The sequence below is a fragment of the Daucus carota genome, chromosome 7, assembly GCF_001625215.2.
Source record: "Daucus carota subsp. sativus chromosome 7, DH1 v3.0, whole genome shotgun sequence".
Taxonomy (NCBI): domain Eukaryota; kingdom Viridiplantae; phylum Streptophyta; class Magnoliopsida; order Apiales; family Apiaceae; genus Daucus; species Daucus carota.
The window spans coordinates 20,272,971-20,385,567 of record NC_030387.2 but is presented as its reverse complement, the minus strand read 5'-3'; the positions used below and the strand labels follow the sequence as shown (position 1 = coordinate 20,385,567).

The following is a 112,597-nucleotide window of genomic DNA, read 5'->3' as shown; positions in this document are numbered from 1 at the left end:
TTGAAAGACAAGACAATTGAAAGAAGGAAAGACAAAGTAGCAAGGGCAAGACAATCTCAGATTGCCTTGCAAGCACAAGACACAGCAGAAAGACAATTTTAAGGCTCGCAAGACAATTTTAAGTTCGGTCAGACAATTATATTGTCTTGGCAGAGTTGTTCTCTCGGCCAGACAATCCAATTGTCTTGGCAGTGCACCTTCGGTCAGACAATTAAAGATTGTCTTGAAAGACTCAGGAATTGTCTTGCAGGCATTCCCTCGGTCAGACAATCAAAGATTGTCTTCCAGGCAATCACAAAACTTCGGTAGGACAATCGACTTTGTCTTGGCAGAGAACACACGGTCAGGCAATTTGTCTGGCAGACTTCTAGAATTCTTCGGTAAGACAAAGACAGATTGTCTTGGCTGTTGCTCCATTCATCCTAGAAACAGATTCGGTAAGACAATCTTGGATTGTCTTACTGAGTTTGTTTTGATGATTTAAGGATGTAAATTAAGATATATATTAAATAGAAAATTATCCACTTAATTAAATTAATCATATAACTTCATAAATTAAATTAATTCATGAGTGAATTAATTTAATAAATAAATTACATAATTAATATAATTATTTGGGAAGTGAAATAATAATCTATTAAATATTTAATCACCTATTCTTCAGTAGAGCAGCTTCCCGTCTTCTTTAAACATTAATAACTTCGTCTTGATCAGTCGAGCGAACGAACCACCAACTCTGCTTGACTTCAAATATTCAATTTGAATAACTGATACACAGATGCACTGTCTGGTTCATCTGTATCTAGTTAAATCAAATATTCTTTGTCAAATAAACATTAAGAATTTGATTTGTTCGTCGAGTCTTCATCTTGTAAGTACTTCTTCATTAACTGGAATCTTCTGATAAAATAAAGTATAGAAACTTTATGTCTTCTGAAATCCTGGACGTGCCACAAAAGATTATTTGTGCACTGAGGCTTGAACATATTAATGAACTTCTTTCAGTGGTGTGCAGCAGCATCCTGGAATTTATCTGACATATAATTCCCATAAATCATTTGACGTTCTTCGTACGGATTCCGTTGACTTGCTATTTACTGAGCTTTCTTATCTGAATTGAGTTGTACCTCTTTAAATACAAATAGGCTGAACATATGCCTTTCAATCTCCCCCTATTTGTTTGTTAACATAACATGCAAATTTCCTAGAGGATAACTCAACTAACAGATAAGACAAAGATTTAAACAATGGAATGTAAATAGCAAAAGTTTATGGCTTGCATTGAACATTAAACCATATTCATAATAGATTACAAAAGGATGTTCCTTGAACATATCTAACAAAATATCCTAATCAATCTATTCACTCAGAACGAGTGACTTCTCCTTCCTCTGCATCTGAACAGTGAATGATTGGAGTAGAAGGCTCATTCTGAGTTGGCTCTTCAGCTGCAGTGGATTCTCCACGCTTCTTTCTTTCACGAGCCAATGAGAGATAATATTGAACCTCAATATCCACAGGGTCTTCGATGAAATCTGCTGGCTGAGATTGGTTGATATACTTCATCTTCCTGAAGTATTGCTGAATATTTCTCCTTGTGCAGTAGTTCACAATCTCAGTATCAGCATCAGCTTTGGCCTTAGTAGCGAAGCCCTTGGTACGTAGAATAGTAGATACAAGAACCAACTGACTAACATCATACTTAAGAAGATGTTGGTGGTCCAGGTAGAAGGTTCCAAATTTTCTCTCGTGAATGAACTTGACACAGTAAGGCTTTCTGACAACTTGTGGACTGTTATGAATAGCACAATCCATAAGTCTGTCCCGTAGGAGTTCATTCAGATTCGAGCTGCGTCTGATCTTGTTACGAATCACCCAGATTTCAGTTAGAGATAGAAACTTGAATAAATCAATTGAAACCCTGAATGTTCCGTTTCTCTGAGTAGAAATAATGATCTCCCATTCATTGAGAAGATTCTTGACACCAAGAGTTATATATTCTAACTCGAGAGCAAGAGCACGCATAAACATATCTTCATTAGGGTTAGCCTCTCTCAGGTCATAAATGAAGGATTTGAATTTACCATCATTGAAAGGTTCCCTTTGAGGTCCAGAGAGGATTTGCCTTGCAATATCCCAGCTTTCACCAACTTTTCTGGAGATATCCTCTCTCTTTTCCTTGCACTTAGCATCCCACAGTTTCTGTTTCTCCAGCTTGACCAACTCATCAGTTGTCCTCTTTTCATCTACCAGTTTCTGCAGTTCCTGAAGCTTTGCTTTGCTAGCTTCATGTTGAGCTTTGAACATCTTGACCTTTTCCATGTGCTCAGGATCTACAGACTGATCTTCATTGAAAAGAAAGCCTTCCTCGAAACGACCTTCTTCCTCAGCTTCAAAATAAGCAGAGTCAAATGCATCATCATCATCAACATCTTCAGGAATGTTGTCATAATCCTGATTAGTGAAGATGTTCTCAGTTTCAGGCATTTTGCCTTTAGACTTGCTAGCTTCAGAAGAGTCCTTTTCACTTGCTCCTTCTCCACCCTTATCACTCCTATCAGTATCTCCACCCTTGTCACCACCATTGCCACCACCACCAGTATTGCTGTCATCCTTATCTTTGTCATCCTTATCCTTCTCCCCCTTAGTTGAGGGATCCTCTGGAGTAGACTGAGATGTTGACGGATTGATCTTTAAGTGTTGAACAACTTGAGCCAAAGTTTGCTCCAAGTTGTCAAGCTTCGTCAGACAGAGCTCCTGAGTTGTATCAAATTTGTCCATCCTAGAGTGAATACCCTTGACATGAGCATCTAGTTCCTGTTTGAGAGAAGTAAAGGAGGGATCAACAACTTTCTCTTGTAGAGTCACCAGCTCTCCACTTCTGAATCTGGCATTCTCAGCATTCAACCTTTCTATCTCAGCCCTCAGAGCAGCCATTTGTTCCTGTAACAGATCTGTGTTGGTGTGTGCACTCACCTCACGAACACTCAAAGATTTTTCACTATCCTCTCGTGCATGTGTTTCGCTCGGTGTTTTCCTGATTTCACTCGTAGTTTTCACACCGTCACCAGTACCTGTATATACAACCATAGTTCCCTGAGATGGAACTGTAGGAGGTGAAGAAACAAATTGTCCTCCGAATGCCTGTGAAGGCGGATGTACTTGCAGGTTGCCAAGTAGATCATGATCCAAAAAGAAAGAGTGATCAGAAAGATTTTCATATAACATGTTTTGAAATTCTGTGCTCTCTCTAAGTGAAGAATCAAAAGACACAGGTTCAGTGTTTACTAGCGTGAGTGCTAGTTGTGTGCTTGACTCTTTACAGGATACCGCGGTCGGACGGCCAATTTCAATAAATGCATTCTGTGGAGAGAATGAATCTAGAGACTGTATATTTACCATGTCAGTGTCCAAATCCTTTTGGGAGGAAATGGATGTGGCTGCAGTTGTCTCCGGTTCTGCCACCCTTTGCTTCTTATGAGACAGAGCTGCGGGTTCTCTCAGAATTGCACTCCCACTCCGTTTCCGGGCTACCTTTCGAACAACTGGTGTAGAAGTAGTGTTGTTTGAAGTGTTTGACGAAGAATCAGTAGTTGAAGTGGAAACATCAGCTTGGATATGAACCTGGGTGTTGACAGGTTCAATGCTGGGAGTCTGGAAATCAAATCCAATATCACAATCAAAATCTGCAATATCAATATTAAAGGTATCAGTGAGATTAGAAAGTACCTGAGCTACCTGTAAATCAGCCCTGAAGTCCTGTAGGGCAGGATTGATAGCAGAATCAGCAGGCAGTGGCTGAGAGGTTGATTGAGGTTGAGGTATGGTATGTGTATGTGTAGGTGAAGGTGTTGGTTCAGATTGAGAGGGAAGAATGGAGGCTTGTTGGTCTGGGAAGAAGTTGTATTGTGGAGGGGATTGGTGTTGAGATTGGTGAGGAGAATTGTAATCAGATTGATGAGGTGATTGTTGTGGTGAATTGTAAGGAGGGTTGTAGGGAGAGTAATGTGAGGATTGGCTGGATGATTGGTAGTCTTGGAGGAGTTGAAGTGGTTGATTGATACGTGGAGGTGATTGTTGTTGTGGTTGTTCTTGTTGTTGAGCTTGTTGTTGAGCTTGTTGTTGTTGTGGTTGATACTGTTGCTGTTGTAGTGGTTCTGGAACTTGTACAGGCTGAAAAGGAACGCTGAATTGCTCGAGCATGAATGGAGTCACCACCAGTGGTACATTGTCATGCTTTTTCTTGTTGACCAGCCTAGTTTGGATCTTGGCACATGTCCTCTGAATAGGAACAACAGGAGAGTCGACGTACATGTGCCTATCATCAGCATTCATCTTATCATGCATAAACAACATCAGGAATCTGGGGTAGAAGCATTCAACTTTGTCATTCTTCTGAATTGATCTCTGTGAAACAGACCCCATCTTCCTGATAATCTCCCTCAGCAATATCTTCCCAAAATTGATTCGTCGGTTGTAAGCTATGCTGAATCCAAAGATCTGCAGCATTGAAGATATATTTCCAAAATTCTTCCTATTTGTGGGAGCAAACACCTTGGCAAGGGTGTCAAAGAACACATCCCATTCAGCTTTCAGATTTCCCTTTGACATCTTCGGGAGAAAGATCTGACCTTGATAATGAATATCCTGAAAGAACTGTCTCAATTCATCCTCTGAGGGATCTGACTCAAAATTGTCCCTAGGAAGTCCTAAGATCCGGTTCACATCATCGACAGTGATTACAATCCTCTTCCGGTTAGGTAAATCCCCTATTATCTTGTAGTTTTCCAGGGTTGTAGAATTGACAGCATTTGAGTAGAAGTCAAAAAGAGGTTGCAGCTTAATCGGAATATCTGCTGTCATTGCTGTACTGACTAAACTCTGTCTCGAAAGAAATCTGACCCAAGTCCGGAATCTATCAGAGCAGTCATCAGGATTAAGGCTGGCACAGTAGTTAGTCTCAGCAACCACGAATTCTCCGGCCATTTTTAATAATTAAAAAGTGAATTAAGCGAGAATATATCAAATTAAAAGTGAATTCTCAAATGTCTCGCAAAATTCAACTATTAATTAAAGCTTAATTAATTAATTAATAATTCGAAATATTAAAATAATATCGAATTAAAAGTTAATTAATTTGAATGGCACTAATCAATTAAACTCTACAAACTAGAATTCCAAACACGGCCTTAAGTTGAAAATCCCCAATTAATCAAACAATTCAAGCCAAACGCGCCCTTATCTTTAAAAATCCCAATACTCCAATCAAGAACCCTAATATCCACTTAATCCAATCGAAGGTCTTAATCTCAGAAAACAACGCAATGGATGAGCTCGAAATCACCACAACCGAACAAACACAGCCACGAATAGATCACTAAACAACGGTTCGATTACACAGAACTTGGGCAGAGTTTCGACTATAAATCGAGCAAAAACACAATCCCAGCAAGCAACTATGGCTTGAAATCAAGTAATCACAGCAGGTTTTACACAAAACCTGAAAAAGAAACGCAGCCGTGTGTGTATGTATCGTGTATAACGAGTGAAGAAGATGAAGCTTTGGGCAAGACAATATGAATTGTCTTGCTCAAATGTCTTACGGGGTTTTATACAAGTACTGCAAGACAAAAGCAAGGGAAGTCTCGGTAAGACAATATAAATTGTCTGTCCGAGATTAAACACACAGCAGACAAACGAGATGTCAGAAAGGCAAATGTTGAGTCTCGGTAAGACAATTTTGAATTGTCTTGCCGAGACGAATCAATGCAATTGAGTGAAGTCAGTAAGACAATATATTGTCTTACCGAATAGGGCGAAAATAAACTGAGAAAGACAAATCAATTGTCTTGCTGTGTCAGCCATACGCGTAAGACAATTAAATTGTCTTACCGAACAGCCAACCCAAATCAGTAAGACAAACGAAATGTCTTGCTGAAATTAGAAATAATATAATATGATTAATTTAAAAGATAAAACATTTTGCAATTAAAATCAAAAATCTATAATAAAAACAATACTATATATTACACATATATTTTGTAAATTTCAACTTTAATTAAATATAAATACTTATGACTTTAACTTTAATTCAATAAAATGAATTAACTTAAAATCAAATATTTATGCTTAATTAATTTTGAAAAATACAAAATAATTACAAATAATTATCTAAATGCTTGGGGAATATTACAGGGGAGTGTATGAGCACTTAGAAAATTACAGACTAATATACAAACATGCATAATTACTAAGAATATTATCAGATAACATACAGAAAATCATATAAAATCTAATAAAATAGATATAATTATACAGAAAATTCACAAAAATATATAAAAACATATAATGCATATGAAAAATATATACAAGAGAACTATGTCATATTTAACATCCCTAACTCACAAACCAGCTTAGAGAAAGTGGATTCATCCAGTGGTTTAGTGAAGATGTCAGCAATTTGCTCAGTCGTGGGTACAAAATGTAACACCACTGTACCATTCATGACATGTTCTCGTATGAAATGATACCTGATATCAATGTGCTTGGTTCTTGAATGTTGAACCGGATTGTTGGAAATGGCTATGGCACTTGTATTATCACAAAATATGGGAATTTTGTTTACTACAACACCATAATCATTCAGTTGGTTCTTGATCCACAAGATCTGAGCACAGCAGCTACCAGCAGCTATATACTCAGCTTCAGCAGTAGAGGTAGACACTGAGTGCTGCTTCTTGCTATACCAGGAAACCAACCGACGTCCTAGAAATTGACAGCTTCCAGACGTACTTTTCCTATCAATCCTGCATCCTGCATAATCAGAATCTGTATAGCCGGTTAAGTCAAAACCAGTATTCTTAGGGTACCAAATACCTAAGCCAGGTGTACCCTTAAGATATCTAAAGATTCTTTTGACGGCTATAAGATGTGATTCCTTAGGATCAGCTTGGAACCTAGCACACAAACATGTTGCAAACATGATATCTGGTCTACTTGCAGTAAGATAAAGTAGAGAGCCAATCATACCTCGATAGCTTGTGATATCAACTTTCTTACCAGATTTATCCTGGTCAAGCTTTGTGGCAGTGGCCATGGGTGTCTTTGCCGGTGAAGAGTCTTCTAGATTGAACTTTCGAAGAAGATCTCTGACATACTTGGATTGGCAAATGAATATTCCATCTTCCTTTTGGCTTACTTGAAGACCAAGGAAGTAGGACAGTTCACCCATCATACTCATCTCATAATTACTCTGCATTAACTTAGCAAATCTCTTGCACAAGTTATCGTTAGTAGAACCAAATATAATATCATCAACATATATTTGTACAAATATCATATCCTTATCATGCAATTTGTAAAAGAGAGTTTTGTCTATGACACCTCTAGTAAAATTGTTTTCAATTAAAAACTCAGAGAGAGTGTCATACCATGTCCTTGGTGACTGCTTGAGTCCATAGACAGCTTTGAATAGGAAGTATACAAAATCAGCAAACTCTGGATTTTCAAAGCCAGGGGGCTGTTCCAGATATACTTCTTCTTCTAGCTTTCCATTCAGAAATGCACTTTTCACATCCATTTGATATACCTTGAAGTTGGAGTGTGCAGCAAATGCAAGAAATATTCTGATAGCTTCAAGACGAGCAACTGGAGCATAGGTTTCATCATAATCAATTCCTTCTTCTTGTGAATAACCTTTTGCCACCAGTCTGGCTTTGTTTCTTACAACAATGCCATCACCATCTAACTTGTTACGGAAGACCCATCTAGCTCCAATGGTAGATTTTCCTTTTGGTCTTGGAACCAGGGCCCAGACTTCTTGTCTCTCAAATTGATTGAGTTCTTCTTGCATGGCAAGAACCCAATCCGGATCAGCAAGTTCTTCATCTATTTTCTTTGGTTCTAATTGTGAAAGAAAACCAGAGAATAGACATTCATTTGTCGTAGCACTTCTAGTCCTTACACCAACATCAGGATCACCAATAATCAGATCAAAGGGATGATCTCTGCTCCAAATCCTTTCCCTTGGAAGTTGTGTCCTTGATGATTCAGCAGTATCATCATCAGGCTGATGTGTATGACTAGTTGATCCACCAGCTCCCCCTGAGTTGTTGCCAGGTTGACTTGATGATCCACCACTGGCATCAGTGGAATCTCCAGCATTATTGCCATTTCCTCCACCATTGCCTGGATCATTAACATTGTTGTCATCTCCTGTTGCAACCTCAGGTGACACATCATCATCTGAATCAGAATCTGGATAGTTATCAAACTTCAGAGATTCAGATGGATCAGCAGATTGTATACTTGGGAGTTTAGTGTCATCAAATGTAACATTGACACTAACTTTCACTGACAGAGTATCAATTATAAAAACTCTATAAGCATTATTTGTATAACCAACAAAAATTGCTTCAGAAGCCTTTGGCTCAAACTTGTTCAAGTTCTCTTCACCATCCTTGAGAACATAACACTTGGCTCCAAAGACATGAAGATGTTTGACATAAGGTTTCTTGTTGTTATACAGATGAAATGGAGTTTTCATATGATCCTTATTGATCAAAGTTCTGTTCTGGGTATAGCAGGCAGTAGACACAGCTTCAGCCCAAAAGTACAGAGGAAGCTTTGCTTCAGCAATCATAGTCCTTGCAGCTTCGATCAGTGTACGATTCTTTCTTTCGACGACTCCATTCTGTTGAGGAGTTCTTGGTGCTGAATATTGCCTTCTAACTCCCTTTTCAGAGTAAAAGTTGATTAGAGTTTGATTTTTAAACTCAGTTCCATTGTCTGATCTTACAGCTTTTACAGGAACACCTTTTTCCAACTCAACCATCTTGATATGATCAATTACTGTCAGGGGAGTTTCATCCTTAGAAGCCAGGAAGTAAACCCAAGTAAATTTTGAGAAGTCATCCACAATAACCAAGGCATATCTTCCTCCATCAATGGATGCAACATTCACAGGGCCAAACAAATCCATATGCAACAAATGAAGTGGATCTGTAATGGTATTGATGGTTTTGCCTTTGTGAGATGCTCTCTTCGCTTTTCCTTTCTGACAAGCTTCACAAAGATCATCAGTTGAGAATTCCAGGGAAGGCAACCCTCTCACTAGATCTCTCTTGACTAGAGAGTTCATAGTTTTGAAGTTGAGGTGTGAGAGCTTCTTATGCCATAACCAACTATCTTCAGCTGACGCTTTGGCGTAGAAACAGTGAACTTCGTTTCCAGGTCCTGAAGACAAATCAGCTACGAATATATTGCCTTTCCTTATGCCACATAGTGAAGGACGCTTATCCTTGATATGTTTAATGATACATATCTCTTTTTCAAAATGAACATAATAACCTTTGTCACAGAATTGACTGACACTCAGGAGATTATGTTGAAGTCCTTCAACTATTGCAATATCTTCTATGATGATCCTTCCAATTTTGTACTTGCCATATCCCACAGTACGACCTTTGCTATTATCAGCAAAACTGACTGTAGGGCCAGCTCCTTCTCTTATGTCCTCCAGCAGGGATTTATTGCCAGTCATGTGCATTGACGCTCCACTGTCAAGCACCCAGGTAACACGAACAACTCCACTGGCACCCTGCAAAAGACAACTTGATTAGACAGTCTTTGGGACCCACACTTGATTGGGTCCGGCAGTCTTAAAGAACTGATTTCTATTAGGTAATACAACAGAGCCTCTTGGACTGATACTTGGTTCAGACTTGACTGAACTTACTTCCTTAACAACAGCCTTATAAACCTTAGTTTTAGGCTTTGGAACATAAGTCTCCTTCCTAACATGAGTAGGACTAGCAGTCTTTGATCTAGCATGCTTGTTGTTTGTGTGTTGTCTAGGTGATGTGTTTTCATTTTTAGCATGCAAATTTTTAAAATAAGCAGACATCAAATTGAAAGCACAAGTCATACAATTATCAACACTACAAGATTTATGACATGCATCAAAAGTAGAAACAACAGAAGTATCAGTCATAGTAGTAGGAACATCAATAGATTCTACCTTGTTATCAGATTTAAAGTTCTCAGTAGAATGACACCTATTGTTCTTGTTCTTACTATTAACAAAATTATTGGGCTTGTTGAATCTAGTTCTCTCAGAGTTGACACCTAAACCAGCTTTAGGCAACCTAACATTGCCTTTTACTTTAATTGGTTTCAGGTTTGTCAGAATCTCATCTCTCATCTCATTACTCTCTTTCATTTTAAGGTCTTCCTGTTTTAGTTCATATCTAATGACAACAGGAGTTTCTAAAAGAGGTTCAGCTTCTGAGGTTTTAAACAAAGGTTTAAGGGAATCTTTCAAAACAAAAGGAATCCCTCTCTCTTCAGCACTCTTCTTAAAAGGAGTAATGTTACTAGCCTTACCTACAGATTTGTTATAGTCAAAGCCTATTCCAACAGTTCTCTTGATCTCTTGTTTATCATTAAGTTCTTTGACTATCAAGGAGGCATCCTTAAAGGCTTTACATTTCACTTTCTCTTCGTCTAGCTGAAGTCTTAAAGCAATCTCACCTTTCTCTAGAACTTTGACTTTAGCACATTGTAATCCTAAGTCCATAGTCAATTGTTCTATTTTAGGTTTTAATACTTTCATCTCATTCATTTTATAAGCATGAATTTCTAAGACTAAAGTATCAATTTTAAGATTAGCAGCTTTCATCCTTTTAATAGCATCATCTCTTTCAAGTCCTAATTGCATAAACAGTTTAGGGCATGTAGGATCTACCTGAAAGCTTCCAGCAGGAGGAGGTGAAGATGATCCAGTATTAGCCATGAAAGCAACATTCCCTAGCTGCTCCTCTTCATCACTATCTGTATCATCCCAGCTTTTGCCTTCTGCCAGATAAGATTTGCTTTTGAAACTTTGACTTCCAGAAGTACCATGATGCTTTCTAACCAGTGCATCATACTTCTGCTTCAGCTCATCATACGAATCTTTTCTTTTTCCTTGAACCTTGGGCTGTTTGCATTCAGTTGCAAAGTGTCCAGGTTCACCACAATTGAAGCATTTGAACTTGCTTCTGTCCACCATCCCAGTCTTGTATCCTCCTTTGCTTGTAGAAGATGAATAGCCTCCCTTCTGAAACTTACTAACAGTAGGTTTGTATTTATAGGAAGGGTTCTTCCGGAATCTCATGTTTCCAAACTTCTTGGCAAACAGTGATAGAGATTGATCTTCTAACTGTTCAAGCTCTTCCATTGTATAGAACTCTTCGTCACCACTGGTAGAAGCAGTCTGACCCATCTCAGGTACAACAAATTCCTGAGTAGTCTCAGAAGGAACAACAACATCCTTCTTCTTCTCCTCCAGTACAGGTGACTCAACAACTAGAGCTCTCGAATGGTTCTGTGTTTTACCCCAGCCATATCTCTGTTTACTCTGAACTTGCTCCAGTTCATAAGTTTTCAAAACTCCGTAGAGTCTTTCCAGAGAAATCTCATTTAGATCTCTGCTTTCCCTGATGGCAGTGATTCTGTGTTCCAGATGTTCAGGAAGGGTTAAGAGAAACTTCATGTTGACCTCTTTCTTGTCGTAGAATTTCCCATTCAGATTTAAATTATTTATCAAATTATTAAGTCTGATAAATACTTCTGAAATCCCTTCACCGGGATGGGAACCAAACTGTTCATACTGAGCCATCAGTATCTCTTTCTTGTTTTCCCTAACTTCCTCTGAGCCTTCATTGATAATCTCTAATGTATCCCAGATTTGCTTGGCGTTCGTACAATTTACAACAGCATTGTACATCACTGGATTTAGAGATTCAACCAAGATTAGTTGAAGAGCATCATCTAAGTTCATCTGATCACTCTCTTCATCTGTGTACTCAGAAAGTTCTTTCGGAATAACCTGATGAGGTATCAACACACCATCCTCTTCGTGTGCTAATATGACCTTCATCGGAGTAGTAACACCTTTGTCCAAAATCCCGATGTATTTTCTGTTCGCAGTGCGGAGGAATAGGAACATGTGCCTCTTCCATAGGCCAAAGTGTTCCTGGCTGAACGGTGGGATTTTGATGCTACTGATCTTTTGTGTACTCATGTTTAAGGATTTGAAATGAATAGTGTTTGGAGAGATTTAGATTTTTGAAAGAAAAATATTTTTAATCAAAATTAATTTTTGGAATAAAATTAATTCGAATAAAAAATATTTGGACGTTACAGAGTGTGTATAGGATCTGATACGAAAAAATGGTATCAACCTCGCTCTGATACCAATTGTTAGGTCCAGATATGATTGTAGAAGGGGGGGTTGAATACAATCAGTACCAAATCGTCGCGGAAGTGAATCTGATTGAATATGATTTGTTAATCAGATTTTAATCAATTAATATAACAAAGTTTGAAGTCGTTATATAATTAAAATGGTTCAGTTTTAATGTCCACTAAAGTTCGTAGAATAAATTCGACAGGGTATATTCTAGATTTAGTGATTAAAACAACCGGGTTATCAAAGCACAGAAAACTGTGGATATAACGATCAAGCAAGTTACGAACAACTTGAAAGCTTTACAAATGCTTTGATTACAAAGTGAATGAACACTAAAAAATGAAGGATGCAATGCCATATTTATAGGCAAAGCATTTGTACTTGTAAGACAATTGAAAGACAAGACAATTGAAAGAAGGAAAGACAAAGTAGCAAGGGCAAGACAATCTCAGATTGCCTTGCAAGCACAAGACACAGCAGAAAGACAATTTTAAGGCTCGCAAGACAATTTTAAGTTCGGTCAGACAATTATATTGTCTTGGCAGAGTTGTTCTCTCGGCCAGACAATCCAATTGTCTTGGCAGTGCACCTTCGGTCAGACAATTAAAGATTGTCTTGAAAGACTCAGGAATTGTCTTGCAGGCATTCCCTCGGTCAGACAATCAAAGATTGTCTTCCAGGCAATCACAAAACTTCGGTAGGACAATCGACTTTGTCTTGGCAGAGAACACACGGTCAGGCAATTTGTCTGGCAGACTTCTAGAATTCTTCGGTAAGACAAAGACAGATTGTCTTGGCTGTTGCTCCATTCATCCTAGAAACAGATTCGGTAAGACAATCTTGGATTGTCTTACTGAGTTTGTTTTGATGATTTAAGGATGTAAATTAAGATATATATTAAATAGAAAATTATCCACTTAATTAAATTAATCATATAACTTCATAAATTAAATTAATTCATGAGTGAATTAATTTAATAAATAAATTACATAATTAATATAATTATTTGGGAAGTGAAATAATAATCTATTAAATATTTAATCACCTATTCTTCAGTAGAGCAGCTTCCCGTCTTCTTTAAACATTAATAACTTCGTCTTGATCAGTCGAGCGAACGAACCACCAACTCTGCTTGACTTCAAATATTCAATTTGAATAACTGATACACAGATGCACTGTCTGGTTCATCTGTATCTAGTTAAATCAAATATTCTTTGTCAAATAAACATTAAGAATTTGATTTGTTCGTCGAGTCTTCATCTTGTAAGTACTTCTTCATTAACTGGAATCTTCTGATAAAATAAAGTATAGAAACTTTATGTCTTCTGAAATCCTGGACGTGCCACAAAAGATTATTTGTGCACTGAGGCTTGAACATATTAATGAACTTCTTTCAGTGGTGTGCAGCAGCATCCTGGAATTTATCTGACATATAATTCCCATAAATCATTTGACGTTCTTCGTACGGATTCCGTTGACTTGCTATTTACTGAGCTTTCTTATCTGAATTGAGTTGTACCTCTTTAAATACAAATAGGCTGAACATATGCCTTTCATAGATATATAGCATCTAGCATTGGACTTGCTCTAACAAATAAGTATATAATAAAGTTTAAATCTCACTTGAAAATAATTGTCTATTAATAGGAGTGAAATCATAATAATACATATAAGAAAATATTGTTTGAAATTAAAAACAAAGCGAAAATTGAAAGTCAAAATCTTGTGAAAAATAAATGTCGTAATTTTAGCAAATATCCTTTATGAGCACAATATAAATTTGGTATACACCAACTAACCATAAATGGTGCAATTAATTCACTTTCAATAATTGAGACTTAGCTATCGCGCACGTCGATTATGACGTCAACGACGGAGGTGTCGACTTCCTCAGCTTCGAAAACTTTGGAGACAGAGCTGTCGACACTGGAGCAGTATTAGTCATGTTGACAGAATTTTCATTTATACACAGAGTAGTTGATCTAAGATTTCCTAGAACGATTCTAGAGAACATAACATCACCAATATCGCAAACAATTCTCCTCTTTCTTCGAAAAAAAGTCATATATTTCACTATTCAAAACTAAATGAAATAAAAATGTAAGAGGACAGTGACGTTTCAAATGTTTATATAAGACATTTATTAGCCATTAGATGAATAATCTAACGGCTTGGAAGGGTGCTCACAGATTCAGCCACTCAAATTGTTTTGGGTCAATTATTTGGCTCTCGTGTAATATTCATAGTTTTTGTTAATTATTATGTATATATATTTTGTATAAATTTTTGAAAAAACATTTTATTGTTCAAGATTTATTAGTATTTTATCATGCAAGTATTTCATTTTGCAAGATTTTATTAATATTTTATTATGAAAGATTTTATTAGTATTGTATTGTGCAAGAATTAAAAATATTTTATTATGGGGATAAATATCAAGTAGGTCGCTCATTTCGTCCATTAGTATCAATTGAGTCACTGATTTCCAAATTGACTCAAACGAGACACTCATTAGAAAAATTTGTATTAAAAATATTACTATATCGTTAGTCGAAATTTTGAAAGTATTATATATTGAGTTTCACACATTTTTTATGAATGATATTACATCCAAATGAAAGATTCCGAGTTCTATTATTTTCGCTAATATTTTCAGATTTTTAAATTTTTATCAACTATTTATTTTTAATTTTTTGATTGTTTTATTTGATTTAAATAAAAATAAATTGGAGATAAATTTTTAAAAATATAAAAATATTAGCGAAAATAGTAGAACTCGGAATCTTTCATCTGGATGTAATACCATTCATAAAAAATGTGCGAAATTCAATATATAATACTTTAAAAATTTTGACTAACGATAGAGTGATATTTTTGATACAAATATTTCCAATGAGTGTCTAATTTGAGTCAATTTGGGAATCAGTGACTTAATTGATACATTTGGACGAAACGAGTGACCTACTTGATATTTATCACTTTTATTATGTAAGATTTATTAGTATTTTATTGTACAAGATTTTATCAATATTTTCTATAATATCAAATTAATTCTGGTGTTAAATGGGTAAGCGTCCGTGTATAATTTTTAATATCCAAGTTCTTTCTTTATTATTATGAGTTAAGATATTGTTTACATAACAAAGTTAGGTTGCCTAAAAACTTATCTATACCAGAATTTTGTAAATCTTTGAAATATACAAAGATAAGTTTTTATTCTCTCATGTTATTCGACACTGTTATTTTTATTATTCATATTTTTTTACATTCCTGATGTATACGTTGAAACTGTTATGTAAATATAAGTATTGTATGCTTTGAAAATTTCCTTTATTCTTCCTTTCTTTATATTCTTGATATGTATTGTTGAAATTGTTATGTTAACGAAGGTTATGAATACTTTCAAAATCATGTTGTTATATTGGTTTTACGTCTGGAACAAAACGTTTTTATCAAAATCTGCATTTTCTTAAATTTATTTTATTTTATTTTTCAATGACCTTAAGAATTATCAATGTGGATATTTTATGCATCGGTAATATGTATGTATTAAAAAATGTGTTATGAGTGGTAATTGAACTTGGAAAAGGTTTATAATATATATTTATCAACTTTATCTTGAAGCTTTTTACTCAAAAAAAAATTTATCTTGAAGCTAACGCAACTCCAATTCACGGGACTGAACCTGTAGGTTCGGGGTTCGGCTTATTAAAACTTTGGCAGTCGTTAAGGCATGGAGTCATCACCATGTGTTTAGACAGAAGAACAAAATCGAAGAAGGGTTAATGATATTCTGTAAACTGGATGAACAATTTATAGAGATATCACAGCACAACACCGATATGTAATCCGAATAGGTTTTGGTTAGTGAGCTGCAGTGTGAGCAATGTACTTGGCTATTGCTCCATCTAAAAGAATAATGACATGGACACAATATTTTTATTCGGAACTGTGTAAAATATTTACATTTTTTTCATTCTATCTTATATTTCGTCATATTTCTTTTCAAATTCAGATTTTTAAAGAAATAATTTGAGGTGTCATTTTAACTTGTGAGCTTTATATCAGTATTTCGATGTCCTGGATTTCAAATAAAATTCAAATCAAATTTTTGTGTATACAAAGATTTCATTTGATCAAATCCGGTATTTCATATAAAATCAAACTTTCCAAACATACCATTAAATTATTAGGTTAAATATTAAAGTGGTGACTGAAGTGGATGTTATATATCATTTCGTTCACCTATCTTATCGGGGTCTCATTTTAATCATTAAAATCACAATAAATATCAAACAAGTAGCTCTATATATAAGTTCAAACAGTAAAAAAAATTATGTATAGAGTTTCACACATTATTCTTGAATGTTAAAATGTTATGATTTCCAGTATTTATGATAATTTGTTTAGATTTTATTAAATTTATTTACTATTATTTTTAACTAAAATAAAGAAAATAACTATATATTATATTTGTCATCACCACGCAATTCAAGGGTAATTTCCGCTAACGATTCTCCCATCTGATTTATGCATTCTAGATGACTAGGAATTAAGGTGTCGTTTGGCTGGACTTAAAAGAAGGATCTTATTGTTAAGTAAAAAAGTGAATTATAAGTGAAAATATTTGCATAGCCGTGACTTATTCTGTTACAATAAGCTCCAAAGCCAAAAAAGCTAGGCTTCTTAGTTTTTTTGGGTTTCTAAAACCTCATTTTAAGTACTTTTTAACTTGCCAAATAATATGAAATCCACTTCTCTCCCAAATAAACCACAAGCTCACCTTGTCAAATACCCACTAAGTCTTTCGAGAATTATATTAGTGGTAAAAGAAAGTGGAATCAGTAATTACCGCATGCAATTCTTTCGGGAAGATGAAACATTTAAGAAATTGCCCACAGCTTATGTGACAATGAACATAGAGAGACATTTTCACTCAACTTTCTTCCATTCTTTAACCACTTCAACTCTTGGTAGTTTATTTAAATATCTGAGTAGATGTACTTGAACATACTAGATTGAATTAATCCCATCAAATCTAAAAGATTAATTCTTAACTAAAATGATGATGATCCCTTTACAAAAAAATAAAATAAAATGATGATGATCCAAATCTTATAATTTGTTGCACTGAAAAGAATAGTCTGATTCCCTATGCATTATAATATCTTAATTACTCTGAGTAGCTCGTACCTGAGAATTGTTAACAGGGCCGGCTCAACCAATTTTGGGGCCCTAAGCAAAACCTAAAAATAGGCCCTTCCATACACATATATATATATTTTAATATAATATAAATTTATTCATAAAAAGATCCTTAAAAAATACAAAGTAAAAATTAACTTGGACAAAGAGGAGTGAAAAAGACAAGAAAAACATTATCGATACTTAATTTTTTTTTTGCCAAGGGAATATTTATTTCAATGAATTTGATATTACAATTACCTAGACAAGTTATTATGACACATACTTGTCTTTCAACTTCTTTTAGGTTTGTTACTATACTTTTTTATATTTGATTCCATACATTTTATACCTGATATATATTAATAAATGTAATAATAATTTTCATCGCAATTATTCGTGATATATATTTTAATTTTTGAACAAATAAATATATATATAACAAATATTATTTATAGTAAAATAATAAAATAATTTCTATTTCAAAAATCTTTCAAAAAGATGATCAATAAATTAATTATTCTCATTTTAAATTAATACCTCAATTTTTTTATATTAACTAAATATATTAAGAAAAATAAAATTGTTTAGTAAAATTTTGTTTTCAATAAGTTTTTTTTTAAAACAAATACTAATACTTGTGTACATATATATGTAAAAGGGTTTTAAAAATTTTGAGGCTCTTTTTTGGTTGGGGGCCCTAAGCAACCGCTTAGTTTGCTTTATGGAAGAGCCGGCCCTGATTGTTAATAGGACTATAGGAGTGATTTCAGATGTTATATCACTGTGTGTAAGTGTATAAGTTTTCCGAAGGTTCCCAGGATGTTTCTTTTCACCAACTCTTAAAAACACAACCTTCTGCTTAGAAGCTTCAAGTATAGGAAACATCTAATCAGAAATCATACAAGGCAACACAAAAATAAAAAATAGCTCTAAGGAAGTAGAGATTTCGAATCTATTTACTTAATTGTATTTTTCATTGTTTATGGAAAAGAAATGATCCATTTTTTTCTTTTTCTTTTTTGTCAGGGTCTACAAACTCGTAGATGAGTTGTATCTCGAGATAAAATAGCCGGTACAAGGGATTTCATTCATCCAAAAAAGATTATCATCTAACCGAAAGACATGCAAGATATCTCCGGACGTTTGAATAATAATACTTTAATGTCTGAGAGTAAAAAATCCATAAAAATATCTATCAAGGATCCTACGAAAAAAAAACGAAACAAGAAGTACATAAGTTCATTATAAAACTATATACATTATACAAATCATAAGAGATAATATATCCAAAAAAAATTATTTCTAAAAGTGTGTGTATATATTTCCTAAAGCGGAAAAAGAAAAAAAGAAAAAAGTCTCAACCAAAGGACAATCTTTGGTTAGACACTAAAGTATTGCTTCTTACAAGCCCAAATATACGTCATCTTTTATGGTCACCCATAAATGATACAAATACTCCTCAATCATGGTGCAATTAAAATTTAAACCGTTTAAAATCATCAATAATGATCACCATAAATGTAATTAAATGTTCATAAAGAATATTTATTATGCAACCCTATAACATAACCATGAGAAAAAACAATTTTATCTCATTTACTATATGAATTAATAAAGGTCAAACAAATTAATAAATTTAAATGTAGACAATTAACAATTGAATAATTAAGATGCCCATAAAATTAGCACATGAGATATAAAACATCAGTAAATTTTAAACCAAATTAGATCAAGATATATTCCTTTCCAAAGTTAACTGAAAATTTTGAATACTTCCAATTTAAAATATATTGCACATAAATATACATACAAATATAATATATAAAAACAATGACATAATTAAAAATAAATTAATATTTAAATCAAGCAAATTACTGAACAATAAAACATGCGCCTAAAAACATGTTAAAAAATTAAAAATTTTAATTTAGAAGATCAAATAACACAATTAACAAACCCACACAAACATGAACACATATCAAATCTATAATAACAAACTTTCAAATCAATATTTAAGCTGACCATAACAATTCGGCTAGGACAAAACATGTCAGAAAAATACCGGAAAAAGGTTGATACATAACCTGACTTGATCTGCAAAACTAATCCAAACAAAAATTTTCAAATGATCATGTACAAATCCATGATTTCAATCATCCAAAAAATCTATACAACCTTAACATTAAAAGAGGAAAAGTATAAGATGATTTCTATGACATGATATACAAAAAAAAAAAAAAAAAAAAAACAAGCAACAAAACACACAACAAACATTTATCTTGGATCACAACAAGATAATCGAAAGAAAAAGAAAAATATTATGAGAGTAAACTTACTGAATCCAAAAATAAAATCCATAAAATTATAATCAACAAATTCACCTACTGATCCATCAAATCTTTTAAATATTATATCACCTTGAGTGAGTCCCGACCATCTTTCTCCTTCGAGATTACGAAGGTGCTGGAGCTATCTTTTAAATATTACACCGAATAGTTTTGTTATCATTAACACAACACAGGGAGAGAGATAGTGACAGAGAGATGGGGGAGAGGGGGGGGGGGAGCGTTTTCACTCTTAAACAAACAAACAAACATTACTGAAATTTGAATGTGCAAACGCAAGTAGTTTATACAAACAAAAACTAAAAAGAAAGAAGAGGGAAATTCAGGATTTATCTTCAGCCATCTCCAAGACATACCTGCAACCTATCTACATATCAGGAAATAAACAATCGGTTTTTCTAGTGTGTGTCTATGAACACATGATAAGCAGAAATGATCCACTTTGGTATTTCTTTTGCTGTTTGAAAATCTGTTTATTCAATGTACTTATGTTTCTTGCCTCCACTTTAACCTTACACTGTTGTAGAAATTTGGATCGCAAATTCTTTCAAAACTTAAAACTAACAAAACCTCACAAGACAACTAAAACCAGAGCCATATAGGTAAAGAACAAAGAGTAGAGTCAGAAGTGCAAACAATTTAAGATAGTTTCAGTGAAACAAACATGATAGACATTACAAGAAGCTACAGAGCAGCCAATGTCACTATCCTCTTCTATTGCAACTAGGTACTACTATATATGAGATCAACTATATTGTCCAGAAACAACAATAGTCCGATACAGACTACAGTCATAACTAATCGGCGTGTTTATGTAACCTTATTGTCCTGTTTAGGCTTCAAGTTCCTCACAAAATCATGCAAATCCCACATGGACTCGCTGTCAAGAGCAGAAACATCGAGCTCAATTTCCCCGTCTCCATCAGGTGTCGTCAGTTTAGGATTCCTCTTGGCCACAATCTGCAAAATCTCATACAAATGTTCCTCAGCCAAGTCTTGCAACACGTGCCCTAAGTGATTAAATATATGTAGACGGAAGTTAATTACGTGACGGTAATTATCTGACCTTGCATCGCCTAACACCTATATCTATGTTGTCAAAAGACACATGTTAAAATACTTGCCTCTCAAAACACTTGTATATATACATATATATTTACACGTATTATCGATTTTATTTTCACTATAACTCAAGTATTATTTATTTTAAACTCGGTTTTAATTAAATTTTGTTTGAGTAATTATGGTTATCTTAACAGATGTTAGCTACATTGATATAATTCCTACCACGTAAATAATTTTCGTCTACAGATTTTTAGACAATTAACCGAATGTACACCTGATTTAAAAAATAAATTCAATGACCAATTTGATATTTTAATCTGACTTGAATGATTAACTTGAAATTTTAAATTGACTTGAGCAACCAACTAGATAATTTAGCATGTACTAATAGTTTCAAGTGACATTATAAGTTTCTTATAACTTTATTTGGCGTTCCAACTTCCATATGGGCTCAGAGGAACAGGTGTCCCTAATTTGTTCACAGATTACAAAACAGGGCCAAGTTATGTATACAAGGAAGAGCTTGTCAGGAACAGGTGCCTGGCCACTAAGGAAAGAGAGAATGAAATTTACAAACGAACCAACTCTGGAGAGCATCGAGCGACTAGTAAAGGATTCTAAGATGGTATTGTTATTAATGAGACAGGGAAGATGGAGATAGAGGGACTAAGAGGTGAATGCAGTTGATCACTAAAAATGATGACATTGACAATGATGATGAGTGACACTCTAAAAAAAGGACAAGCTCATTAAACGCATATTCTTCCTTGATTTGTTCTTCAATCAAATAAAGACCAAACAGAACTAAAACAATGTCAATCAACTTGCAATGAAAGACATAGTTTAACAAAGTAAGCTTTACAAGCTTGCTCAGTGTACCAAAACCATTTAGTTCCAGAAAAATTTGCAAGCTTGGTTTCGAAACATATCCTGATTCCAGGATCCAAAACAACCAGTCTGAAAGCGACAATTGTGTATTTTACAAGCATGATTCTAGGAGAGAATTCTCCAGTAAATAGGTACTGGTTAACTTTGGCTGGCACCGACTAGCCGTGAGGAGCGCCGGGTTGTCCTCGTTTCAGATTTGACTGTGCAAGTCTGAGAGGGACCAGATCCACTAGTGTCGTCCTCAGTTCTGCCGCGTCTCTGCTTCTTCCTCCTGGGGGGTTCAGGAGGTGGTTCATTCTGAGAGTTCCCATTTTGCAGCTCCTCCTCATGTACAACAAATTCACTTTTGGGCACTGTATAATCCCATTGTGTGCCACAACCGGGACAGATCCTCTCCGCCTGCAGATTATATGGGTTGTAGATGATTTGACAAAGACCCTGTAGTTCAAATTATTGGGAAATGTAACAGCGGGAAAATTAGACATATTACCTTTCTTTGGGAAAATTTCCTGGTCAGACAGTAGTTATGGATGCGAACAGAACAACTTCCATTTGAACATGGATCTGCCTGAAAACAACCATCGACAGCAAATATTTATCAGAGTCATCTAAGGGCTGAAAATGTTATCTAAACCTTTAATATCAAGTAACACTCCATATACAAAACTACCAAGTGAGAAATAAGTGAGTGACATGTAAGAAACAAAGGGATTTCTAAGCAACTAATGAACAGGTTAAGGGATATGTTGAGCACTAAAATGTAAATTTGGTCAATATATCATGTGCTTAGAAACTCTTGCTCTTCATTACTGGAAATATTTCTGTACAGGAATTTCAGAAATCCATTAGATGTGATATTGCTAATAAAAAGAACAAAAGGTAATGCATTTTTAATATAAAAAGAAAAACATGGATTTTCAAAACTCTAGAGAGCTCATATAAAGTAAAAATACTCATCCAGTCCTCAAATATATGGTGAAAAGAGGGACCTTCACTCCAGCTTCATTACAGACATCACAAGCAGGAACATCATTACTACGAAACCAGCTCCTTAGGTCCAAAAAGGATCTAACACCAAGCCCAATCCTACCATCTGAGGTTGCACATAGCCATTTATCACGTACTAGCTCATCAAGAGTTCGTTCCTTCTGGGACAAAGAAAAATTTCTGAAAGCAGCAGGAACCTGAGATGAAACACCCTGCGACTCTGGTCCACCTCCATTAGGAACCTAGATACACCAAAACATTCTAAGAGAAACTGCAACAATCAATATTCAAGGTCTATTCTCAAGTTGTGTTGCGAAGTTTTATTTGATAATAATTATAACTTTGCAGCTAAATTAAGCCCTAGCTTTTCAGCATGACTACTGACTGGATTAGCTGGAACAGCATGATCAAAGAAAGAATAGGGGCAAGATATATACCAGATAAGTAAACTAAAATATAAAGAGAGAGTTCTGGGTTTTTTGGTCAAGAACTTAATAAACACACATTATGTCTACTTCAGAGAGGATTTTTAACATCCCACACACATATATAGCCTTCGGCAATAGAACTACCAAAGAATTGTGCAAATTCATTATTGTTGCAAGATTCTTTATTGTATTAGATATTAATCAAACAAGGTAAATGAGAAATCACAAATTACAGGGTGGATATTTGTAAGTGAAACATAAAAATGTACACATTTATGGATTCATGCTCATGGAAATATTTTAGATAAGTAAGGCATAAGTACCTGATTTTCCAACCTTGTATTAAGAGCATCAATATTGGTAATGCTGCCTTTTGCAGTATCATCTTGTATAATTGCTTCGATCTGATATTTAGTGCTTGCATGTCAGAAATAAAAACAGGCTACTAATAAAATGGTTCTCCGGATAAAGTGAAAAACTAAAAGTGTTCGACACATATATAATTGGATATAATAGGTTCCTATGTCTGACACATGAGAATACCTAAGCAACTATATTAGAGAGCAGACACAACCCATGACCTTATACATCCAATAGTATGCACTTTGACCTCTAATAAGTACTAATATTGCTGCATCAGCAGCGTGAGGCAAACTAGTACCACTCATACAAAAAAATTGCTTACCCAGAGATGCTTATGTATTTGCATCTAATAGTAAGACAGTATGAGCTGAAATAGGTAGAATTCCAAAGTCTAAATAGGTAACCATCTCATAGATAGTATAAATCTTAAATGCATTAACTATTGATATATTACAACTTTAGAAATACATTTAAACACTGGATAATTTATCCTTGTGAAATATCTTGTTGACTATGAAATAAGGCATGATCGGGAATCTTTTAAAACAACTTAGTTTCTCAAACCATGTACTTTCTTTATACAATTTCTCCAGCTAATAGATTCTTACCAGATAAAAGTACAAAGTTAAGCAGTAACTATAAGTGTGGCGTATTAAACAAATCGTACAAACATTCAAACTACCAAAAATGCAAATAATGCAGAGGTAGACCAACACTTACAATTCCTTTATAAAAAGCAATTTGAGGAACCGTGTACTTAGTGCCAAGCTTGGACTGTTCATCTGCAACATTGTTAACCACTCCATAATACACCGTGCCATCATACTGGTTTCTGAACGCACGTAACTCAAATTGAACATAAGCAAGACATGAATTTATCTTCTTGAGGTAATCATGGAACAATCTATCATTATCTGGTAACAAAAAAATAGAAAACAATCAATTAACAAAGTTTGTTACAATCAAGAATTACTAATACATGTAGTTCCCCCAGTCACCAAGTATAACCACACAGGACAATCTTCATTAATAGTTTAACAAAAACAAGTCCCCGTGATTATGATAAACAAAAATGCGAAAACAGGTGACATGGACTTAAGCTAGAGACTTTTCCATGTCATCAAATTCAAATACGTATAGAAGGTTGTGTCTGAAATAATTGATACACATTTTCATCTACTTCATTTGATCCACTGAAAACTCCAAACAAAAGGTAATGAATAATATGGAAATTCTAAAACTTAAAATAACAGATAAAAATCATAGGGAAAAATCCAATCAATGTCTCGACTCTTCTTTCATGATTAGTTTCACAAACAAAGAGTTACAAACATGGCATTTACTTGAGCAAGATACTTATCCATGTCACCAAATTCAATCACTTTTATAAAGTTGTGGTCTCTGATTATCGTAATCTCTTAATATACATTTTCATCTAATCCTCAAAATAATCCATTGCAAAACTCCATACAAAAGGCAATAAGTAATTAAAAAAGAACATCATATCAAAGATACCCAGCAAATAAGTCCACATAACAATGATAATAAAAGAGTTGCGGGTGTAAAAAAAAGATATGGACCTGATCTATTGGCAGTGATTTTAGTAAAAATGGAACGAAACTCAGATTCCTTGAGAGGGCCTCGGGATAAGAGCGACTGAATGAGCGTGTGGTGTCTCCAGCTTAACGACGACATCTGTACACAACGCAAACCAAACCTTCTTTTCTTCCTTTCTCTCTTCCTAAGAGTAAAACCCTAGATTTCTCCGATTTGGGGAAAACCAGCTGATGGCGGGAAACGATAACATCCAATCTTTTAATATGTAGGTAGTTCACGTCAAAATATTAAAAATAAAAAAATAATATAGGTGGTAAATAAAAATAATATTTTGTTATCACTTTTGATTTAATATTATTTGCTTTCTTGTTAAAACAACTCAATTAAATCATTGTCATAATATATTTTTGAACTTCTTCAAACAGAAATTAAATTTATACTCTAGTAATTTTTTTTAAAAATAATAAATAATCACATAACTATAAAAGTTTGTCATAACATTGTTTTAAGAAAATTGAACATTAAATTAATAACTGAATTATTATATAATATAATTTTTAATGTGATTTTCTAATATATACTAATACGCGGTGAAGCGCAAAATTCAAAATTGAAATCATGAAATAAATTTAGTAAATTTTTCTTAACAATTTAAAATAAATTAAATATTACTGCTTACAAATTAATTTAGCACTCAGAAATTTTTAATTTATTTTTATTGTTAACTTATGTTTAACATATATTATTTTGTTAAAAATATAGAACAAGTTCGGCCGACAATTCGTTTCCAATATCATCGAATATGATCGGAAGTCTACCGACGGAGAGTGCAATAGTATCGGTATGATTGATAGAGATAACGTTATTATAAGTCATTTGTATGTGATTAGAGTGGCCGTCAGCAATTAATTCACTTTCAATAACAATTAATTCACTTTCAACAGAGGCTTGGTTATTGCGCACGTCAACGTCAACGACGGAAGTATCGGCTTCTCCAGTTTCAACGGAGCATCGACACCGGAGCCATTTCTGACGACGCCAATTGCATTATTAGTTTCGTTGACAGAAATTTCATTTGTACATTAAGTAGTTGATCTAAGATTTGCTAGGACGATTCTAAAGAGCATAACATCAACAATATCGCATTGCTGTTATTCTCCCTTTCTTTATATTCTAAATATGTATTGTTCAAAATTATTATGTAAATGAAGGTTATGTATGCTTTCAAAATCATGTTGTTATATTGATTTTACGTCTGCAATAAAACGTTTTTATCAAAATATGTATTTTTTTTAAATTTATTTTATTTTATTTTTCATTGATCTTAATAATTATCTATGTGGATATTTCATGCATCGGTAATATGTAGGTATGTATTAAAAATGTGTTACGAGTGGTAATTGAATTTGGCAAATGTTTATAATATTTAATTATCATAATAATGGTATCATTTAACTTTGAACTAGAAAATCTTTTCTTTAATATATAATTATTTATGGGAAAATAGACTTTTTTTGCCACCCAACTTATTATTTGTTTAGAAACCTACCACTGAACTATAATTTTTTTCTTTTTTGTCACTAATGTTAGGTTCAGACTTTTTTTTGTCACTAACGTTAGGTTCGGATTTGATTATTAACACTATGTTATTTTTTTAGTATTATTAAAATATAGTGTTAGTCTGCAATATAATGGCGATATGATATGTGTCTATATCTTTATGTAGTGTCCTAGGTAGTTTACCTTGGAGAACGAGATGGACACGCATTTTGAGACTCCAAAAAATTTCAAAAATTATTTTATTTTATTTTTTCTGAATAAAATTTAATGTTGGTTTTTTTTTCCTTGAAAAAACGTTGGATTTTTTTTTTGTCACTAACGTTATGTTTTGATTTGATTATTAATGATATGTTATTTTTTTAGCATTATAAAAACATAGTGGTAGTCTGCAATATTGTGGTGATATGATATGTGTCTATAACATTATATACAGTCATCTATATGTCTCTTAGCTAGTTTACTTTGAAGTATGAGAGTTTAACAGGCATTTTAGGAACCTAAAAAATTTAGTTTTATGAATTATTTTAAGACTCCACGAATATATAGTATCACTTGACTTTATAGTTCTTTACCACTACTTGTCACGTATTTTAAGCTTCCCACTTTTTATAAATATAGTTCCATAAGTTAATTTTGAGATTTTCTTTCTGAGTAAAAAAATCCATACTCTCAAACTTCCTCTCAAAACCCTAAAAAAAAAAAACCTAAAAAAAAAACCTCTCAAACTTCTTCCTTTTCCCTAACATAGTGTTAATAATCAAATCCGAACCTAACGTTAATGACAAAAAAAAATCCGAACCTAACATTTGTGGCAAAAAAGAAAAAAATTATAGTTAAGTGGTAGGTTTCTAAACAAATAATAAGTTGGGTGACAAAAAAATCTATTTTCCCATTATTTATATAAGGGATTGTTAGATTTGTCATCTGATTGGAATTGCAAGAGTTTAACATTAGAAAAACAATGAACCAAAGGTATTTCTGTGAAGATGTTATAGTTGATATTTTTAGTTTATTAAAAATTAACATAATAATTAAAATTGTATTTTCAGACATACAAAAAGAAGAGTGACAATAATGTATAAAGTGTTTGTAAAGACATTTCATACTCGTTGAAACTAGAGCATGTAATATTAACGGGTCTAATAAGTTGTTTTGAAACTTTTGAGAGTATCAAGTAGTGTAAGTTTGAGATTTGAAGACTCGAAGACGCATTTTGATAACCATTTTGTTGGATTGAGAACAACTTAGGCTAGCTCTAACTAAGAAATACTCCTAGTTAAAAAATTAATTAACATATCAAAAATAAAAAAAATATAGATAATTACATGAAAATATTACTCCAAATCTCCAATCATATCCTTTCCTTACTTATAATTTTAGCCGATATTTGTCGAACCACTATAGATCGGTAGCAATTATCATGTCATCAATTAGTCTCAACGTCCCCTTTTAAATGTTCAGTTTGACTTTTGATCAGTCAAATTGATTATATTTTGACTGAAATTTATATGTATCGTATAATTGTAAAAATTAATAAAAATCATATCATTCGAAAGTATATTTAGCCTATTTTAATATGTAACTTTCAGATTTTAAAAATAATAAAATAAATAATTTGTAATATTTAGTCAAAAATTAATCTGAAAACCAAAATGAACATGTAAAAGGGCACAGATGGAGTATCATATTAAAATAATACATTTTATTTATAACAATTTGAAATAATAATAATATACTATATTTAAATTATAACCGATCAATATAGGTAGTACCATTGAAATAAAATGTATTACAAATTTTATATGAAAAATATTACATAATGTATTATAGATCTAATTTAGTCAATTACTCTATTGAACTCTCAATCGGAGATGTTCTGAAAACTTTTGAAGAACCAAATTCTTTTTTTTGGTATAGTGTATGATACCAGTGGCCGAAGGAGCCGTGTGGTCGAGTCTTTTGACTCCACTTAGCTCATATGTAAAAAAAAAATTACAGCTTTAATTTTGTTTTTTTTTTTTTGATAAGCAGAAGATATATTAGAAACTCAGAAACTCGGACGTTCTTACACGGTGCAGGGTATAACCATACCACCCCAAAAAGCATGAAGCTTACTTGCCAAAATGCCAAACCAAAATAGCAAACTAAGGAGCAAGAAGGACCGAGTAAAGCAAAGGAAAATAGCAAACTACATGAAAATAATGACGCATATCAGCCAGCTAAATGCTAGAGGCACGACGGATTTTCTTCGAGCTCGAAGCAGAAGGAGATGGAAGACTTTCAGGCTGCTTGAAACCCATTTCAGCAAATAGAAGAATGAGATAATGGGCTTGTGATGATACAAAAGCAAAGATTAGTCCCTCGAGGCCCAGAAGAATTTGGTGGTAAGCCTGTTAATACCACCCTTAGCCAGATGGTCTGCCTCATCATTTAATTCCGAGGGAATGAAGTTGAGACAAACAGAATTATCGAGCAGCTTCTGTACGTCGAAATCCGGAATTAGCAGGGGAAAATCCACCTGAAGACCTTGAGAGAAGGCATTTATGGCAACTGTGGAGTCAGTGCAAATAACAACCTTGTCATTGGGCGAGCAAATTGATCGTAATTTATCCAAAATGTGAATTAATGCAAGTACTTCCGCCTCATGCACATTAAAAGAGTTAGATGGACCAGAGAAGCAATAAAGCAATTTCCCAGTGTTGAGCTTTATTATGCCACCCACTCCTCCACAGTTATTGACCCATGCAGCATCAGACATGCAAATAATATCATAAACCTCGCATCGAGAAGCCCAGTAAGCATGTCTAAGTTGATGATGATGCAAGCTAATCGCACCGATAGGATTGATCCTCCACGTTGGGTCATAGGCGAATGATAGGACCCCAGAAGCCATTCCCCATTTTGCTATTCGCACAAAGATTAGTTCCTGAAAAGTGTCTGCTTTTAATCTTGTATTGGAAAACACAAACTCATTTCTTGCGAGCCATATCGACCAAAGGGTGGCTGCCACTGTCAGGTGCCAGACTGGTTTAATGAATTTCGATTTTTTGAGGCCAAGAATGAGTGCGAGGTTGAAGGATGCATTTCTCTGAATGAGAGAATTTATGCTCCACCATTTTCCAATAAAAGACCATGCCCATGCTGCAAGGTCACAGGTCCAGAACAGGTGAGAAATAGATTCCTCTGCCATATTACACCACGGGCATGTTGCTGAGATGTATCGAATACAGCTTTAATTTTGTTGATTAATCTTGGCCACCTTGCTTAAAATATAAAAGCAAAGCTTATGTACACATAAATTTGCCAAGTCCATAGGTTGAAACATGTTCAGGCTCACTCGCAAATTCACTTAAAACAAAAGAAATGAAATACACGTGGTAAAACATACTAATATTATGTTTTCATGTGATAATAGTTATCTTTTTATGTAATAATTGTTACAATAATTATCTTTTTAAATTTAAAGACCATTATAATATTATGTTATTTATATCGCTCTCAAACGTAAATTTTTAGTTCCGCCGCTGCTTAAACTGAGGAGTTTAAAATGTTTGTTTGGGTAACTTTAATTTATTAATAATTCAGTTAATAAAAATAAAAATGATTCATGAGTAATTTATAGATAATTTTTATCCAAAAAAAAAGGTTTGAATTAATTAATTTATTGAAAAAAGTACGTCAAACTACTTTTTTAAGTCAATTTTTGACTTATTTCTAATTTTAAACCGACTTTCGGCTTATTAACATTTTCCAATTTAAAATCGAAAATAACTTAAAACCCAGACTTTAAATCCAGACAAACACGCTCAAAGTCTCGTATCTAACATTGAGATTATTAAATCTGGTATACATCAACTTCATTTCTTCTGTCCGCCAGATACAATTCCTAGTGCCCATGAACACAGATTTTACGCTCAAGTGAATTGAAGTGCTCACCAGTTCCATTATTAATGTCAAGAAATTTGAATGTCGTTTACCTGAGTCGAAAATTCCCAGCAAACTTTTCACCTGTGCGTTATATCTAGCAAGGTCGTGGACCTGGCACCCTAAAATTTGTCATTCTATTGCAGAGTTTCAAGCTGAAGCAAATTGCAGTTTATCAGCTCATTCAGATGAACTTCAGCCATATCCTCCATGACTACTACTTGCCATCTGACTGTTCCTGATATAAATTCCTCCGCAATCCACAGAAGCTTCAACTCAGGCATGTGAATATTATATTCTTTCGAGACCTTGAAATGTAGAGAAATCAATCTCTCATCTGAGGAGACGAGTAATCATAACTCACGCTTGGCATTTCTTCAATCTGGTAAAAGCCAGTCCTTCAAGTGCTTTTGGTCTGGAAATAGTACAATTTCAATCTGTTCCCAAGCTTCTATATCCCATATATCCATCAATCCCAGCGAAATTGCAATTCTTTTGTTTTCTTTTAGTCATTTTCTATAGCATGCGATGATATGGATTACGTAAAGTGAAGAAACTATATACTTGATTAGTTTCTCTTCTTGGCTCTTGCGATTATTCTGTATACCTTACACAAGACTGCAGGTGGTCCAGTTCATCTTTCAGCCACCTTGCACCAGATTCAACATCATGTCATCTTGGCAATGACATATTACTGTTCTTTCCGACATGTAATACTCGAACAAGTTGAAAAAGTGAGAATGTAAGAGAGTTCATATTATAAATCAGCCAGATTTTTTATTTACCAACTTGTTAATACAATTGGATAATGAAAGCCACAATGTTTGTGGAATTTTGTCTCCAGAGCGTGATAACATAGTAGATACAATATCAAACAAAAATCTATGAAGCTCAGGTTTAAGACTCAACCGGATCATCATTGCTGCCCATACATCTGGGGCCAGCAGGATCGCTTGATATAGATATCTGAATCCATTCACCAATCTTTTCAGCATTTCCTGCCCCTGTGGAGAAACAAATACATATAAGAGAGTACAAACGACAGATAATAATTGTAAAACTTTGACTTCGTAATAATGTCAAACTTGCAGAAATACTTAAATCTGAGTCTATACATCGCCTTGTATATTGACATCACACATTGTAACACGCACACAGACAACAGTATTAAACCTCATTAGCCAAGAGCTATGAGAATCTCATCTTGTCCAGGGGACTTCAGGAAAGTAGCAAGTATTTCACATAATATATGATATATGAAACATATACAAATTGTCCATTAGTTGATTAGTCAAAGGTTTCGTTATCTCTAACATTCTGTGGACTATTCTACCCTTTAAGAACAATTCTACCCCTTAACATGCACGCAATCAGCCAGCTGCCATATCTAAACAACTAATTCACTAACTTGATGAGAACCAAATTAGTGATAAAAAAATATGCATGGCTAATGTCCTCTTAATATAATAACAACCTACTTAAAGAAGTTCTATAAAACTGGAATGTTTGGCAATAAAGCGCTGCATCTGGTGCCCCCATCTTATTATAAATTTGCAATCTCACAAATAATGCAGTTTTAAGTACAACAAATAAACCTTTAGAGGAATTATTTCTGTCTGTACAGCTGTATATTGGAAGACAATGTGTGTGTGTGTGTGTGTACAAAATAAACTAAAACCAACCTCTGATTCAGATGCTTCTCTAGCTTCGTAATTTGTATCGAACATCGAGGCCAGTACCTGATCTTCAAGAAAAGTATCAGCCGCATTAATCATGTCTTTTAAAAGAAAAACCCGTACTCTTGCACCCTTGTCACTCAATATGAATTGAAAAAGATCTTCGGTGGCAGATACTACTGCCCGCATGTCAAATGACTTCCATCCCAAAGGGTTTGAATATGTTTCCTCCACAGGCCCTGCTTGTTTAGCTATTGCTTCTACCTGAAAGAATTGAATAAGAATTTCAAGATAAGACATTACCAAGTACGCTCAGACTAGCTCAAAAGGGCAAATATAAACAAAGTAAGAAAGTTAGAAACCGTTGATAGTAACTTTTTGGTCGTATAACCAGTATTTAATTGAATATGTATCAGAAAAGCAGTTTTTTAGGAAATGAAAAATGTCACAAATTATGTAGCTAAAGAAAAAATTGTGACATTATGTAGCTAAGAAACAAAATTGTAACATATTCACTGCTCTCTACAGAGGTACATGAAAGTCCCAATCATGCTATTTAAAGTGAAGATAAATACTCTCTTTAGGGTGAGAATTAAACTCAGATATATCGAGAAATATAATTTCACTTCATATAGAACATAACTGAGTTTAAATACAAATGAGACTAGCAACTGGTCCTCATTCTCAGGATCATGTCACTGCCAAATATGACTCTAAATACCAACAGCTGATAGTGCAAATAGCTGCCCCTAATGCGAGAGAGAGAGGGAGGGAGGGAGGGGGAGGGGGGGGGAGAGAGGGGGAGAGAGGGAGAGAGAGAGAGAGATATGAAAAGTCTACAACAAAAACTATGTTCATTGTGATATATGTAAGACCAGTGTAGGCACAAAAGGGAGGTTTGTGCCTCATTCAAACTAGGCGTAAATGTTGCTGATAATATATGATTAAAATATATATGAGGGCGACAAGATATGTTATTAGTTTATACGGCATATAGGCATGCTCCTAGGTGCACCTTTGACAATAGTGCATAAGATTCATTATAAAGAGTCACGAGTGGGGTATGGCCCCGCAATGTACAAAAAAGATCGAGTAACTCTGGCAGGAGGAGAAAGTTGAAATGCTCATGCTTGCCAACAAAAGATTCGTTCACCTGACTATCTACTAGATAGCTTCAATCTGCATACTAATTGAAGTATAAGCTGATGATAAAGAAGCCGAAGCAATTGCTGATACAGCATTAATTAACTAAAGAGGTAAATCTACTTGCGACCCTGGTCATGTATCCAAATTCCTGTGAGGTGATGACCTATGTCCTCGAGTGATGGTGAGAAAAAAACATTAAAATCCATTATATATCATGATTCATGACATAGCAATGATGCTGTGCAGGTTGAGAAGCCCTTATTATTGACTCGCCAATATAGCTTCATGTCGATCAATACAAGAAGCTATTCATAAAGTTTCTGATACTTGGCTATGATATGCTTTAATTGCCCATCGTGGAGTATAGGCTAATTAGAAGTCATCTTACTTCCTTGAGATACTCCTTATTGAAAGCTAGCGACTAGTGGATACTAGACCACAACTCTCAGTAGAATATATAGCAAGCAGACCTATCTGAAACAAGGGTTCATGCAGAAGCAGAACCACTAGCAGTCTCATCACAAGACATCCTCCATATGTAAATATGGGTTCAATAATTGCCTGTTCACACTCACTAATAAGTTAACACATTAACCTCACCATCTAAATGTTAACTATAAAAGACTGCTCCTTCGTCTGCCCAATACTAAATATACCTGAATGGTCCTGTTTTCCTGACAGAGAATATTGCGAAATTTAGACTTGCCAGATCCAATTACTATTTTAAAAGGTTCATGTGAAATGGTTTCTCAATCCTGCTAGGTTTCTTGATCTAGGGTAACACTGTAACACTCAGCTTTACACTTTACTCAATTTAAGAAAACCATTATGCCAAAGATGCCAAAGCTAAATTAAAACAAATGGCAAAAAAAAAAAAAGACGTTCCATACCATCCAGCAATCTAACTTATAGACAGGATCAGCAAAAAGATCACCGGAGTATCCAAATTGCACAAGTATGCAGTGTAAGAAATGACTTATCTAATGGCAGTACAGCACATACAAAACGGCTATGTTTTGGACATCATTAATCGATATCTCGCCAACTATTGCAACAGATCGTACCTGAAATAGACTATGGTGCTCATTTTAGGCATTTAAAGACAGAACCTAAGTTTTCATGGAGACAAGGACAACTGGAAAAGTAGGTCCTGGTTCTACTAGACCAACTATGGCATGAGTGTTTTTGTTGAGGCTGGCTGCAAGTTTATAGCTTTTGAGTAATGTAGTATTTGGCAGGTGGTCATAATCGCAATTGTAGTGAGGCTTTGCGCAGTCCAATCATGCGAAGTATGTTCTCCCTAATATTGTAAGAGCAGTTTGCGAAAAAACAAAATGCACACTCTACTATTAGGTATAAGCTGCACAACTAACACCACTTTCCACTGTTTATATACTCTCTCAATTCTTCATAGGATATCATCAATGAGAGTTTATAATTAAATGGATTCGCAAATTTGAAAGTCCATTAGTGAATTTCCTACATACAAGAGTCCTCAGCATTAAGTCAAAGTCTGTAATTACTATGAACGTGAATTCTACCTAATAAAATCTGTTTATGCAATTTGTATGCTAATATCCTATAATGGAAAAAAAAAATCAACATTAAAAGTCGCTGGAAGTTAAAAATGCAGACCTAGAAGAGATGTTTTATATAAGCACTGCAGATGTTATTCTGAACAACCAATTCATTAAGCATATATATTGAAGAAGCATGCTCAGTTTAATAGATAATAAACAGAAAAACATACTGTTACTGAAGTAAAAACAATGTACCAATCGTTCTAGCCGATTCCACCTGATTGAACCATTATTACGTATAATAAGCTCTCTTAGTATTTTCCTCATATCTGGATGTGGATCAGCCAAAAGCCTCCCAATGACAAAAGGGTATGCACTCTCAACAACTTTAAAATCAGGATCCAACGTTTTTGCAGTCCCTTCAAGTGAACCCAATGCTCTTATGACCAGCGCGTAGTCTGGAGGAAGCGAGAAGTCAAAGTCGTACATAACATCATATAACTGATTCATTATGCTCTGCAACCATATGCAACAAAAATGTCAATTTTTTTACATTCGCCCAAAAGCTTTCATTGATATCAGGGGTATGATTCTCTATTGCGCAAAAGCAAGATGTATGTTATAGATGATAAATCTTCTAAACATGTGAAATAAGACGGCTCAATAAGAAAGATTAAAAAATTAAAAAAGAAACACCAAACAACACTAAGACTGATATATAGTTTTCCTGAATTTTGGATCTGAGACCACTACCAATTAAATAATACAATTTGAGATGACTTGGATTGTTACATGTTCAATATTAGTATTTCTACGTGTTAACTATTCCATTTAAACTTATAATTTTAAGAACCCATTGACTTAAAAAATTTGTGAAACTTAAGCAGTGGTATATAAGTTGTAATACTTTTAACAAATTAGGATGGTCCGTGTTTTCTGTATTTCGTAAACTATACATATGCATCAGTGATCTTAATTGATCTTATACACTGTTATCAGAACGAATTTTAAGCTGTATAACAGGTCTAAATCTCATCTATAATAACAAAATAACACATGTTTCCACATTGAGAAAAATTAACCATCTACAGTCTACACAGTACACATTGTGATCATCAAAAACTACAAATCTAAAAGCTCAACTTGAACAGATCACAGATGACAAATTTCAGATAAGCAGTGCTTCTTAGTCTTACTCACAGATTCTGCATGCCATATTACAAATATATATATATATATATATATATATATATATATATATATATATATATATATATATTAACACATGTTTATTCTTAAAGATCCCTGCAGTAATTTTACTCAAGGAATACTATCTATTTTCTTGCAAGAAATTGACAAGCATAGAGATGTTAATGTAAGTAGCATTACACCTTTATCTATCAAACATTTACGCATCAATTGAAACTTAATAGAGGCAAGATGTCAACTGAAGTCCTGGGTTCAGATAATTACTTACACATTTATAGAAAGAATGTTAAATCTTGAGGGCTAAGTGTTGACAAGCACAACACTACCAACATATGCATTCGAATTTGACAGAGGCTTGAAACATTCAAGGTCGAACAGATAGTAATTATATGTTGCTTAGAATTCTATATAATTGTTTAAGTGCGTACTGCACCCAATTGCACACATAGCAGCATTTTGCTTCTAGTTCTATATATACGTTGTAATCCATTTCGCACCATCACTTATATGGTCACATGTTCAAGATAAAGATTCAAACAATAGACTGAACCTACTCAGCATCTCACCTGTCTATTCAGTGTTCAGGAGCCATGTGCATGAGCATGTAATGTCATGACCAACTGACACACAAGCTAACTTCCGTAGGGACTAAGCATGCTAAATAAAATTTTGAGTTCTGACGAAACTGGAATCTTTTCCATACCTTGTGGATATATATTATCGTCTCTAACTTATTTAGCAATAACAAAGACCTAAACCATCCACTCCACTTTGCCAGTATCAAACATAATCATGTCATAACGTAAAATGCTTATGGTTAGCAAATGCTACAAGAGGGCAATTTTGCAAAGGGTAGCGTAACCCTGTGCATTGAACCATTTTCTTACTACTACACTACAGTCAGAAGGCACCCAATATTATTTTAGAAATTAGATCCATTTCCCAATTCAAACCAAATGACGTGTTCCACTCAGAAGTAGGGCCTAGGGAGGGTCAGAAGTACACAGACCCAACCTGTAGAAGTAGATAGGCTGTTTCAGTGAAGACTAAGTCAACTAAATATATAATGTCTCCATTTTTATTTCTAGATAGCACGCAGTCTCAGATCTATTCTGCCAGTACGAAAACAAAATTAAGAAATATAGTTCTAAAGCAGTGAATTGATACTGAGTCTAAATATTATCAATTCTTGAAACATAAGGCAAACCTGAAAGTCTTGAGATTGTCTTGATCCATCGCCAAAGGATGCTCGCAAGGCATCTGAAACTAACTGAATGTCCGCCCCTTCCGGAAGAAACCCTAGAGAGAGAAAGTCATTTGCTAAACCCAGAGAGTCACGGTTAACAAAGTGTACAAGCTGAAAGAAACAGAAACCCGTCAGAATATAGAAATCTATACAAGTGGAAGAGAGAAGCCTGATATCATCTTACAGGAGAATAACAGTGAACATTATGTAACAAAGCATTTATATTAAAGCATCGGACAGGTATGTGCTGGATATGTGTATTAAAAATATATATATTTAAACACGAGTATCAGTGCACTGCCCAACAAACCTAAAGGGTAAAATAAAAAGGTGCATCACTGGAGGGGGAACTAAAGAAACTGTGGTGAAGGTTGCCAACAGTGACAAATGCTAACGGACACGACAGAGTTCTGCCAAAGGTGACGAGTGCTAAGTGACAGCAGAGCATTGAGCACTAAAAAAGATGGTTTACATCTAAAATGCAAATCGAGAGTCCAGTAGACAAGAAACTTGCATGCTAACATTTGAGAGTAACATATTGGGTTAATATGTTTAGGCGGCGTCAACAATTTTTGTTTAACATATTTGCATTAGACCAACAATAACATGGACATGGAGGGAGCAGAAAACCATGAACATCCCACAATAAATAAAAATCTTTCAAAGTCAAAACAGTTCTAACTTTCACACTTGTTATAAATTAAAAGAAAGATAGTTTTATAGAGGAAAAAAACTGCAAGACGGAAAGTAGTAGTATAAACTCATATAAAAGTAAATACTGAAAACTAGACGGTGCAGCATTTGGAGTAAGATGATGTTTTAGCAAGTTTCATGTATAAGCATGCTGTTGACAGTACTCACTACTCACTTTCTGAAGACGTGATTTTACAGAACTTATACCTATCGAAGAAAGTTGCAACGAGGACAAGACAGTAGTGAATCCCTGACAGTCAACCATAAGAAGGTTGCACTAGGCAACACAGACTTTATCCAACCAGTAGATAGTCAACAACTGTGGGAAGAGACCAATTACTGTTTTTAACTTTTTATGATCTACCTTACTGATAAACTAATGCTACCTCCACCATTAAACTGTCATTCAGAACGTTTTTATTTAATGGATGGATACCATTTTTTATATGTTGGTATAACATGACACGATTTCATCAAGTTCGAGCCAAACATTACATTACCATTTTAATAATCCGTATTTAAAATCCTTAGATTTAAGTGTCAAAACTGCAAGAAGATATATAGTATGAAAATTGTTCGGCAAAAGGACTTTAATAAATCAACGAGTTTAAAGAAAAGTGATTCAAATGCTTTTGCCCCTAAAATATTCACCACTCGAAACCACATTTCTAGATGTAGTCCCTCAAAGAATAATTTCTGAACATTACTTACTACTTGGATTAGTCCAACACGGTAGTGGCGAGGAATATCTCCCATCATTCCGAAGTCAAAATAAGCAATGGATCCATCCTTTATAGCAACAAGATTTCCTGGATGAGGGTCAGCATGAAAGTACCCTACCTCAAGTAATTGCCTTAGAGATGCATACAAACCCTGATAAGCCATATTAATGGAACTTGGATTCAATATGCTAAACAGTAAAAATAAGATTGCTTAAATTAGAGCAGAACATATATTATAGAGGAGACAAGACAGATAATGTCATCATTTGCATGCCCAATACCTGATCAATCAGCTCTTTTCGATTCAAAAAGGCTTTCTTAAGTGCAGCCTCATCGGTAAGCTTTATTCCATCAATCCATTCCATTGTTAGCACAGCCTTACGGGTCAACTTCCAATAAATCTTTGGTACTTTCACATATTTTTCTTTTTCATACTTCACACTATCACTGATTTTTCTTTTTGAACTCCTTTGTTCATTACCTGTCAACATAATATAGTGCCTCTGAAAAACCTCATATTGAACTGGAAAATATAACAGATAATAGAACGATTAATAAACATGTGGGAGTGCAAGCAGAAATACAAAAATTAACAAGCATACAAATGCACACAAATTACTGAGACCACAATTAAGCTTGTACATACCAACCTTCCAACCACAAATTGTTATGTACTTCTATTTATCAAGTACAAGCATATATTGGTAATCTGTAGATAGTTCGTTATCACGTCACTGAACTAACATTGCCTGTCTCTAAAAGGATATGTCTTTATTGCGCTTGCTACTTGATAATCTTCTAGGTCTTCCTCCCTTTTAGATCAAGAACAAGTGTCTCACGGCCGTTAAGCATGATACTGTTATTAGAAATTATATCTAAATTCCAACCCTTTATCCGTTTTTCACTATCCTATATTCTCTTCATTTCTCCTACATTTTTATTCACTGCTTAACCAGAGTAAACGTTTTTTTAAGTCAGTTGAACTTTAGTGCCTCACCATATAATCTTTACAGTTGAAAGATGATGTTCTTTACTACAACTTGCTTCTTATTTAGATCTTTTTATGCTGTAAAAAGGATAGAAAACTTCAATAAAATCTACAAAAAACATTAGTCAAAATGTTATAATCCTTAAAAATCTGAACTCGCGAGCTCTGCTTCTTGTTTGCTTATTTGAGATTTCTGCCTTAAAAACATTTTTAGATGTGGTAGCATTTAATAACTCTGCTGGCCTGTGTTCTACTTAATGCTGAAATCATTTACAATATATTACTGATGAATCTTATCATTCAGAAATGTTCTACATTTCTCTAAACTTCTGTAATTTGTTGATTGTCCAGCAACATTAATCTAGATAATCAAAATTACAGTTTTACGGTCCTGGTCAATAGACTCAATACCGAGGATAAATTTGCCTCACATTGTAACTAGAACACTGTATATTAGTTATACAGCTGGGTAATGATTGATTGATTGTACATACGTTACGATTATTTGTTGAGTTAGTCTTAGGGTAAGTGATTTTTCTCAGAAACTTGCATTTTTGCAAAGTTCTGCATCTTCAAATTCTCGTTCGTTTTACGTATTAAATATATGTTTCTTCAAGAAAAATTAAGCAATTTTACCTCTATTCGACATACAATATAGGCCTATTTCTAAGAAATTCCTAGTCTTAAACCAACTTACTATTGTACAATTAAACTAATTTAAGCATGTTCCTAATAACATGTTGATACCTAAGTAAACCTTTGTCTCTTAGTGAGGTAATTAGCCACCACACAATGTTAGTTCCGATTTAATTTGTGGTAGCGAGCAGAGACTATCATGTTATAGAGATACATGTCATGATGTGCGAGGAAGACAGTATGAAAAACTATAGTATATCAGATACGAGGATAATGTTGCACCAAGCCACCATTAAACCATCAAAAATATGTATGGCCTCGCCTCCTTTTGCCAACAAACTACAGATACCACCCGCGAACTTAAAGACTTTCAGAGTAGGATACACGTTTTAACATGAGAAAGATATAATTACCTGCTAAAAGTCTACATTAATAGGGTCTGTGGGTATAATAATTTAGATATTAACATTTTAAATTTTTAAAAATAGATAAGATCATAATTCATTTCCATAGTGAACCATGACATGTTAGACAAAAAAGAACAACTTACGTGGCTTATAACTATAGAGAGAAGCAAAACGCTCCGCATTTTGTCCCTCTAGAATGTAGTCAATCTCTTCAAACATGTGCCTCACCTATTCATTAATAAAAAGCTATTATAAAGCTAAATAAATTACCTTAATAGAAAAAAAATCAAGTGTAATAAACAACTTAAGGTAGATAAATGCAGCAGCAGTGTCATATACTCATATTCACTGTATTTACGTATAGATATTGAAACAATCAACGAACAAACCAACTAAAGGTCCAAAGATTAAAAGTGACCAACCACAGTACGACACTGACAATTATAATTTACGTTAACGAATTTAAAAAAAAAAAAAAGGTCCTGGGTTATAGAAAAATCGATGATACATATTATGCTACCACGTTAAAGTACAGTTTCAGTAACAGTCAAAGGTGCACTGCATATGAAAGAGTCCTTTGTGCTTCTTCATCTACTCAAGTATTTGTGATTCATGAAAACACAGAGATACATGTGTAATTAACTAATGTATCTCTCTGTTTTCTTGAAAGAACAAAGAATCAAGGATGTTTTATGGCAGAGCTAAGAAAATATACTAATCAATATGTTCTTATAGAGTAAACTTATAGTCTTCTGTCTCTCTGATTGTCAAATTACAAATTTTCATCTTCCACCTCATCATCTCTAATATATTTTGAAGAGCAATTAAAAATTCGTAAGAAGAAAGAATAGCACTACATATGTATGTACGTTACAACCCTAGGCATTACCCAGGGGAGGTGCCAACAGTGCACCAAGCACCTTGGTCCAAAGAACACAAAGCTAGCTTCGCACGGGAAGAAAAAATGCAACACGGAAGTGATAACAACAAAACGCAAGCAACAGACGTTTTGAAACCCACGGCAAAGCTGTGCAGGTAAAAGAAATGACCAAAACCTTCTGTTTTACCTTTTTACGTCTAAAAACTCGATTTTAATAAGCCTAAGGGTTCAGGGACATTAACAAATTTTCTTCATTTTTAGAACAAAGACTAATTGGATCTAACGGTCACCTGGCAGGTGAATAGCAATCAATATCTGCATGGGCAGAACAACAAAGCCTTGCATAACAGCAGCAAAAAGAGATATACAGCCATAACTAATATTCTCACCATTTCGTTGACGGCTACAAGAAGGTCCTTTCTCGCTTTTGCAAATCGCTTTAATTGGCCTCCCACCATGTTGAATAACAAAGCATCAAGGGTCAAAGATTCTGACATACCAGGTCTTTGTACTTTTACCGCTACCAGCTCCCCAGATTGCAAGTGAGCTGTAAAACTTGAACCATTAAGAGAACCCTTAAGATGCATTGAAATATATAATAATCGACATTTATCTAAGGGTCTACATTGTACGAGGTATGTATGTGAAAATATTTTTAAAAACAAGGAACACAGCCTTTGAATACACAATCAACATGACCATAAAAGTCAAAAAACGAAGGTCAGGACAATAAAAAGTCTAAAGTAACTTCCTTAACAGACTTGTATCATTTTACCTTTATAGACCTGTCCAAGAGACGCTGCAGCAACAGGCTCCGGGCTTATATCAGCAAATATACGGGAAACAGGAACACCTAACTGAGATTCAATAGACTGGATAGCAACATGATTTGGAAATGGGGGTATTTGATCCTGGCATATGAGGTACATTTCAAGTGATATTATTCAAATCATACAACCTAACTAAGTAAGATAAAATGTAGAACTGAAAAACTATGGTGTGTATTTAGCACAGTTGCACCACTGTGTTAGTGCTCAAGTTGACAACCCCCGATTAGGGAGATATAATACCTGTAGCTTTGCTAGTTCTTGGCAATACACAGGGGGCATAATGTCCGGCCTTGTGCTCAGAGCTTGCCCAAGCTGAAAGAACCAGACATTTGTAATCATTACAACAATCACATTCTTGGCAATTTCAACATATTATAGTCAAATACAACACCAATTATATACCACAACATGAGCAACTTTAATGATAGATAAAATGCGATGTACAGGTCTGAAAGTTGTTCGATACTTCCATATTTTGTAAAACTTCTGATTAAGTTGAAAATTTCTCACTGTATATATCAACATAGATATATATATACATAGAAATATGTATATATATAGCAATTTAGCACAATAATGTTGCAGGTGAACTTCTATAAGCTTTGAGCATCATAACAAGATTACTGATTACTCTCAACAAGACTACTCTGGCATAAGTCCAGTTCCCGGTAGCTTTAACTGAATCAGATAACCATCAGATGCGGCAAGAACCATAACCTGGACACAGAAATTGAGTGACAACACCCTCACCAAATGTCCAAATCAATAAAAACCATACCCATACAACTGCTCACTTTACCACTCCTACACCAACATAACCCACTGCAGCTTATTGTACGTTATATAGAGGCAGCACTATACACAAAGCTGCCCATGGGATTAAAATGCCTATCAGTAACTATATGAGACCAATACAGACGCCGCTGTCAGCGATATATATTATATTTGGAATAGTCTGGTGACAGGCTATAACATACTCCGAGTTGTGGATAACTGCATTGTCGCAGATTTCTTATTTGCATTAAAAATTTTCCGTGAGGATTTATTTCTATCTTCAGTTTGAAGCCTTGAATCAGTTCGAATTTTGTTTTTAAGTTGCTCAGATAAACCATCCACCAAAGTCCCAGTCTCCCTTTTTGGCAACTTTTCCAGTTGACAAAGATTTTATCTCTTTTTCGAAGTATTATGAATTATCACACAACAGCCATCTTCTGGTTACAAAAAAATATGTGCTGCCATGGATGCACTTTAATTAGTGTTCCTTCCTTGAGGGTTTTTTTGCCTACTGTTTTTATTAATGGATCTATTGGTATCTGCTTGGATCTAGTTATTTGCAAAACTCATATTCTAATAAGCAAACTCCTATTAAATTTTCATATAAAAAATTCCAGACCGAGGCTTGCCTTGATATAGAAAGGTCCCAAGCGGATCAGAGTTTCACGAAACTGCAAAACGATGATAGTTAATTTAGTTTGATATCATAATATTATTGACAAGAGAACAATGTAATTCAACATTATGAATGAAAAATCAATTAAATATCTCAACAATTCAATCTTTAATCATGCAAGTATCAGGTATTCAGGTCAAGATACAAGAATTCTTCAAATGAATTTAAGGCATTTGCAACTTGAAAGTACATTTCAAACAACATAAGCAATGACAATAAGCTTATAATATACTGATCAAACTTACATATATTCCAGAAACTAACAAAGAAAGGACTAGAAAGATGAAACAACTAATATATCAACCTACCTTCTTGAGGACTCCCTTAACCACTCTATATGTAGACAAAGATATTTGTCAACAGCTGAATTTCATTTGTAAGTCAATGATTCTAGGATATCATGAATTTAATCTCATGTAGCAATAATAGGCAGATGAGAGTTTCATAAATGGACGAACAAGCACAGTTACAAGGCATTGATGCAACAAAACTTTGAAAAAATTTCAACTGTAGACACAAATCCAATAAGAAACTCATAATCAACAAAACCCCAAGTTTCACTGCTATGAAGAAGGTGAAGGGTCCCATGATTCAGGAGATAAGAATCATGAGTAGCAGGGAGTAATTTCAAATACTACGCTCTTCCTTACTACCTTACTACGCCAATGGTGAATTTGATATACATGTCTTGTGTTCCGGCACAGGATTAAATTTATTAACTATTCAAAAAAAAAATGGTAACAGTAAAATAAGCTTTATTCATCGATATACTTAACAATACTATTTACCAGCACCACTGCATCCATGATCCTTTTTTTTCTGCGGCAGGAGATACTAGAATATTTTGTGACGTACTGATAAACCAAATATCCTTCTGCATGTTGGTTTCCCAGAACAATGACCACTATACATATATAGAGAGAGTTGGGCTCAATGGAGACCACAAAATTTGGAGTCCTTAGAGCACTCTCATTGGGAGCCCCATTCCCAACCCCAAAATCATACTAAATATAGTAAGTCTCTAAAATAATTTTCAGAATTTAGTTTTCTGTTCAAAAGTTCCTGCATTCCCTTCCCCATCTTCATCTTTATTTTCATTTTTTATTAGTTTGTTTCTCTTTCTTTGTCAGAATTTGAAAAGTTTTAGATAAAAAAGAGTAGAGTACTGGTGGAGCTGTGTGTGCATGTTCAGGTTGGAGGTGAAATGGGGATATACAGTGTAACCGCATATTTGGGGGCTTGATTGTAGTCCCTAACCCTATACCCCATTTTGAGGCTCCGGATGGAAGATGGATTTTAGTAAAAAGTTGGATATTTCCTCAAATATTTGAAGACGGGGATCCCATTGGGAATGCTCTTAGAGACTACAAGATCTACAGTTAAAATAATCTGACAATTAATGAACATGATTAAATATTCTTGTCCTGTATTTCTGGTAATATTCTTGTCCTGCATTTTTAGTAAACAACAATTGCAGAACATTGTAGTTTGTAGAATAGATTCTTGGGATATCATGGCTTCAGTTGCTGCAAGATCATCGACATGAGTTTTAGTTTTAATTCAAAACTATTTTTATAATTTACACTATTTTTGTCCTGCATTTCTAGTAATGTAATATTAATAATTTGTCCCGCATATTTGTGATATATCTAAGTGTTATTTTGTCTTGCAACAAATTCAATTCGAGACAATGACGATGAGTTCAGTGCCAATCATAGCAATGTCCAACTACATCTTTGTTTTGTATGCAATTATTATTTTTATTTGTTAGGATTTCGGTGATTGAACACCAATATTTTGGAATTATTATTTTATGTTTGGCAGGATTTAGAAGTACTGCTTGTTGTTTACCGATTTAGAAGTGCAGGACAGGACAGGGAGAGAAAACGAATGTGCAGGACAAAGATCTGCAGCCCTTGGATGCGTAAAAAATGGATGGTTGTGATTAAGTCTCTAAAGCCTCCAAAAAATATAGTCTCCATAGAACTTTCTTCTATATATATATATATATATATATATATATATATATATATATATATATATATATATTCCATCATATATTGAAGCACTAAATTATCAAAATTACTCTATTGGCATTGCAGGTGGCAAAATCCTTGGTTTCTATGTTGCAGCAAGCATATGTCTTGCAATTCTCGTGGACATGCCATTTTATACTAAATAACAGACCTCCAATTTCAGAAAAAAGGCTCAGCTACTTCTCCTCTAAGAACAAATTAAGGCCATATATGATAATTACCTTAATAGAGCGCTTCTTAGCGTCGTGAACAAAAAGTTGCCATATGGTTAACTTCACCGCATAATATGAGATAATAGCAGCTCGATAGAGAGCTAAAAATGGTCCAAAGCGATAGAATGTTGAAAGACGTTTTGAGCTATAATTTAATGCATGTCCAAATTCACTTTCTAGTGACTGTTTCCTTAGCTTTGCATATTCAGCAGAAGGGCGTTCACCATGCACACTAGAAAACCCGGTCGAATAGCTGCACAAGAAAGCCGGAGTATTGACACCAAATATGAGGCTCAATGCACAAGGGATACACAAGACAGAGAATGAACAAGTGAAACACAAGACAGAGAAGGATATCCTCCTTTTCATAGCAAGAAAAATTGAAATCATTAACTTCTAAATCTAGTGACAAACTTCTAAACAGGTTCAAGGACTAATCTAGATATGCAGGATGCCAAGTTAAGCTAGCAAAGCTTTACCAACTCCAAATTCCAACTACCAGAGCCTTAATGCACAAGGCTACACCAAATAAACAAGTATGTGACAAAAGCAGCAGCAACCAGCTTCAATATTATTAAGAGAACATGTCACTTGTTGGGATTTGTCAATTCGACAAGTACAGCAAAAACTTACCACCTCCTAGATGCAGGGTTAATAGGCCTACCAAGCGACATAATTATTGGCAAGTTCTCAACAGCATTTTCATCTCGTATAGCTGCAAGTCGAAACATGAAAAATTAAGGTAAATTCTCAGAACCAGAACATCTAATAATAATTGTCATTTCCATGGTCCTAAGTTCAACAAGTTTGTGTTTTTATGCAAAGCAATTGTATACAAAGATCATTACACACTCAAATTTTATTTCCACGTCCAGATATCGCAAACGTTATATGTGTTTGCATGTTTTATAATCTCGGGAAGTGTTATTTAAGTCCAGGACCCTCCCAGAGCCTAGGCGCCAAAAAGAGTTGTAAAAATTTAAATACATACACACAACACATATAGGTAGCAGAGCATGAGCAATTAATTATGGTTTATTTATTTTCCCATCTAATTTTACCATATTTTTAACAGATTCACACGAATTTCAGTCTATTTTCATTCAAGAAGTATAACTGATATAATTCAGTAAAATTTAATATACTTTTGTATTCTTTTTATTTAATGGCAAAAATAAAATTTTACATTACTAAGCTACCAAGTGATAATAGAGTCGGTCTGATTATATATATGCTATATCTTATAAGGGATTTTCTTATGTAGGAATAGGATTGAAGAGGGGCGAGCTTAAAAAAAAAAAAGATTTCTCAAATAAAGCTTAAACTATTTTTTTTAAAAAAAATAAAATAAAAAACAAGAAGAGTTTTCTCATCCTTTAAGTTACAATTCCTATACAACAAGGTTTTCCTAGAGTTTTCAAGGAAGCCTTTTGTCCATTTAAACCATCCTGTCTTGTATGGTCTTTGATGAGCATCATCGTCATCTACCTTTCTAATACCTTTCAATTGAAGAAGGAACTCTCGACACTATGTATATTTTACAAGATAGCTCAGTCTTTTAATTACAATTACTTTTTGATGGGAATGCAAAAAATGACATAAAAGTAGTTTGTCTAATATTCAGTTACAGCCATATTGTTGTTTAATAAATACAAGAATTTCCTGTTCGTCACATAATCGTTGTTATGTACGGTAGCTGACCCTAATAATGCATAATTAACTCGAATAAACGAAGTTCTATTATACCGCAGGAGAATACAGTCCAGTACAACAACCTAATTTCGAAACGCAACACGTTTATCACCGAATTCACCAAGCATATAAAATAATTACAATATATAATCACAACACAGACATATATACACAATGTAAGGAATCAAACAGCAGAATATAAAATCAGAAAAGAGTGAAGAAAGTACGTGGTGAGAAGAGGCCGAAACGGTGTCGTTTGAGGCAAACAAGCGCGTTCCTCATGGGAAGACGCTTGTACAAACAGATTGATTTAGAGTTCATCTACACATTACTGATTTCGTATTGAAATTCCGCTGGCGCGCCACCTGCTTGATAAAATGCCTCCCAGAAACACGAATATACTTGTATTCGGAGAGACGGTGCAAGTATGAGAAAAAAATATTAAAAAATACATGTATTAGTGAGTAGTGACGATTATTGAGAGACTGACACGTTTGTGGCGAGTCTTCCACTTGGCTTGTCTGCTACTCCCTATGTCCCGGTCAATTGTATACGTTTCTTTTTCACTGCTCGACACGCTTTTTAAGGCACTTATAAAACATAGTTCTACAACTTATTTTTAAGATTTTCTTTTTTTGTATAAAAGTATAAATGTTATACTTTTATACAGAAAAAGAAAATTTTAAAAATAATTTACAGAACTATACTATATTGAAGCATTAAAGTCCGTGCCGCGCCCCCGTCCCCCAATGTATACTATTGACTGGGACGGAGGGAGTACTACAATGCTTCGGTCTCACCCCTTCCCATTTTATGTTTTTTTGGGATTATTTCAAAAATACCGGAATTCATTTTTTTTCACAAATATATTTCAAATAATAAATATTTTAAAATATCGATTTTTAAAAAATGTTTTTGAAAATATAATTGACAACGGTAGCAATCATATATTCAATAAATTAAATGTTAAAAAATTAAATTGCGTATATATTAAATGGACGGAATGCTATTTTTTGTCATATTTTGTCGGGAAAAATAAAATAAAACGTTGTTCCAAGTAATGTTTCGTGATGTATATTAATTTGTATTATGTATATGTTGAAGTAAACCGCGTATATATTGAAAGGACAAAACACTACTTCATATTACATTTTGGTGGGACTAAAATATAAAACTCGCTTCGATTTGCATATTGGTCCATAGCAGTAGCGGAAACAGGATGAAAATTCAGGGGGCTCAAATATCTAATTATAGAATATCCATAATATGAAAAAACATATAATACTAAAAGAAAATGCAATCGACCTTCATTTTCCAATAGTTGTACTATTCTTATCTGAAGAAATGATGGATGATAGTTGGATCTTGCGATTTAGCATATTTTGATAGTGTTGTAGAATAGCTTCGTTATCCACACTTGCAAAAATAGTTTTTTCGATATATATTATCATATTATCATTTAGTCACGCATTTCCCATCCTATTACACTGATAAGTCTTGATCGTTTTCGTAGCAGAAAAAACTCTCACAACAGTAGCAGTGACAATAGGTAGAACCAGAGCTAACTCAACTATAAGATAAACTAAAGGATAAGCAGTGTGTCTGTGTGTCTTAACCATCATGACAGAAAGATCTTCTATATTTTGAAGTCCAGATAGATCTTTATCCGTTATCACATCATAGATAAAATTATCCAACTGATTTGACAACAACTAAAGGTCTAGTAAAAAGAAATTTTCTGGATAGAATTGTGCAAGGCGGACAAATTTTGACTTATTCGCTACTAGAAAAGGAGAATAGACATCACACTTTAGACATCACTTTGTATTGACACTGATGTCAAAAGTATTTGTTACATCGTTTTTAACAAAACCGATGTCTATTTGAAACTTTGACATCAGTTATTTTATGAAACTGATGTTGTTTTCTAAGTTAAAAATAATAATTAGCCCGAGTTCCCCCGCGCTCCCCTTTTCCCTACCTAATTGTTTCCCTCCATCTGCCTTAGAAAATTTTCAACATCTCCCCCCTCTTTTCAACTTTACCCCAATAAACAATAAACTCTAAAACAAATCAAAACCAATAAATTAAAATCTAAAAACAAATCAAAAACAAAAAAAGACAAAAACAAATTAGAACACTCTCAGCTCACACAACTCGAAGCTCTCTCGTAACTCTCTCGAAGCTACTCCATCGGCAACTCTCTCGAAGCTGAAGCTGAAGACCCCATCCCCGTCGTCGAAACTCTCTCGAAGCTTAAGCTCACTAGCTCTGTGTTCTCACCAGCTTAAGCTCGAAGTCGGAGGTTATAAATCAAAGCCGGAGGTTATAAATCGAAGTTGAAGGTTGAAAAGCTCAAAGATTGAAGAGGTCGGAGTTCAATTGAAGAGGTCGGAGGTTGGAGCTTCAATTAGGTAAGCTTTAAATTGGGGGTTTTAATTTGAAACCCTAATTTTTTAATTACTCGAGTCTTTGATTTTTTAATTGTGTGCTCTGTACGTGTTCTCACCAGCTTTAGACTTGAACTCCGTCTGCTCAAAGTCGGAGGTTATAAATCAAAGTCGGAGGTAATAAATCGAAGTTGAAGGTTGAAAAGCTCGGAGATTGAAGAGATCGGAGTTCAATTGAAGAGGTCGGAGGTTAGAGCTTCAATTAGGTAAGCTTTAAATTGGGGGTTTTAAATTGGAGGTCGGAGGTCTGTTTCTTGCATGTCAAATTTTAATTAATTTTTATATTTCTAGTCGCCTGGCCGAGTTAGTTGTAAGCGAGTCAGTATAACGAGTAAATGTCTGGGTTGGCTGTTTGTTCATGTAGTGTTAATCAGTTCTGAGTTGCTGGGTTGTAAATTTGTGCTGTGTTTCATCCTTTCCGGGTCAAACACTGATGTGTATTACTGAGTTGTTGATCTTTTGTCCGAGTTTTGCTTGCATCTAGTCTTGTAGAGTAGTTGCGTCGAGTCATTGATGTTCGGATTGATTGTGTTGATTTACTGAGTCGTTTCCTCTGTTTTGCCGAGTAAACACCGAGTTGGTTGAGTCGTAGTTCGCTATTTGTTTAAACTGAGTCGTTTTCTTTGCTGTGTTTTTGTCGAGTTGCTGTTAATCATCGAGTTTTGTAGGTTGATTGGTCTTGCTGGGTTTTGCTTCGAATTCAGGGTTTTAGTCGTATGTTGAATGCTGAGTTTAGGTCGAGTCTGGGCTGAGCTTTTTAGTCTGCTAGCGGAGTCGAGTCAAGGCGCCGAGTTGTGTGTTACTGAGTCACCTCGTTTATGCTTCTGCGTGTAATCTGCTGTAGTTTACTTTACTTTGTTTAGCTTTGAGTCAAGTCAGGGCTGAGCTTTGATTTAAATTTTTGGTTAGGTGTAATCTGAGATTTTAAGCTTTTGTGTATGTTTGAGTTTTGCTCTGTTTATTAGATTCTTTTAAGAGTTGCCGCATTTCTCCGAGTTGTATGCTGATTTCGGTGGTTACAAGTTAATGTTTACTATGTTTTATGTGATTAATCTTCTGTTTTAAAACTTTGTTTTAGCCTGCTAGTTTAATTCACTAATTATTTTTATTTTTATAATCTAATTTTGGTTAATTATAGTTTGGGCCACTGGTTGATGAAATATGATCTTCTGGTTGCAGTTGGTACTTGTTTCTCAGCTTTTCTGGTGCCACAATTATTTCTGTCGTCTTTCTTCTCCACAAAGACTCACTTGTTTCTGGTTGCAGTTGGTATGTGTCTCTTTCTTCTCTATTTATTTTTAATTTGTAATTTTGTAGGAATGTTATGAAGTCATATCACTTATACTGATTTTTTTTATGCTCTGTTTAGTTGTTCTTGAATGTACATTCATGAAAATATAACTGTGCTCGTAAAGGATGATGGGGGTGTGTTATAAGTTCAGGGGAAAATAGAATAGCTAGCCTTCTTGGAAATATTAAATTATGTAAAAAAGTAGATGGAATAATGCAATAAGATAAGTACTCAAATGTCGAATTAAAAACCTCAGAGAATGTATGAGGCTACAAGCTAAAGAATGGGAGCCAATTACCAGATATGGGAGATTTGCTCTTCCCTTTAAGTTGTCAAATTAACAGAGTGGATTGTTACAATGTAAATAACAAAATATGAATGTATTATATAAGAATATGTTTCACTTTATCTTTTAACTTCTACCTGAACTTAAACTACGCTCTTGTACAAGTTCCTACGTGTTTGTTTTGGACTTTTGAAACTTTGCAGTGGACATAACTTGTGTTAGCAAGTGTTAAAAAACATATAAATCTTGCAATTGTTGCCTTGTTATAACAACTTTTAGGGATTATTATTTTAATCAATAATAATTTTATTTTTCTTGCAATTGTTGCCTTGTTATAACAACTTTTAGGGATTATTAAAATTATTGTTGATTAAAATTATTATTGATTAAAATTGTTGCATTTTCTTTTATTTTTTTAGGCCTACCGTCTTAGTTGCACTCAAGTTCTCTAAGTCGACTCATTCTCCTTAATTTACAGGTTAGTCCATCAGATTTATAGCTCTTTTCAGTGCTTATTTTTTGTGGTTTCTTTTCTTGTTTGCTTGAATTGTTATGGTTGATTGGTTCCAATTGTATTTGCAGTATAGTTCTGTTTTGATTGGTTTCTTTTCTGGTTTCTTTTCTTGTTTGCTTGAATTTTTAAGCTATGTAGATAACAAAACTCAAAATCAAATGATAATCAAAGGTATATGGTCCCCTGTATCCAAGTTCTTGTTTACTTAAACTATATACTTTTTTTCTTTTAACAAAGACTTAACCCATAAAATGTAACCATAATCCACCACTGCCTATTAATGGAAGTAGATAGGGTGTATCAGCCCTACATTTTATATGGTGTCATGTATACAAGTTCTTGTTTACTTTAATTTTCTATTATATGTGCAACCTGAAATATAGTTATTTGTGTAAAATCTTAATATCTTCTTTTATTTATATGTTGCCTTTAATTGACTAAAACTTAATTGACATTTGTTGCCTAGATGAAATATTATCCAGGAATTTTATATGTGTAAATAGATGTGTGTGTGTGTGTGTGTGTATGCTTCTAGCTAGACTTACAAGTTTTTGGACATTTGAAATCACAATCAGGCAGGAAGTAGGTTATCCTATGGAGAAAGATTGGATTTCGAAAGATAGGGATTCGTTGGAATATAAAATCGGGGTTGAAAAGTTTTTAATTTATGCCGAGCAAAATTGTGAAAATCCCAAAAAAATACCTTGCCCCTGCTCCAAATGCGTCAATTTCAAGAAATTTCCGGTCAAAAAAATTAGGGGTCACATCTATGAAAATGGCTTTAGTTTGGGGTATATCGATTGGATTTGGCACAGAGCCAAGCCTATTAGGTCATGTGGTGATAGCACACTGCCCCCTGATGAAGGGGAGCAGAATGTAGATGTATTCCAATACGCCTTTGAAGCTGCATCGGATGTTCTGGCTGCTGCTTCAGAAGCTGCTGGGGTTTGTGAAGCAACATACAATAATCTGTCGGGTAATTCGGGGGGTGGTGATTACGATAAGGACTCGCACGAATTTAAGAGGTTTGTTGTTGATGCTCAACAACCTCTATTTGAGGGCAGTGACTACACCAAATTAGATTCTGTGTTGAAATTACAAAATTGGAAAGCGAGATTTGGGGTTAGTGATAGCGCCTTCAATGATCTCTTGTCTACAGTTGGGTCCTTGCTTCCTCAAAATAATGTCTTGCCTGTAAACGCATATGAAGCTAAGAAAACTTTATCAAATTTAGGCCTCGAGTATGTAAAATTCCACGCGTGTCCCAATGAATGTGTTCTCTACAGGGGTGTACATCAGTATTCTTCAGAGTGTCCGAAGTGCCATCTATCTCGCTGGAAGGTGGGGAAGGATGGCAAAGTAAGGCATAAAATTCCGGCGAAAGTTTCGTGGTACTTTCCGATCATTCCGAGATTTAAACGGATGTTTAAATCTCATTCGACGGCTGAATTATTGACTTGGCATTCCAAGGGAGGAATTCAGGATGGCCAGATGCGCCATCCTGCTGACTCACCTTCTTAGCGGAGTGTCGATTACAGGTGACCAACCTTCGGTAATGAGCCAAGAAATCTTTGGTTAGCTTTGCCAGCCGATGGTATCAACCCGCATAACAATGGTCTAACCAATCGTTATACTTGTTGGCCGGTAGTATTGGTGACATATAATCTTCCTCCGTGGTTATATATGAAAAGGAAGTTCATGATGTTAACTACATTAGTTTCCGGTCCACATGAACCAGGTAACAACATTGATGTATTCTTACAACTGTTGGTGGATGATTTAAAAAAGCTTTGGGATGAAGGCGAACCGAATGTATACGATGCCCACACAAAATCTTTATTCGCGTTAAGGGCAATTTTGTTGTGGACGATAAATGATTTTCCGGCATATGGAAATTTGTCTGGCTGTGTCAACAATGGTTATTTGGCATGTCCAGTATGTGGTGATGATACCATAGCTAAATACTTACCTTTTAGTAGGAAAATATGTTATCAAGGTCATCGTCGGTATTTGCCTAGGCATCATCCATACCGGAGGAAGAAGACAACCTTTAATGGTGAACAAGAGTTTAGGCAGCCAAGGCAACCCCTTTCTGGACAAGACGTGTTAGCGCAAAAAAATTAACTTTAGTTTTGGAATGGAAGTAAAGAAGTCAAAGAAGGAGGATGTGCTTGGAAGAAGAAGTCAGTTTTTTTTTTAGTTAGAATACTGGAAGTTCCATCATGTCCGTCACTGTCTCGATGTTATGCACATTGAAAAAAATGTGTGTGATAGTCTAGTTGGGACGTTACTGAATTTGAAGTTCAAGTCCAAGGATAGTGAGGCGTCTCGTCTTGATATGATGGACATGGGGGTCAGGCCTGATTTAGCTCTAGAAGCACGTGAAAAAAGAACTTATCTGCCGCCTTCCTCTTTTACTCTAACAAAAGCAGAAAAAAGAAAAGTGTTGAAATCACTCTCGTCGATGAAGCTGCCATATGGACATTCATAGAATATCAAAAATTGTGTATCTATGGCCGACTTAAAAATATATGGTATGAAGTCTCATCACTACCATATACTCCTTCAACAGCTCCTCCCAGTTGCAATTCGTTCTGTACTCCCGAAAAATGTTAGAGTTACCATAATAAGACTCTGTTTTTCCTTCAACACTTTGTGCATCAAAGTTGTAGATGTATCAAAGCTTGATAAATTTCAAGCTGATGTGGTACTAACCTTGTGCGAACTTGAATAAATATTCCTGCCCTCTTTTTTTGATATAATGATACATTTAATAGCCCGCTTGGTGAAAGAATTGCGTTTGTGTGGTCCAGTTTTTTATAGATGGATGTATGCGTTCGAACGTTTCAACAAAGTGTTGAAAAGTTATGTTTGAAACCGTTATTTTCCGGAAGGTTGTAGCCGAAATATATTTGAAAGAAGGATCTGTAGAATTCTGCGCAGAATTTTGTAGAAAGAGTTGCACAACTGCCGGTCTTCTGAAGGACCAAGGCAAGCTTTCCGGTTCTTTATCGGTTGCAACACTAATATCTGTTGAAGAAAAAGAACGAGATGAGGCGCACTTACATGTTCTTTTAAACAACAGTGAAGTGTTTCCGTATATTAAGTAAGTCAATTAACTTTATCTTTTGTCAATTCATCTTCTTGTGAGCATTCTTTTAGCTTCTAACTGAAATGATGCATTTTCGAAGGATGCATAAGGAGTTGCTGGAAAGAATTTATGCGGGGAAAAAAAAGAGTATTCAGTGGATGATTGGAGAGCATAACAGGTCATTCGCTGATTGGTTTCAAAATAGGGTTGCTACTGAATTAAATGAGAATGGCCAAGGTGTTTCTGAAACGATAAGGTGGTTGGCAGGCAAACCATCATTTACTGTTTTGACTTATGATGGTTATCTTGTTAACGGGGTCCGATACTTCACAAAGGAACGAGACGATGCAAGGGTTGTCCAAAATAGTGGAGTCTCTTTAGTTGCTAGAACAGTCCAAGTTTCTAGTGCTAAGGATTTAAATCCCATAGAGTGTGATATGACATTTTATGGGAGAATTGAAGAAATATAGGAACTGGATTACCACTCGTTTAAAGCCCCACTATTCTTGTGCAAATGGGCAGATTGTGACAGAGGCGCTAAAGTTGACGAACTTGGCTTCACACTTGTGGACCTTAGTCGACAAGGTCACATGAATGACAAATACGTGTCTGTTGATCAGGTGAAACAAGTTTTCTGTGTCGAAGATCCTTTTGATTCTAGTTGGTTAGTCGTGTTAACCTCAACAACAAGAGACTACCATGAGATCTACAATGACGACGATCTTGGAGACACAATCTTAGAAAATCCCCTCTTCTGCTCAAAAATCCCCATAGTTGATGTTGGTGCTGAAGACGATGACGATGAGACTGCTGTTGGAAATCAAAGGGAAGATGGCGAGGGAATTTAGCTGAAAAAGATATCCAAGGATTAATATTAGCGATCAAGAATACTCTCTCCATCCCAAATTAGATGAGCTCGTTGACTTTGGGCACGCATTTTAAAGTTCATTGACCGCGTAGCTACATTACTTATTTTTAAAATTTTATTTTTCCAAATAAAAATTTAAATATGAAATTTTTGTTGGCAAAAGAAAAACTAAAAAAATAAATTTCGGAACTAGACGGTCAATGCACCTCAAGTTATGTGCCCAAAGTCAACTAGCTCATCTAATTTGGGATGGAGGGAGTAATATTTATTATATGTACATATAATAATAAAAACACCAGGTATTTATTAGATAACATATGTGGGTTCTTGATAAGAATTATTGTTAGATTAAATATATCTGGGAATTAATTCTGCTGTCGTTTCTGCATGCAATAAATAAGTCATATATTAATTCTGAAATCGTTTGTTTTAATGGTTTTGCAATAGCACAGTCTGTGTTTGTTATTGTTTTTATACATAAATGTCTAAGTATATGTGAAACAGTTAGCAGATAAATAATGGACTTGTAAATTACGTTTATTGTGCTTAATATCCAATGTCTGTACATTCTCTATTCTTTATCGTTTATTACTATTTCAATTTTGTTTCAATTTTATCATTTTTTACTGTAGATTGAATGGCAAAAAAGGGGAAAATAGCTAAAAAACAGTCTGAACAAGTCATGGAAATACCCACACCGAGCGTCAAGAAAAGGATATATCGGGTTGCAAGAAGAAGAAGTAAGAGTTCCATATTTTTGTAATCTTTACTTCTTCATGACTATTTATTAAATGTGTCTTAATTTTTGTAATAGATACGTGAGGGGAGGTTGGAACCAGATGAAGTACCGGACAGGGCAATTTTGTGGAAAAAAGCTAGCGTGCCAAAGCATGGTGAGATTGACCCAGAATTAAGCAAGTTACATCAAAAAAATTGTAAGCCTTCTATTTTTTCCTTCTTATTTCATTACTAAATCCACATCTGATTTGTTTCTTTTTTTTTGACAGGATGACTTAATGGAAAAGCAAAGAAAGGGTGAATTCAAGCCGCAAGGAACTAATGATGTGCTTACCACTGTGTTAGAAACTCCAGAGCATTTGGGCAGGGTTCGCGGGGTTGGGAGCTTCATACCACCAACCTTGTTTTTTGTTTGCCGAAACAGAAAAGGAAACGAATTACCAAAGAGGAGTTGTTGGCCCATGATGAGAAGATGAAAGAGGAGTTTGAGCAAAAAACAAAAGGATTTAGAGGTACAAATTGCAGAGTTGAGAGCTTTGATTGCTGCAAGCAATATTCATTCACCAATATTGTCCGACAAAGCAAGCTATCCAGGGGAAAAAGAAGAAGAACAAGAACAACAGAAGAATGTGAAGAAAAAACAAGAAATTGCAAAGAAATTGATGGTAGATGATGCCAAACAGGATGGAGATTGTTTTGCTATTGACCCTCCTCCACCTCCACCGGAACAGAAGTTAAACGTAAACTCTATGATTTAATTACTCCATGGAATGCATAGTGATGTATATTATAATTTGCTCTATCTGGTTTTTCATACTTGAGAAATCAAATTGAAATAGATGTATATTATAACTCTATGGTCTAGTTTTGTAGTTTTAAATCCATTTTGCCAGGTCTAATTTTCAAAAATATGTGACATTTTAATTAATATAGGTTAAGAAAACATTAAAGTTTACTGCTTTCTCTTCTAACTGACCGTCAACCGGATGCATTAATAATATAGATTTGTACTTTATTAATCGTGCACAAATGTGAGATGGCAATGGACAGCATTGATAATAAAGTTGCTTTTGGTGTTGCTTTTGAAGAGGGAGATGAAATGAGTGTTTCTGTTCATGGAGTGCCTCTACAACCGGGATTTGTTCGTGTCGCGGTGGACGGAAGCATCAAGGACAATGCCCTGGTTCCTGTACCGAAAGTTGGTGAGATAGAAACCGTCCACCAAGCTATTGGCTCTCATTTAGCATGGCCAAAGGACATGATCATTTTCACCTCCACTACTTGTTCTGAGGTATGTCCCAATGCTTTCCCTTTTTTATGTTCAATTGCACTAAAGTGAAAAAAACTTTATGCCTAAATATTTCTTTACAGAAAAAGAAAAAACCGCAAAGTGAGGTGCAGAGAGTGCATGCGCTTTTTAATTCGGTGAAGCCGAAGGAGGATGTGCCTCCTCGCTTTAGGGTGTTGTACAAATTTGCAAAAACAGTGATGAAAGAAAGTGGAAACTCGATACCAGTTCCATGTGATGTTGATATCTTTGGAATCGAAAGAACTATTTATCTACTGGACAAGAGTGTACTTTCACTATTAGAGTTTAAAATGATTGGGTAGGCGATCATATCAACATATATGACGTAAGCTGTTTTTTTTAATTCTTCTCTTCATGTTGTCTCATTTTTATTTGTAGTGATATTTACGGATAATAAATTTTTTATTTGAATTTTAAGGTATTTGTATTCCGTGTTTCGGAATACCCCGGGTAGAGATCTATCAACCTCGTTTTCATTTCTTCATCCATCAACATACAATCTGAATGATGAATTTGAAGCTTATGTCGTACAAAGGCTGAAAGATGGAGTTCTTCGGGTGAACTTCATGCCTTTTAATAATTAAGGAAACGATGTGCCTTATTTTTGTTATGTGCCTTATTTTAATTGCAAGTGTAGGTACAAAGTAAGGAAAATAAATATATTATATTTGAACCTCATCATGTGCAATTTTTTTAATTCCTACTTTGACTTAATAAAAACAGTTCACATTGGATTTTGATCCTGATCTGGGAATCCGAAATTTATCTCCTCAATTCATTGCCACATTATCCACATCCTGAGCAACAAGAGAAGGCACTAATGCGGTAAAGATTTTAATAATCCATTGATCGTAATTACTGATTTTTTGGGTTTTGACATTATATTTGTCAATTAACTTCTACAGAGCAGTGAGGTCTTATAATGCTCAGGAGGGACGGGTAAACAAGAATCCTAAAATCAAAAAACTTGTGGTTAGTATTTAGTCGCGATGTAGTTCATTTTTCCATTTTGTGACTATTATTGACTAATTATTACTTTGTATGTCTTAATTAATTGTCAACAATTTGTTGGAATAGGGATGCCCTAAACAACCAGGTGGCATGGAATGCGGGTACGTTGTCATGCGGTACATGAAGGATATAATTGAGGACACGGATATGAAGCTTTTGGAGAAGGTATACAGTGAGTTAAAGAATAATACTGTGAGCTTTGTTTCAATATAAGTTTGTCCAATTCGCATATGTGCAGTGGGCCTGTAAGAGCCGCATGTCTTATTCGATGGAGGAACTTGATGTTGTTCGCTTGGAGACGCTTGATTATATTCAATCCATTATGTAGTTGCGAGGATGATATTATCGTTTAGACTTTTGACTGGAAATGTGTACTGATGCATGCATGTTGGACTTAGCTATCTATTGTTATCTATGTTTACGGATGGATGAATATGAATCTGGTAGTACTTATTGAATGGAAATGTGTAGTTAGATTTGAATGATGGATATGTAGACACTAGAATTTGTGCAGTACTAATGAGATTTGGTTTTGATTCAGTTGGTTTTGTTGGTTGTATATTTTTGTTGTATATTTTCCATTTTTGGTGGTGTGTATGTTTCAAAATGTGCATTGTTTAAACAGGTAACCAGACATCATTTTTATAGACAACTGATGTTCAACTTGACACCATTTTTATAGACAACTGATGTCCAAATTGACATCATTTTTATAAACAACAGATGTCCAACTTGACACCATTTTTATAGACAATTGATGTCCAAATTGATGTAAATAAAACAAATCACATTTGTTAGCAACTGATGCGAATGAAGGTGATGTTAAAGGTCTAGGTTTTAACATCAGTCAGCAACTGATGTAAATAAGAACAGTAGACATCTTTTCTTGGGATAAAAACTGATGTCAAAAATTACAATGCACAACGTTTACTGGAACAGAACTGATGTTAAGTCAACCTTTCACATCAGCACTTTAGGACAAATGATGTGAAAGAGTACCTATGACATCAGCTACTTTAAGGAAATGATGTCAAAGGTTACTTTCACATCGTTTTTGGCTTAAAAAATGATGTCAATACAAACTTAGTTCTTATGTAGATTATGTTCATATTCATACAAATATCATATTATGACCATATTGAAAAGATAGATGTGCATTATAATTTTAAGGTTTAGCAATAAATATCGATTTCTTATCCTCCACTGATGTTGTATGATGTCTTTAACATCAGTTGAAAACTGATGTTAAAAATGGGTACCTTTAACATCATCGACAAAGACATCAGTTTAAATTTTCTAGGACATCAGTTTTTAACTGATGTCTATTAGCTGTTTTCTAGTAGTGTTATCAAAACTTGAAAGTGAATTCCTAGGATCCAAGGAGCCAATACAAAGTAGTAGCTCTGTGTTTTCTTCTGTAAAACAGTTATCCATCTCTTGGGAAATAAAATCAAGAGTGATTGACACTTTGCACCCCATATGTTTAGGCGCTTTTTCGATTTGGTCTCAAACAATTTTTTTTGGCAGTATGCATCCCAAAGTTTGAAAAGCGCTTCGTTTTGCACCCCTTTGACCACTCTCCGTTAATTGACCGTTAAAGTTAACAGATTTTATATTTTCACTTTGCACCCCATAATTTTAATTTTTTTTCATGAGTATTTTGAAATATTTTTTTTCAAAAAAAAAAATATTTCAGTTTTTTCATGAGTATTTGTAATATATCTTCATGTATTTGTAATATTTTCTGTTTATTCTGGCATAGTGAATTTTCACATATATCTGTATTTGTAATGATTTCTTGATTCAAGACTTTCGAAGGATCTTCCTGGTGATCTCGAGAAACTTAAGTGTAAGGTAAAAGGGTTTTTTCAGTTCATGTGGCTAGTACAGGAAATTGACATACAGGGGAGGTCTAACTTAAAAGAAGGATCTTGTGCTGCTTTCGGTTGATATATCATTTTTCGTTTTTATCGTATGTCCTCTTAGGTCCTTTCTTTATAATGCTGCTTCAACACTAGACATGAACGATAATCTCTTTCATGTCACTACTTAAATTTTGTGGAAAACTTTTGTGCTATTGGTACATTGATAAGCCAGTGATGTGCTAATATGGGTAGCCTAAACTTGCAACAAAATGAAAAAACAATATAACTTCCCCCTCTATACAATATCTAAAAGGCATGTATATGTGTAGTAGCTTTTATATGGATCTTATATTGTTTTATTAATTAAATTTGCTGTACTTCTGGATTATAAACAAAGTAGATCAGCCACTACTGTATAGAATAACAAGTTTTATGGCGGAAAAATTAGTTATATGCAGTCATGATATACTCATATTCTAATATGTGCACTTAGTCACAATGAATGCTTAAAGTGCAGGCATTTAACTTGATAATCGATGCCTTAAATCATGAAAGATCTGAAGTAAGTGTGGCAACATGTAATTGCTTAAAGAGTCTCTCTCTCAGTCCAGGTTTGTAATTAATGTTTAGTTTATACATATAGACTATTGGCCTTCTATAATTTTGGCTAACATCATGTTATTTCAGCATCTGAGTGCAAGTCACTTTAAGATGGAATTAATCATTATGCCTTTGGTTAAGCTCTTGTGCGATACTTCAACTTCTGAGCAGGTTTGAAATTTTTTCCTCGGAAAACAGGAGGCACTCTGTGAGCTTCTCTTCTGTACTCCTGGTTACCTCTAGTCAGCAATACTGCTGGTACAGTTTTATTCTTATGATTCTTTAACTAATGCTTATTCTTTTGTATGTATTGACTCACTATGCATTCTTATAGTCCTATATAATAATGCCTATATATTTTTTTTTTGAAAAAAAATATTTCAAAATACTCGTGAAAAAAAATTAAAATTATGGGGTGCAAAGTGAAAAACTGAAATCTGTTAACTTTAACGGTCAATTAACGGAGAGTGGTCAAAAGGGTGCAAAACGAAGCGCTTTTCAAACTTTAGGGTGCACACTGTCAAAAAAAATTGTTTGAGACCAAATCGAAAAAGCGCCTAAACATATAGGGTGCAAAGTGTCAATCACTCTAAAATCAATAACCTGTTAAATAAAAAGGTTAGTAAACAAGTTTTATAGCAATACACAAAATATTGATTATTTAATTAATTAAGTAACTAACCCCGCAAAAGATCTCAAAACGATATGTATGGAAGTAAGTAACAGCTTGTCCCTCATGCTTTGAGCGACCTCGGATAGGCAATATGTCTTCCATATTGGGTACTTCAATGAAATTATCATTACAAAATTTCTTCACATCTTTTAAAAATGTCTCACATTCTTCCTGCCTTAAGAGCTAAAATTTAATATTTATACTTCGAAACATTGTCATAACATTTATAATATTCCGGGTTCTTTGTCGTAAAGCTTCTGACATAAAGACAAATTTAAATGATGTGAATGATAAGTGCATATTTTTGTATATTTTAAATACCTAATTATTGCTTGTTCTCACTTATTTATTTGTTTATTTGTCTTTTTTTAGGAAAATTGCAAAAGCTTGAAGAAATAAAAGAATAAAGCAAAAAGGAGAAAAAGATGGTAAGAAAAGGATCATAGGGGAATATTCTCAAGGAAGCATCTAGATAGGACACCTACACCCCCTCTCAATCCTAATTTTCCCTTATAAATACACATCTCCCCATCATGTTTCAAAAACCTAGGATTTTCTATTTTTAGTTCACCACAAATTTAGGGTAGCCTCTTCTTTCTTGTCTAGATCTAGTTTTAATTTGTAAGCTCTCTTCTCATTTTGTAAGCACTTTAAATATTTTAATGCAAGATTTTATTTTTGCTCTTACATTCTTGTTCTTTATATTTCCTTTGGCTATGAAATCTTCCTCTAACTACAAAGTTCAAAGTTGTTTGTAGATTGGAAAGAGCCATCTTTGGTAGCTCTCTTTGTATTTAGATTTAATTTTTGGTAACTTAAACTCTAGCACAAAAATCATTTGTGTGGGGGTTAAAAATCTAGATTTAAAGGCTTTCATATATTAGTGTTATTTCGGCAATTCAGTTTTTGTATACTTGAATAACAGCGATTGTCTTTAATTAATTTATTTGGCTTGTTTTTATTAAATCTTTGTTTTGAGTACAAAGACTATTCCCCTGTTCTTACTTTATACAAACCCATCTCCTTGTTTTTAGTTTAAACACAAAACCCCATTGCTTTGTTTTTCTTTTATTAAGTCGAGTACATAACCGAGTTTATGCCGAGTCCATTGCTTTTGTTTTCGTTTTTGCAGAGTTTGGAATCGTGCAAGTCAACACTGTTTTCACCGAGTCACTATCGAGTCTTGTCACCGAGTCCAGTTAGTCAGTTAACGAGTCATCAATTCTGATTGTTGTTCTTGTGTTTTTGCTTGCTGCGTTTAGAGTCTGTGGGCAGTTGATCTTTGCCGAGTCGCGTTTGAGTAGTATTAGGCGAGTTACAGTGTTTTGTTGAGTTTGTTTTTGTGTGCGTTTTCTCTGTTTCGATGGTTGAGTTTTTGAGTTATGTTTGCTGGGTTATTTATCGCCGAGCTACTGTTGTGTTTAGATGAGTTGTGAGTTTTGTTTTTGATGCCAAGTTCATGCTCTGTTTCCGAGTTTAGATTACCGAGTCTGTTGATTTCGACTTACTGTTATGATCTTGTTTGCTTGGTTTTGACTCCATTTGTCCGAGTTGAAGTTGCAGAGTGTTTGCTCGAAGTTTAGTCATGTTTTCGTTTTCACCGAGTTTCCGAGTCCCCTGTTTCTTTGCTGTTTGGCTGAGTCGTTTGTTTTCAGTTTTCCAAGTTGCTGAGCCGAGTTTCCGGGTTTCGAGTAGTCCTGGTTTGAGTCTTGATGTTTGTATGTTGCCTTGTCGAGAGTACTGAGTCAGCATCTGGGTTTGTGCGTTTGAGATTGCTGTGGTTACGTCTTGTTCTTTGTGTGTGTTTAGTCGAGTTCAAATTGAAGTCTGCTAGTGTTGTTTTGATTGTTCGATTTCATATGTCTTTTGCTAAGCTTTCCTATTCGTTTTTCTTACTGGGTTTGTATCGAGTCGCTTGCCATGTTTTCGTTTAGTGTTCTGTAGTTATGTTGTGTGCTGCACCTTGAGTTGTTCAGATAAGTTAGTTTTTAAGTATTTTGTTTTATCTCATAGTTGATTCGCCGAGTCTGCAAGCTTGGGTCTGTAGAGTCCATGTTGTTGAATTACAGGCGAAGTGGTATTCTGGGTTAATTTGTCTTGCTTGGTTTTGTTTCTTGTATTTAGTTCTCTGTTATTAATTTCATAGCCGTAGTTAATGTATTTTGTTTGGCAGTCCTTTTTATTAAGTTGTCTCATCACTTCCGTTAATTAATATTAGTGATTAAATTTGGTTAATTTAGGATTAATTAGATTAAAATTCTTAATTTAGTTTTATAATTATTAAAATTAGTTTTTAAAATTAAACCCACCTCACCAACTTAATTGTTCTAATCCGCCTAGATTTTAATTAAAGGATTGCGAAAATTAATTTGTAATCTCTGTGGACGAATCATAAATACTAAAACGAAGATCGTGCGCTTGCGATTTAAAGGTAATATTTCTAGCACATCAAGTTTTTGGCGCCGCTGCCGGGGATTAAAATTAATTTTTCGCACCTTTATTTTTAATCTTTCGGATTAGTTTGTTTCTCACTATTTTTGTTTTCATTTAAGGAGGATTATTCGGGAATCATGGAGTAAAGTGGACAAATTTTGCTCGGAATTTGGAAGCTTGCTTTGGTAAACCGTATCTCCCCACTTTTTCGTCTATTTAGAAAATCACAAACAAATTTGAAAATTGAAAATCACAAACAAATTAAAAATTTTAAAATCCAAAAATATTAGATAGAATTACATATGTGTTGCATCATGCATTTAATCACTTAGGAACACATCATTTAGATTTTTAATTTTTGTTTTTAAATTTTCGTACCTATATTTGTGGTGATCGCTGGAGGACCCCAAGGTACGTTAATTTCTTTCGTTCTCTAAATTAGGACACGTAGTGTAGAAGCATCCATAATTGTTTACAGTTTTTAATAATCTCGTTGTGTGGAGCATCATTTAAATAAATCTTAAGGGCAAAACCCATTCATAAGATAAGGGAAGGGATTTCATCACTCTTTCCTTGGCCCACAACAACTAATTTCTTCATTTGCATTTGCCTAGCCTTTAATAAAATTGAATTAGACATTAGCCCCTAGGTTTCGCGCTCAATTAGGAAGGTACCTAAAAGACGAGGTAATCTTTAATTATTACGACTCTTCGGTGTCTAAGGACAAGCGAAAGCTTATCTGGCCGATTAAGGTTTGGTGTTTAAGCGCGGAGATTGGCCTCTTGGCAATGCCTGCTCCAAACTGGCCAAACCGGTCCGAATAATTTTGGATTTATCGAGTTTTTGGTGGTCCTTAACGTTAGGAGCAAGGTCTAGTTCATTTTTATTAGGGAACCCTAGAATTAAGTTTTCTTTCATTTTTACACCCTTTCTTTTGTGTGTTTTAATTTTTCACACTTATTTGCTACATGTTTATCGTTTATGCGAACTACTTGGGTTAGGAACGAATCATCTAGATTAGTGAGACCGATTATCGAAATTCCGTCTTCATCCTCTTCCGATTCCGAAACCCTAGAAGTTCCAGAACCGATAGTTCGCATGGCGTTGTCTCTTAAAGACCGTTGTTACCTGTCTCGTTCCACTCAACCATCGTGCATCACCCTTCCTCCCGTTAATGGGAATAATTTCGAAATTAAGGCACATCACATTAGTATGTTGCCTAAATTTTTAGGGAGTGATGGTGAGGATCCATATCTCTTTATTCAAGAATTTGACGAGGTTTACGGTTTGCAAAAACTCCAACAATTGAGTGAAGACTCCATTCGGCTTAGACTAATCAACTTTGCTTTAAAAGAAAATGCTAAAAAATGGTTGTATAGTCTACCCGTCAATTCTATTTCCACTTGGGAGGGGTTTGTGGTAATGTTTCTTAAAAAGTATTTTCCAAACCATAAAACGACTCGAATTACAAATGAAATAAATCAATTCCATCAAAGAGAAAATGAGTAGGGATGGGCATTAACGCGGACCCGCTCGAACCCGATCCGATCCCCGCACCGAATGGTGCGGGGATTCTGGGATTTTTTCGGGTACGGGTCGGGGATCGGGGACGATTTTGAAAAAAATTCGGGGATCGGGTCGGGTACGGTTTTTCGCATTCCCCCGGCCCGATCCCCGATCCGATTTCCCCCGATTGTCGGCCTGATCCCCGACCCGATTATTTTATATTATTATATTTAATTATATATATATATATATAGAAGAAAGTTCTATGGAGACTGGATTATTTGGAGACCGTAGAGACCTAATCCTGGCCATCCAATCATTAAACATCCAACGGCTGCATATATTTTGTCCTGCACGTTTGTTTTCTCTCCCTATCATGTCCTGCACTTCTAAATCGATGAACAACAAGCAGTACTTCTAAATCTTGCATAACATAAAATAATAATTCTATAATATTGGTGTTCAATCACCGAAATCCTAACAAATAAAGATAATAATTGCATACAAAACAAAGATGTGGTTGGACACTGCTATTATTGGCACTGAACTCATTGTCTTGTCCTGCAACGAATTAATATTACATTACTAGAAATGCAGGACAAGAATAGTGTAAATTACAAACATAGTTTTGAATTAAAATTAAAAACAAGAAATGCAGGACAAGAATATTAATAATACATTACTAGAAATGCAGGACAAGAATAGTGTAAATTATTAATATTACAAAACTAGAAATGCAGGACAAGAAATGCAAGACAAAGAATATTTAATCATGTCCATTAATTGCCATATTATTTAACGGTAGATCCTGTAGTCTCTAATGACTCCAAAATTTTTGGTCTCCATTGAACCCAAATATTAATTTTTTATTTATTAATATACCTATATATCTTTTTAGGTGCAACTTCAATCATGAATTTCACACTTAAAAAAATACCTTGGGTGTAGTCGATCTTGGGTCACTCCACTCATAGGACAATGACTAAACCAGTAGTCCAGTACCACCTTCACATGCCAATCTTACATTGCACTTGCGATTAAAGTTTTTATTACCTAGTATGTGTGTTTCAATTAAATGTAAACAATACCACCACCAAAATAATTTATTTTCATCTTTTGTGTTTATTAGTATATTGATTATAGATTTATTCAAAAACAAAAATAAAAAGTTTTAAGCTCTAAATTAAAATTAAAATAAATATTCCAATTACTTGTCTTAAATTGCTATTACAAAGTTACATGTGTTTTCGTTAAAATACATACTATATTTAATATAACTAAATTTAGTCTAAATTTCGAAATAAATTTTAATATTTATGTTCATAATATAAGTTTAAAATTGAAAAGGTCATAATTAAATCATTAAAGATCTGTTTAAATAAAAAATTAGGTGTTAATTAGACGTAATAAAATAAATATCAAAATAAAAGACTAATAGATTTGTTTGTAAGGCCAAAAGATATTATGCGTCTGATTCGAGTATTTTAAAATAAGTAATTTTGCTTAAAAATGAATATGTGGCATACAAGTGATATTTAAAACTTATTATTTTTTATGTTGTGATATGTGATTAAATTATAAAAATATTTGTTTACATGTTAGACTCAACAACAATATACTAATCATTATCCAGGTACTAGCGATCAAATTTTTAATGATTCGACTTTAATAATAGAATATATATCGTCAAATATTACTTTTCTTCTAATAAATCTTTCTTCGTATATTGGCATGTTTGAATTCAAGGATAAGATCCGGAATAAACTTCAATTCAAACTCCGAAGTTACCCGATACACATTCGTGAACGGTGAACATATAGAGTTGTATAAGTTAAGTTGCATAATAATAAGTTAAATAAATTAAATTGTTAATTCGTATATATTTTTTAAATATCAAAATTCAAAATTGAATATTGTTTGTAAATTTGTAATTAATATTTTGCATATCATAATTTTGATTATACTTTTTTTAAATTCATTAATCATTTTATAGTAAGGTGAAATAGGGTTGTACGAGATATTCTAATTTCAAAAGCCCTTGTACCTCTCTCTAGAATTTGTAAAGTCGCGCTCTAATTTAGTCTAACTCTTCAATCTTCAGAATAATTTACTGCACCAGAGAGGGTTCTTAGGGTAACCATGGCATCACCATCAGATTCGTGAGTACTTAATCTCTAATATCACTTTGTTTCTTTGATAAATAGGCATTATCTTATTGTTCCTTTGAGTCTTTAACACATGCTTCTCTGTTTTTTATGTTTAATATTAGTTCTTATAAATTATGCAGTGATCCAAGTCCTATTGTATCAAGTGATGCGCACCCACCATCTCAAGAAGATTCTCAGGTAGAAACTGAACAAGTTATTGGCAATACTATTGAATATAATACTGATGGTGATGAGATTCTGCCCAAGACTAATTGTAGGAGTGAAGTGTGGTAAACTTTCCAGAAAATCAAAGTTAAAGGGACAGGGGCTCTTAAAGCTAGGTGTTATTATTGTAAAAAAAATTTAGCTGGAGATGGTAAGAGTGGAACACGACATTTGGCTGATCATTCTAAATCTTGTTTGAAAAAAAAAATGGTTGATAGCAAACAAAAAAATTTAACACCTAGTTTTGTGATGGGTGAGGGGAAAAAGGGCAGTATACAAAATTATAATTTTGATCAAGAAGCTTCCAGGAAACAACTAGCTTATATGATCATTATACATGAATATCCTCTTAGTATGGTTGAACATGTTGAGTTTAGAAAATTTTGTCATGAACTACAACCATCATTTAAAATGATCTCACGAGCCACTCTGAAAAGAGATATTTTCAAGATATATGATATTGAGAAGTTGAAAATGATGAGACTTATGGAAAGAATCAAGGGTAGAATTTCATTTACGACGGATATGTGGACATCTAGCAACAAGAAAAGAGGCTTCATGGTTATTATTGCACATTTTGTCAATGATAGTTGGAGGTTGGAGAAACGCATTATAAGGTATTTTTCTTATTATTTACATGATCATTTGCATTATATTTTGTAATAATTGCATTGATATTTATTTTGGTTTTGGGTGTAACATTACAGGTTTGCATATGTGCCCTGTCCACACACTGCGGAAGCAGTATGTGATGTTCTGATGGACACATTTTTGGAGTGGAATGTCGATAGTAAGTTATCTACTTTGACGGTTGATAATTGTACTACTAACGACGCAATGATTAATCTCTTATTGGATAAGTTTGGAGGTGATCAAATTTGGTTAAAGTCTTTTTTTCATGTACGACGTACTGCCCATATTCTTAATCTGATAGTAAAGGAAGGGTTGGAAGTTATTAAGAGTTCAATTGAAAAAGTGAGAGATAGTGTAGCTTATTGGACTGCTACTGCAAAGAGGAGAGAGAAGTTTGAAGAGGCAGCTCGCCAAATAGGAATTAAAGATGGTAAAAGTTTGGCACTTGATTGTTCTACAAGGTGGAACTCAACATTTTTGATGCTTGAAACTGCCCTGTCATATAGGAATGTTTTTAGTCGATTAAAACTCAAAGAATCTCAATATAAAAGTTGTCCAGGTGAATCAGATTGGAACATGGCCGAAGATATATGTGCCAGATTGGAAATATTCTATAAGGCTACTTTGTTGTTTAGTGGTACTAGATATCCCACTTCAAATATGTTATTTGCAGATGTGTGTGATATTAAGATTAGATTGGATGAGTGGTCTATATGTGGTAATGATTTGGTGGAAGAAATGGCAAGAAAAATGATTGAGAAATATGATAAATATTGGAGAGGTTCACATGGCCTTTTAGCGGTTGCAGTTGTGTTAGACCCAAGATTTAAGCTCTCATTTATTAAATACTACTACATAAAAATGTACGGGGAATTTGGGCTTGAGATGGTGGAAAAAGTCAAGAATAATTGTTGTGACTTGCTTACAATCTATGAAAGTAAATCGAAGAAAAGAAGTGAAGAAGAATCTGATATAACTTTGAGATCTCATTCTACTTCCTCGAGGAGCAGAGGAGTATCTCACTCTATTAATGATTTTGAAGCATTTCTTGATCAAGAAAAGAAAGGGAAAACTTATCATGTCAAGTCAGAATTGGATCATTATTTGGAAGAGGAGCAGTTGCCTAGAAGGAGCGTGGAGTTTGATATATTATCTTGGTGGAAAACTAATGGAATAAAATATCCTACATTACAAGCCATAGCTAGGGATGTCTTGGCCATACCAGTTTCTACGGTTGCGTCCGAGTCAGATTTTAGTACAAGTGGCTGAGTGTTGAGTGAAAGAAGAAATAGACTTGCTCCTAAGACACTGGAATCTTTAATGTGTTGTCAAAGTTGGTTGACGGCTCTTGAGAAAGGAGGTATTATTAATTTATTATATTATTTAATGTAATAATCTTGTTCCAAATATTTATTTAAGGTGTACTAATATTTTTTCTAAATATGGTTTCAAAATAGAAATTCCTTCTATTGATGATGAATATTCGGATGATGACGAGGACACACCACCATCAAATGTAACCACTGTGGATTCGTCTGCTTGATTCTCACTTTCTCAGGTAATGTAGCTCATTTTACTATTTGTAGTTCTAATTTTTTCTAATGTAGAACTAAAATTATTAATTAAAAATTTAATATAATTGGCAAAAGACCAGAACTCCAGTAGCAGAGTTGATAGACCTAACCACCTGAGCTCTATTGTGACACAATTTTTTTATCTTTTTTTATTTCATTGTCAAGTGTTAATTTGTTTTTTTATTAAATCATGTTTCACTCATTAGTTTAAGTTTCAAATAAATATTCTCTTTATCATGCTGGACAGGTGCAAAGCTACTGTGTACCAAGTGAAAGTGATGGAGATGGAGGCTCTGGTGTTCGTTATGATGCTCAGATGTTTCTACTATGATGTCGCATGTTTTCATTATTATATTATAAAAAATTGTTATTTTAAGATTGTTTTTGTCAAGTAACCAGTAACCAAGTGGTTGAGCTACATGAGATTGAGTTATGCATACTATTGATGTGTTATGTATTAGTTTTTGGTGTTATTAGAAATTCTCTGAGCCTCTCTATCAGCATGTGTGCACCTATTAAAATTAATAGACTTTTATACTATTTCATGCCATTGTAGTTACTGTTTTTACAAATTAAAAGTCTAAGCTTAGTTCTGAATTTAAGTATTTAAAAAGAATTTTGGTTTGAATCAAAAATCCCTGAATCACCGCGGGTATCCCCGAATCCCGATCGGGCCGGGGATGGAGAACGAAAAATGGTACCCGATGGGGATCGGGCCGGGGATGGGTATTGGGTCTGGATTCGGGGATCGGGGCCGGTTTTAGCAATCCCCGACCCGAAGTGACCCGATGCCCATCCCTAAAAATGAGTCTTTTTGGAAATTCTTTAATCGTTTCAAAAATCTTCTATCACAATGCCCCCACCATGGAATAGAGAAATGGAGACTTTGTAAGATTGTGTACGAGGCCTTAGACAGTCAAACCACCGCTTTATTAGAGTCTATGTGCCAAGGCAAATTCATGGAGAAAGATGAGGACCAAGGGTGGGAATTTTTCGAGGACTTAGCCGAGAAAACAATGTTATGGGAGTCAACTAGGGAACCCAAAAAGTCAATCGAGGCATCTAGCTCTAGGGGTTTGCATTCGATAGGAAACAATGTGGAAACCGATGCCAAATTAGCAACCCTTACTAAGAGACTCGAAGCTTTAGAGTCTCATAGTGGCCCTTCAACTTTACCCATGTTCCCGAACTATAACGCTCCCCATCCCGAGATCCAACAATCTCACGATTTTGAGCAAGTGAACGCAATGTTCCAACCCAAGCCTAGAAATGATCCTTTTGCACCTACTTACAACCCCGGGTGGAAGAATCACCCGAATTTCTCGTGGAACCAAGGTCAAAACTTTCAAGCTCCACAACCTAATTTTCCTAGGCCCAATCCCAATTCTATTATCGTTAGTATCACATGGCATAACAACACAGACAAGAAACACATAATAACAATAATCAATAATCATAATAAAGCACATCCACTATTATGGCCCCGGAAAAATCAACTTCGAATTCATCCTTCGTCAGAATCCAGATCTGTCCAGAAAACTTCGAGAGCCCGTTTGAAGGCCTAAACGGCCTCAGAATGCCTCGAAAAACTCCGAAAAACACCTTCAAAATCACCTCAACCGGGGTTCCCCAGGTTGTCACTAGCTTCGTCTCGTTCTACCGTCTCCGAAAAGTGCTCATTCGCCCAAATCGGACACCGTATGCAAAAGTTACGGCCAAAACAGTGCAGCACCCCCGAAACCCTAATCGCAGCAGCGGAAGATCTCTGTTTCTTGCATCCCCGTTGATCAAACAATTACATACAAATTGTACAGACGAACCAGCCTATTCTATTACATCAGATCATAATCTAAAACAATTACAAATTGAATTACAAGATTAAACTATCACGATCAACCCTCGTGATTTACAACAGCCACGATAAACCACGTGGAATCCAAACATAACAGAATAATTAAAACACGGCCATAATAGTGGACAACGACCTGCATCACAGAATCACTATATACATGCATATATAATCATGACATGGACTGCATATCATAAATCGCAGAACCGCAACCTCGCTCTGATACCATTGTAGCAACAATCGGACATTGGTCCTGCGTTTTATGATACTAATTAAAAGTTCGAACAGAATATTAACCTTAATCGCTACGGCGCAAGCGATTCAAATCCACGTCTTCTACTGTATTCCTTGATTCTCCTTGGACGAAGTGTGGCCTTCGATCTCCCAAGGTGTGCCTCTCCTTCAAGCTCCGAAAACCCAAAACCCTAGCTGTCTCCTTGAGAAAAACGTCTGCCTCTCTCTGACTCTAGGATTAATTCGTTTTGGTGTGTCTTTCAGCTTTAGGAGAACGAGAATATATATAGGCTACAGCAGGGATCATGGATCATTAGGTCAGGCCTTCTAATGACATTCCGGGCCAGGCCCAATGTCATTAAATATTAATTCTATCCACTAAAGAACTAATATTTGCACTACCTTTCCTAATTCCGTAAATTAATTATTTAATTCGGCTCCCATATTAATTGCTTATAAATTCCCCATGTTTAAGATATCGCATGTCCATTAATTAAATTAATTTCTGACAATTAATTTAATTAATATCTTTTATCCTTGATCATCCACTGTTAGGTCCAGATGTGATTGTAGAAGGGGGGGGGGGTTGAATACAATCAGTACCAAATCGTCGCGGAAGTAAATCTGATTGAATATGATTTGTTAATCAGATTATAATTAATTAATACAACAATGTTTGACGTCGTTATATAATTAAAATGGTTCAGTTTTAATGTCCACTAAAGTTCGTAGAATAAATTCGACAGGGTAGATTCTAGATTTAGTGATTAAAACAACCGGGTTATCAAAGCACAGAAAACTGTGGATATAACGATCAAGCAAGTTACGAACAACTTGAAAGCTTTACAAATGCTTTGATTACAAAGTGAATGAACACTAAAAATGAAGGATGCAATGCCATATTTATAGGCAAAGCATTTGTACTTGTAAGACAATTGAAAGACAAGACAATTGTAAGTAGGAAAGACAAAGTAGCAAGGGCAAGACAATCTCAGATTGCCTTGCAAGCACAAGACACAGCAGAAAGACAATTAATAAGCTTAGCAAGACAATTAAATTTCGGTAGGACAATTGCAATTGTCTTGCTGAAACCATTCGGTCAGACAATCTTGGATTGTCTTGGCAGAAAGCATTCGGTCAGACAATCATAGATTGTCTTGAAAGACTCAGGAATTGTCTTGCAGGCATTCCCTCGGTCAGACAATCACAGATTGTCTTCCAGGCAATCACAAAACTTCGGTAGGACAATCCACTTTGTCTTGGCAGAGAACGCACGGTCAGACAATTTGTCTGGCAGACTTCTAGAATCCTTCGGTAAGACAAAGACAGATTGTCTTGGCTGTTGCTCCATTCATCCTAGAAACAGATTCGGTAAGACAATCTTGGATTGTCTTACTGAGTTTGTTTTGATGATTTAAGGATGTAAATTAAGATATATATTAAATAGAAAATTATCCACTTAATTAAATTAATCATATAACTTCATAAATTAAATTAATTCATGAGTGAATTAATTTAATAAATAAATTACATAATTAATATAATAATTTGTGAAGTGAAATAATAATCTATTAAATATTTAATCACCTATTCTTCAGTAGAACAGCTTCCCGTCTTCTTTAAACATTAATAACTTCGTCTTGATCTGTCGAACGAACGAACCATCAAATCTGCTTGACTTCAAATATTTAATTTGAATAACTGATACACAGATGTATTGTCTGGTTCATCTGTATCTAGTTAAATCAAATATTCTTTGTCAAATAAACATTAAGAATTGATTTGTTCGTCAAGTCTTCGTCTTGTAAGTACTTCTTCATTAAATGGAATCTTCTGATAAAATAAAGTATAGAAACTTTATATCTTCTGAACTCCTGGACGTGCCACAAAAGATTATTTGTGCACTGAGGCTTGAACATATTAATGAACTTCTTTCAGTGGTGTGCAGCAGCATCCTGGAATTTATCTGACATATAATTCCCATAAATCATTTGACGTTCTTCGTACGGATTCCGTTGACTTGCTATTTACTGAGCTTTCTTATCTGAGTTGAGTTGTATCTCTTTAAATACAAATAGGCTGAACATATGCCTTTCAATCTCCCCCTATTTGTTTGTTAACATAACATGCAAATTTCCTAGAGGATAACTCAACTAACAGATAAGACAAAGATTTAAACAAAGGAATGTAAATAGCAAAAGTTTATGGCTTGCATTAAACATTAAACCATATTCATAATAGATTACAAAAGGATGTTCCTTGAACATATCTAACAAAATATCCTAATCAATCTATTCACTCAGAACGAGTGACTTCTCCTTCTTCAGCATCAGAATAGTGAATACTTGGAGTAGAAGGCTCATTCTGAGTAGGCTCTTCAGCTGCAGTGGATTCTCCACGCTTCTTTCTTTCACGAGCCAGAGCTAGCTGGTGAAGAACTTCCAGATCCACAGGGTCTTCATGAAAGTCAGATGGCTGAGATTTTGTTACACCCTTCATCCTTCGAAAGTATTGAGAAATGTTTCTTCGAGTGCAGTAGGATGAGATTACATCATCAGCATCAGACTTGGCTTTAGATGCGAAGCCCTTGGTCCTTAGTAATGTGGATGCTAGAGCCAGACGTTTGGCAGGGTACTTTGGTAAAGCCTCTTCATTTAGATAGACAGTGGAGAGGATTTCCAAGTGAACAAACTTGACACAGTATGGGTTCTTAACAACCTGAGGACTGTTGAAAACAGCACAATCCAGCAGTTTGTCACGAAGAAGTTCATTCAAGTTTGAGCAACGCTTGACTTTGTTCCGAAGTACCCAGAGCTCAGATACAGAGAATGATTTGAGAAATTCGACAGATAGTCTGAATGAACCATTCCTCTGTGTGTAGACAATCAGCTCCCATTCTTCTAGCAGTCCCCTAACAGCAACAGTTACATATTCCAGTTCTAAGGCAAAGGCATGCATAAAAACATCCTCATCAGGGTTCACCTCTCGAAGATCATAGATCAGAGATAAGAACTTCTTATTATCGAAAGTTTCCCTTTGAGGTCCATTGAATATTCTCCTAGCAATGTCCCAGCCTTTTCCTTCTTTTCTTTTAATCTCAAGATTCTTCTGCTTGATCGCAGCATCATAGATTTTCTGCTTTTCAATCTTGATTTGTTCCTCTGTGATCAACTTGTCTTCCAGAAGTTTCTGATAATCACGAAGCTTACGCTTCCTTGCTTCATTTTCTGCTTTGAACTTCCGGACATTCTCCTCGTGTTCAGGATCAACAGGTTCTTCCTGAAACAAATAGCTTTCATCAAATTTACCTTCTTCTTCAGCCTGACGATAGGTAGCATCGAATACGTCATCATCATCCATGTCTTTGGGATAATCATCATAATTGTCAGTGTTGAAGACATTTTCAGATTGATGTAGTGGTTCTTTGCCTTTAGACCTTTTATAGCTTTTATCAGCTTCAGAAGATTCTTTGCCACTTGCTCTTTCTCCACCCTTGTCACTCCTGTCAGCATCATCCTTATTACTCCTATCACCAGCATCAGCATTGCTGTGATCATCTTTGTCCTTATCTCCCTTATCCTTCTCCCCCTTAGTTGAGGGATCCTCCGGAGTAGACTGAGCTGTTGACGGATTAAGCTTTAAGTGATGAATAACTTGAGCCAGAGTGTGCTCCAAGTTTCCAAGCTTTGTCAGACAGAGCTCCTGAGATTGATCAAACTTGTCCATCCTGGAGTGAATACCCTTGACATGAGCATCTAATTCCTGTTTGAGAGAAGAATATGAAGGATCAACAACCTTTTCCTGTAGAGTCACCAACTCTCCACTTTTGAATCTGGCATTCTCAGCATTCAACCTTTCTATCTCAGCTTTCAGAGCAGCCATTTGTTCCTGTAACAGATCTGTGTTGGTGTGTGCACTCACCTCACGAACACTCAAAGATTTTTCACTATCCTCTCGTGCATGTGTTTCGCTCGGTGTTTGCCTGAGTTCACTCGTGTTTGTCACACCGTCACCAGTACCTGTATAGACAACCATAGTTCCCTGAGATGGAACTGTAGGTTGTGAAGGAACAAATTGTCCTTCAGATGCCTGTGAAGGCTTATGTACTTGCAGGTTGCCAAGTAGATCCTGATCCAAAAAGAAAGAGTGATCAGAAAGTTTTTCATATGACAATTTTTGAATATCTGTGCTCTCTCTAAGTGAAGAATTAAAAGACAAAGGTTCAACTAGCGTGAGTGCTAGTTGTGTGCTTGACTCTTTACAGGATACCGCGGTCGGACGGCCAATTTCAATAAATGCATTCTGTGGAGAGAATGAATCTAGAGACTGTATATTTACCATGTCAGTGTCCAAATCCTTTTGGGAGGAAATGGATGTGGCTGCAGTTGTCTCCGGTTCTGCCACCCTTTGCTTCTTATGAGACAGAGCTGCGGGTTCTCTCAGAATTGCACTCCCACTCCGTTTCCGGGCTACCTTTCGAACAACTGGTGTATGAGTAGTGTCGGTGGATGTGTTTGACGAAGAATCAGTTGTTGAAACGAAAACGTCAGCTTGGTTATGAACCTGGGTGTTTACAGGTTCAATGCTGGGAGTCTGGAAATCAAATCCAATATCACAATCAAAATCTGCAATATCAATATTAAAGGTATCAGTGAGATTAGAAAGTACCTGAGCTACCTGTAAATCTGTCCTGAAGTCCTGTAGTTCTGGATTGATAGCAGAATCAGCAGGCAGAGGCTGAGAGGTGGATTGTGGTGGAGGAATGGTATGAGTATGTGTAGGTGAAGGTGTTGGTTCAGATTGAGAGGGAAGAATGGAGGCTTGTTGGTCTGGGAAGAAGTTGTATTGTGGAGGGGATTGATGTTGAGATTGGTGAGGAGAATTGTAATCTGATTGGTGAGGTGATTGTTGTGGTGAATTGTAAGGAGGGTTGTAGGGAGAGTAATGTGAGGATTGGCTGGATGATTGGTAGTCTTGGAGGAGTTGAAGTGGTTGATTGATACGTGGAGGTGATTGTTGTTGTTCAGGATTAGCTGGTTGTTGTTGTTGTTGTTGATATTGTTGCTGTTGTAGTGGTTCTGGAACTTGTACAGGCTGAAAAGGAACACTGAATTGCTCGAGCATGAATGGAGTCACCACCTGTGGTACATTGTCATGCTTTTTCTTGTTGACCAGCCTAGTTTGAATCTTGGCACAAGTCCTCTGAATAGGAACAACAGGGGAATCGACGTACATGTGCCTATCATCAGCATTCATCTTATCATTCATAAACAACATCAGGAATCTGGGGTAGAAGCATTCAACTTTGTCATTCTTTTGAATTGATCTCTGTGCAACAGACCCCATCTTTCTGATAATCTCCCTCAGCAATATCTTCCCAAAATTGATTCGACGGTTGTAAGCTATGCTGAATCCAAAGATCTGCAGCATTGAAGATATATTGCCAAAATTCTTTCTATTTGTGGGAGCAAACACCTTGGCAAGGGTGTCAAAGAACACATCCCATTCAGCTTTCAGATTTCCCTTTGACATCTTTGGGAGAAAAATCTGACCCTGATAGTGAATATCCTGAAAGAACTGTCTCAATTCATCCTCTGAGGGATCTGGCTCAAAATTGTCCCTAGGAAGTCCTAAGATCCGGTTCACATCATCGACAGTGATTACAATACGTTTCCTATTAGGCAGATCCCCTATGATCTTGTAATTCTCCAGAGTCGTAGAATTGACAGCATTTGAGTAGAAGTCAAAAAGAGGTTGCAGCTTAATCGAAATATCTGCAGTCAGTGCCGTACTGACTAAACTCTGTCGCGAAAGAAATCTAACCCAAGTCCGGAATCTATCAGAACAGTCATCGGGGTTAAGGCTGGCACAGTAGTTAGTCTCAGCAACCACAAATTCTCCGGCCATTTTTAATAATTAAAGATTGAATTAAGCGAGAATTTTTCAAATTAAAAGTGAATTCTCAAATGTCTCGCAAATTTCAACTATTAATTAAAGCTTAATTAATTAATTAATAATTCGAAATAATAGAGTAAAATCGAATTAAAAGTTAATTAATTTAAATGGCACTTAATCAATTAATCCACAATCTAGCCAAACAAACAAGTCCTTAACTCAACAATAACTCAACAAAGCCAAACGCGCCCTTAAATCCAAAAGCCCCAATTTTTACTAACTCCAAACCAAACGCAGCCTTAAAACAGAAACTCCAAGAGCCCTAGCCTCAAATACAAATCGATCAAGCACAAAGTTTCAATCACAACGCACAAGGATCGACTAACGAAGATGAAGCTTCGGAGACAATCGTAAAATCGAGCAACCACAGACGAGTTCGAAGCGAAATCTCACAAAAATCCGGCAGAGTTTCGTTATTAATCGAAGGGAATCGAGTAACAGAGCAAGCGTGAAGCTTGAGGAACGTAAACCCAGCAAGTTTTTGATGAAAAACTTGAAAAACGATGATCAAACGTGTGTGTGTATGTACGATTTGTGTGTATAAGCGAGTTGGGGAAGATGAAGTGGAGGCAAGACAATATGAATTGTCTTGCCCAATTGCCTTGTTAGTGTATATATGCACACAGGAAGACAAAGGGGAGTTTTAAGTCTCGGTAAGACAATTTGAAATTGTCTTGCCGAGATTTTAACAAAGCAGACAAAACAAGTGTCAGTAAGACAATCATAATTGTCTTACTGATACACACGGCTGTTATAAAAATAGGCTCGGTAAGACAAAGGGAATGTCTTGCCGAGATATTGCTTGAAATTATTGAAATAAACTGAAAAACCGGTTCAGCAAGACAATTTGAGATTGTCTTGCCGAGCCAATCAGTAGACAATGCAATTGTCTAACAGAAAAACAAATAATAATCAAAATAATATGATTTTTGATTAATTTAAAAGATAAAACTTTTTGCAATTAAAATCAAAAATCTATAATAAAAACAATACTATAAATTACACAAATATTTTGTAAATTTCAACTTTAATTAAATATAAATACTTATGACTTTAACTTTAATTCAAAAAAGATGAATTAACTTAAAATCAAATATTTATGCTTAATTAATTTTGAAAAATACAAAATAATTACAAATAATTATCTAAATGCTTAGGGAATATCACAGGGGAGTATATGAGCACTTAGAAAGTTACAGACTAATATACAAACATGCATAATTACTCAGAATATTATCAGATAACATACAGAAAATCATATAAAATCTAATAATATAGATATAATTATACAGAAAATTCACAAAAATATATAAAAACATATAATACCTATGAAAAATATATACAAGAGAACTATGTCATATTTAACATCCCTAACTCACAAACCAGCTTAGAGAAAGTGGATTCATCCAGTGGTTTAGTGAAGATGTCAGCAATTTGCTCGGTCGTGGGTACAAAATGTAACACCACTGTACCATTCATGACATGTTCTCGTATGAAATGATACCTGATATCAATGTGCTTGGTTCTTGAATGTTGAACCGGATTGTTGGAAATGGCTATGGCACTTGTATTATCACAAAATATGGGAATTTTGTTTACTACAACACCATAATCATTCAGTTGGTTCTTGATCCACAAGATCTGAGCACAGCAGCTTCCAGCAGCTATATACTCAGCTTCAGCAGTAGAAGTAGACACAGAGTGCTGCTTCTTGCTATACCAGGAAACCAACCGACGTCCTAGAAATTGACAGCTTCCAGACGTACTCTTCCTATCAATCCTGCATCCTGCATAATCAGAATCTGTATAGCCGGTTAAGTCAAAACCAGTATTCTTAGGGTACCAAATACCTAATCCAGGTGTACCCTTAAGATATCTAAAGATTCTTTTGACGGCTATAAGATGTGATTCTTTAGGATCAGCTTGGAACCTAGCACACAAACATGTTGCAAACATGATATCTGGTCTACTTGCAGTAAGATAAAGTAGAGAGCCAATCATACCTCGATAGCTTGTGATATCAACTTTCTTACCAGATTTATCCTGGTCAAGCTTTGTGGCAGTGGCCATGGGTGTCTTTGCCGGTGAAGAGTCTTCTAGATTGAACTTTCGAAGAAGATCTCTGACATACTTGGATTGGCAAATGAATATTCCATCTTCCTTTTGGCTTACTTGAAGACCAAGGAAGTAGGACAGCTCACCCATCATACTCATCTCATAGTTACTCTGCATTAACTTAGCAAATCTCTTGCACAAGTTATCGTTAGTAGAACCAAATATAATGTCATCAACATATATTTGTACAAATATCATATCCTTATCATGCAATTTGTAAAAGAGAGTTTTGTCTATGACACCTCTAGTAAAATTGTTTTCAATTAAAAATTCAGAGAGGGTGTCATACCATGTTCTTGGTGACTGCTTAAGCCCATAGACAGCTTTGAATAAGAAGTACACAAAATCAGCAAACTCTGGATTTTCAAAGCCAGGGGCTGTTCCAGATATACTTCTTCTTCTAGCTTTCCATTCAGAAATGCACTTTTCACATCCATCTGATAAACCTTGAAGTTGGAATGTGCATCAAATGCAAGAAATATTCTGATGGCTTCAAGACGAGCAACTGGAGCATAGGTTTCATCGTAATCAATTCCTTCTTCCTGAGAATAACCTTTTGCAACCAGTCTGGCTTTGTTTCTTACAACAATGCCATCACCATCTAACTTGTTACGGAAGACCCATCTAGATCCAATTGTAGACTTTCCTTTTGGTCTTGGAACCAGGGCCCAGACTTCTTGTCTCTCAAATTGATTGAGTTCTTCTTGCATGGCAAGAACCCAATCAGGATCATCAAGTGCTTCATCAACTTTCTTTGGTTCTAATTGTGATAGAAAACCAGAGAACAGACATTCATTAGTCGTAGCACTTCTAGTCCTTACACCAACATCAGGATCACCAATAATCAGATCAAAGGGATGATCTCTGCTCCAAATCCTTTCCCTTGGAAGTTGTGTCCTTGATGATTCAGCAGTATCATCATTAGGCTGATGTGTGTGACTAGTTGATCCATCAGCTCCCCCTGAGTTGTTGCCAGGTTGACTTGATGATCCACCACTGGCATCAGTGGAATCTCCAGCATTATTGCCATTTCCTCCACCATTGCCTGGATCATTATCATTGTTGTCATCTCCTGTTGCAACCTCAGGTGGAATATCATCATCTGAATCAGAGTCTGAATAGTTGTCAAACTTCAGAGACTCAGATGGATCAGCAGATTGTATACTTGGAAGTTTAGTGTCATCAAATGTAACATTGACACTAACTTTCACTGACAGAGTATCAATTATAAAAACTCTATAAGCATTATTTGTATAACCAACAAAAATTGCTTCAGAAGCCTTTGGCTCAAACTTGTTCAAGTTCTCTTCACCATCCTTGAGAACATAACACTTGGCTCCAAAGACATGAAGATGTTTGACATAAGGTTTCTTGTTGTTATACAGATGAAATGGAGTTTTCATATGATCCTTGTTGATCAAAGTTCTATTCTGGGTATAGCAGGCAGTAGACACAGCTTCAGCCCAAAAGTACAGAGGAAGCTTTGCTTCAGCAATCATAGTCCTTGCAGCTTCGATCAGTGTACGATTCTTTCTTTCGACGACTCCATTCTGCTGAGGAGTTCTTGGTGCTGAATACTGCCTTCTAATTCCCTTTTCAGAGTAAAAGTTGATTAGAGTTTGATTTTTAAACTCAGTTCCATTGTCTGATCTTACAGCTTTTACAGGAACACCTTTTTCCAACTCAACCAACTTGATATGATCAATTACTGTCAGGGGAGTTTCATCCTTAGAAGCCAGGAAGTAAACCCAAGTAAATTTTGAGAAGTCATCCACAATAACCAAGGCATATCTTCCTCCATCAATGGATGCAACATTCACAGGGCCAAACAAATCCATATGCAACAAATGAAGTGGATCTGTAATGGTATTGATGGTTTTGCCTTTGTGAGATGCTCTCTTCGCTTTTCCTTTCTGACAAGCTTCACAGAGATCATCAGATGAGAATTCCAGGGAAGGCAACCCTCTCACTAGATCTCTCTTGACTAGAGAGTTCATGGTTTTGAAGTTGAGGTGTGAGAGTTTCTTATGCCATAACCAACTATCTTCAGCAGATGCTTTGGCGTAGAAGCAGTGAACTTCGTTTCCAGGTCCTGAAGACAAATCAGCTACAAATATATTGCCTTTCCTTATGCCACATAGTGAAGGACGCTTATCCTTGATATGTTTAATGATACATATCTCCTTTTCAAAATGAACATAATATCCTTTGTCACAGAATTGACTGACACTCAGGAGATTATGTTGAAGTCCTTCAACTATTGCAATATCTTCTATGATGATCCTTCCAATTTTGTACTTGCCATATCCCACAGTACGACCTTTGCTATTATCAGCAAAACTGACTGTAGGGCCAGCTCCTTCTCTTATGTCCTCCAGCAGGGATTTATTGCCAGTCATGTGCATTGACGCTCCACTGTCAAGCACCCAGGTAACACGAACAACTCCACTGGCACCCTGCAAAAGACAACTTGATTAGACAGTCTTTGGGACCCACACTTGATTGGGTCCGGCAGTCTTAAAGAACTGATTTCTATCAGGTGTAACAACAGAGCCTCTTGGACTGATACTTGGTTCAGACTTGACTGAACTTACTTCCTTAACAACAGCCTTATAAACCTTAGTTTTAGGCTTTGGAACATAAGTCTCCTTTCTCTTATGAGAAGGACTAGCAGTCTTTGATCTAGCATGCTTGTTGTTTGTGTGTTGTCTAGGTGATGTGTTTTCATTTTTAGCATGCAAATTTTTAAAATAAGCAGACATCAAATTGAAAGCACAAGTCATACAATTATCAACACTACAAGATTTATGACATGCATCAAAAGCAGGAACAACAGAAATATCAGTCATAGTAGTAGGAACATCAATAGATTCTACTCTAACCTTGTTATCAGATTTAAAGTTCTCAGTAGAATGACACCTATTGTTCTTGTTCTTACTATTAACAAAATTATTGGGCTTGTTGAATTTAGTTCTATCAGAGTTGACACCTAAACCAGCTTTAGGCAACCTAACATTGCCTTTCACTTTGATTGGTTTCAGGTTTGTCAGAATCTCATCTCTCATCTCATTACTCTCTTTCATTTTAAGGTCTTCCTGTTTTAGTTCATATCTAATGACAACAGGAGTCTCTAAAAGAGGTTCAGCTTCTGAGGTTTTAAACAAAGGTTTAAGGGAATCTTTCAAAACAAAAGGAATCCCTCTTTCCTCAGCACTCTTCTTGAAAGGAGTAATGTTACTAGCCTTACCTACAGATTTGTTATAGTCAAAGCCTATTCCAACAGTTCTCTTGATCTCTTGTTTATCATTAAGTTCTTTGACTATCAAGGAGGCATCCTTAAAGGCTTTACACTTAACTTTCTCTTCGTCTAGCTGAAGTCTTAAAGCAATCTCACCTTTCTCTAGAACTTTGACTTTAGCACTTTGAAATCCTAAATCCATAGTCAATTGTTCTATTTTAGGTTTTAATACTTTCATCTCATTCATTTTATAAGCATGAATATCTAAGACTAAAGTATCAATTTTAAGATTGGCAGCTTTCAACTTTTTAATAGCATCATCTCTTTCAAGTCCTAATTGCATAAACAGTTTAGGGCATGTAGGATCTACCTGAAAGCTTCCAGCAGGAGGAGGTGAAGATGATCCAGCATCAGCCATGAGAGCAACATTCCCAATCTGCTCTTCTTCATCACTATCTGTATCATCCCAGCTTTTCCCTTCTGCTAGATATGATTTGCTCTTGAAGCTTTGACTTCCAGAAGTACCATGATGCTTTCTTACTAAGGCATCATACTTCTGCTTCAGCTCATCATACGAATCCTTTCTCTTTCCTTAAACCTTGGGCTGCTTGCACTCAGTTGCAAAGTGTCCAGGTTCACCACAATTGAAGCATTTGAACTTGCTTCTGTCCACCATCCCAGTCTTGTATCCTCCTTTGCTTGTAGAAGATGAATAGCCTCCCTTCTGAAACTTACTAACAGTAGGTTTGTATTTATAGGAAGGGTTCTTCCGGAATCTCATGTTTCCAAACTTCTTGGCAAACAGTGATAGAGATTGATCTTCTAACTGTTCAAGCTCTTCCATTGTATAGAACTCTTCGTCACCACTGGTAGAAGCAGTCTGACCCATCTCAGGTACAACAAATTCCTGAGTAGTCTTAGAAGGAACAACAACATCCTTCTTCTTTTCTTCCAGTACAGGTGACTCAACAACTAGAGCTCTCGACTGGTTCTGTGTTTTACCCCAGCCATATCTCTGTTTACTTTGAACTTGCTCCAGTTCATAAGTTTTCAAAACTCCGTAGAGTCTTTCCAGAGAAATCTCATTCAGATCTCTGCTTTCCCTGATGGCAGTGATTCTGTGTTCCAGATGTTCAGGAAGGGTTAAGAGAAACTTCATGTTGACCTCTTTCTTGTCGTAGAATTTCCCATTCAGATTTAAATTATTTATCAAATTATTAAGTCTGATAAATACTTCTGAAATCCCTTCACCGGGATGTGAACCAAACTGTTCATACTGAGCCATCAGTATCTCTTTCTTGTTTTCCCTAACTTCCTCTGAGCCTTCATTGATAATCTCTAACGTATCCCAGATTTGCTTGGCGTTCTTACAATTTACCACAGCATTGTACATCACTGGATCTAGAGATTCAACCAAAATTTGTTGAAGAGCATCATCTAAGTTCATCTGTTCACTCTCTTCATCTGTGTACTCAGAAAGTTCTTTCGGAATGACCTGATGAGGTATCAACACACCATCCTCTTCGTGTGCTAATATGACCTTCATAGGAGTAGTAACACCTTTGTCTAAAATCCCAATGTATTTTCTGTTCGCTGTTCGAAGGAATAGGAACATGTGCCTTTTCCATAGGCCAAAGTGTTCCTGACTGAACGGTGGGATTTTGATGCTACTGATCTTTTGTGTACTCATGTTTAAGGATTTGAAGTGAATAGTGTTTGGATGAGATTTGGATTTTTGAAAGAAAAATATTTTAAATCAAAATTAATTTTTGGAATAAAATTAATTCGAATAAAAAATATTTGGACGTTACAGAGTGTGTATAGGATCTGATACGGAAAAATGGTATCAACCGCTCTGATACCAATTGTTAGGTCCAGATGTGATTGTAGAAGGGGGGGGGTTGAATACAATCAGTACCAAATCGTCGCAGAAGTAAATCTGATTGAATATGATTTGTTAATCAGATTATAATTAATTAATACAACAATGTTTGACGTCGTTATATAATTAAAATGGTTCAGTTTTAATGTCCACTAAAGTTCGTAGAATAAATTCGACAGGGTAGATTCTAGATTTAGTGATTAAAACAACCGGGTTATCAAAGCACAGAAAACTGTGGATATAACGATCAAGCAAGTTACGAACAACTTGAAAGCTTTACAAATGCTTTGATTACAAAGTGAATGAACACTAAAAATGAAGGATGCAATGCCATATTTATAGGCAAAGCATTTGTACTTGTAAGACAATTGAAAGACAAGACAATTGTAAGTAGGAAAGACAAAGTAGCAAGGGCAAGACAATCTCAGATTGCCTTGCAAGCACAAGACACAGCAGAAAGACAATTAATAAGCTTAGCAAGACAATTAACTTTCGGTAGGACAATTGCAATTGTCTTGCTGAAACCATTCGGTCAGACAATCTTGGATTGTCTTGGCAGAAAGCATTCGGTCAGACAATCATAGATTGTCTTGAAAGACTCAGGAATTGTCTTGCAGGCATTCCCTCGGTCAGACAATCACAGATTGTCTTCCAGGCAATCACAAAACTTCGGTAGGACAATCCACTTTGTCTTGGCAGAGAACGCACGGTCAGACAATTTGTCTGGCAGACTTCTAGAATCCTTCGGTAAGACAAAGACAGATTGTCTTGGCTGTTGCTCCATTCATCCTAGAAACAGATTCGGTAAGACAATCTTGGATTGTCTTACTGAGTTTGTTTTGATGATTTAAGGATGTAAATTAAGATATATATTAAATAGAAAATTATCCACTTAATTAAATTAATCATATAACTTCATAAATTAAATTAATTCATGAGTGAATTAATTTAATAAATAAATTACATAATTAATATAATAATTTGTGAAGTGAAATAATAATCTATTAAATATTTAATCACCTATTCTTCAGTAGAACAGCTTCCCGTCTTCTTTAAACATTAATAACTTCGTCTTGATCTGTCGAACGAACGAACCATCAAATCTGCTTGACTTCAAATATTTAATTTGAATAACTGATACACAGATGTATTGTCTGGTTCATCTGTATCTAGTTAAATCAAATATTCTTTGTCAAATAAACATTAAGAATTGATTTGTTCGTCAAGTCTTCGTCTTGTAAGTACTTCTTCATTAAATGGAATCTTCTGATAAAATAAAGTATAGAAACTTTATATCTTCTGAACTCCTGGACGTGCCACAAAAGATTATTTGTGCACTGAGGCTTGAACATATTAATGAACTTCTTTCAGTGGTGTGCAGCAGCATCCTGGAATTTATCTGACATATAATTCCCATAAATCATTTGACGTTCTTCGTACGGATTCCGTTGACTTGCTATTTACTGAGCTTTCTTATCTGAGTTGAGTTGTATCTCTTTAAATACAAATAGGCTGAACATATGCCTTTCATCCACTCAACCTTATAATTATGCAAGAACAAATCTGCCTGCAGGACTAAAGCATAATTATCTTTATGAGCTTTCAAGAGGACATCATCACCCGAATATATTTTTCGGACACGGTTTCCTTTTATAGTCAATATCCCACTCTGTATATAATGTCATTGCCCAATACATAAATTCGTAATTTAAAATAAATTACTTAATTTATGAGTCAAGGCATGTGCATTAAATACAAGTGTCAATCACTATATCCGGATTAAGAACTTAAGCATTAATAACATCATAGAATCTTAGTTCTTTATTGTCAGAATTAAAGAAACAATTATTCTACTATTTTGATCCCGTTCAATATACACAAAGTATATAAGTATTATTCAATAGTCAAGATAAACTATTTCCAAATAATACTTCAGCCGTTCCAGTGGTTTGTTTAACACCACTGCGACTGTGAACCTTTATTATATTATATAAGGAGTCTGACAATCTAATCTTCTGCTATCCCATTTGATACTAGATTGTCTACAATATATAATATACAGACAATGTGAAAACATGCATTCAAGATTCTCAAATAATTGTTATATACTTCAAATGAATATTTCAGTATAACCCTAACATTCTAATCCAAGTCCGCCCTTCACTACCATCATTAATGACAAACCCGAGAGTTCAAAAGCCCGTGAGGAGTCGAGTAACCCAAACTCGGAACCGAATTCCAAGTTGCAAAGTGAAGTAGTCTATAAACCAAGAGTCCCTTACCCTCAAAGACTTATTTCACCGAAGCAATCGGCTCAAATGGAGAAGATTTTGGAAGTTTTTAAGCAAGTCAAGGTCAACATACCCCTTTTAGATGCAATTCAACAAATTCCTTCATATGCTAAGTGTCTTAAGGAGTTGTGTACCCATAAGAGAACCAACCATGTCCCTAAGAAAGCTTTCCTTACATCTCACATTAGTTCGATTCTCTCAAACCAAATTCCCGTGAAATACAAGGACCCCGGTTGTCCTACAATTTCATGTGTCATAGGAGAAACTTTTGTGGATAAGGCGTTACTTGATTTAGGGGCTAGTGTTAACCTCCTTCCATATTCTGTCTACCAAGCCTAAGGTTTAGGGGAGCTCCGACAAACCAATGTCACACTTCAATTAGCCGATCGATCCGTGAAAATTCCTAAGGGAATGATCGAAGATGTGCTAATTAAAGTAGGTGACTTCGTGTTTCCCGTAGATTTTGTCGTCCTAGAGACCGAGCCAGTTAGGAACCCGAAGAATCAAATTCCCATCATCCTAGGACGACCCTTTTTAGCTACATCCAACGCGTTGATTAATTGTAGGAATGGCCTAATGAAGCTAACATTTGGTAACATGACAATCGACCTTAACATCTTTCATGTGGGGAAACAATCCGATGATTTCTATGATCAACCTTTGGACGTTAATCTAATTGATGAAATAGTTGATCAAGATCTCATGAATCCTAAAGATGCCCTTGAATTTTGCTTAAAACATTTTGGAGAGGATTGGGATGTTTCCGATTACACACATGAGGTCAACCAAATGTTAGAATCCACCATTCCTACAACGAGTCAAGAGCGTGATGTTGAACCCGAGCATTTGCCTTTACCTAAGAAAACCGTTGAGTCACAACCCCTGAGTTAGAACTCAAACCTCTTCCCGACACTCTTAAGTATGCTTTTCTAGGCCCTAATGAGTCCTATCCCGTTATCATTGCCTCTAATTTGACTATGTCACAAGAGGAAGAACTTTTAGGAATCCTTAGAAAGCATAAGGGAGCGATAGGGTGGAGCATTTCGGACATTAAAGGAATTAGCCCGACGATTGTCTAACATAGGATTCATTTAGTAGAAGATGCAAAGCCCGTGAGAGAACCTCAAAGGAGGTTGAATCCTCCCATGATGGAGGTAGTTAAGAAAGAAATTCTTAAGTGCTTAGACAATGGGATCATCTATCCCATTTCCGATAGCAAGTGGGTGAGTCCCGTACATCTTGTGCCTAAGAAGTCGGGCATTACTTTAGTGACGAATGAGAACAATGAGCAAGTTCCAACACGTGTTCAATTTGGTTGGAGAATGTGCATAGATTTTAGAAAGCTCAATGCCGTCACCAGGAAATATCATTTCCCTTTGCCTTTTATCGATCAAATGCTAGAAAGATTAGCGGGTCATGCGTTTTATTGCTTCTTAGATGGTTATTCGGGATATTTTCAAATCCCGATTGCTCCCGAGTACCAAGAAAAGACCACTTTTACTTGCTCTTTTGGAACCTTCGCGTATAGACGCTTAGCTTTTGGCCTAACCACGGGCTCGTCCACGTTCCAAGGGTGCATGACTAGCATTTTCTCGAAAATGATAGGTGACTTTCTAGAAGTCTTCATAGATGACTTTTCCATCTTTGGTCCATCTTTTCACCAATGCCTTAACAATCTAGATCGAGTGTTGAAAAGAAGTGAGGAAACGGATCTAGTGTTAAATTGGGAGAAATGTCATTTCATGGTTAAGGAGGGAATCGTTTGAGGACATAAAATTTCTGAAAAAGGGATCGAAGTAGACAAGGCTAAGGTCGACCTAATAGCTAATCTCCCACCTCCCAAGTCCGTTAAGGAAATTCGCTCGTTTCTTGGACATGCGGGATTTTATCATAGATTCATCCAGGATTTTAGCAAAAAGGCCCGACCTTTGACCAACCTTCTAGCTAAGGATGTCAAATTCGAGTTCACAAGCGAGTGTGTTCATTCCTTCGAAGACCTTAAGAGAGAATTGACTTTGGCCCCGATCATGAAGTCTCCTGATTGGAGTCAACCTTTTGAGCTTATGTGTGACGCATCCGATTATGCCATAGGAGCGGTTTTAGGACAACGAATAGATAAGAAGCCTCATGTCATTTACTATGCTAGTAAGACCTTAAATGATGCCCAACTCAATTATTCTACCACCAAAAAGGAGCTTCTAGCCGTAGTCTTTGCCTTAGAAAAATTTCGCTCTTATCTTATCGGGTCCAAAATCATTGTTTACACCGACCATGCCGCTCTTAAGTACCTTTTCTCGAAAAAAGACTCAAAAGCCCGCTTAATTAGATCGATTTTGTTGCTCCAAGAGTTTGACTTAGAGATTAGGGATAAGAAAGGTTGCGAGAATGTCGTCGCCGATCATCTCTCTCGATTAGTGGTTGAATCCACTAACGACTTGCCCTTAAGCGAGTCATTTCCCGACGAACACCTTCTCTCAATTTCCACTCTCCCTTGGTTCGCCGACATAGTCAATTACCTAGCGACCGGTGACATTCCCTCGACATGGTCCAAGAATGATAAAGCCAAGTTCTTTTCTCAAGTGAAACATTTCTTTTGGGATGACCCGTATCTCTTTAAACATTGTCCCGATCAAATCATTAGGAGGTGTGTCCCAAATAGTGAGTTTCATAGCATCCTCTCGTTTTGTCACGATCAAGCATGTGGAGGTCATTTTAGTGCGAAGAAGATTGCCGCTAAAATCCTCCAATGCGGTTTTTATTGGCCTAGTTTGTTTAAGGATGCCGCCGAGTATTGTTCCGCATGTAGTAGGTGTCAACATCTAGGGAGAATCACTCGGAGAAACATGATGCCTATGAGCCCAATCCTTGTTATAGAGCTCTTTGATGTGTGGGGCATAGATTTCATGGGCCCATTTCCTAGTTCGTTTGGCCACCTTTACATCCCTCTCGCGGTTGATTACGTTTCCAAGTGGGTAGAAGCCATCCCGACCCGGTCCACTGATAACAAAGTCGTTCTTAGATTCCTTAAAGAGAATATCTTTTCTCGATTTGGCACACCTAGGGCTATCATTAGTGACCAAGGGACGCATTTTAAGAATCGTCAATTCGAGTCTCTTCTTAAGAAGTACTCCATCACTCATAGGCTTGCTACCCCTTATCATCCTCAAACTAGTGGCCAGGTAGAGGTTTCAAACCGGCAAATTAAGCAAATCTTAGAGAAGACGGTCAACTCAAATAGGAAAGATTGGTCAACCAAGTTGATAGATGCCTTATGGGCCTATCGGACCGCCTTTAAGACCGTCTTAGGAATGTCTCCTTATAGACTCGTGTATGGTAAACCTTGCCATTTGCCGGTTGAGTTAGAGCATAGGGCCATGTGGGCCATTAGAGAATTGAACTTCGACTTACCCATCGCCGGTAGTCATCGGAAGTTACAATTGACCGAGTTAGACGAACTTAGGAATGATGCCTATGAAAATGCTAAAATTTACAAAGAGAAAACCAAGGCCTTCCATGATAAAACTATTTTGAGAAAATCCTTTTCTCCCGGCCAAAAAGTTCTTCTCTACAATTCTAGGCTTCATTTGTTTCTTGGTAAGTTGCGTTCTAGATGGGATGGTCCTTACGTTGTTCAAGTTGTTTTCCCTCATGGTGCTGTTGGAATTCAGGATCCTAAAAATGGTAATGTTTTTAAAGCTAATGGTCAACGTCTTAAACCATTTTTAGAATTGCCTGTTGATTCGGAGGAAGAGGTCATCCACCTCATCGACCCTTGATCACGTAAGTTGGTTCATTAGTTAATAAAGATCCCCTTCATCTCCTATTCAGGTATTTTTCCTCTTTACTCTCTCATTTTAATTCTCTCTTTTTGCATACATTGAGGACAATGCATGATTTAGGTATGGGGAGGGCTTTAGTGTAATTCTTAAAGTGTAATTCTTAAAAAATGAAAAACCCTAAAAAATGAAAAATTAGAAAAATCCAAAAATAGAGATGTTTTAGCTAAGTTGTCTTTCTCTCACTCGAACTTTAGGAGTAGTTGGTGTTAGCATGTTTTCGAAAAGTATATATATGTAGTGTCTTTTAGATAATTTGAACGTAGTTGAGTAAGGTTGTCTTTTTGAAGCTTGTATCGGCCGATTTGTACTCGTAATTCCAATATGGCACACACATTTCCACAAGACCTTTGATGGAGAGATTGTCTAGTGATATTATTCGATACCTGAGAGAGAACCCACATGTTGAAATAATGTCGAATCGAATCTTTGCGAATAAAAAAAAAAGAAAAAAAATTTAGAAAAAAAAGAAATAAAAAAGAGATAGAAAAAGAAAAGGAATAACTACTTCAATACCCATTGTTCTTTATAGATAAAATCTTTAGATAAATGGGCAAAAGTAGATTGGCTAATCTCGTTTTGTGGCCTTTGTTACTCGAGTTATTAAGTCCGTCGGGGGATTTCAAAAACTAGTGCCCTAAGACCGTTTGGTTTGGGAGTCACTGACCTAAAGCTCGCTACATGGGTAACATAGAAAGCCTAAGAAAACGGACAAAATAAAGTCAATGCAAAAAAAAGGAAAAAAAAAGAATAAGAGTTTGTGAAGTTTGGCTAGATATTTGTTTCGATAGAGATTGGGTCAGTTCAAAATTGGTTGAAAAAGAGAAAATGTTATTAGAGGATTATGATCCATCAAAGGCCTTAAATTACTTACACTCCTTGGATTTCTAGTAAATTTTTGTGTCGATTCAAGTAGATTAGAGACAACTGTATCTTGATTATTAGTAAAAGAGTCTTTGGGTCGTATCTTCCTTAAAAACAATTGTTGTTAACACCAACGAAATTAGAGTAGAGTCGAGTAGACACTTGCTAGAATGTCTCACAGATTTTATGGGTATATCTTCTGTAAACCCTTAGGAGACAAAACACCTCTTGTAGAGATCGTCTACGAGTTTAACGGGTTGGTGAACCTAAAATCACCCGTCACGCCTACGAAAAGGAGCCTAGGAATCGCATCTAGTTTTCATAGTTTATTTTCTTTTCTTTTGATTTTACTCGAGGACGAGCAAAATATAGGTATGGGGAAGTTTGATAAGTGCATATTTTTGTATATTTTAAATGCCTAATTATTGCTTGTTCTCACTTATTTATTTGTTTATTTGTCTTTTTTTAGGAAAATTGCAAAAGCTTGAAGAAATAAAAGAATAAAGCAAAAAGGAGAAAAAGATGGGAAGAAAAGGATCATAGGGGAATATTCTCAAAGAAGCATCTAGATGGGACACCTACACCCCCTCTCAACCCTAATTTTCCCCTATAAATACACATCTCCCCATCATGTTTCAAAAACCTAGGATTTTCTATTTTTAGTTCACCACAAATTTAGGGTAGCCTCCTCTTTCTTGTCTAGATTTAGTTTTAATTTGTTAGCTCTCTTCTCATTTTGTAAGCACTTTAAATATTTTAATGCAAGATTTTATTTTTGCTCTTACATTCTTGTTCTTTATATTTCCTTTGGCTATGAAATCTTCCTCTAACTACAAAGTTCAAAGTTGTTTGTAGATTGGAAGGAGCCATCTTTGGTAGCTCTCTTTATATTTAGATTTAATTTTTGGTAACTTAAACTCTAGCACAAAAATCATTTGTGTGGGGGTTAAAAATCTAGATTTAAAGGCTTTCATATATTAGTGTTATTTCGGCAATTCAGTTTTTGTATACTTGAATAACAGCGATTGTCTTTAATTAATTTATTCGGCTTGTTTTTATTAAATCTTTGTTTTGAGTACAAAGACTATTCCCCTGTTCTTACTTTATACAACCCCATCTCCTTGTTTTTAGTTTAAACACAAAACCTCATTGCTTTGTTTTTCTTTTATTAAGTCGAGTACATAACCGAGTTTATGCCGAGTCCATTGCTTTTGTTTTCGTTTTTGCTGAGTTTGGAATCGTGCAAGTCACCACTGTTTTCACCGAGTCACTATCGAGTCTTGTCACCGAGTCCAGTTAGTCAGTTAACGAGTCATCAATTCCGACTGCTGTTCTTGTGTTTTTGCTTGCTACGTTTAGAGTCTGTGGGCAGTTGATCTTTGCCGAGTCGCGTTTGAGTAGTATTAGGCGAGTTACAGTGTTTTGTTGAGTTTGTTTTTGTGTGCGTTTTCTCTGTTTCGATGGTCGAGTTTTTGAGTTGTGTTTGCTGGGTTATTTATCGCCGAGTTACTGATGTGTTTAGATGAGTTGTGAGTTTTGTTTTTGATGCCAAGTTCATGCTCTGTTTCCGAGTTTAGATTACCGAGTCTGTTGATTTTGACTTACTGTTATGATCTTGTTTGCTTGATTTTGACTCCATTTGTCCGAGTTGAAGTTGCAGAGTGTTTGCTCGAAGTTTAGTCATGTTTTCATTTTCACCGAGTTTCCGAGTCCCCTGTTTCTTTGCTGTTTGGCTGAGTCGTTTGTTTTCTGTTTTCCGAGTTGCTCAGCCGAGTTTCCGGGTTTCGAGTAGTCCTGGTTCGAGTCTTGATGTTTGTATGTTGCCTTGTCGAGAGTACTGAGTCAGCATCTGGGTTTGTGCGTTTGAGATTGCTGTGGTTACGTCTTGTTCTTTGTGTGTGTTTAGTCGAGTTCAAATTGAAGTCTGTGTTAGGTCCAGATATGATTGTAGAAGGGGGGGTTGAATACAATCAGTACCAAATCGTCGCGGAAGTGAATCTGATTGAATATGATTTGTTAATCAGATTATAATTAATTAATATAACAATGTTTGAAGTCGTTATATAATTAAAATGGTTCAGTTTTAATGTCCACTAAAGTTCGTAGAATAAATTCGACAGGGTATATTCTAGATTTAGTGATTAAAACAACCGGGTTATCAAAGCACAGAAACCTGTGGATATAACGATCAAGCAAGTTACGAACAACTTGAAAGCTTTACAAATGCTTTGATTTACAAAGTGATGAACACTTGAAATGAAGAATGCAAAGCCATATTTATAGGCAAAGCATTTGTACTTGTAAGACAATTGAAAGACAAGACAATTGTAAGTAGCAAAGACAAAGTGGCAAGGGCAAGACAATTTTAGATTGCCTTGCAAGCACAAAACACAGCAGAAAGACAATTTAATAGCTAGCAAGACAATTAACCTTCGGTAGGACAATTGCAATTGTCTTGCTGAAACCATTCGGTCAGACAATCTTGGATTGTCTTGGCAGAATGCATTCGGCCAGACAAATTAAGATTGTCTTGCAAGCATCCAGTCGGTCAGACAATCTAATTGTCTTGGCAAAGAGCACTCGGTCAGACAATCACAGAAGATTGTCTTGGCAGATGATAATCGGGCAGACAATCCAGAATTGTCTTGCTGAGTACCATTCGGTCAGACAATTAAGAATTGTCTTGTAAGCTTCAGTCAGACAATCAGGATTGTTTTGCAGGCAAAGCTTCGGTCAGACAATCTGTTTTGTCTTGGCAGCTTGAAATATTCGGTAAGACAATCTCAGATTGTCTTGCTGAGCTTGAATGGATGATTGAATGTAATTTGTAGATTATATTTAAATAGAAAATTATCCACTTAATTAATTTAATCATATAAATTCATAAATTAAATTAATTCGAGAGTGAATTAATTTAACAAATAAATTACATAATTAATTTAATTATTTGAGAAGTGGAATAATAATCTATTAAATATTTAATCACCCATTCTTCAGTAGAATTGCTTCCCATCTTCTTTAAACATTAATAACTCCGTCTTGATCAGTCGAACGAACGAACCAGCAACTCTGCTTGACTTCAAATATTCAATTTGAATAACTGATACACAGATGCACTGTCTGGTTCATCTGTATCTAGTTAAATCAAATATTCTTTGTCAAATAAACATTAAGAATTTGATTTGTTCGTCGAGTCTTCGTCTTGTAAGTACTTCTTCATTAAATGGAATCTTCTGATAACATAAAGTATAGAAACTTTATATCTTCTGAACTCCTGGACGTGCCACAAAAGATTATTTGTGCACTGAGGCTTGAACATATTAATGAACTTCTTTCAGTGATGTGCAGCAGCATCCTGGAATTTATCTGACATATAATTCCCATAAATCATTTGACTTTCTTCGTACGGATTCCGTTGACTTGCTATTTACTGAGCTTTCTTATCTGAATTGAGTTGTACCTCTTTAAATACAAATAGGCTGAACATATGCTTTTCAGTCTGCTAGTGTTGTTTTGATTGTTCGATTTCATATGTCTTTTGCTGAGCTTTTCTATTCGTTTTTCTTACTGGGTTTGTATCGAGTCGCTTGCCATGTTTTCGCTTAGTGTTCTGTAGTTATGTTGTGTGCTGCACCTTGAGTTGTTCAGATAAGTTAGTTTTTAAGTATTTTCTTTTATCTCATAGTTGATTCGCCGAGTCTGCAAGCTTGGGTCTGTAGAGTCCGTGTTGTTGAATTACAGGCGAAGTGGTATTCTGGGTTAATTTGTCGTGCTTTGTTTTGTTTCTTGTATTTAGTTCTCTGTTATTAATTTCATAGCCGTAGTTAATGTATTTTGTTTGGCAGTCCTTTTTATTAAGTTGTCTCATCACTTTCGTTAATTAATATTAGTGATTAAATTTGGTTAATTAAGGATTAACTAGATTAAAATTCTTAATTCAGTTTTATAATTATTAAAATTAGTTTTTAAAATTAAACCCACCTCACCAACTTAATTGTTCTAATCCGCCTAGATTTTAATTAAAGGATTGCGAAAATTAATTGTTAATTTCTGTGGATGAATCATAAATACTAAAACGAAGATCGTGCGCTTGCGATTTAAAAGTAATATTTCTAGCACACCCCACCGTGTATCTCCTGGCCGAGTGAAAGAAATTTCTTGATTCTTCCCTTTTTCAGAAAATAGCTCACCACTTTCTCAAAGTTTCAATGTGAGTTCATGTTGTTTTTGTCGAAGCATATCCTTTCTCTTACAAGAGCAGAGTGATAATTGGGAGGGTGTTTTGGGTACGGTGGAACAGAGGGCTTCCTCGCATCTCCTCCTTGTTTTCATCTTTGTTTTGCTGGTTGAAGCTTTCTTCCACCAATTTGTTCATTGGAGGTGCTCTCCATATTATCACCCCTTTCTTTTTTTTTTTCCTTTTTTATATTTTATTTTAAACACAATTTTAAACTTCCAACCTATTAAGTTACGTCAGATTATAAATCACAATTTTGAATTTCGTCAAGCTGACCCTCAACATTCCAGTACTACATATTCAATATTCAACAAAGTATGAAATGTCTTATTAACGGTTTGTTTGTTATTGTTTCCCTTCTTTCTACAGTTTTGGAAATACAATTTTAATTATTACATTAAGTTTTTATAAATTATATTATCACAATGACGCCCCTTAAAAATATACCTTTATCTTATTATTTTTCGAATTTTATACTCTTGCAAGTTCTATTGAGATTACAAGTCAAACTATCCCTTATATAAATATTAAAAAAAAAGATTTCTATATTCAAAACTAGTTGATATTAGTGTAAGGAGGGATTATAATCATGGATTATTACCCTATTTATCTTAATTTTGAAAGGGGGTCGTTTGGGTTAGTTTAAAAAAGTGAAATCTTACTTAAATTAAAGAAGTGGAGTAGAAGTGATAAATAAATAAGTTAATAAAATGTTTGGAAAAGAACTAGAAGTTCTGAGAGAAAAGATAGCATTCTTAACTTCTTAAAAATGTTTCTGCTTATTTACACAAACAAGTCCAAAAAAACAGAAGGTAGAAGCAACTTCCGTTTTTGGTAAACAACCACATGGTCTCGACATTTATATCTCAATCATTATTTTAGGATTTTAATTTGATAATAATCTTTAAATTTTTAATGGATTATATATAATCATTCAAAATCCAAATTAAATATTTTTTAAATTTAAATCAAATATAATTTCTTTTATGAAATTATGATATTATAATTTTATAAAATATAGAAAATAAAGTAGTTATTCCAACATTATATTATCTTTCGACTTCCGATCATGGACAATAGTCTCGAATAGGAAAATATGGTAATTGGGGGTGTGTTTGGGGCGCGGCGGAACGGAGGGCTTCCTCGCATCTCCTCCTTGTCTTCATCTTTGTTTTGCAGGTTGAAGCATTCTTCCACCAATTTATTCGTTGGAGGTTCTCTCTTTACTATCACCCCTTTCTTTTCTTTTCTTTTTTTTTTTCATTATATTTTACACTCCACTTGTTATAACCTTCCTAATAATATATAATCTCTTTGTGCTTATTTTACTAGTGTTTAAGTTTACCCGTGAGTACATAAGTGGAATGAATTTCAACTAGTTCTGAATTCATGTTCAATTACAAGCATGTTTGTAAAGCAAAATTCGACAGCCATCTCTGTGTTTCAAGTTTTGATGAATGATGATTCATTTTTAAACCTAAAATCATATAATAAAATAAGCCTCTATTATATTTGCGTGTTGGCCCCTTTATCACAATTTCAAGCAATAAGAAAACACCCCTAGAAATCCTAACGTCAGACAATGTAACATTATGAAGAAACTTCAAATTGGAAGCCTAAGAGCATCTCCAACAGTGTTCCAAGTAGGTTCCTTAAATATATATATATAATAAACAATTCAAATTCTAAAAAATAAGGATCCTATATTGATTAACAACTCCAACAATAATCCCTATTTGTGTTCCCTATCATTATTATAGTATTAAATTCAAATTCTTTTAACAAAAAGATAATAAGAATAAAGTGGGAAAGAGTGTCCAAAAAGAGAAAGTTGAATATTTCATCATTAAAAAATAAATGAGGAATGGGTTGGTGATTACCTATTTATGAGGAATGAAAAGTGGATCCTAAAGTTTAGGGAATGAGTGCTGGAGGGAATTTTCGTCCATATTCCTTAAAATTTTAGCTTAAGATGCTCTAAGCCCATATAAAATATCCCTTAGTATATACCATGTAGCGTTTCATTGTTACAAACCTAGTGGCCGTTTGGCTAAACTTATTTTTCATAAAATAGGGGCTTATTTCTGGAGAAAAGTACACAGAATCTACCTTTTTTCTTAAATAAGCCCTTTATTTTATCAAATAACTAATATGAAACACCTCTTTAATATTTATATCCAAAAAAATTCAAAAGAGATGCATTTTTTTTAAAAAAAATAACACTCACGTTATCAAAAAATTGGATGCCAAACAGGCACCAATGCTACATGATATAGTATTTTAATGTGGTATCCATGCATATTTTCAGGATGTTATATTTGTTTTTTTTGCTCCAAATTGTGATATTTAGGCCATTTTCTCACTATATTTTGTGTTATTATAATAAAAATGGTTTATTGTCCTATTGTACGTATATTTCTTTTTCGTTTTTCTTCTACCACTAAGGCCATGTTTGTTTGGAGGGATTATAATCTCCGGATTATTACTCTATTTATCTCAATTATAAGGGATTATATTTCATGAGTTTATATCCCAATCATTGTTTTAGTCCATTTCTATGTGATTATAATACCTTTTGAAGGTATTATCGCACCTTGTGAGGGATGGTATTATAATCCTATGGAAATGAATCAAAAAAGTGATTGGAATACAACCCCATGGGATTATAATCCCTTAAGTTTAAGGACAATAATGTATTATAATCCTATGGGACTAGTAATTAACATTAGCAAATAAAATACTCATATCTCAATCATTATCAAATAGAAATCTTTAATCATAAAAATGTACTATTTTTTATCCATAAGAAATGCAGTGATAGCATAAGTTCTGATTTGGGGTGGTAAATTACTCTTTATATTACTAAAACCTTGTTTCTCTTATTACATAAATTCTATTCTCAGAAGATGCTATGGTGACATACAGACATATCACTCTTGTTGCCTGCAGGCTTAGAGCCTAGTGGATGTTGTTTCATTTATATGATATACAATATATATATTTTTTTGTTCCATTGGATTAAAATGAAATACAAATATTCACCAATACGTGCTGATGACATATGTATCTTGGCCTTAAAAATTGGTCGATGCTAGAAATTATACATTAAAGTGGGTGAACAATATGAAAATGAACCTTGACCTATCCTTCCAGTAGTACAGTATTGCTTCATATTGTTCTTAATATTGGTCAGGGCTTTCTTATGACACCAATGAGACAATATTGAACGATGCATTTGATTGCCATGGGGAAATTATTGAAGGTACATTCGTTGATCCTTTTCCAATTTCTTTGGCTTCTTGTATGCTTCATGCGTTAAGAAAATTCTTTCCTCGTTTCACAGTGAAAGTCATCTGTGATCATGTCAGCGGCCGGTCCCGTGGATATGGATTTGTTCGGTTCACTTCTGAGGATGCAGCCAACAAAGCTTTAGGGGAAATGAATAACAAGGTGTGTGTGAGTATTTTTGCTTCAATTTTCTGGCTCCAATGTTGTTACTGATGCACTCATTTCCCATTTCAGTTATTAGATGGCAGAAACATTCGTGTTCACTATGCACTCAAGAGATGACTAAATTGCGGGATTACCCAGGTTCGATTCTTTAGGCTTTGTCGCTGATGGCTGCAATTGCTCTTATTTCGTATATGAAGCAATAGTTATTACTGGAATATTTCAAGTACTTCGAGTCGTGCCAAAAGATATCAGTTCCACGTTTTTCGGAGGAATATTTTAGGCACTTGAGTCATGGCATGAAGAGATCGGTTGCATGTCCCTCTCAAGAGGGACAAGTCTGTTTAAAGTCAGATGACAGCTTTCTAATTATTTGTGTTTGTTTCTTGGCAGTACCTGTACTTGGGATAATTTTTAATCTGTTTACCTGCAAAAGCAATTATGAATCACAGGTGGTAGTTCATATACTCTGGAAGGGATAAGAATATTAACGTGTGTTGTATAATTGTATCCGTTTCGCCTCTCAGGCAAGGCAGATGGAAGAGAAAAGAGTTACTAGAAACAGTGTAAACAAGGTCATAAAAGTGATCATGACCAAGATGGTATATGCCCAACTTCCCAATATGTTAAACTGACATATGGCCGACCTTTTCATGTGATTATTCTTGCGTAGGTCTCTTGCACTGCACTTGAGCATGAATTTAAGAGAATTGCTTAATTAGCTCAGTATGATATACGATGGACACGGGATGATTATTGGCCTCAGGGTGATAATTTATTTCCTAGATCTTTGTAAATTTGTTTCAAGTAATATTATTTTTGGGTTTTACCCTGTACTGCTGAACCAAATACTCTTAAGTCTTATAACTAATAAGCTATGGGTACTGGCCTCGGAATAAGTTATCTGAAATGTCAAAAAACAAGAAGAAAACTTTCATTATTCTTGAATTAGTGTCAAGTCAGAGAAAATATCGTGGATTTATCTATTATGTTAATTTTAGAAGGAAATATGTTAATTTTCATATGAAATGTGATAACATGCCTTATATATATTAATTTCCAATTAATGAGAAATGGATCTGTGGCGCAATGGTAGCGCGTCTGACTCCAGATCAGAAGGTTGCGTGTTCGATTCACGTCAGGTTCATTATTTTTTATATCATATTGTATCATTTTAACAGTTGGATGATTCTTCTTCTTTCCAACTCAACTAGAATAATATTCACCACAATTGGATATTCTCACACACACAAAGGGACTATTTACTTTATTTCATGCCAAAACTTTATTCTATTATGCTCATAGGCTAGGTGGTTCTTGGCTTCTTGCTAACTCGCCAACTTTTATTCCTCCCCCAAGTAAAAACATGTTCAAAAGAATATTTCTGATTATGAACCGCAGAAAGAGGCGGAAGAATAAGATGCAAAGCTTATCATCTTGGTATATTTGAAAAAGTTATGGCCTATATATAACTATCCTCCATTTTTGGTACTTGAGCAGAGAGCAAAAAGATAGCAAGTTAAGCTAGCACACAGGGCAACCATGTTTTCAAGCTCTTTCGACGAAAATCATGCCAACTACCAACCATATTACAGTTGGAACAGGGCCAACTCAAATGAGGACAATACTCATGTTCCAAGTGCAGTAACAATAATTCCGTATGCTTTGGTCTCGCCTGGTTTTGGTCAGTACCAAGATCCTGGTCAGTTCAACAACATGATGACATACGAAGGCGCAGCACCACGCCTCATGACTGGCCAGCACCAAAAACATCAGCATGCTCCCCAGGCTCACAAGGGAAGAGTTCTTTTCGCGGAGCATGACACAATTACTGATCATGCTCCACAGGCTCGTAAGGGTAGAGTTCATCTTGAAGCGCACGATACTATTACTGAAGTTGTGGATCAGAAGAATGGAAGACTTCAAGTTCATCAAGATAGTATTGATGCTGATGCTGATGGATTCATCAGGTTGAAGCACAAGACTTTCGAGCTTTCCAAGTGGGAAACCTTCAAAGGGTATTAGGGTGATCAAATTGCCAGATGATATATATCTATTGCACAAGTGATTTTCATTTCAGTTACATATAAATAATGTATCAAGGTACCATATCTTGGCACACTATTGTACTGTATGGTACACTATTGTCCTGTGTTATGTATGATTCATCTTCGAAAGTAATATCAGAATCTTCACTTACGCATTGCCATAATGACAAATCTTCTTTGTTTTTCCGACGTGGGACTTGGGTTTGAAACCCACTCAATAGAAAGCTGGTGCCTTGTGACAAAAGTGGGATAAATGTGAAGAAATGTGAAGCACTGCTTACTCTTTTGTTGAGAAACTAAGGATGAACTACAAAGAAGAATGAAGATAGATGCTGAGCTCAAAGTTCTCATGGTGTCCTGCTAGGATATGCAACTGAACTCAAAGTTCTCTTCAAGAACATTTGTTAGGCTGAGATTCGTTGCTTAATATGTTAGCGGATTGAAGTAGGCTTAAAACGTTGCTTAATATGTGTGCTACAGGATTACGATGATGCTTTTTGAGCCATGGTAAGTAGCCATATTCATCAGAAACTGATGACTCTGGTGGAGATCCAAGGCAGCAAGGCTAATGGGAATAGGGAAGGTTTGTTTTGACTTGGATTTGAGATTTTTTGATGAGATCAGGATCTAGTGAAGGAATGGATTTGAAAAATTATATACAGAAAAAAATTATATACAGAAAGAGTAGTGATTGTTTCTGTACGACAGTGTAGTGGACAACATAGTTACGTTGTGTTTGGTTGGTGCGACTGAAAATGGTGGAAATTAAATTAAATTTGAACAATAATTATGTTGAATGTTTAATAGTTTTATTGAAGTACTCCGAAGATGTTTAGCGAACAGGTGACATTACGTGTGATGATTCATGTCTAGGCTCTCTTGCACTGCACTTGAGCAAGAAAGGAAACACAAAAAATTGGTCTGTATGATGGACTTGCTTGGACACGTGTGATTAATGTGTTTAGGTGATAGCTAAATCCCAGGTGCATGTGTTTGCTCAAATCAATGAAAAATCTTCTTCTTCTTGCATGGCCGAAGACTATTTGCCAAATGATGTGATGAGCAGAGCCGGGCCTGAGGGTGTGCAGAGTGTTCGACGGAAGGGTGTGTGATTAATGTGTTTAGGTGATAGCTAAATCCCAGGTGCATGTGTTTGCTCAAATCAATGAAAAATCTTCTTCTTCTTGCATGGCCGAAGACTATTTGCCAAATGATGTGATGAGCAGAGCCGGGCCTGAGGGTGTGCAGAGTGTTCGACGGAAGGGTGTGTGATTAATGTGTTTAGGTGATAGCTAAATCCCAGGTGCATGTGTTTGCTCAAATCAATGAAAAATCTTCTTCTTCTTGCATGGCCGAAGACTATTTGCCAAATGATGTGATGAGCAGAGCCGGGCCTGAGGGTGTGCAGAGTGTTCGACGGAAGGGTGTGTGATTAATGTGTTTAGGTGATAGCTAAATCCCAGGTGCATGTGTTTGCTCAAATCAATGAAAAATCTTCTTCTTCTTGCATGGCCGAAGACTATTTGCCAAATGATGTGATGAGCAGAGCCGGGCCTGAGGGTGTGCAGAGTGTTCGACGGAAGGGTGTGCAGAGTGTTCGACGGAACAGGGCCCTAAAATATCAGGGGCACATTTTTTTTTATGTAGGTTTATATATATGTATAGTCAAAATGAAAAAAAATAGCTAAAAAAGTAAATTTTATTTTTAAGATTAAAAAATTGTAAATGAAAAAAAAATTAAAAAATGTTATACACTTCAATAATTTTTAAATGTTATCTTAAATAAGTTATATAAATTCTAAAAAAATACTAATATCATAATCATGTTAATAGAAATAAATACTTGCATTGAAAATAATGGCATTGAAAATTGTAAAAGTTACCCTGCTCTCGAGATAAAATTCTAATTTAACTGCTAACTTCAATGACTTCATTAAAATTCTACTTATACTATTTTTTTTCTTTCTTAATGACCATATACAATATTATATCATTAAAATAATGATTCAATCTTTAGTAACTAATTTATTTTAAATTATATTTATTTTTAATTTATACATGCATATATATATATATATATATATATATATATATATATATTAAATATGAAACAAGTAATTTAAATATAAAATGCATTGAATAATGGGTTTATATAATTTTAAAACAAGTATACCTCTAATATAAATTAAAATTGTTAAAGTTGCTGAAATCATACTTGAGCTCAACAATGTCGCAGGAGAGATTGAATGGATTAGCACCGTTATCCATAGAAAATAGTTTGCTAGAGAATGTAGATTATAAAAATATTATTAGTGATTTTGCTTCAAAAAATGCTAGAAGAACAATTTTCAGATAATTTTATATTATCTATGTACTCTTTTTATTTCTCAACAATTTTCAGTTAATTTTTGTAATATGAAAAAAATATTTTATGCACTTTAATTGTGATATGATTTTTACAGTTTTGTGTCAATTTTTATTCTTTCATGTACTTATATTTTTAGACTATTAGAGCAGTATTAGGGCACACTTTTTACATTTTGCACAGGGCACAATAAATCTCAGGCACAGCCCTGGTGATGAGCACATCTGTTCATGTGCCAGAGTTTGGCCAATGAATACCTTGATTACAAATGAGAAAAGAGAAGGCCCTCGGTATCATAAATTAGAGTTAAAACATTCAAATATCACGTTATGAAAATATGGTTTTGACACCAGGGACAGAATAAGGGGCATGGGGTGGCCATGGGTGATGAGATCCCAAAATCTTCCCTTAGGCTTGAATTGTTTTTATTTTGAGTATAAAAATTGATTATATAATCATTCGGTACCTTTAAAAATTTCTCCAAAAACTTGTATTTATTCAATTTTGAGTATAAAAATTGATTATAGAGTTCATTTGGTCCCCACAAACTAACAAATCTCGATGGTCCCTTCAAATATATTTAGAAATCTCATGTAAATTTTTTATACATACAAATTCATGAACGAAATCTTAATTGTTGGAATGTATTTTTTGTATAAAAAAATTTCGCCCCTCCAATTATATTTTTGTGATTCCCTCCTATCGGTACCATTCTAATACGTTATATCATGTAGCGTTAAACTGATAAATGCAATATGATGTAGTATTTGAGAATAATATACAAGCGTTTGGATTAGATTTTTTAGAATTCTTAAATGTAATCTAATACGTTATATCATGCAACGTTAGATTGATAAAACGCAATATGATATAACGTTTTAAAATAATGCTACCTAGGTCGGGATTAAATTTTAGGATTTACACTTGTTTTTCTAATGAATTTAGACTAAATCAAAGGATAAACATTATTTTTTGAAATTGTGATACTGAGGGTCAATACCCGTACAAATGTAGTAACATAAACTTTATATATATTAAATTTAATTAAGAGAAATGTGAAAAATATTATGATAAAATATATTCAATCTATTTTAAAACATTAATTTTATTGTTAAAATAATAAAAAACCAGTTTTAAAAATTCGGACAATTTACCCAAAGTGAGAATAATATAGCTAGTTAGGTACATAGGAGCTACATAGGTACATAGGAGTACATAGGCCTAAACTTTCTACTCCCTCCATTTCTTTTTCTTCCCACGTTTGATACGTGGGTTGGACTGTTTATTATATGAGACAATTACTAATTTACGTCTAATTTATAATATTAAATATAATCGTGAGCGATTTTTTTGAATTCTGTTAGGTCCCGATAGATGGTTTAATTAAGCTAGAAGGGGGGTTGAATAGCTTAATCACCAATTAAAAATATTTATGTCGTTTTAAAAAGTTTTCACCCCTTCTTTAGAACTTGTATCGAGAGTATTGGCAGTTACGTGCGGAAGTGTAAGAAAAGAAAAGGAAAATATCACACGAGCGATTTTATCCTGGTTCGCGGTGGCTAACTCAACCCTTGGAGTCCACTCACCCCTAGTCCAGTCCCCGAGCTCCTCCCCGGACTCGAGATTTTCTCTACTATAAAGAACTCCTTTACAGTAGGCGGAGAAGCCTTTACAAATATATATCTTGGAGCGCAACTCTTCGTTACCTCCTCACTATAAATGTAAATAACAAGACTTGTCTCGGAACGTAACTATCCTTGTTACTTCCTCAAAGTCGTTGCACCTCCAGTGGTCTTTGTACTTCTAAACCTTTCGCCGGTCTTGGATCTTAGGTATTAGGTCTTGGGTCTTTCCTCTTCTTCACGGTGCGATGACTATCAACTCCCCGTCAATACGTCAAAGACTTGGGTCTTAGAACGAAGATCACCTCACTTCACTTCACCTCACTGCAAAAGTTAGAACACAATATCCACAAACAAATATATCCTTGTTTTATAAAAGTTTTGGTTCCGCAAGTTTTAGTCCAATTCTAACCACTTTGAAATTAGTCGATTATAACGTTTAAGTATGGTGGTTAAGTCGTTGGTTCAATTTTAACAAATTATATCGCGCGGAGAAATATAAGTTGTTGATTTTAATAAGATCGAGTGATGAGTGACTTTTGAAAAGACGGAGTCGAAGTCGAGCAAGATATATCGCACACTCACACTAACGGATTTTGAACCAAGTAGCTTGTTCGGATAACACCCCGCGATAGCGAAAAGGCCCAAACGGGGTTTACCACCGAAACAAGTAAAATCACTCACGTCACACACGTTCGGAAAATAAACACGTAATACCACGTATCTTATCTTAATGATATCCCCACCGAGCACAGGGCTGAAAAATGGGTTTCTCACTAAAACAAGAAGGGTATGGGAGTGATGGGAATGGGAGCACAAATATGAGTTAGTGAGCAAATAAAGTTAGTGCACAATATTCCCGATAATAACTGTTGATAGAGGAATTTGGTGAATCAACAAACGTGAGGTTCGTTGACGGACTTAGGTGTTTGTACGGTGAATATATGACGGAGATCCGCCGTGGACGGTGGTTTTAGGTGTTTGAGGGTGGCTGAGATCAAGGGAATATATTTCTGCTCTCGTTCTCACAACTCTCGATATATCCCCTTGATGTGCCTACGTACCCCTTTATATAGGGGATCAAGCCGTACGTAGTTCTATTGAACCAAGACTCCTAGTTTGATCAGGACTAGGCCTCTTGGGGATAAGACCAACCGTGGGCCGGTGACTTATCACTTAGAATTCTACTCCAGTTAGAAGTAAGCCTTGAGGCAACTACCTTAGAATCCTAGTCCAAGTACATCACGGATACGGCATCATCCCCACTACGAGAGATGACACTAACCGCTACTCTTCGTAGCATGGAGGAGACATCGGATAGAGCCGTGACCACTCCTACGAGGCGTAGGGACGCGTCCTTACCCCCTAGTGAAGGTTCTCACTAAGAGGTAAGACCATTGAGGAGCCAAATTACACGATCGTCTCAGTCCCCCAATGAGGGCTAACTCACCAGAATACAGGACCCAGACATATGATCGGCCTTCATGTCACCCCTGAGGGCCTTCTACAACCATGATCACCCCAGGCCCCCGCACGAGGACAACCCGGCAGATAGCAGGACTGGGGATTATAGATCACGCCCGGACGTAACCCGGGAACTACCAGATGAGCCTGATAACTACCAGATGAGCTCTGGCACTAATCTTCATATCCCTCGGAAGGGTTAGCCTTCGTATCCCTCGGAAGGGTCGTCATCGAGACTCACTCAACCTCACACACACATTACTTTTCTGTGGGCGCGACCATGGAGGGCGCGCCCTTCATCTTCATCATTTTCCCCTCTTCATTCTTCAGACATGACACACCTGTTCTTCAGACAAAGGGCCGCGTCTCCCGGGATTACCCCACGGAGGGCGCGCCCTCCTCTATTCCTTCATAGCTAAAAATGGCTATAACAAGTACTCCCCAGATTTTGTAGATATTGTAAATGTCTGTGAAATCTCTGCAAGCCTAAACATCATAATCTTCCAGCTGTGCGTTAACCCGAGGGCGCGACCTCGAGCAAGGGCGCGACCTTTCTTTCTGAAGGAATTTGAAAAGTTGTAACCGTTGTAATGGACAGCTGTCAGAAAAACCCTTCCACTATAAATACCCCTTTCTTCCTTCATTTCACCATTTTTACACTATTCTCTCTCTTCCAGCGGCGACTCAGCGGCGATTTCCTCATTCCGGCGTCAAAACTCCATTCTCCGTTGATTTTCCGGCGATTTCACTCCAGCAAATCAACTCCCCAACTCCTAAGGTATATTTCCATTACTTTATTGCAAGATTTCGTCATGTATCTTACTAGATCTAAGCATGTGACTCTTCATATTCCCGCTGTTCTTCGTGTTCTTACGGTTATATATATGTATATGTATATCCGTACATTGGCTTACCCCGCGTTTGATCTGGAATCACGATTAGTGCTAGAATGTATTCTGTTTGTCGAATAAGGGCTTAAATACCCAAGGGCGCGGCCTCCTTCGTGGGCGCGCTCTCCAATTATAGTGACAACCACACTGGACCACCCTTCTCCCATACGCTAACCATATTGCTTTACAATGTATAAAGGGCGCGCCCTCTCTTACCGGGTCGCGTCCTCTTATTCTTTCGAACCTCCCATCTTCACTCATCTCTTTTCTCTTTATCTTCTCATATTCATCTTCAAGGGCGCGCCCTCACTTCTTCTTGACTTTTCTCTTTTCAGCTGGCAGACGAGGGCGCGCCTCCTTCTTTCCATCCTTTCAGAGAATTCCTAGGCCGCTTTGGAGTCTCTGTTTCTCCTCCCGAGGTCTTTCCACCATCACCCCCAAGAAGTCCACAAAGGGTTCCTCAAGAACTCTTAGACAAGATTAACAAGCAATTAGCTGAAGGCACCTTCATTTCAGATATGGATTCTTCCTCCCCTCAGCCTGAAGGTATTCAAAATACACAACACCCCACCGGATGGACGCGGCCAGTCGATTACGACTCAGAGCTTGAGTCTTGGTTTGATGACGTCCCTACAGGTCGCGAAGCTGACAAGACGACAGAGGCCGCGCCTTCAAGAACAGCCGAGGTCGCGCCCTCCAGGCCGGACAAAGGGAAAAGTATTGTGATCGAGGACTCTCCTTATTCCCCTTCCAACTCTTTAGCTCACGAGGAGAGCTCTTCCGAATCCGAGGGCGCGCCCGAGGAAGGTTTTAGTGAGTTTGTCATTACTTCTCCTGACAGCTCCCCTGAACCGTACGAGCATCCCAAGATTGAAGCGTGGGAGGAGGATGTTGATTGGGCTGCACTTTCTGACAACGAGACCCTATCTCCTAGGGCTGTAGAAACCATCAAGAGAAGAGCAGGTAAACTGGCCTGTGTAGACCAAGATTCCTTCATTTCCTGGGATGAACTGGAGTGGTTACAAGACTATTATCACATGCAAGGGAAGTCTGTGGTTCCCAAGGCAGGGATGCGCCCTCATCGATTCGATAGGGAGAATATCAGAATCCCCAGGATGGTCACCACATTGAGACACGTTCCCTTGGGCGTGACCGCGCCCTTGCCACAATACTACGTCGACCTGTGCGACTGGTTCAAGGTCGCGCCCATCCAATTGTCACCCAACTCCTATATGTTGGCTGCAGGACTCTACATCCTGTTTGACAAAGTTGGACTGGGCGCGCCCTCCATGCGGGAGGTGAGCTACTTTTTTAGGCTCGCGCAAAGCCAGCCTGGTTATTTCTACTTGGTTGTGCAACACGAGCACAACAAAAAGGGGCTTTCTGAGGGGAGGAACACACATGTAAAGAAGTGGAAAGACACCTTTCTCTACACTTACAACACCACTCGGGTTACAACTCAGTTCAACCCTAACCCAGGTAAGCTTCTCTAACACCCCTGGCCGGCGGGCGCGCCTTACTGCTAACACCGAGGGCGCGCCCTCTTCCATCTTTGCACTTAAGTTTCTTGACACCCATCTTTGCTTTTCTAGTTTACCACGAGAAGATTTCCCTCACAAAGGCAGAAACCGCTCGTGTTAACAAAGTATTCGAACTTCCATCCTCAGAGCGAAACATCCCCTCCGTAGTAACGGAAGCAAATCTGATAAAGATTAAATTGCTGCCCGAGGAAGTGGGGACCAAAGTTGGGTGGAAAAGGTTCATAGATGGACGCCCCGTCGGTGAAAAGCAAAAAGGGGTTAAGAGAAAAAGGTCTGAGTCTAGTGACTCAGAGGACGATGATGATGATGATAACGGTAAGCCAAGGCCGCGCCCTTTCATGAGGGCGCGCCCTCTTAGTCTTTAACTTAGCCATTGTTGTTGCCATACTGCATTGTCGTGTCCACCCTTCATGCGTTATTATCATATTGCCCCTATAAGGTTGTCATAATGTATTCAATTTTTGCTCCTTTACTGAAGGGCGCGCCCTTCCTTGCATTACCCGTAGTTTAGTTTTATCCTTGTTTTCCCCTTCACGCATCTGCATGATCCGTCTTTATTTACTCAACTTCGTTTATATAGGAAGGCGCGGCCTATACCCCATAGAGGGCGCGCCTTCATGATTATGTCAGGTTCTAACTCTTGCCCTGTCTCTATTTCATGCAGATATGCCACGTCCAAGTTTCCTGGGCAAGAAGGGTGCTGCGGCCCATCCCTCAGACAAGGCCGCGGCCTTGGGCTCCAAACAGCCACAGGAGAAGGCCGCGCCTTCCACCATGGTCCGGACTACCCTAGAGGTCCATGACGCTCCATCTACTGAGCAGCAACAACCTGCCAAAAGGAAGAGGCAGTTGACCAAGGGCGCGTCCTCCCTGAGCAAATCGGCGCGCCTCTTCGCCGACATGGGTGACACCTATGTCGACGATAAGGAGCTCGATCAATGGAGAGCCAAACCTCAGGAGGAGAAGGACACTTTCCTGCTGAAGGGCGCGGCCGAGTTCCTTGTTCACCTCCACGACAGGGAGGAACGTCGACTGGAGGACGCGGCCTCCCTGAAGAAGGCTGAGGAGAATCTCTCCAAGTTGAAGGAGGATTTCAAATCTCAGAGGGAGGATCTGAGGAAAGCTCAAGAAGGGTGGAAGAGCTGCCAGAGGCTTCTTAAGGAGGAGAGGGCGCGCCTTGAACCTATCCAGAGGGAAGTGGAGGCTTTGAAGAAGTCCAACGAGGACTTAACCTCTGCCAACCAGGCCCTGAAGGAGAATCAGACCTCCCTTACTGCCGCAGAGAGGAAGGAGATCGAGGGCGCGGCCTTTGATGACGGGGTTAACAGCTATGTGGCCACATTCGTGGCAGGCGCGCCCTCCTTCGACTGGGCCAAGCATTTTGGCTCTGGGATGGCGCAGTGGGTGGAGGAGTTTAAGGTCGAGCAGCCCAACCTCATTGCTACAAAGAAGGCTGAAATCGAGGAGGCTTTGGCTGCAGAGGCAAGTACTCATCAAACCGCTGAAGAACGGGCGCGCCTTCAAGACAATGTCGCAGAGGACGCGGCCAACAACCAAGCTTCTTGATTTCTTTTCCCTCTATTTAAACAGATTGTGAGGTGCGGGCCCTCTTTTAATGCCTCG

The 112,597-nt window shown here is 35.7% G+C and overlaps 5 protein-coding genes and 1 non-coding gene across 7 annotated transcripts; 4 read left to right on the top strand and 2 right to left on the bottom strand.

Moving 5' to 3' along the window:
* Positions 1-21,534: 21,534 nt before the first annotated feature.
* LOC108194161 (uncharacterized) lies at positions 21,535-25,301 on the bottom strand. Its single transcript, XM_017361069.2, has 6 exons — positions 25,076-25,301; positions 24,216-24,409; positions 23,456-23,536; positions 22,707-22,946; positions 22,208-22,285; positions 21,535-22,116 (listed from the first exon to the last, which is right to left on the bottom strand). The coding sequence occupies exons 1-6, from the start codon at positions 25,188-25,190 to the stop codon at positions 21,856-21,858; spliced, it is 969 nt and encodes a 322-aa protein (XP_017216558.1). The 5' UTR covers positions 25,191-25,301; the 3' UTR covers positions 21,535-21,855.
* A 5,970-nt stretch (positions 25,302-31,271) lies between these two features.
* LOC108196829 (uncharacterized) lies at positions 31,272-48,320 on the bottom strand. Its single transcript, XM_017364277.2, has 14 exons — positions 48,107-48,320; positions 46,821-46,902; positions 46,197-46,440; positions 43,893-43,934; positions 42,730-42,801; positions 42,435-42,570; positions 42,049-42,206; positions 40,923-41,007; positions 39,030-39,229; positions 38,738-38,899; positions 37,295-37,444; positions 35,134-35,394; positions 32,219-32,476; positions 31,272-31,540 (listed from the first exon to the last, which is right to left on the bottom strand). The coding sequence occupies exons 1-14, from the start codon at positions 48,198-48,200 to the stop codon at positions 31,301-31,303; spliced, it is 2,184 nt and encodes a 727-aa protein (XP_017219766.1). The 5' UTR covers positions 48,201-48,320; the 3' UTR covers positions 31,272-31,300.
* Positions 48,321-53,014: 4,694 nt separating this feature from the next.
* Positions 53,015-53,941, top strand: LOC108194662 (uncharacterized). The gene has a single exon (XM_017361616.1). It carries the CDS (start codon positions 53,015-53,017, stop codon positions 53,939-53,941), a length of 927 nt encoding a protein of 308 aa, XP_017217105.1.
* Positions 53,942-71,881: 17,940 nt separating this feature from the next.
* LOC135147928 (uncharacterized) lies at positions 71,882-92,433 on the top strand. The gene is made up of 6 exons (XM_064081982.1): positions 71,882-72,428; positions 89,756-89,880; positions 90,607-90,802; positions 91,004-91,357; positions 91,604-91,996; positions 92,153-92,433. The coding sequence occupies exons 1-6, from the start codon at positions 71,882-71,884 to the stop codon at positions 92,431-92,433; spliced, it is 1,896 nt and encodes a 631-aa protein (XP_063938052.1).
* A 6,221-nt stretch (positions 92,434-98,654) lies between these two features.
* On the top strand, positions 98,655-101,511 carry LOC108194262 (glycine-rich RNA-binding protein 4, mitochondrial). Of its 2 annotated transcripts, XM_017361212.2 has the most exons (5): positions 98,655-98,808; positions 100,788-100,856; positions 100,938-101,044; positions 101,117-101,185; positions 101,438-101,511. In XM_017361212.2, the coding sequence occupies exons 1-4, from the start codon at positions 98,691-98,693 to the stop codon at positions 101,162-101,164; spliced, it is 342 nt and encodes a 113-aa protein (XP_017216701.1). In that variant the 5' UTR covers positions 98,655-98,690; the 3' UTR covers positions 101,165-101,185; positions 101,438-101,511. The 2 variants fall into 2 exon arrangements, with proteins under 2 accessions (XP_017216701.1, XP_017216700.1); XM_017361211.2 differs by having other exon boundaries at positions 101,117-101,511.
* Positions 101,512-102,119: 608 nt separating this feature from the next.
* TRNAW-CCA (transfer RNA tryptophan (anticodon CCA)) lies at positions 102,120-102,191 on the top strand. Its single transcript has one exon. It is a non-coding gene; the product is annotated as a tRNA-Trp (tRNA).
* The last annotated feature ends 10,406 nt before the right edge of the window (positions 102,192-112,597 follow it).

What these genes read in the sequence shown, in the direction of transcription:
- LOC108194161 (XM_017361069.2), bottom strand. Translation starts at nt 25,190, where the DNA reads ATGTCGTCGTTAAGCTGGAGACACCACACGCTCATTCAGTCGCTCTTA. An exon ending in GTAATGAAGCTGGAGTGAAG is followed by an intron (nt 22,286 to 22,706) that starts GTCCCTCTTTTC and finishes GGTTGTTTTCAG; the next exon opens with GCAGATCCATGTTCAAATGG. An exon ending in GGAAATTTTCCCAAAGAAAG is followed by an intron (nt 22,117 to 22,207) that starts GTAATATGTCTA and finishes TATAATCTGCAG; the next exon opens with GCGGAGAGGATCTGTCCCGG.
- LOC108196829 (XM_017364277.2), bottom strand. Translation starts at nt 48,200, where the DNA reads ATGAACTCTAAATCAATCTGTTTGTACAAGCGTCTTCCCATGAGGAAC. An exon ending in GACAATCTCAAGACTTTCAG is followed by an intron (nt 35,395 to 37,294) that starts GTTTGCCTTATG and finishes ATATGGTTGCAG; the next exon opens with AGCATAATGAATCAGTTATA. An exon ending in GGAATCGGCTAGAACGATTG is followed by an intron (nt 32,477 to 35,133) that starts GTACATTGTTTT and finishes CAATTCTTTCAG; the next exon opens with GTAGAAGCAATAGCTAAACA.
- LOC108194662 (XM_017361616.1), top strand. Translation starts at nt 53,015, where the DNA reads ATGGAGAAAGATTGGATTTCGAAAGATAGGGATTCGTTGGAATATAAA.
- LOC135147928 (XM_064081982.1), top strand. Translation starts at nt 71,882, where the DNA reads ATGCCCATCCCTAAAAATGAGTCTTTTTGGAAATTCTTTAATCGTTTC. An exon ending in TCATGTCATTTACTATGCTA is followed by an intron (nt 90,803 to 91,003) that starts GTAAGACCTTAA and finishes TGTTGCTCCAAG; the next exon opens with AGTTTGACTTAGAGATTAGG. An exon ending in TAGACTCGTGTATGGTAAAC is followed by an intron (nt 91,997 to 92,152) that starts CTTGCCATTTGC and finishes AAATTTACAAAG; the next exon opens with AGAAAACCAAGGCCTTCCAT.
- LOC108194262 (XM_017361212.2), top strand. Translation starts at nt 98,691, where the DNA reads ATGGTAATTGGGGGTGTGTTTGGGGCGCGGCGGAACGGAGGGCTTCCT. An exon ending in CACCAATTTATTCGTTGGAG is followed by an intron (nt 98,809 to 100,787) that starts GTTCTCTCTTTA and finishes AATATTGGTCAG; the next exon opens with GGCTTTCTTATGACACCAAT. An exon ending in TAGGGGAAATGAATAACAAG is followed by an intron (nt 101,045 to 101,116) that starts GTGTGTGTGAGT and finishes TTCCCATTTCAG; the next exon opens with TTATTAGATGGCAGAAACAT.